Source organism: Gobio gobio, assembly GCF_949357685.1.
Source record: "Gobio gobio genome assembly, chromosome: 19".
In the NCBI taxonomy this organism is placed as follows: Eukaryota; Metazoa; Chordata; class Actinopteri; order Cypriniformes; family Gobionidae; genus Gobio; species Gobio gobio.
The window spans coordinates 29952620-30074515 of NC_137112.1; the positions used below are offsets into that span (position 1 = coordinate 29952620).

Consider the following 121896-nt stretch of genomic DNA (forward strand, 5'->3'; position numbering starts at 1 on the left):
ATAAATGCCGGCAAAATGTGCCATCCTGGTGTGGTTGTGTGTTTGTAGCCCTGATGTCGGTGTTGTAACATCCCGTTCATCGTCCCAAGTTGTTAGTTTCATTGTTTTGTTTGTTTAATGCTGGAATTTGTTTAAATGTTCAGTGACGCATGCTGTTCTAATATCATTACACAGAGAAGAACACCAAAAATACTTTACACCATAAGAGTTTATTTCATTTCATTCAGTTATCAGTTTAACTTCAATGCATTTCAAACAGCTAAACATCCCTTCTGGTTCACCTCTGTCGCGGGAATTCTCAATCCGTTTATCTGACTTCACCACGGACAATTCTGTTAATATAAAACTACAGTATCTCGAGGTAATTCCCTTCTCGAATACATCTAACACAATTTCAATACTTCGAGGTAATTCCCCTCCCGAAGTAAGGTGACGGCGTCCCGTCGTGAAGCTACTATCATAGCGTTTACTCAAACACACGAGCACACAGATCTATCTATCTGTCTGTCTGTCTGTCCGTCCGTCCGTCCGTCCGTCCATCCATCCATCCATCCATCCATCTATCTGTCTGTCTGTCTGTCTATCTATCTATCAACAAAAACAAAACCTCTGTCAAATGCTCACACTTAAGATAGGTGGTAATGCAAATATAAAAGCATACTGTATGTTTTAACTTAAAGGTCACTTTTTCTGACTTTAGTTGTTTAAAATAAATGTACGTCTAACTCTTCATTATGTAATCATGTTAATTTTAAATGTTTTGTACCTTTTGCCATACATGTTGTATTTTAAAGGTTTCAAATGGCATGTTAAGAGAAATGTCATCCTTTTATGGCCTTTGCATCTTCATTTATGTCTAAAGCAACAGTTTGGGGTTTTAATCAGCAGCTTAGTGGTGTACACTGGAAGACAACATACACTGAGGTCATCTGTGTTGTGCCCTTAAATCAGCTTCTCTGACATGAAGCAAGACTAATGTTTGTAATTTCATGAGACTAAAACTGCACTGGATATTTACAAAGATCACAAATGTCTGTATTTACCATTTGAATCAAACCTAATGAAATTCAAAACTGTAGGCCTATTTTAGAGGTTACAAACAAGGTCTCATTTGACCATTTTAACACTTCAGACCATAACAACAGCATTTTCCAAATCACTGCTATTCTAAGGAATAATTGGGCTTTTTAAAGGGATAAAAAATACTATGGTAGTCAAATGGGGGGCGAGATCTGCTTGGTTACAAACATTCTAAATATCTTTGTGGTGACAGAATTTTATTTTTTGGGTGAACTTTCCCTTAAGACTGGTTAGGGATGCATATGCCTACTACATTTTTATATAGGCCTATATTATTTTTTATATTTTTAGGAACAATGAGAAAGAGAACAAATAAAACAGCATAAATAGATTTTCTTATAGAGGGTACACAGGCATTGTATACTAGTGTACATGACTCAATAATTTTTGTTGTTGTTGACATTATTGACATGAATGCCATGAATCGCTGGATAGAAATAAGTGTTAGTCACACTGCAAAAAACATCTAATTTTCTTTAATTTGTGTTAAAAAAAAAATGTTGTTGAATTTGTGTTGATTTTAAACACACACACATATATAACCTTACATTTTAATACCCTGAAACAAGTTAAAATATAAGAACTACAAAAATTCACCATTAAACTAATACAAGGAAACATTATTTGATTCATATGCAATAATATAGCAAAATATAGTAAAAATAAATAAAAGTATTTACCAACCCATTTTGATGCATGCAGAGTAAGGTGACCAGATTTCTGAAATGGAAACCGGGGACATTTCCTATTTGAGTGGTCAAAATATCACTAAGAAATCTCATTTGTTATTGGGCCTGTCGATTAATTAAAAACGGGGACAGTATATTTTTGAATGTTTTTTGTTGTCGTTGTGGGCTCCCTATATTATTATTAACATGAATAATTATTATGATTTAGTTGGTCTGGTTTTAATACAATTCACCGCACCCGCAAAAACAAAACAAAAAAACAATCAAACAATGAAAACAGTTAATAGTAAAACCACCACTGTAAATCACAAGCCGTTCAAAACAATATTAGAACATGACTTAACAAAAACACATTATACAAATAAACTATTTAACAAATGTAATTGTATTTAATCCTTTCATTTTCACAATTTTATACTGTATAAATTACTTCTTTTTTTTTTTTACTTTAAATGTTTTGTTACGTTTGTGCTTGAAAATAACTCTATCTTTAATTGGTCTTGTTATTTTGCATTTTAGGCTTATTTTAAGCATGTGTTTAAGTATGTGTATTCTGCATTTATGTATTTGTTGTGAGCTGCTTTGTGACTGTGGAACTTTTGGGGACAAAACAATCCCGCACCCCGTTGAGGATCTGTTATAAAGCACATGCAAACAGTAATTTAACATGAATGGTTAGTGTGTTACTACCATGAAAGTGATAACGATGTTTCTTTTGATATTTGACGATAATGGCGCTCTGCTCTCGGTTACGTTCATCATGAAGCGGCGCGCGCGACCAAGTAGAGTCAGCGTAGCTCACAGCGCCATCTGCTGGAGAAATAATCACTACACGATTGCTCCAGCAGCTGCTGTATGTTGGGCTTTTTTGCAATGTATATGCCATATGCGGGCTGTTTTGAACGAGCTGTAAAACGGGGACATTTCCGGAAAACGGGGACGTCTAATTGCAGAGATATCTAGCATTTCTGAGTGATGATGATGCAGAGGAATCACTGAATCAAAGTTTTGAACTGAGTCAATGAAACATTTTCAGACTTTTTATTAAAGATTAAGTTTGTAACTTCAATAAATGTGTTCAGATCGATGCGCGGTCACGTGCTCTGCTCATATGAATTATTTGAGTTTTAGTTGCTATGGCGACGCCGACGCATGTTATGAATTCAGACTCTTGTGCATGCACACCGATCTCGATCTGTTGTTGAGAGAGACGAGGCGAATTCACAAACTATTGCAGAATATTTTCTGTGCTGACTTTGAGATTTTGAAGCTGTTTGGACGATTCCTGAGACAAGACTTGTATTCTGGAAGAACATCGCAGGAGATATATCCTTTACACAGAGTTATATTTTTGAGTTTTAGTTCTTATTATTTCTAAGGATAGTGCTATCTTGTTGTTCTTTTCTTATTTTCGAGTTTGATTAATTTTTTGTTTTTCTTTTCTTTTTTTCTTTTCTGGGAGGAGTATTTTTGAGGAGAGTTTATTGTATTGTATTGTGTTTTGTTGTGTTGTGTTTTGTGTTTTGTATTGCTTTTATTCCAGATTGGACGAGGAGGTCGATGGCGAATATGATGGGTGAAACAGGCGGTGAGTGCTTCAGGTTTTTCATTTGTTTATGGGATGTAGGGGAGAGTGGGGTGATTTGTGCCAGGGGGGAAGTAGTTCCACCCAGTACCGTCGCAAGGGCTGTGCCAAGCGTGCGACCGCACAGGGCCTCGCGCAAAAGTAAAGACGACAGCTGACTTGATGATGTAAAGCCAATAGTTAAAGTTCATGTTTTTGTCCTTCAAAATACTATAATAGTTTAAAAAAAAACATAGCTAAAAGTGTGTATGGTGATGCTTTATTATTCTGCTTGTTAAAAATGTATTATGCAGTAACTTGCAATAGCCCATTTCTCTGTGCGTGTGACGGTGATTCATGCGCATACATGTCAGTCAGGGGGCATCGCACGTCAAGTTCATAGAGCTTTATTCCCAGTCCATTCAAATTTCAGATTTTTGGCCGCCTCTGACATGGGTCAAACCATAGATATTACCTACGAAGTTCAAGTAAATACGCTAGAAATGTGCGCTCATTCAAGCATGTGCATTTATTGCATGGATGGAGAAAGCACAGACGCTTGCATTTCATCTGACGGTATGCACAAAAGGTTTTTTATTTAACACTATTAAAGTTAAATAAGCATAACCTAACTAAAGCTCTATCTCGAGACGTTTTAAACGTTTTTTAAATCTGAAAACTGCAAAAAGCAACGAAATTGTCAGACATCCATTTTGTTCATTTTCACAGAGGAAATACTGAAAAACAGCGCTGGTCCTCTCAATACTGTCTGTTTATAATTTTACCGACTGAGAAATGGCTTCTGATGATTCAGTGAGAGAGCAGTCCAAACTAATTCAAGTGCATTCAGGGCGTTTTGCAAACGCATTTGACCCCTTCATAATTTAGAACATATTTTTAGCGTAAAAATGTGCGCACTGCCCAGTTCAGTTACACGGTTTAACTTCTTGAACCTGCTGTTAAACTGAATATACGATTTTCTTTCTTATATATCCACATAAACAACAAATTGTTCGTCACTATAGCAACAGAGTAGACCCCAGTTAAAAGGCTATACCCCCGGGCCTGGCACATCACGTTCGCACAGGGCCTCGCACCCCCCTTGCGATGGGCCTGGAACTTCCACCCATTTGTTTCTGGAAAACCATAGAAGGAATTGGTCATGTGACCACATAATTTTGAAAAGCCATCAATTTTACTCATCCTCTAAAGAAGGGAGACATGTGGCATGAGAGGTTAGCACATTTTAGCCCAAAAAACGGTATTTTTTCCCTCTCAAAGTAAAATTTCTCTGATCACGGTTTTTTGATTGTAGCGTCTGAACAATTATAGACAAGTTTGAAAACATTTCACACGTTTTAGTGCTTTAGCAGGCTACACAATGAGTCTATACAGTTAACATGATGTTAGCTCTTAACTGCTGGATCATGCTAGTTTTTACAAACTTGTGAGTCTGGGGTGATTTGTGCCAAAGTTGAAAGAAGTCTGTGGATGGAAAGTCCATCTTTACATTGAAAGAAAACGATGAAGGAGTCATCCCTAGAGGTGCTCAAGAAACTACCCATACCCCAAAAACTTGGTGGTACAGCCAGAAGAGAGCAGAAGTTTATATTCCCCTGCAGCATTGACAAGTGGGATGTTAAGTAGTAAGGCCAGATCCAGACCACCTAGATCTACATACCCACAGGGGATAATCTGGAGAAGTGAGGAGATGGGCATGCCTCATCAGTGTTTGACTCACCTGCCATTTGTTTCATTTAGCTAACACTGATTTCAGTTTTGTTAATAAAGAGAAATTTAGTCACAATAGGATGTTTAGAAATGAGCCTCACTTTATTCTTATATGTTACATATTTGACAGGCAGCTTTCTATGTGTGCCAACAGGCATTTATTGCCAAAGCCTTTTTGGCTGAAATGATTCACAAATATCATATATTGTGTATTGAAGTTTTTTGTCTTTTCCCAAAAACTACAAAATATGACTTATTCCAACAGTTTAATAGGGTGACAATATCTAAATAAACCTTAAATTAGTAATTTTGTATTGAATTTGTCTCGCTTTCATATAGCATTACAGTTCATAACATTAAAATGTTCTGTTTTACTTCAGAAATCACTGGCACAATTTACCCCAACGTATTCTCCCCAAAGGCACAACTTACCCCTCACCAGGGGCAAGTTGTGCCACGAGACCACTTTTTTCCCCAAAAGCTATATTTCTGAAACAATTTATTTCAGATCCAAAGTTATTGTTCTCAGGGATGCACCACATCCTGAAATATATGTACGTTCTTAAGTTGAAGACATTACTGTCATGGCCTCACTTTAAAGTCACTTTGAGTAAAAACTGGCACAACTCACCCCACTCTCCCCTAATGTTACTGAAAAATTCCAGCCTCAGGCCGCTCCAGATCCAGGAGAGACACTTTCTCTCAGATGGCTGGTCAGGAGGTTTGGAGACGCGGTTTTGAGGACCGGACCCAGACACAGATCCAGGAGCTTCTACACATTTAGCACTTCTGTCTTCTGAGTTTTGTGTTTCTGTGTCCACAGGTCAGACTGACAGGAAGAGGGAGTGGCAGAGCGGCAGCCGGCTGAGCCAGGACGATGGACGTCCGTCCACTCCATCTAAACTCCTTCGCAGAGGTCAGAATAGGCTTTTATTGAAGAAGTTATGGCTCAGTTAACAAATAATGTGTCTTTGAAAATAGAAAGTTGGAAAAAAAAAATAAAGTAACAATTTGATTATTAATATGTCCAAATCATCTTTGTCCCTCTCTGACAATATAGTGAGGTGGTTCTGTAGCGAGTCGTTGAGCCTCAGCAGCCGAGGCTCGTACATCGTCGATTGGAAGTGGAGTGGCCATAGATCGGATAGCCTAAGCGAACAGGGCAGTTGCAGCCACTGTAGTTTGTCCTGGTCCGACAGCCCCGAAGAGTGGATGTGGCCTCTGCTGCCAGGTCAAGTTCCCGTCGAGCCAACGGAGACTTCAAATGGCCTTTCACCAGTGAACAAGAGCTCAACAGGTGAGACTGAAATAAAGCTGGGCGGTGTAAAGTGTACAGATGGAGATTTTGCTATTTCATGCGTAAGACAGTCACAGTACAGGCACATTTATTTGTTTTTTCTGGATTTAACAGTAAAATGTAAGGTATGTCATTATATCATTGCCTATTTTGACGTCAAAGATGTTTCTAATAATTCAGTTTTGTTTTCTTCATTTCAGAAAAACCTGCAGAATGTAAGAAGAGGAAAGGAGATCGTTCTTTCTTCAGGAACGTGTGTCAGGCTATGAGGCGCTCGCTCCTCTGCTGTTGTCTCAGTGCTGAGGATGTTGTGGAGCCGTTTGTTCCTCCAGCGGATCTGGAGCCAGAACCCGATCCTGGTCCATCATCACCTGATCCAGATCACTCCGGCGTCAAGCCAAGTAAGGGTCAATCCACAGACATTATTTCTCCAACATTGTTTTAAACAGTATTATTATTGTCTTGTTTGCACTGTTATTTTTAATATAAAGGAAAGGATCCAGCAAGCTCATATATTTCTCATATTTTGTTTTTCAGACTCCTTTGAGACTCTCTATACCGTGGGAGAGATGATTGGATCCGGAGGATTCGGAAGAGTGTTCAAGGGAACACGGAAACTTGATGGCAAAAAGGTAAAGCAATCTTGCTGAATTGTACAAACAGGCGTTTGAACACTGTTACTGTTATTGAACATTGTTTTTTTTTGTTTTTTTTTGCAGATTGCCATCAAGCAGATGCGCAAGATCAACAACGATCGTTATCTTGATATTGTAAGTTGGTCAAAAGTTAAATGTGTATTTGTTGTTTAAGTGCTGATTACTGTAGTCAATACTCCTGGAGGAAGCATTAGGTGTAAATGTAATAGATCAGTAAACCTGGAAAGGCTCTGATGATCGTATCTATAAAGATCAAAGAAAAGTACATTTAAAAATGATATGTTTTCTTCAGATTTTGACCCAGCTAACCTTCTGTCTACTACTTTTCTCTAGCCCGGGCATCCCACACCTCTCGTAACAGAAGTGGCGCTGCTGCTCATGATGAGGCAAGAACCCACAAGCCCCTACGTCATCCGACTGTACGACTGGTTTGAACATCCTCGGACATTCGACCTCATAATGGAGTTCCCTGAACCCTGCGAGAACTTGCTCCACTTCATCCTTCGTGATCCTCCACTGGATGAAACCACAGCTCGGGTCATCATGAGACAGGCTGTGCTGGCAGTGCAACACTGCATCGAGCATGGCGTTTTTCATAATGACGTTCATCCACAGAATTTCCTGGTGAAGACAAACACGCTAGAGCTCAAGCTGATAGACTTCGGCTGCGGTCAGCTACTTAGTGACGATGGCTACAAGAGGAACATATACTGTGGTGAGTATTTTTGGAGTGTGGAAACCTGGATGTATTGACTTTCTGATAATTTGATGCTTTGAAGAAATTGCTCAACAATGTGCAAATGTCTTGCTTACAGGATTACTGAGTTACACCCCGCCTGAAGTCTTCACTGAACCTCTGTTCCACGCCATCCCAACAAATGTCTGGGCTCTAGGGGTGTTGTTGTACGAGATGATGAACGCTTGTGTTCCCTTTGGCAATAGAAAGGAAATCACACAAGCCAAAGTTGCATTTCAGAACTCCAACGTATCCAAAGGTGAGTGAAAAATATTGATAACATATATAAACACACACACATAAAGCAAAGGCTCTGTTTAGAAACAGGTAAAGGTGAAGTATGTAAGATTTTTCAAGTTGAAATACATTCAGTTTATTGTTCATCAGATGCTGTTTTCATAGATGCCAACGTTCGTGTCACATGGTCACGACTAACCAGCCTCTCCTTAATAAAATGTGTACAGAATGCAGAGATCTGATTAGCAAGTGCCTAGCCCGGGATCCAACGAAACGGCCGACGTTAGAGCAGATGTTACAACATGAGTGGATTAGAAATGATCTGGAGAAGTTCAGGAGAAGTGCAGGAGATTCACTCGATCAGTGATTTCAGGTGTGAGGAAGTCTAACAGACAGAGTAGGATTATTATCATTTATCTTCAGTTCTGGATTATTTGTAGTGAGGTTTTCAAATGTGTGTTCATTGTTATAGTCAAGTCAGCTTCATTTATACAGCGCTTTATACAATACAGATTGTTTCAGAGCGGCTTCACAGTAATAAACAGGAAAATGACACAATCAGTGACGCAATTGCAAGAATTCAGTTCTGTTGTAAATCAGCTCTAAAAAAACATTCATGAGTTCACATGTTCATATAATCTTTGTATTGGATAGGAAATAACACTTGCTGTCCTTGGTGGAGCGCTTGAGCTCGAGACTTGACCCGAAGCCTGAAGTCCAACCCCGACCTGACAGGAACCCAAGCCGCCGCACCAGAGATCAGAGCCGGCCCACGTCTGAGCGAGAACACGAGAGACCGAAGACTGGAAAGAGTCATCAAGTCATCACAGCCACATTTGCTTTGTTTAGTTAGAACAACTCATCTTTATTTATATAGTTGTCACAGACTGACTGTGACCCCGGACTTTTATTTTGAAGGGACTGAACATGGGCATGTGCACACAACAAACTGTTTCCACCATTACACATACACACAAACTAATGCCGAGTTCTAGGCGACCCGTGTTTTTCCAACCTTCTTCCCATGAAAGTGCACCAGTCAAACCCGTGACTTCCCACCCGTGAACTCGTACTAGATCGATGTACTCCCAGTTACGAGCTCTGACGTCACATTAGCCCGCGAAGCAACAATGGCAGCCCCTACGGATGCGGTGTTTATGAAAGTCGTACATTAAAACCCAAATCGTTTTTTAAAATTAAGGTATTGCTCTAACGTTATTCATCCGCAAATGTTGTGCATTATCAGCAGCTTTTCTAGCCTTAGCTCGTTTTCAGGCCATTGAGTGCAAGAATAAAATAATACCAAATACATTTCCAGATATACAAATAACATAAAATAAAAGGTATAACAGCTTCTCTTGCCTTATGCGCCGCTTTTCTCCTCCGTTTCCCTCAAGTAAGCAAGGAGTGAGCACCTTTGGCGATAGAAGTGATTGTAAATGAGCATAAGCCCCGTACGGTCCGCCACGCTTTGTTTACATCAAGCTACCGCTCAGGCAGTTCGGCGTGACTTTGCCTGGAACGCTACAAAGTCGTGAGTCGTGGTTTGAAGTCGTAACTTACGGGCTCAGGAACCTGCCTGGAACGCAGCATAAATGCCGGCAAAATGTGCCATCCTGGTGTGGTTGTGTGTTTGTAGCCCTGATGTCGGTGTTGTAACATCCCGTTCATCGTCCCAAGTTGTTAGTTTCATTGTTTTGTTTGTTTAATGCTGGAATTTGTTTAAATGTTCAGTGACGCATGCTGTTCTAATATCATTACACAGAGAAGAACACCAAAAATACTTTACACCATAAGAGTTTATTTCATTTCATTCAGTTATCAGTTTAACTTCAATGCATTTCAAACAGCTAAACATCCCTTCTGGTTCACCTTTATCTGACTTCACCACGGACAATTCTGTTAATATAAAACTACAGTATCTCGAGGTAATTCCCTTCTCGAATACATCTAACACAATTTCAATACTTCGAGGTAATTCCCCTCCCGAAGTAAGGTGACGGCGTCCCGTCGTGAAGCTACTATCATAGCGTTTACTCAAACACACGAGCACACAGATCTATCTATCTGTCTGTCTGTCTGTCCGTCCGTCCGTCCGTCCGTCCATCCATCCATCCATCCATCCATCTATCTGTCTGTCTGTCTGTCTATCTATCTATCAACAAAAACAAAACCTCTGTCAAATGCTCACACTTAAGATAGGTGGTAATGCAAATATAAAAGCATACTGTATGTTTTAACTTAAAGGTCACCTTTTCTGACTTTAGTTGTTTAAAATAAATGTACGTCTAACTCTTCATTATGTAATCATGTTAATTTTAAATGTTTTGTACCTTTTGCCATACATGTTGTATTTTAAAGGTTTCAAATGGCATGTTAAGAGAAATGTCATCCTTTTATGGCCTTTGCATCTTCATTTATGTCTAAAGCAACAGTTTGGGGTTTTAATCAGCAGCTTAGTGGTGTACACTGGAAGACAACATACACTGAGGTCATCTGTGTTGTGCCCTTAAATCAGCTTCTCTGACATGAAGCAAGACTAATGTTTGTAATTTCATGAGACTAAAACTGCACTGGATATTTACAAAGATCACAAATGTCTGTATTTACCATTTGAATCAAACCTAATGAAATTCAAAACTGTAGGCCTATTTTAGAGGTTACAAACAAGGTCTCATTTGACCATTTTAACACTTCAGACCATAACAACAGCATTTTCCAAATCACTGCTATTCTAAGGAATAATTGGGCTTTTTAAAGGGATAAAAAATACTATGGTAGTCAAATGGGGGGCGAGATCTGCTTGGTTACAAACATTCTAAATATCTTTGTGGTGACAGAATTTTATTTTTTGGGTGAACTTTCCCTTAAGACTGGTTAGGGATGCATATGCCTACTACATTTTTATATAGGCCTATATTATTTTTTATATTTTTAGGAACAATGAGAAAGAGAACAAATAAAACAGCATAAATAGATTTTCTTATAGAGGGTACACAGGCATTGTATACTAGTGTACATGACTCAATAATTTTTGTTGTTGTTGACATTATTGACATGAATGCCATGAATCGCTGGATAGAAATAAGTGTTAGTCACACTGCAAAAAACATCTAATTTTCTTTAATTTGTGTTAAAAAAAAAATGTTGTTGAATTTGTGTTGATTTTAAACACACACATATATAACCTTACATTTTAATACCCTGAAACAAGTTAAAATATAAGAACTACAAAAATTCACCATTAAACTAATACAAGGAAACATTATTTGATTCATATGCAATAATATAGCAAAATATAGTAAAAATAAATAAAAGTATTTACCAACCCATTTTGATGCATGCAGAGTAAGGTGACCAGATTTCTGAAATGGAAACCGGGGACATTTCCTATTTGAGTGGTCAAAATATCACTAAGAAATCTCATTTGTTATTGGGCCTGTCGATTAATTAAAAACGGGGACAGTATATTTTTGAATGTTTTTTGTTGTCGTTGTGGGCTCCCTATATTATTATTAACATGAATAATTATTATGATTTAGTTGGTCTGGTTTTAATACAATTCACCGCACCCGCAAAAACAAAACAAAAAAACAATCAAACAATGAAAACAGTTAATAGTAAAACCACCACTGTAAATCACAAGCCGTTCAAAACAATATTAGAACATGACTTAACAAAAACACATTATACAAATAAACTATTTAACAAATGTAATTGTATTTAATCCTTTCATTTTCACAATTTTATACTGTATAAATTACTTCTTTTTTTTTTTTACTTTAAATGTTTTGTTACGTTTGTGCTTGAAAATAACTCTATCTTTAATTGGTCTTGTTATTTTGCATTTTAGGCTTATTTTAAGCATGTGTTTAAGTATGTGTATTCTGCATTTATGTATTTGTTGTGAGCTGCTTTGTGACTGTGGAACTTTTGGGGACAAAACAATCCCGCACCCCGTTGAGGATCTGTTATAAAGCACATGCAAACAGTAATTTAACATGAATGGTTAGTGTGTTACTACCATGAAAGTGATAACGATGTTTCTTTTGATATTTGACGATAATGGCGCTCTGCTCTCGGTTACGTTCATCATGAAGCGGCGCGCGCGACCAAGTAGAGTCAGCGTAGCTCACAGCGCCATCTGCTGGAGAAATAATCACTACACGATTGCTCCAGCAGCTGCTGTATGTTGGGCTTTTTTGCAATGTATATGCCATATGCGGGCTGTTTTGAACGAGCTGTAAAACGGGGACATTTCCGGAAAACGGGGACGTCTAATTGCAGAGATATCTAGCATTTCTGAGTGATGATGATGCAGAGGAATCACTGAATCAAAGTTTTGAACTGAGTCAATGAAACATTTTCAGACTTTTTATTAAAGATTAAGTTTGTAACTTCAATAAATGTGTTCAGATCGATGCGCGGTCACGTGCTCTGCTCATATGAATTATTTGAGTTTTAGTTGCTATGGCGACGCCGACGCATGTTATGAATTCAGACTCTTGTGCATGCACACCGATCTCGATCTGTTGTTGAGAGAGACGAGGCGAATTCACAAACTATTGCAGAATATTTTCTGTGCTGACTTTGAGATTTTGAAGCTGTTTGGACGATTCCTGAGACAAGACTTGTATTCTGGAAGAACATCGCAGGAGATATATCCTTTACACAGAGTTATATTTTTGAGTTTTAGTTCTTATTATTTCTAAGGATAGTGCTATCTTGTTGTTCTTTTCTTATTTTCGAGTTTGATTAATTTTTTGTTTTTCTTTTCTTTTTTTCTTTTCTGGGAGGAGTATTTTTGAGGAGAGTTTATTGTATTGTATTGTGTTTTGTTGTGTTGTGTTTTGTGTTTTGTATTGCTTTTATTCCAGATTGGACGAGGAGGTCGATGGCGAATATGATGGGTGAAACAGGCGGTGAGTGCTTCAGGTTTTTCATTTGTTTATGGGATGTAGGGGAGAGTGGGGTGATTTGTGCCAGGGGGGAAGTAGTTCCACCCAGTACCGTCGCAAGGGCTGTGCCAAGCGTGCGACCGCACAGGGCCTCGCGCAAAAGTAAAGACGACAGCTGACTTGATGATGTAAAGCCAATAGTTAAAGTTCATGTTTTTGTCCTTCAAAATACTATAATAGTTTAAAAAAAAACATAGCTAAAAGTGTGTATGGTGATGCTTTATTATTCTGCTTGTTAAAAATGTATTATGCAGTAACTTGCAATAGCCCATTTCTCTGTGCGTGTGACGGTGATTCATGCGCATACATGTCAGTCAGGGGGCATCGCACGTCAAGTTCATAGAGCTTTATTCCCAGTCCATTCAAATTTCAGATTTTTGGCCGCCTCTGACATGGGTCAAACCATAGATATTACCTACGAAGTTCAAGTAAATACGCTAGAAATGTGCGCTCATTCAAGCATGTGCATTTATTGCATGGATGGAGAAAGCACAGACGCTTGCATTTCATCTGATGGTATGCACAAAAGGTTTTTTATTTAACACTATTAAAGTTAAATAAGCATAACCTAACTAAAGCTCTATCTCGAGACGTTTTAAACGTTTTTTAAATCTGAAAACTGCAAAAAGCAACGAAATTGTCAGACATCCATTTTGTTCATTTTCACAGAGGAAATACTGAAAAACAGCGCTGGTCCTCTCAATACTGTCTGTTTATAATTTTACCGACTGAGAAATGGCTTCTGATGATTCAGTGAGAGAGCAGTCCAAACTAATTCAAGTGCATTCAGGGCGTTTTGCAAACGCATTTGACCCATTCATAATTTAGAACATATTTTTAGCGTAAAAATGTGCGCACTGCCCAGTTCAGTTACACGGTTTAACTTCTTGAACCTGCTGTTAAACTGAATATACGATTTTCTTTCTTATATATCCACATAAACAACAAATTGTTCGTCACTATAGCAACAGAGTAGACCCCAGTTAAAAGGCTATACCCCCGGGCCTGGCACATCACGTTCGCACAGGGCCTCGCACCCCCCTTGCGATGGGCCTGGAACTTCCACCCATTTGTTTCTGGAAAACCATAGAAGGAATTGGTCATGTGACCACATAATTTTGAAAAGCCATCAATTTTACTCATCCTCTAAAGAAGGGAGACATGTGGCATGAGAGGTTAGCACATTTTAGCCCAAAAAAACGGTATTTTTTCCCTCTCAAAGTAAAATTTCTCTGATCACGGTTTTTTGATTGTAGCGTCTGAACAATTATAGACAAGTTTGAAAACATTTCACACGTTTTAGTGCTTTAGCAGGCTACACAATGAGTCTATACAGTTAACATGATGTTAGCTCTTAACTGCTGGATCATGCTAGTTTTTACAAACTTGTGAGTCTGGGGTGATTTGTGCCAAAGTTGAAAGAAGTCTGTGGATGGAAAGTCCATCTTTACATTGAAAGAAAACGATGAAGGAGTCATCCCTAGAGGTGCTCAAGAAACTACCCATACCCCAAAAACTTGGTGGTACAGCCAGAAGAGAGCAGAAGTTTATATTCCCCTGCAGCATTGACAAGTGGGATGTTAAGTAGTAAGGCCAGATCCAGACCACCTAGATCTACATACCCACAGGGGATAATCTGGAGAAGTGAGGAGATGGGCATGCCTCATCAGTGTTTGACTCACCTGCCATTTGTTTCATTTAGCTAACACTGATTTCAGTTTTGTTAATAAAGAGAAATTTAGTCACAATAGGATGTTTAGAAATGAGCCTCACTTTATTCTTATATGTTACATATTTGACAGGCAGCTTTCTATGTGTGCCAACAGGCATTTATTGCCAAAGCCTTTTTGGCTGAAATGATTCACAAATATCATATATTGTGTATTGAAGTTTTTTGTCTTTTCCCAAAAACTACAAAATATGACTTATTCCAACAGTTTAATAGGGTGACAATATCTAAATAAACCTTAAATTAGTAATTTTGTATTGAATTTGTCTCGCTTTCATATAGCATTACAGTTCATAACATTAAAATGTTCTGTTTTACTTCAGAAATCACTGGCACAATTTACCCCAACGTATTCTCCCCAAAGGCACAACTTACCCCTCACCAGGGGCAAGTTGTGCCACGAGACCACTTTTTTCCCCAAAAGCTATATTTCTGAAACAATTTATTTCAGATCCAAAGTTATTGTTCTCAGGGATGCACCACATCCTGAAATATATGTACGTTCTTAAGTTGAAGACATTACTGTCATGGCCTCACTTTAAAGTCACTTTGAGTAAAAACTGGCACAACTCACCCCACTCTCCCCTAATGTTACTGAAAAATTCCAGCCTCAGGCCGCTCCAGATCCAGGAGAGACACTTTCTCTCAGATGGCTGGTCAGGAGGTTTGGAGACGCGGTTTTGAGGACCGGACCCAGACACAGATCCAGGAGCTTCTACACATTTAGCACTTCTGTCTTCTGAGTTTTGTGTTTCTGTGTCCACAGGTCAGACTGACAGGAAGAGGGAGTGGCAGAGCGGCAGCCGGCTGAGCCAGGACGATGGACGTCCGTCCACTCCATCTAAACTCCTTCGCAGAGGTCAGAATAGGCTTTTATTGAAGAAGTTATGGCTCAGTTAACAAATAATGTGTCTTTGAAAATAGAAAGTTGGAAAAAAAAAATAAAGTAACAATTTGATTATTAATATGTCCAAATCATCTTTGTCCCTCTCTGACAATATAGTGAGGTGGTTCTGTAGCGAGTCGTTGAGCCTCAGCAGCCGAGGCTCGTACATCGTCGATTGGAAGTGGAGTGGCCATAGATCGGATAGCCTAAGCGAACAGGGCAGTTGCAGCCACTGTAGTTTGTCCTGGTCCGACAGCCCCGAAGAGTGGATGTGGCCTCTGCTGCCAGGTCAAGTTCCCGTCGAGCCAACGGAGACTTCAAATGGCCTTTCACCAGTGAACAAGAGCTCAACAGGTGAGACTGAAATAAAGCTGGGCGGTGTAAAGTGTACAGATGGAGATTTTGCTATTTCATGCGTAAGACAGTCACAGTACAGGCACATTTATTTGTTTTTTCTGGATTTAACAGTAAAATGTAAGGTATGTCATTATATCATTGCCTATTTTGACGTCAAAGATGTTTCTAATAATTCAGTTTTGTTTTCTTCATTTCAGAAAAACCTGCAGAATGTAAGAAGAGGAAAGGAGATCGTTCTTTCTTCAGGAACGTGTGTCAGGCTATGAGGCGCTCGCTCCTCTGCTGTTGTCTCAGTGCTGAGGATGTTGTGGAGCCGTTTGTTCCTCCAGCGGATCTGGAGCCAGAACCCGATCCTGGTCCATCATCACCTGATCCAGATCACTCCGGCGTCAAGCCAAGTAAGGGTCAATCCACAGACATTATTTCTCCAACATTGTTTTAAACAGTATTATTATTGTCTTGTTTGCACTGTTATTTTTAATATAAAGGAAAGGATCCAGCAAGCTCATATATTTCTCATATTTTGTTTTTCAGACTCCTTTGAGACTCTCTATACCGTGGGAGAGATGATTGGATCCGGAGGATTCGGAAGAGTGTTCAAGGGAACACGGAAACTTGATGGCAAAAAGGTAAAGCAATCTTGCTGAATTGTACAAACAGGCGTTTGAACACTGTTACTGTTATTGAACATTGTTTTTTTTTGTTTTTTTTTGCAGATTGCCATCAAGCAGATGCGCAAGATCAACAACGATCGTTATCTTGATATTGTAAGTTGGTCAAAAGTTAAATGTGTATTTGTTGTTTAAGTGCTGATTACTGTAGTCAATACTCCTGGAGGAAGCATTAGGTGTAAATGTAATAGATCAGTAAACCTGGAAAGGCTCTGATGATCGTATCTATAAAGATCAAAGAAAAGTACATTTAAAAATGATATGTTTTCTTCAGATTTTGACCCAGCTAACCTTCTGTCTACTACTTTTCTCTAGCCCGGGCATCCCACACCTCTCGTAACAGAAGTGGCGCTGCTGCTCATGATGAGGCAAGAACCCACAAGCCCCTACGTCATCCGACTGTACGACTGGTTTGAACATCCTCGGACATTCGACCTCATAATGGAGTTCCCTGAACCCTGCGAGAACTTGCTCCACTTCATCCTTCGTGATCCTCCACTGGATGAAACCACAGCTCGGGTCATCATGAGACAGGCTGTGCTGGCAGTGCAACACTGCATCGAGCATGGCGTTTTTCATAATGACGTTCATCCACAGAATTTCCTGGTGAAGACAAACACGCTAGAGCTCAAGCTGATAGACTTCGGCTGCGGTCAGCTACTTAGTGACGATGGCTACAAGAGGAACATATACTGTGGTGAGTATTTTTGGAGTGTGGAAACCTGGATGTATTGACTTTCTGATAATTTGATGCTTTGAAGAAATTGCTCAACAATGTGCAAATGTCTTGCTTACAGGATTACTGAGTTACACCCCGCCTGAAGTCTTCACTGAACCTCTGTTCCACGCCATCCCAACAAATGTCTGGGCTCTAGGGGTGTTGTTGTACGAGATGATGAACGCTTGTGTTCCCTTTGGCAATAGAAAGGAAATCACACAAGCCAAAGTTGCATTTCAGAACTCCAACGTATCCAAAGGTGAGTGAAAAATATTGATAACATATATAAACACACACACATAAAGCAAAGGCTCTGTTTAGAAACAGGTAAAGGTGAAGTATGTAAGATTTTTCAAGTTGAAATACATTCAGTTTATTGTTCATCAGATGCTGTTTTCATAGATGCCAACGTTCGTGTCACATGGTCACGACTAACCAGCCTCTCCTTAATAAAATGTGTACAGAATGCAGAGATCTGATTAGCAAGTGCCTAGCCCGGGATCCAACGAAACGGCCGACGTTAGAGCAGATGTTACAACATGAGTGGATTAGAAATGATCTGGAGAAGTTCAGGAGAAGTGCAGGAGATTCACTCGATCAGTGATTTCAGGTGTGAGGAAGTCTAACAGACAGAGTAGGATTATTATCATTTATCTTCAGTTCTGGATTATTTGTAGTGAGGTTTTCAAATGTGTGTTCATTGTTATAGTCAAGTCAGCTTCATTTATACAGCGCTTTATACAATACAGATTGTTTCAGAGCGGCTTCACAGTAATAAACAGGAAAATGACACAATCAGTGACGCAATTGCAAGAATTCAGTTCTGTTGTAAATCAGCTCTAAAAAAACATTCATGAGTTCACATGTTCATATAATCTTTGTATTGGATAGGAAATAACACTTGCTGTCCTTGGTGGAGCGCTTGAGCTCGAGACTTGACCCGAAGCCTGAAGTCCAACCCCGACCTGACAGGAACCCAAGCCGCCGCACCAGAGATCAGAGCCGGCCCACGTCTGAGCGAGAACACGAGAGACCGAAGACTGGAAAGAGTCATCAAGTCATCACAGCCACATTTGCTTTGTTTAGTTAGAACAACTCATCTTTATTTATATAGTTGTCACAGACTGACTGTGACCCCGGACTTTTATTTTGAAGGGACTGAACATGGGCATGTGCACACAACAAACTGTTTCCACCATTACACATACACACAAACTAATGCCGAGTTCTAGGCGACCCGTGTTTTTCCAACCTTCTTCCCATGAAAGTGCACCAGTCAAACCCGTGACTTCCCACCCGTGAACTCGTACTAGATCGATGTACTCCCAGTTACGAGCTCTGACGTCACATTAGCCCGCGAAGCAACAATGGCAGCCCCTACGGATGCGGTGTTTATGAAAGTCGTACATTAAAACCCAAATCGTTTTTTAAAATTAAGGTATTGCTCTAACGTTATTCATCCGCAAATGTTGTGCATTATCAGCAGCTTTTCTAGCCTTAGCTCGTTTTCAGGCCATTGAGTGCAAGAATAAAATAATACCAAATACATTTCCAGATATACAAATAACATAAAATAAAAGGTATAACAGCTTCTCTTGCCTTATGCGCCGCTTTTCTCCTCCGTTTCCCTCAAGTAAGCAAGGAGTGAGCACCTTTGGCGATAGAAGTGATTGTAAATGAGCATAAGCCCCGTACGGTCCGCCACGCTTTGTTTACATCAAGCTACCGCTCAGGCAGTTCGGCGTGACTTTGCCTGGAACGCTACAAAGTCGTGAGTCGTGGTTTGAAGTCGTAACTTACGGGCTCAGGAACCTGCCTGGAACGCAGCATAAATGCCGGCAAAATGTGCCATCCTGGTGTAGTTGTGTGTTTGTAGCCCTGATGTCGGTGTTGTAACATCCCGTTCATCGTCCCAAGTTGTTAGTTTCATTGTTTTGTTTGTTTAATGCTGGAATTTGTTTAAATGTTCAGTGACGCATGCTGTTCTAATATCATTACACAGAGAAGAACACCAAAAATACTTTACACCATAAGAGTTTATTTCATTTCATTCAGTTATCAGTTTAACTTCAATGCATTTCAAACAGCTAAACATCCCTTCTGGTTCACCTCTGTCGCGGGAATTCTCAATCCGTTTATCTGACTTCACCACGGACAATTCTGTTAATATAAAACTACAGTATCTCGAGGTAATTCCCTTCTCGAATACATCTAACACAATTTCAATACTTCGAGGTAATTCCCCTCCCGAAGTAAGGTGACGGCGTCCCGTCGTGAAGCTACTATCATAGCGTTTACTCAAACACACGAGCACACAGATCTATCTATCTGTCTGTCTGTCTGTCCGTCCGTCCGTCCGTCCGTCCATCCATCCATCCATCCATCCATCTATCTGTCTGTCTGTCTGTCTATCTATCTATCAACAAAAACAAAACCTCTGTCAAATGCTCACACTTAAGATAGGTGGTAATGCAAATATAAAAGCATACTGTATGTTTTAACTTAAAGGTCACTTTTTCTGACTTTAGTTGTTTAAAATAAATGTACGTCTAACTCTTCATTATGTAATCATGTTAATTTTAAATGTTTTGTACCTTTTGCCATACATGTTGTATTTTAAAGGTTTCAAATGGCATGTTAAGAGAAATGTCATCCTTTTATGGCCTTTGCATCTTCATTTATGTCTAAAGCAACAGTTTGGGGTTTTAATCAGCAGCTTAGTGGTGTACACTGGAAGACAACATACACTGAGGTCATCTGTGTTGTGCCCTTAAATCAGCTTCTCTGACATGAAGCAAGACTAATGTTTGTAATTTCATGAGACTAAAACTGCACTGGATATTTACAAAGATCACAAATGTCTGTATTTACCATTTGAATCAAACCTAATGAAATTCAAAACTGTAGGCCTATTTTAGAGGTTACAAACAAGGTCTCATTTGACCATTTTAACACTTCAGACCATAACAACAGCATTTTCCAAATCACTGCTATTCTAAGGAATAATTGGGCTTTTTAAAGGGATAAAAAATACTATGGTAGTCAAATGGGGGGCGAGATCTGCTTGGTTACAAACATTCTAAATATCTTTGTGGTGACAGAATTTTATTTTTTGGGTGAACTTTCCCTTAAGACTGGTTAGGGATGCATATGCCTACTACATTTTTATATAGGCCTATATTATTTTTTATATTTTTAGGAACAATGAGAAAGAGAACAAATAAAACAGCATAAATAGATTTTCTTATAGAGGGTACACAGGCATTGTATACTAGTGTACATGACTCAATAATTTTTGTTGTTGTTGACATTATTGACATGAATGCCATGAATCGCTGGATAGAAATAAGTGTTAGTCACACTGCAAAAAACATCTAATTTTCTTTAATTTGTGTTAAAAAAAAAATGTTGTTGAATTTGTGTTGATTTTAAACACACACACATATATAACCTTACATTTTAATACCCTGAAACAAGTTAAAATATAAGAACTACAAAAATTCACCATTAAACTAATACAAGGAAACATTATTTGATTCATATGCAATAATATAGCAAAATATAGTAAAAATAAATAAAAGTATTTACCAACCCATTTTGATGCATGCAGAGTAAGGTGACCAGATTTCTGAAATGGAAACCGGGGACATTTCCTATTTGAGTGGTCAAAATATCACTAAGAAATCTCATTTGTTATTGGGCCTGTCGATTAATTAAAAACGGGGACAGTATATTTTTGAATGTTTTTTGTTGTCGTTGTGGGCTCCCTATATTATTATTAACATGAATAATTATTATGATTTAGTTGGTCTGGTTTTAATACAATTCACCGCACCCGCAAAAACAAAACAAAAAAACAATCAAACAATGAAAACAGTTAATAGTAAAACCACCACTGTAAATCACAAGCCGTTCAAAACAATATTAGAACATGACTTAACAAAAACACATTATACAAATAAACTATTTAACAAATGTAATTGTATTTAATCCTTTCATTTTCACAAGTTTATACTGTATAAATTACTTCTTTTTTTTTTTACTTTAAATGTTTTGTTACGTTTGTGCTTGAAAATAACTCTATCTTTAATTGGTCTTGTTATTTTGCATTTTAGGCTTATTTTAAGCATGTGTTTAAGTATGTGTATTCTGCATTTATGTATTTGTTGTGAGCTGCTTTGTGACTGTGGAACTTTTGGGGACAAAACAATCCCGCACCCCGTTGAGGATCTGTTATAAAGCACATGCAAACAGTAATTTAACATGAATGGTTAGTGTGTTACTACCATGAAAGTGATAACGATGTTTCTTTTGATATTTGACGATAATGGCGCTCTGCTCTCGGTTACGTTCATCATGAAGCGGCGCGCGCGACCAAGTAGAGTCAGCTTAGCTCACAGCGCCATCTGCTGGAGAAATAATCACTACACGATTGCTCCAGCAGCTGCTGTATGTTGGGCTTTTTTGCAATGTATATGCCATATGCGGGCTGTTTTGAACGAGCTGTAAAACGGGGACATTTCCGGAAAACGGGGACGTCTAATTGCAGAGATATCTAGCATTTCTGAGTGATGATGATGCAGAGGAATCACTGAATCAAAGTTTTGAACTGAGTCAATGAAACATTTTCAGACTTTTTATTAAAGATTAAGTTTGTAACTTCAATAAATGTGTTCAGATTGATGCGCGGTCACGTGCTCTGCTCATATGAATTATTTGAGTTTTAGTTGCTATGGCGACGCCGACGCATGTTATGAATTCAGACTCTTGTGCATGCACACCGATCTCGATCTGTTGTTGAGAGAGACGAGGCGAATTCACAAACTATTGCAGAATATTTTCTGTGCTGACTTTGAGATTTTGAAGCTGTTTGGACGATTCCTGAGACAAGACTTTGTATTCTGGAAGAACATCGCAGGAGATATATCCTTTACACAGAGTTATATTTTTGAGTTTTAGTTCTTATTATTTCTAAGGATAGTGCTATCTTGTTGTTCTTTTCTTATTTTCGAGTTTGATTAATTTTTTGTTTTTCTTTTCTTTTTTTCTTTTCTGGGAGGAGTATTTTTGAGGAGAGTTTATTGTATTGTATTGTGTTTTGTTGTGTTGTGTTTTGTGTTTTGTATTGCTTTTATTCCAGATTGGACGAGGAGGTCGATGGCGAATATGATGGGTGAAACAGGCGGTGAGTGCTTCAGGTTTTTCATTTGTTTATGGGATGTAGGGGAGAGTGGGGTGATTTGTGCCAGGGGGGAAGTAGTTCCACCCAGTACCGTCGCAAGGGCTGTGCCAAGCGTGCGACCGCACAGGGCCTCGCGCAAAAGTAAAGACGACAGCTGACTTGATGATGTAAAGCCAATAGTTAAAGTTCATGTTTTTGTCCTTCAAAATACTATAATAGTTTAAAAAAAAACATAGCTAAAAGTGTGTATGGTGATGCTTTATTATTCTGCTTGTTAAAAATGTATTATGCAGTAACTTGCAATAGCCCATTTCTCTGTGCGTGTGACGGTGATTCATGCGCATACATGTCAGTCAGGGGGCATCGCACGTCAAGTTCATAGAGCTTTATTCCCAGTCCATTCAAATTTCAGATTTTTGGCCGCCTCTGACATGGGTCAAACCATAGATATTACCTACGAAGTTCAAGTAAATACGCTAGAAATGTGCGCTCATTCAAGCATGTGCATTTATTGCATGGATGGAGAAAGCACAGACGCTTGCATTTCATCTGACGGTATGCACAAAAGGTTTTTTATTTAACACTATTAAAGTTAAATAAGCATAACCTAACTAAAGCTCTATCTCGAGACGTTTTAAACGTTTTTTAAATCTGAAAACTGCAAAAAGCAACGAAATTGTCAGACATCCATTTTGTTCATTTTCACAGAGGAAATACTGAAAAACAGCGCTGGTCCTCTCAATACTGTCTGTTTATAATTTTACCGACTGAGAAATGGCTTCTGATGATTCAGTGAGAGAGCAGTCCAAACTAATTCAAGTGCATTCAGGGCGTTTTGCAAACGCATTTGACCCCTTCATAATTTAGAACATATTTTTAGCGTAAAAATGTGCGCACTGCCCAGTTCAGTTACACGGTTTAACTTCTTGAACCTGCTGTTAAACTGAATATACGATTTTCTTTCTTATATATCCACATAAACAACAAATTGTTCGTCACTATAGCAACAGAGTAGACCCCAGTTAAAAGGCTATACCCCCGGGCCTGGCACATCACGTTCGCACAGGGCCTCGCACCCCCCTTGCGATGGGCCTGGAACTTCCACCCATTTGTTTCTGGAAAACCATAGAAGGAATTGGTCATGTGACCACATAATTTTGAAAAGCCATCAATTTTACTCATCCTCTAAAGAAGGGAGACATGTGGCATGAGAGGTTAGCACATTTTAGCCCAAAAAACGGTATTTTTTCCCTCTCAAAGTAAAATTTCTCTGATCACGGTTTTTTGATTGTAGCGTCTGAACAATTATAGACAAGTTTGAAAACATTTCACACGTTTTAGTGCTTTAGCAGGCTACACAATGAGTCTATACAGTTAACATGATGTTAGCTCTTAACTGCTGGATCATGCTAGTTTTTACAAACTTGTGAGTCTGGGGTGATTTGTGCCAAAGTTGAAAGAAGTCTGTGGATGGAAAGTCCATCTTTACATTGAAAGAAAACGATGAAGGAGTCATCCCTAGAGGTGCTCAAGAAACTACCCATACCCCAAAAACTTGGTGGTACAGCCAGAAGAGAGCAGAAGTTTATATTCCCCTGCAGCATTGACAAGTGGGATGTTAAGTAGTAAGGCCAGATCCAGACCACCTAGATCTACATACCCACAGGGGATAATCTGGAGAAGTGAGGAGATGGGCATGCCTCATCAGTGTTTGACTCACCTGCCATTTGTTTCATTTAGCTAACACTGATTTCAGTTTTGTTAATAAAGAGAAATTTAGTCACAATAGGATGTTTAGAAATGAGCCTCACTTTATTCTTATATGTTACATATTTGACAGGCAGCTTTCTATGTGTGCCAACAGGCATTTATTGCCAAAGCCTTTTTGGCTGAAATGATTCACAAATATCATATATTGTGTATTGAAGTTTTTTGTCTTTTCCCAAAAACTACAAAATATGACTTATTCCAACAGTTTAATAGGGTGACAATATCTAAATAAACCTTAAATTAGTAATTTTGTATTGAATTTGTCTCGCTTTCATATAGCATTACAGTTCATAACATTAAAATGTTCTGTTTTACTTCAGAAATCACTGGCACAATTTACCCCAACGTATTCTCCCCAAAGGCACAACTTACCCCTCACCAGGGGCAAGTTGTGCCACGAGACCACTTTTTTCCCCAAAAGCTATATTTCTGAAACAATTTATTTCAGATCCAAAGTTATTGTTCTCAGGGATGCACCACATCCTGAAATATATGTACGTTCTTAAGTTGAAGACATTACTGTCATGGCCTCACTTTAAAGTCACTTTGAGTAAAAACTGGCACAACTCACCCCACTCTCCCCTAATGTTACTGAAAAATTCCAGCCTCAGGCCGCTCCAGATCCAGGAGAGACACTTTCTCTCAGATGGCTGGTCAGGAGGTTTGGAGACGCGGTTTTGAGGACCGGACCCAGACACAGATCCAGGAGCTTCTACACATTTAGCACTTCTGTCTTCTGAGTTTTGTGTTTCTGTGTCCACAGGTCAGACTGACAGGAAGAGGGAGTGGCAGAGCGGCAGCCGGCTGAGCCAGGACGATGGACGTCCGTCCACTCCATCTAAACTCCTTCGCAGAGGTCAGAATAGGCTTTTATTGAAGAAGTTATGGCTCAGTTAACAAATAATGTGTCTTTGAAAATAGAAAGTTGGAAAAAAAAAATAAAGTAACAATTTGATTATTAATATGTCCAAATCATCTTTGTCCCTCTCTGACAATATAGTGAGGTGGTTCTGTAGCGAGTCGTTGAGCCTCAGCAGCCGAGGCTCGTACATCGTCGATTGGAAGTGGAGTGGCCATAGATCGGATAGCCTAAGCGAACAGGGCAGTTGCAGCCACTGTAGTTTGTCCTGGTCCGACAGCCCCGAAGAGTGGATGTGGCCTCTGCTGCCAGGTCAAGTTCCCGTCGAGCCAACGGAGACTTCAAATGGCCTTTCACCAGTGAACAAGAGCTCAACAGGTGAGACTGAAATAAAGCTGGGCGGTGTAAAGTGTACAGATGGAGATTTTGCTATTTCATGCGTAAGACAGTCCCAGTACAGGCACATTTATTTGTTTTTTCTGGATTTAACAGTAAAATGTAAGGTATGTCATTATATCATTGCCTATTTTGACGTCAAAGATGTTTCTAATAATTCAGTTTTGTTTTCTTCATTTCAGAAAAACCTGCAGAATGTAAGAAGAGGAAAGGAGATCGTTCTTTCTTCAGGAACGTGTGTCAGGCTATGAGGCGCTCGCTCCTCTGCTGTTGTCTCAGTGCTGAGGATGTTGTGGAGCCGTTTGTTCCTCCAGCGGATCTGGAGCCAGAACCCGATCCTGGTCCATCATCACCTGATCCAGATCACTCCGGCGTCAAGCCAAGTAAGGGTCAATCCACAGACATTATTTCTCCAACATTGTTTTAAACAGTATTATTATTGTCTTGTTTGCACTGTTATTTTTAATATAAAGGAAAGGATCCAGCAAGCTCATATATTTCTCATATTTTGTTTTTCAGACTCCTTTGAGACTCTCTATACCGTGGGAGAGATGATTGGATCCGGAGGATTCGGAAGAGTGTTCAAGGGAACACGGAAACTTGATGGCAAAAAGGTAAAGCAATCTTGCTGAATTGTACAAACAGGCGTTTGAACACTGTTACTGTTATTGAACATTGTTTTTTTTTGTTTTTTTTTGCAGATTGCCATCAAGCAGATGCGCAAGATCAACAACGATCGTTATCTTGATATTGTAAGTTGGTCAAAAGTTAAATGTGTATTTGTTGTTTAAGTGCTGATTACTGTAGTCAATACTCCTGGAGGAAGCATTAGGTGTAAATGTAATAGATCAGTAAACCTGGAAAGGCTCTGATGATCGTATCTATAAAGATCAAAGAAAAGTACATTTAAAAATGATATGTTTTCTTCAGATTTTGACCCAGCTAACCTTCTGTCTACTACTTTTCTCTAGCCCGGGCATCCCACACCTCTCGTAACAGAAGTGGCGCTGCTGCTCATGATGAGGCAAGAACCCACAAGCCCCTACGTCATCCGACTGTACGACTGGTTTGAACATCCTCGGACATTCGACCTCATAATGGAGTTCCCTGAACCCTGCGAGAACTTGCTCCACTTCATCCTTCGTGATCCTCCACTGGATGAAACCACAGCTCGGGTCATCATGAGACAGGCTGTGCTGGCAGTGCAACACTGCATCGAGCATGGCGTTTTTCATAATGACGTTCATCCACAGAATTTCCTGGTGAAGACAAACACGCTAGAGCTCAAGCTGATAGACTTCGGCTGCGGTCAGCTACTTAGTGACGATGGCTACAAGAGGAACATATACTGTGGTGAGTATTTTTGGAGTGTGGAAACCTGGATGTATTGACTTTCTGATAATTTGATGCTTTGAAGAAATTGCTCAACAATGTGCAAATGTCTTGCTTACAGGATTACTGAGTTACACCCCGCCTGAAGTCTTCACTGAACCTCTGTTCCACGCCATCCCAACAAATGTCTGGGCTCTAGGGGTGTTGTTGTACGAGATGATGAACGCTTGTGTTCCCTTTGGCAATAGAAAGGAAATCACACAAGCCAAAGTTGCATTTCAGAACTCCAACGTATCCAAAGGTGAGTGAAAAATATTGATAACATATATAAACACACACACATAAAGCAAAGGCTCTGTTTAGAAACAGGTAAAGGTGAAGTATGTAAGATTTTTCAAGTTGAAATACATTCAGTTTATTGTTCATCAGATGCTGTTTTCATAGATGCCAACGTTCGTGTCACATGGTCACGACTAACCAGCCTCTCCTTAATAAAATGTGTACAGAATGCAGAGATCTGATTAGCAAGTGCCTAGCCCGGGATCCAACGAAACGGCCGACGTTAGAGCAGATGTTACAACATGAGTGGATTAGAAATGATCTGGAGAAGTTCAGGAGAAGTGCAGGAGATTCACTCGATCAGTGATTTCAGGTGTGAGGAAGTCTAACAGACAGAGTAGGATTATTATCATTTATCTTCAGTTCTGGATTATTTGTAGTGAGGTTTTCAAATGTGTGTTCATTGTTATAGTCAAGTCAGCTTCATTTATACAGCGCTTTATACAATACAGATTGTTTCAGAGCGGCTTCACAGTAATAAACAGGAAAATGACACAATCAGTGACGCAATTGCAAGAATTCAGTTCTGTTGTAAATCAGCTCTAAAAAAACATTCATGAGTTCACATGTTCATATAATCTTTGTATTGGATAGGAAATAACACTTGCTGTCCTTGGTGGAGCGCTTGAGCTCGAGACTTGACCCGAAGCCTGAAGTCCAACCCCGACCTGACAGGAACCCAAGCCGCCGCACCAGAGATCAGAGCCGGCCCACGTCTGAGCGAGAACACGAGAGACCGAAGACTGGAAAGAGTCATCAAGTCATCACAGCCACATTTGCTTTGTTTAGTTAGAACAACTCATCTTTATTTATATAGTTGTCACAGACTGACTGTGACCCCGGACTTTTATTTTGAAGGGACTGAACATGGGCATGTGCACACAACAAACTGTTTCCACCATTACACATACACACAAACTAATGCCGAGTTCTAGGCGACCCGTGTTTTTCCAACCTTCTTCCCATGAAAGTGCACCAGTCAAACCCGTGACTTCCCACCCGTGAACTCGTACTAGATCGATGTACTCCCAGTTACGAGCTCTGACGTCACATTAGCCCGCGAAGCAACAATGGCAGCCCCTACGGATGCGGTGTTTATGAAAGTCGTACATTAAAACCCAAATCGTTTTTTAAAATTAAGGTATTGCTCTAACGTTATTCATCCGCAAATGTTGTGCATTATCAGCAGCTTTTCTAGCCTTAGCTCGTTTTCAGGCCATTGAGTGCAAGAATAAAATAATACCAAATACATTTCCAGATATACAAATAACATAAAATAAAAGGTATAACAGCTTCTCTTGCCTTATGCGCCGCTTTTCTCCTCCGTTTCCCTCAAGTAAGCAAGGAGTGAGCACCTTTGGCGATAGAAGTGATTGTAAATGAGCATAAGCCCCGTACGGTCCGCCACGCTTTGTTTACATCAAGCTACCGCTCAGGCAGTTCGGCGTGACTTTGCCTGGAACGCTACAAAGTCGTGAGTCGTGGTTTGAAGTCGTAACTTACGGGCTCAGGAACCTGCCTGGAACGCAGCATAAATGCCGGCAAAATGTGCCATCCTGGTGTGGTTGTGTGTTTGTAGCCCTGATGTCGGTGTTGTAACATCCCGTTCATCGTCCCAAGTTGTTAGTTTCATTGTTTTGTTTGTTTAATGCTGGAATTTGTTTAAATGTTCAGTGACGCATGCTGTTCTAATATCATTACACAGAGAAGAACACCAAAAATACTTTACACCATAAGAGTTTATTTCATTTCATTCAGTTATCAGTTTAACTTCAATGCATTTCAAACAGCTAAACATCCCTTCTGGTTCACCTCTGTCGCGGGAATTCTCAATCCGTTTATCTGACTTCACCACGGACAATTCTGTTAATATAAAACTACAGTATCTCGAGGTAATTCCCTTCTCGAATACATCTAACACAATTTCAATACTTCGAGGTAATTCCCCTCCCGAAGTAAGGTGACGGCGTCCCGTCGTGAAGCTACTATCATAGCGTTTACTCAAACACACGAGCACACAGATCTATCTATCTGTCTGTCTGTCTGTCCGTCCGTCCGTCCGTCCGTCCATCCATCCATCCATCCATCCATCTATCTGTCTGTCTGTCTGTCTATCTATCTATCAACAAAAACAAAACCTCTGTCAAATGCTCACACTTAAGATAGGTGGTAATGCAAATATAAAAGCATACTGTATGTTTTAACTTAAAGGTCACTTTTTCTGACTTTAGTTGTTTAAAATAAATGTACGTCTAACTCTTCATTATGTAATCATGTTAATTTTAAATGTTTTGTACCTTTTGCCATACATGTTGTATTTTAAAGGTTTCAAATGGCATGTTAAGAGAAATGTCATCCTTTTATGGCCTTTGCATCTTCATTTATGTCTAAAGCAACAGTTTGGGGTTTTAATCAGCAGCTTAGTGGTGTACACTGGAAGACAACATACACTGAGGTCATCTGTGTTGTGCCCTTAAATCAGCTTCTCTGACATGAAGCAAGACTAATGTTTGTAATTTCATGAGACTAAAACTGCACTGGATATTTACAAAGATCACAAATGTCTGTATTTACCATTTGAATCAAACCTAATGAAATTCAAAACTGTAGGCCTATTTTAGAGGTTACAAACAAGGTCTCATTTGACCATTTTAACACTTCAGACCATAACAACAGCATTTTCCAAATCACTGCTATTCTAAGGAATAATTGGGCTTTTTAAAGGGATAAAAAATACTATGGTAGTCAAATGGGGGGCGAGATCTGCTTGGTTACAAACATTCTAAATATCTTTGTGGTGACAGAATTTTATTTTTTGGGTGAACTTTCCCTTAAGACTGGTTAGGGATGCATATGCCTACTACATTTTTATATAGGCCTATATTATTTTTTATATTTTTAGGAACAATGAGAAAGAGAACAAATAAAACAGCATAAATAGATTTTCTTATAGAGGGTACACAGGCATTGTATACTAGTGTACATGACTCAATAATTTTTGTTGTTGTTGACATTATTGACATGAATGCCATGAATCGCTGGATAGAAATAAGTGTTAGTCACACTGCAAAAAACATCTAATTTTCTTTAATTTGTGTTAAAAAAAAATGTTGTTGAATTTGTGTTGATTTTAAACACACACATATATAACCTTACATTTTAATACCCTGAAACAAGTTAAAATATAAGAACTACAAAAATTCACCATTAAACTAATACAAGGAAACATTATTTGATTCATATGCAATAATATAGCAAAATATAGTAAAAATAAATAAAAGTATTTACCAACCCATTTTGATGCATGCAGAGTAAGGTGACCAGATTTCTGAAATGGAAACCGGGGACATTTCCTATTTGAGTGGTCAAAATATCACTAAGAAATCTCATTTGTTATTGGGCCTGTCGATTAATTAAAAACGGGGACAGTATATTTTTGAATGTTTTTTGTTGTCGTTGTGGGCTCCCTATATTATTATTAACATGAATAATTATTATGATTTAGTTGGTCTGGTTTTAATACAATTCACCGCACCCGCAAAAACAAAACAAAAAAACAATCAAACAATGAAAACAGTTAATAGTAAAACCACCACTGTAAATCACAAGCCGTTCAAAACAATATTAGAACATGACTTAACAAAAACACATTATACAAATAAACTATTTAACAAATGTAATTGTATTTAATCCTTTCATTTTCACAAGTTTATACTGTATAAATTACTTCTTTTTTTTTTTTACTTTAAATGTTTTGTTACGTTTGTGCTTGAAAATAACTCTATCTTTAATTGGTCTTGTTATTTTGCATTTTAGGCTTATTTTAAGCATGTGTTTAAGTATGTGTATTCTGCATTTATGTATTTGTTGTGAGCTGCTTTGTGACTGTGGAACTTTTGGGGACAAAACAATCCCGCACCCCGTTGAGGATCTGTTATAAAGCACATGCAAACAGTAATTTAACATGAATGGTTAGTGTGTTACTACCATGAAAGTGATAACGATGTTTCTTTTGATATTTGACGATAATGGCGCTCTGCTCTCGGTTACGTTCATCATGAAGCGGCGCGCGCGACCAAGTAGAGTCAGCGTAGCTCACAGCGCCATCTGCTGGAGAAATAATCACTACACGATTGCTCCAGCAGCTGCTGTATGTTGGGCTTTTTTGCAATGTATATGCCATATGCGGGCTGTTTTGAACGAGCTGTAAAACGGGGACATTTCCGGAAAACGGGGACGTCTAATTGCAGAGATATCTAGCATTTCTGAGTGATGATGATGCAGAGGAATCACTGAATCAAAGTTTTGAACTGAGTCAATGAAACATTTTCAGACTTTTTATTAAAGATTAAGTTTGTAACTTCAATAAATGTGTTCAGATCGATGCGCGGTCACGTGCTCTGCTCATATGAATTATTTGAGTTTTAGTTGCTATGGCGACGCCGACGCATGTTATGAATTCAGACTCTTGTGCATGCACACCGATCTCGATCTGTTGTTGAGAGAGACGAGGCGAATTCACAAACTATTGCAGAATATTTTCTGTGCTGACTTTGAGATTTTGAAGCTGTTTGGACGATTCCTGAGACAAGACTTGTATTCTGGAAGAACATCGCAGGAGATATATCCTTTACACAGAGTTATATTTTTGAGTTTTAGTTCTTATTATTTCTAAGGATAGTGCTATCTTGTTGTTCTTTTCTTATTTTCGAGTTTGATTAATTTTTTGTTTTTCTTTTCTTTTTTTCTTTTCTGGGAGGAGTATTTTTGAGGAGAGTTTATTGTATTGTATTGTGTTTTGTTGTGTTGTGTTTTGTGTTTTGTATTGCTTTTATTCCAGATTGGACGAGGAGGTCGATGGCGAATATGATGGGTGAAACAGGCGGTGAGTGCTTCAGGTTTTTCATTTGTTTATGGGATGTAGGGGAGAGTGGGGTGATTTGTGCCAGGGGGGAAGTAGTTCCACCCAGTACCGTCGCAAGGGCTGTGCCAAGCGTGCGACCGCACAGGGCCTCGCGCAAAAGTAAAGACGACAGCTGACTTGATGATGTAAAGCCAATAGTTAAAGTTCATGTTTTTGTCCTTCAAAATACTATAATAGTTTAAAAAAAAAACATAGCTAAAAGTGTGTATGGTGATGCTTTATTATTCTGCTTGTTAAAAATGTATTATGCAGTAACTTGCAATAGCCCATTTCTCTGTGCGTGTGACGGTGATTCATGCGCATACATGTCAGTCAGGGGGCATCGCACGTCAAGTTCATAGAGCTTTATTCCCAGTCCATTCAAATTTCAGATTTTTGGCCGCCTCTGACATGGGTCAAACCATAGATATTACCTACGAAGTTCAAGTAAATACGCTAGAAATGTGCGCTCATTCAAGCATGTGCATTTATTGCATGGATGGAGAAAGCACAGACGCTTGCATTTCATCTGACGGTATGCACAAAAGGTTTTTTATTTAACACTATTAAAGTTAAATAAGCATAACCTAACTAAAGCTCTATCTCGAGACGTTTTAAACGTTTTTTAAATCTGAAAACTGCAAAAAGCAACGAAATTGTCAGACATCCATTTTGTTAATTTTCACAGAGGAAATACTGAAAAACAGCGCTGGTCCTCTCAATACTGTCTGTTTATAATTTTACCGACTGAGAAATGGCTTCTGATGATTCAGTGAGAGAGCAGTCCAAACGAATTCAAGTGCATTCAGGGCGTTTTGCAAACGCATTTGACCCCTTCATAATTTAGAACATATTTTTAGCGTAAAAATGTGCGCACTGCCCAGTTCAGTTACACGGTTTAACTTCTTGAACCTGCTGTTAAACTGAATATACGATTTTTTTTTCTTAAATATCCACATAAACAACAAATTGTTCGTCACTATAGCAACAGAGTAGACCCCAGTTAAAAGGCTATACCCCCGGGCCTGGCACATCACGTTCGCACAGGGCCTCGCACCCCCCTTGCGATGGGCCTGGAACTTCCACCCATTTGTTTCTGGAAAACCATAGAAGGAATTGGTCATGTGACCACATAATTTTGAAAAGCCATCAATTTTACTCATCCTCTAAAGAAGGGAGACATGTGGCATGAGAGGTTAGCACATTTTAGCCCAAAAAACGGTATTTTTTCCCTCTCAAAGTAAAATTTCTCTGATCACGGTTTTTTGATTGTAGCGTCTGAACAATTATAGACAAGTTTGAAAACATTTCACACATGTTTTAGTGCTTTAGCAGGCTACACAATGAGTCTATACAGTTAACATGATGTTAGCTCTTAACTGCTGGATCATGCTAGTTTTTACAAACTTGTGAGTCTGGGGTGATTTGTGCCAAAGTTGAAAGAAGTCTGTGGATGGAAAGTCCATCTTTACATTGAAAGAAAACGATGAAGGAGTCATCCCTAGAGGTGCTCAAGAAACTACCCATACCCCAAAAACTTGGTGGTACAGCCAGAAGAGAGCAGAAGTTTATATTCCCCTGCAGCATTGACAAGTGGGATGTTAAGTAGTAAGGCCAGATCCAGACCACCTAGATCTACATACCCACAGGGGATAATCTGGAGAAGTGAGGAGATGGGCATGCCTCATCAGTGTTTGACTCACCTGCCATTTGTTTCATTTAGCTAACACTGATTTCAGTTTTGTTAATAAAGAGAAATTTAGTCACAATAGGATGTTTAGAAATGAGCCTCACTTTATTCTTATATGTTACATATTTGACAGGCAGCTTTCTATGTGTGCCAACAGGCATTTATTGCCAAAGCCTTTTTGGCTGAAATGATTCACAAATATCATATATTGTGTATTGAAGTTTTTTGTCTTTTCCCAAAAACTACAAAATATGACTTATTCCAACAGTTTAATAGGGTGACAATATCTAAATAAACCTTAAATTAGTAATTTTGTATTGAATTTGTCTCGCTTTCATATAGCATTACAGTTCATAACATTAAAATGTTCTGTTTTACTTCAGAAATCACTGGCACAATTTACCCCAACGTATTCTCCCCAAAGGCACAACTTACCCCTCACCAGGGGCAAGTTGTGCCACGAGACCACTTTTTTCCCCAAAAGCTATATTTCTGAAACAATTTATTTCAGATCCAAAGTTATTGTTCTCAGGGATGCACCACATCCTGAAATATATGTACGTTCTTAAGTTGAAGACATTACTGTCATGGCCTCACTTTAAAGTCACTTTGAGTAAAAACTGGCACAACTCACCCCACTCTCCCCTAATGTTACTGAAAAATTCCAGCCTCAGGCCGCTCCAGATCCAGGAGAGACACTTTCTCTCAGATGGCTGGTCAGGAGGTTTGGAGACGCGGTTTTGAGGACCGGACCCAGACACAGATCCAGGAGCTTCTACACATTTAGCACTTCTGTCTTCTGAGTTTTGTGTTTCTGTGTCCACAGGTCAGACTGACAGGAAGAGGGAGTGGCAGAGCGGCAGCCGGCTGAGCCAGGACGATGGACGTCCGTCCACTCCATCTAAACTCCTTCGCAGAGGTCAGAATAGGCTTTTATTGAAGAAGTTATGGCTCAGTTAACAAATAATGTGTCTTTGAAAATAGAAAGTTGGAAAAAAAAAATAAAGTAACAATTTGATTATTAATATGTCCAAATCATCTTTGTCCCTCTCTGACAATATAGTGAGGTGGTTCTGTAGCGAGTCGTTGAGCCTCAGCAGCCGAGGCTCGTACATCGTCGATTGGAAGTGGAGTGGCCATAGATCGGATAGCCTAAGCGAACAGGGCAGTTGCAGCCACTGTAGTTTGTCCTGGTCCGACAGCCCCGAAGAGTGGATGTGGCCTCTGCTGCCAGGTTAAGTTCCCGTCGAGCCAACGGAGACTTCAAATGGCCTTTCACCAGTGAACTAGAGCTCAACAGGTGAGACTGAAATAAAGCTGGGCGGTGTAAAGTGTACAGATGGAGATTTTGCTATTTCATGCGTAAGACAGTCACAGTACAGGCACATTTATTTGTTTTTTCTGGATTTAACAGTAAAATGTAAGGTATGTCATTATATCATTGCCTATTTTGACGTCAAAGATGTTTCTAATAATTCAGTTTTGTTTTCTTCATTTCAGAAAAACCTGCAGAATGTAAGAAGAGGAAAGGAGATCGTTCTTTCTTCAGGAACGTGTGTCAGGCTATGAGGCGCTCGCTCCTCTGCTGTTGTCTCAGTGCTGAGGATGTTGTGGAGCCGTTTGTTCCTCCAGCGGATCTGGAGCCAGAACCCGATCCTGGTCCATCATCACCTGATCCAGATCACTCCGGCGTCAAGCCAAGTAAGGGTCAATCCACAGACATTATTTCTCCAACATTGTTTTAAACAGTATTATTATTGTCTTGTTTGCACTGTTATTTTTAATATAAAACAAAGGATCCAGCAAGCTCATATATTTCTCATATTTTGTTTTTCAGACTCCTTTGAGACTCTCTATACCGTTGGAGAGATGATTGGATCCGGAGGATTCGGAAGAGTGTTCAAGGGAACACGGAAACTTGATGGCAAAAAGGTAAAGCAATCTTGCTGAATTGTACAAACAGGCGTTTGAACACTGTTACTGTTATTGAACATTGTTTTTTTTTGTTTGTTTTTTGCAGATTGCCATCAAGCAGATGCGCAAGATCAACAACGATCGTTATCTTGATATTGTAAGTTGGTCAAAAGTTAAATGTGTATTTGTTGTTTAAGTGCTGATTACTGTAGTCAATACTCCTGGAGGAAGCATTAGGTGTAAATGTAATAGATCAGTAAACCTGGAAAGGCTCTGATGATCGTATCTATAAAGATCAAAGAAAAGTACATTTAAAAATGATATGTTTTCTTCAGATTTTGACCCAGCTAACCTTCTGTCTACTACTTTTCTCTAGCCCGGGCATCCCACACCTCTCGTAACAGAAGTGGCGCTGCTGCTCATGATGAGGCAAGAACCCACAAGCCCCTACGTCATCCGACTGTACGACTGGTTTGAACATCCTCGGACAATCGACCTCATAATGGAGTTCCCTGAACCCTGCGAGAACTTGCTCCACTTCATCCTTCGTGATCCTCCACTGGATGAAACCACAGCTCGGGTCATCATGAGACAGGCTGTGCTGGCAGTGCAACACTGCATCGAGCATGGCGTTTTTCATAATGACGTTCATCCACAGAATTTCCTGGTGAAGACAAACACGCTAGAGCTCAAGCTGATAGACTTCGGCTGCGGTCAGCTACTTAGTGACGATGGCTACAAGAGGAACATACACTGTGGTGAGTATTTTTGGAGTGTGGAAACCTGGATGTATTGACTTTCTGATAATTTGATGCTTTGAAGAAATTGCTCAACAATGTGCAAATGTCTTGCTTACAGGATTACCGAGTTACACCCCGCCTGAAGTCTTCACTGAACCTCTGTTCCACGCCATCCCAACAAATGTCTGGGCTCTAGGGGTGTTGTTGTACGAGATGATGAACGCTTGTGTTCCCTTTGGCAATAGAAAGGAAATCACACAAGCCAAAGTTGCATTTCAGAACTCCAACGTATCCAAAGGTGAGTGAAAAATATTGATAACATATATAAACACACACACATAAAGCAAAGGCTCTGTTTAGAAACAGGTAAAGGTGAAGTATGTAAGATTTTTCAAGTTGAAATACATTCAGTTTATTGTTCATCAGATGCTGTTTTCATAGATGCCAACGTTCGTGTCACATGGTCACGACTAACCAGCCTCTCCTTAATAAAATGTGTACAGAATGCAGAGATCTGATTAGCAAGTGCCTAGCCCGGGATCCAACGAAACGGCCGACGTTAGAGCAGATGTTACAACATGAGTGGATTAGAAATGATCTGGAGAAGTTCAGGAGAAGTGCAGGAGATTCACTCGATCAGTGATTTCAGGTGTGAGGAAGTCTAACAGACAGAGTAGGATTATTATCATTTATCTTCAGTTCTGGATTATTTGTAGTGAGGTTTTCAAATGTGTGTTCATTGTTATAGTCAAGTCAGCTTCATTTATACAGCGCTTTATACAATACAGATTGTTTCAGAGCGGCTTCACAGTAATAAACAGGAAAATGACACAATCAGTGACGCAATTGCAAGAATTCAGTTCTGTTGTAAATCAGCTCTAAAAAAACATTCATGAGTTCACATGTTCATATAATCTTTGTATTGGATAGGAAATAACACTTGCTGTCCTTGGTGGAGCGCTTGAGCTCGAGACTTGACCCGAAGCCTGAAGTCCAACCCCGACCTGACAGGAACCCAAGCCGCCGCACCAGAGATCAGAGCCGGCCCACGTCTGAGCGAGAACACGAGAGACCGAAGACTGGAAAGAGTCATCAAGTCATCACAGCCACATTTGCTTTTTTTAGTTAGAACAACTCATCTTTATTTATATAGTTGTCACAGACTGACTGTGACCCCGGACTTTTATTTTGAAGGGACTGAACATGGGCATGTGCACACAACAAACTGTTTCCACCATTACACATACACACAAACTAATGCCGAGTTCTAGGCGACCCGTGTTTTTCCAACCTTCTTCCCATGAAAGTGCACCAGTCAAACCCGTGACTTCCCACCCGTGAACTCGTACTAGATCGATGTACTCCCAGTTACGAGCTCTGACGTCACATTAGCCCGCGAAGCAACAATGGCAGCCCCTACGGATGCGGTGTTTATGAAAGTCGTACATTAAAACCCAAATCGTTTTTTAAAATTTAGGTATTGCTCTAACGTTATTCATCCGCAAATGTTATGCATTATCAGCAGCTTTTCTAGCCTTAGCTCGTTTTCAAGCCATTGAGTGCAAGAATAAAATAATACCAAATACATTTCCAGATATACAAATAACATAAAATAAAAGGTATAACAGCTTCTCTTGCCTTATGCGCCGCTTTTCTCCTCCGTTTCCCTCAAGTAAGCAAGGAGTGAGCACCTTTGGCGATAGAAGTGATTGTAAATGAGTATAAGCCCCGTACGGTCCGCCACGCTTTGTTTACATCAAGCTACCGCTCAGGCAGTTCGGCGTGACTTTGCCTGGAACGCTACAAAGTCGTGAGTCGTGGTTTGAAGTCGTAACTTACGGGCTCAGAAACCTGCCTGGAACGCAGCATAAATGCCGGCAAAATGTGCCATCCTGGTGTAGTTGTGTGTTTGTAGCCCTGATGTCGGTGTTGTAACATCCCGTTCATCGTCCCAAGTTGTTAGTTTCATTGTTTTGTTTGTTTAATGCTGGAATTTGTTTAAATGTTCAGTGACGCATGCTGTTCTAATATCATTACACAGAGAAGAACACCAAAAATACTTTACACCATAAGAGTTTATTTCATTTCATTCAGTTATCAGTTTAACTTCAATGCATTTCAAACAGCTAAACATCCCTTCTGGTTCACCTCTGTCGCGGGAATTCTCAATCCGTTTATCTGACTTCACCACGGACAATTCTGTTAATATAAAACTACAGTATCTCGAGGTAATTCCCTTCTCGAATACATCTAACACAATTTCAATACTTCGAGGTAATTCCCCTCCCGAAGTAAGGTGACGGCGTCCCGTCGTGAAGCTACTATCACTAGCGTTTACTCAAACACACGAGCACACAGATCTATCTGTCTGTCTGTCTGTCCGTCCGTCCGTCCGTCCGTCCATCCATCCATCCATCCATCCATCCATCCATCTATCTGTCTGTCTGTCTATCTATCTATCAACAAAAACAAAACCTCTGTCAAATGCTCACACTTAAGATAGGTGGTAATGCAAATATAAAAGCATACTGTATGTTTTAACTTAAAGGTCACTTTTTCTGACTTTAGTTGTTTAAAATAAATGTACGTCTAACTCTTCATTATGTAATCATGTTAATTTTAAATGTTTTGTACCTTTTGCCATACATGTTGTATTTTAAAGGTTTCAAATGGCATGTTAAGAGAAATGTCATCCTTTTATGGCCTTTGCATCTTCATTTATGTCTAAAGCAACAGTTTGGGGTTTTAATCAGCAGCTTAGTGGTGTACACTGGAAGACAACATACACTGAGGTCATCTGTGTTGTGCCCTTAAATCAGCTTCTCTGACATGAAGCAAGACTAATGTTTGTAATTTCATGAGACTAAAACTGCACTGGATATTTACAAAGATCACAAATGTCTGTATTTACCATTTGAATCAAACCTAATGAAATTCAAAAAATCAAAATCAAAACTGTAGGCCTATTTTAGAGGTTACAAACAAGGTCTCATTTGACCATTTTAACACTTCAGACCATAACAACAGCATTTTCCAAATCACTGCTATTCTAAGGAATAATTGGGCTTTTTAAAGGGATAAAAAATACTATGGTAGTCAAATGGGGGGCGAGATCTGCTTGGTTACAAACATTCTAAATATCTTTGTGGTGACAGAATTTTATTTTTTGGGTGAACTTTCCCTTAAGACTGGTTAGGGATGCATATGCCTACTACATTTTTATATAGGCCTATATTATTTTTTATATTTTTAGGAACAATGAGAAAGAGAACAAATAAAACAGCATAAATAGATTTTCTTATAGAGGGTACACAGGCATTGTATACTAGTGTACATGACTCAATAATTTTTGTTGTTGTTGACATTATTGACATGAATGCCATGAATCGCTGGATAGAAATAAGTGTTAGTCACACTGCAAAAAAAATCTAATTTTCTTTAATTTGTGTTAAAAAAAATGTTGTTGAATTTGTGTTGATTTTAAACACACACATATATAACCTTACATTTTAATACCCTGAAACAAGTTAAAATATAAGAACTACAAAAATTCACCATTAAACTAATACAAGGAAACATTATTTGATTCATATGCAATAATATAGCAAAATATAGTAAAAATAAATAAAAGTATTTACCAACCCATTTTGATGCATGCAGAGTAAGGTGACCAGATTTCTGAAATGGAAACCGGGGACATTTCCTATTTGAGTGGTCAAAATATCACTAAGAAATCTCATTTGTTATTGGGCCTGTCGATTAATTAAAAACGGGGACAATATATTTTTGAATGTTTTTTGTTGTCGTTGTGGGCTCCCTATATTATTATTAACATGAATAATTATTATGATTTAGTTGGTCTGGTTTTAATACAATTCACCGCACCCGCAAAAACAAAACAAAAAAACAATCAAACAATGAAAACAGTTAATAGTAAAACCACCACTGTAAATCACAAGCCGTTCAAAACAATATTAGAACATGACTTAACAAAAACACATTATACAAATAAACTATTTAACAAATGTAATTGTATTTAATACTTTCATTTTCACAAGTTTATACTGTATAAATTACTTCTTCTTTTTCTACTTTAAATGTTTTGTTACGTTTGTGCTTGAAAATAACTCTATCTTTAATTGGTCTTGTTATTTTGCATTTTAGGCTTATTTTAAGCATGTGTTTAAGTATGTGTATTCTGCATTTATGTATTTGTTGTGAGCTGCTTTGTGACTGTGGAACTTTTGGGGACAAAACAATCCCGCACCCCGTTGAGGATCTGTTATAAAGCACATGCAAACAGTAATTTAACATGAATGGTTAGTGTGTTACTACCATGAAAGTGATAACGATGTTTCTTTTGATATTTGACGATAATGGCGCTCTGCTCTCGGTTACGTTCATCATGAAGCGGCGCGCGCGACCAAGTAGAGTCAGCGTAGCTCACAGCGCCATCTGCTGGAGAAATAATCACTACACGATTGCTCCAGCAGCTGCTGTATGTTGGGCTTTTTTGCAATGTATATGCCATATGCGGGCTGTTTTGAACGAGCTGTAAAACGGGGACATTTCCGGAAAACGGGGACGTCTAATTGCAGAGATATCTAGCATTTCTGAGTGATGATGATGCAGAGGAATCACTGAATCAAAGTTTTGAACTGAGTCAATGAAACATTTTCAGACTTTTTATTAAAGATTAAGTTTGTAACTTCAATAAATGTGTTCAGATCGATGCGCGGTCACGTGCTCTGCTCATATGAATTATTTGAGTTTTAGTTGCTATGGCGACGCCGACGCATGTTATGAATGCAGACTCTTGTGCATGCACACCGATCTCGATCTGTTGTTGAGAGAGACGAGGCGAATTCACAAACTTTTGCAGAATATTTTCTGTGCTGACTTTGAGATTTTGAAGCTGTTTTGACGATTCCTGAGACAAGACTTTGTATTCTGGAAGAACATCGCAAGAGATATCCTTTACACAGAGTTATATTTTTGAGTTTTAGTTCTTATTATTTCTAAGGATAGTGCTATCTTGTTGTTCTTTTCTTATTTTCGAGTTTGATTAATTTTTTGTTTTTCTTTTCTTTTTTTCTTTTCTGGGAGGAGTATTTTTGAGGAGAGTTTATTGTATTGTATTGTGTTTTGTTGTGTTGTGTTTTGTGTTTTGTATTGCTTTTATTCCAGATTGGACGAGGAGGTCGATGGCGAATATGATGGGTGAAACAGGCGGTGAGTGCTTTAGGTTTTTCATTTGTTTATGGGATGTAGGGGAGAGTGGGGTGATTTGTGCCAGGGGGGAAGTAGTTCCACCCAGTACCGTCGCAAGGGCTGTGCCAAGCGTGCGACCGCACAGGGCCTCGCGCAAAAGTAAAGACGACAGCTGACTTGATGATGTAAAGCCAATAGTTAAAGTTCATGTTTTTGTCCTTCAAAATACTATAATAGTTTTAAAAAAACATAGCTAAAAGTGTGTATGGTGATGCTTTATTATTCTGCTTGTTAAAAATGTATTATGCAGTAACTTGCAATAGCCCATTTCTCTGTGCGTGTGACGGTGATTCATGCGCATACATGTCAGTCAGGGGGCATCGCACGTCAAGTTCATAGAGCTTTATTCCCAGTCCATTCAAATTTCAGATTTTTGGCCGCCTCTGACATGGGTCAAACCATAGATATTACCTACGAAGTTCAAGTAAATACGCTAGAAATGTGCGCTCATTCAAGCATGTGCATTTATTGCATGGATGGAGAAAGCACAGACGCTTGCATTTCATCTGACGGTATGCACAAAAGGTTTTTTATTTAACACTATTAAAGTTAAATAAGCATAACCTAACTAAAGCTCTATCTCGAGACGTTTTAAACGTTTTTTAAATCTGAAAACTGCAAAAAGCAACGAAATTGTCAGACATCCATTTTGTTAATTTTCACAGAGGAAATACTGAAAAACAGCGCTGGTCCTCTCAATACTGTCTGTTTATAATTTTACCGACTGAGAAATGGCTTCTGATGATTCAGTGAGAGAGCAGTCCAAACGAATTCAAGTGCATTCAGGGCGTTTTGCAAACGCATTTGACCCCTTCATAATTTAGAACATATTTTTAGCGTAAAAATGTGCGCACTGCCCAGTTCAGTTACACGGTTTAACTTCTTGAACCTGCTGTTAAACTGAATATACGATTTTTTTTTCTTAAATATCCACATAAACAACAAATTGTTCGTCACTATAGCAACAGAGTAGACCCCAGTTAAAAGGCTATACCCCCGGGCCTGGCACATCACGTTCGCACAGGGCCTCGCACCCCCCTTGCGATGGGCCTGGAACTTCCACCCATTTGTTTCTGGAAAACCATAGAAGGAATTGGTCATGTGACCACATAATTTTGAAAAGCCATCAATTTTACTCATCCTCTAAAGAAGGGAGACATGTGGCATGAGAGGTTAGCACATTTTAGCCCAAAAAACGGTATTTTTTCCCTCTCAAAGTAAAATTTCTCTGATCACGGTTTTTTGATTGTAGCGTCTGAACAATTATAGACAAGTTTGAAAACATTTCACACATGTTTTAGTGCTTTAGCAGGCTACACAATGAGTCTATACAGTTAACATGATGTTAGCTCTTAACTGCTGGATCATGCTAGTTTTTACAAACTTGTGAGTCTGGGGTGATTTGTGCCAAAGTTGAAAGAAGTCTGTGGATGGAAAGTCCATCTTTACATTGAAAGAAAACGATGAAGGAGTCATCCCTAGAGGTGCTCAAGAAACTACCCATACCCCAAAAACGTGGTGGTACAGCCAGAAGAGAGCAGAAGTTTATATTCCCCTGCAGCATTGACAAGTGGGATGTTAAGTAGTAAGGCCAGATCCAGACCACCTAGATCTACATACCCACAGGGGATAATCTGGAGAAGTGAGGAGATGGGCATGCCTCATCAGTGTTTGACTCACCTGCCATTTGTTTCATTTAGCTAACACTGATTTCAGTTTTGTTAATTAAGAGAAATTTAGTCACAATAGGATGTTTAGAAATGAGCCTCACTTTATTCTTATATGTTACATATTTGACAGGCAGCTTTCTATGTGTGCCAACAGGCATTTATTGCCAAAGCCTTTTTGGCTGAAATGATTCACAAATATCATATATTGTGTATTGAAGTTTTTTGTCTTTTCCCAAAAACTACAAAATATGACTTATTCCAACAGTTTAATAGGGTGACAATATCTAAATAAACCTTAAATTAGTAATTTTGTATTGAATTTGTCTCGCTTTCATATAGCATTACAGTTCATAACATTAAAATGTTCTGTTTTACTTCAGAAATCACTGGCACAATTTACCCCAACGTATTCTCCCCAAAGGCACAACTTACCCCTCACCAGGGGCAAGTTGTGCCACGAGACCACTTTTTTCCCCAAAAGCTATATTTCTGAAACAATTTATTTCAGATCCAAAGTTATTGTTCTCAGGGATGCACCACATCCTGAAATATATGTACGTTCTTAAGTTGAAGACATTACTGTCATGGCCTCACTTTAAAGTCACTTCTAGTAAAAACTGGCACAACTCACCCCACTCTCCCCTAATGTTACTGAAAAATTCCAGCCTCAGGCCGCTCCAGATCCAGGAGAGCCACTTTCTCTCAGATGGCTGGTCAGGAGGTTTGGAGACGCGGTTTTGAGGACCGGACCCAGACACAGATCCAGGAGCTTCTACACATTTAGCACTTCTGTCTTCTGAGTTTTGTGTTTCTGTGTCCACAGGTCAGACTGACAGGAAGAGGGAGTGGCAGAGCGGCAGCCGGCTGAGCCAGGACGATGGACGTCCGTCCACTCCATCTAAACTCCTTCGCAGAGGTCAGAATAGGCTTTTATTGAAGAAGTTATGGCTCAGTTAACAAATAATGTGTCTTTGAAAATAGAAAGTTGGAAAAAAAAAATAAAGTAACAATTTGATTATTAATATGTCCAAATCATCTTTGTCCCTCTCTGACAATATAGTGAGGTGGTTCTGTAGCGAGTCGTTGAGCCTCAGCAGCCGAGGCTCGTACATCGTCGATTGGAAGTGGAGTGGCCATAGATCGGATAGCCTAAGCGAACAGGGCAGTTGCAGCCACTGTAGTTTGTCCTGGTCCGACAGCCCCGAAGAGTGGATGTGGCCTCTGCTGCCAGGTCAAGTTCCCGTCGAGCCAACGGAGACTTCAAATGGCCTTTCACCAGTGAACAAGAGCTCAACAGGTGAGACTGAAATAAAGCTGGGCGGTGTAAAGTGTACAGATGGAGATTTTGCTATTTCATGCGTAAGACAGTCACAGTACAGGCACATTTATTTATTTTTTCTGGATTTAACAGTAAAATGTAAGGTATGTCATTATATCATTGCCTATTTTGACGTCAAAGATGTTTCTAATAATTCAGTTTTGTTTTCTTCATTTCAGAAAAACCTGCAGAATGTAAGAAGAGGAAAGGAGATCGTTCTTTCTTCAGGAACGTGAGTCAGGCTATGAGGCGCTCGCTCCTCTGCTGTTGTCTCAGTGCTGAGGATGTTGTGGAGCCGTTTGTTCCTCCAGCGGATCTGGAGCCAGAACCCGATCCTGGTCCATCATCACCTGATCCAGATCACTCCGGCGTCAAGCCAAGTAAGGGTCAAACCACAGACATTATTTCTCCAACATTGTTTTAAACAGTATTATTATTGTCTTGTTTGCACTGTTATTTTTAATATAAAACAAAGGATCCAGCAAGCTCATATATTTCTCATATTTTGTTTTTCAGACTCCTTTGAGACTCTCTATACCGTTGGAGAAATGATTGGATCCGGAGGATTCGGAAGAGTGTTCAAGGGAACACGGAAACTTGATGGCAAAAAGGTAAAGCAATTTTGCTGAATTGTACAAACAGGCGTTTGAACACTGTTACTGTTATTGAACATTGTTTTTTTTTGTTTTTTTTTGCAGATTGCCATCAAGCAGATGCGCAAGATCAACAACGATCGTTATCTTGATATTGTAAGTTGGTCAAAAGTTAAATGTGTATTTGTTGTTTAAGTGCTGATTACTGTAGTCAATACTCCTGGAGGAAGCATTAGGTGTAAATGTAATAGATCAGTAAACCTGGAAAGGCTCTGATGATCGTATCTATAAAGATCAAAGAAAAGTACATTTAAAAATGATATGTTTTCTTCAGATTTTGACCCAGCTAACCTTCTGTCTACTACTTTTCTCTAGCCCGGGCATCCCACACCTCTCGTAACAGAAGTGGCGCTGCTGCTCATGATGAGGCAAGAACCCACAAGCCCCTACGTCATCCGACTGTACGACTGGTTTGAACATCCTCGGACATTCGACCTCATAATGGAGTTCCCTGAACCCTGCGAGAACTTGCTCCACTTCATCCTTCGTGATCCTCCACTGGATGAAACCACAGCTCGGGTCATCATGAGACAGGCTGTGCTGGCAGTGCAACACTGCATCGAGCATGGCGTTTTTCATAATGACGTTCATCCACAGAATTTCCTGGTGAAGACAAACACGCTAGAGCTCAAGCTGATAGACTTCGGCTGCGGTCAGCTACTTAGTGACGATGGCTACAAGAGGAACATATACTGTGGTGAGTATTTTTGGAGTGTGGAAACCTGGATGTATTGACTTTCTGATAATTTGATGCTTTGAAGAAATTGCTCAACAATGTGCAAATGTCTTGCTTACAGGATTACTGAGTTACACCCCGCCTGAAGTCTTCACTGAACCTCTATTCCACGCCATCCCAACAAATGTCTGGGCTCTAGGGGTGTTGTTGTACGAGATGATGAACGCTTGTGTTCCCTTTGGCAATAGAAAGGAAATCACACAAGCCAAAGTTGCATTTCAGAACTCCAACGTATCCAAAGGTGAGTGAAAAATATTGATAACATATATAAACACACACACATAAAGCAAAGGCTCTGTTTAGAAACAGGTAAAGGTGAAGTATGTAAGATTTTTCAAGTTGAAATACATTCAGTTTATTGTTCATCAGATGCTGTTTTCATAGATGCCAACGTTCGTGTCACATGGTCACGACTAACCAGCCTCTCCTTAATAAAATGTGTACAGAATGCAGAGATCTGATTAGCAAGTGCCTAGCCCGGGATCCAACGAAACGGCCGACGTTAGAGCAGATGTTACAACATGAGTGGATTAGAAATGATCTGGAGAAGTTCAGGAGAAGTGCAGGAGATTCACTCGATCAGTGATTTCAGGTGTGAGGAAGTCTAACAGACAGAGTAGGATTATTATCATTTATCTTCAGTTCTGGATTATTTGTAGTGAGGTTTTCAAATGTGTGTTCATTGTTATAGTCAAGTCAGCTTCATTTATACAGCGCTTTATACAATACAGATTGTTTCAGAGCGGCTTCACAGTAATAAACAGGAAAATGACACAATCAGTGACGCAATTGCAAGAATTCAGTTCTGTTGTAAATCAGCTCTAAAAAAACATTCATGAGTTCACATGTTCATATAATCTTTGTATTGGATAGGAAATAACACTTGCTGTCCTTGGTGGAGCGCTTGAGCTCGAGACTTGACCCGAAGCCTGAAGTCCAACCCCGACCTGACAGGAACCCAAGCCGCCGCACCAGAGATCAGAGCCGGCCCACGTCTGAGCGAGAACACGAGAGACCGAAGACTGGAAAGAGTCATCAAGTCATCACAGCCACATTTGCTTTGTTTAGTTTGAACAACTCATCTTTATTTATATAGTTGTCACAGACTGACTGTGACCCCGGACTTTTATTTTGAAGGGACTGAACATGGGCATGTGCACACAACAAACTGTTTCCACCATTACACATACACACAAACTAATGCCGAGTTCTAGGCGACCCGTGTTTTTCCAACCTTCTTCCCATGAAAGTGCACCAGTCAAACCCGTGACTTCCCACCCGTGAACTCGTACTAGATCGATGTACTCCCAGTTACGAGCTCTGACGTCACATTAGCCCGCGAAGCAACAATGGCAGCCCCTACGGATGCGGTGTTTATGAAAGTCGTACATTAAAACCCAAATTCGTTTTTTAAAATTAAGGTATTGCTCTAACGTTATTCATCCGCAAATGTTATGCATTATCAGCAGCTTTTCTAGCCTTAGCTCGTTTTCAGGCCATTGAGTGCAAGAATAAAATAATACCAAATACACTTCCAGATATACAAATAACATAAAATAAAAGGTATAACAGCTTCTCTTGCCTTATGCGCCGCTTTTCTCCTCCGTTTCCCTCAAGTAAGCAAGGAGTGAGCACCTTTGGCGATAGAAGTGATTGTAAATGAGCAGAAGCCCCGTACGGTCCGCCACGCTTTGTTTACATCAAGCTACCGCTCAGGCAGTTCGGCGTGACTTTGCCTGGAACGCTACAAAGTCGTGAGTCGTGGTTTGAAGTCGTAACCAGAGAATGTCTAATATGGCGAGAAGTTTCACTCTCACTGAACTTCCGGCTTCTGAACTGGTTGCAGTTCCTCTCTGATTCCATATGAGGGCGCTCACAGGACGAGTGCAGAATGAATGGAGGTCTATGGCGCTATACCAATAAAAATCCACTTTTCTCAGGATATAATTTTTTATCTAGTAATTTGAATGTTGTATTCGAAAGGAAATGCAAATAAATTACACATTGCTGGGTGTTAGATTTTTTAGAGTCACTTATTTGCTTTAAAAAGTCTTTTAAAGTGTCAATGACGTCATACACATGTACGACCAGAGATACTGCTTAACGGCAATCCTTCAGTCGCTCTGGTGCTTTCGCGCTCTGCACTTTCTTTTCTCTCGAGGCATCGACAACACAGCTGACACAGGTAAATACACGTGCTAGAAGAGTTTTTGTTTTGTTTGTTTCTGGTCCCGCTTCAGATGACACGATGCCATCAAGCGGGATCCCTGGTCGTAATCAGTCCTTCACTGACCAATCAGCGTTCATTAGCAGAATGCTAGCGTGTTATGGACAACAACAACTCAACCTGTAAGAAATCAAAAGGACATAAGTACTCGTTCATTCAACTTTCGACCTAAAACCCATGTTGAACTTGCAAAATCTACAATCATTTCTGAGATTTCTCAACGGCAATCGGGTGAAAGAGACAAATTTAGCCGTCAAGCCCCATTGACTTCCATTCATTTTGCACTCATGGCGATCGCCCCCAGTGGAACTCTGGTGGTACTACAACCAAAATTCTGTACAACAGGGCTTAATAGGGAGTGGGCAGGCTCTCCGTAGACGGGCTCTGTCGTAACTTACGGGCTCAGAAACCTGCCTGGAACGCAGCATAAATGCCGGCAAAATGTGCCATCCTGGTGTAGTTGTGTGTTTGTAACCCTGATGTCGGTGTTGTAACATCCCGTTCATCGTCTCAAGTTGTTAGTTTCATTGTTTTGTTTGTTTAATGCTGGAATTTGTTTAAATGTTCAGTGACGCATGCTGTTCTAATATCATTACACAGAGAAGAACACCAAAAATACTTTACACCATAAGAGTTTATTTCATTTCATTCAGTTATCAGTTTAACTTCAATGCATTTCAAACAGCTAAACATCCCTTCTGGTTCACCTCTGTCGCGGGAATTCTCAATCCGTTTATCTGACTTCACCACGGACAATTCTGTTAATATAAAACTACAGTATCTCGAGGTAATTCCCTTCTCGAATACATCTAACACAATTTCAATACTTCGAGGTAATTCCCCTCCCGAAGTAAGGTGACGGCGTCCCGTCGTGAAGCTACTATCACTAGCGTTTACTCAAACACACGAGCACACAGGTCTTTAGCATCTATACACTCTCACCATCCTTCTCAGGTGTACGCTGGTCTCTGCAGACTCTAACGTATTACTGCCTCACCCCGAGAACGGCTCTATAGTCTTCCAACTAGGGCTGCGCAATATATCAAAATATCACAAATGTACATATCGCAATATGCATATCGCAAGGGCACGCAATATCTGAATAATTTTAATAGTCTACTTCAACATTGTGAAAAGTGTACGTTTTAGGTCGATGCATATAGCAGAGAATAGACTGAGCACACGACTTATGTGACTTGCTTGACGTTAAAAAGAGTTATTAAACGCAATAACTTGCGAAAAACAACTCCTTGCAGTCTCGTGCTGTCTGACACTCACCGAAACGTGCGCACAAGCCGCTCTTTTTTTTGTGTCTTGTTACACACTCGAACTGTCAAATACACACAGTTGTGTCAAAATGGCTGTCTTGAAGAGTATCCATGTAAACACAGTCAGTTATGCTTCAAGTGAAAGATATCAGTTGGGGAAATAAATAAAGATTTTACAGACTTAAAACAATATCGTGTCGCATATCGAATATCGCATTATTTAACAAGGATATCGCATATCGCATTTTTCTTCAATATCGCACAGCCCTACTTCCAACACTATCACTGTCTCCGCTGTGATCTATTGAGCGCAGAATCTTTAGTACTTCTATTCCTCAGCTGCGCAGCATATATACCTGACACCACTCCCAAGTTGCTCTTTGCTGAAATGAAGTTTTATTCACGGCTGGGAGATCACTGGTCACAACAACCAAATGAGTCTCCTGAACAGAAAGATGCATGTACATTTATGTTTCTTACAGTTGATTGAAAATCAATGTTACTCAAGCCTTCTTAACTGTGGTTGGTTGTGGTGATTGGTTTAAGGTAATCATATGACTGCACCTTTTTGGCTAAGTCTACATGGTCTTTGACCTGAACATCCTTAGTCTGCGTTTTTCTTTAGTGTCATGCTAAATAACTCTTTGACCATTTCTGAGACCGTTATATAAAATATTTCCATCACACCTCTCACATGCCACACCAGTACACATGGAAAGTAGCCATATTTAAACTAGCGTTTGCTCATCAAAGATTACTCCATCGGGTTCTGACCTCATAGGGGAGGGAGAGAGCCTGGGATGGAAGTGTTTTCTTGTATGTTTTGTCTTTATTGTTTAGAGCTCTGTACATGTTAATAGATGTAAATAATATATGTTGTAGAGTTGAAATGTCATGAAAGTTTGTTTGTTTATGCCTTGTCACCTGTTTATAACTTATAGGTTTTCCCCTAAAATGATATGTTCCAAAAATAGGAGGAGCCAAAGCCTATAAAAGAGGCAGCCAAGAGGCAGGGGAGGGAGTGTGGAGAGATTCAATCTCGTTTGTGGGTTTTGGTCCTGTACATCGGCATAGCCAATTTACATTTGTGTATTGCAAATTTATTTTCCTCTGTATTATATTTTGATTATTTTTGCTACTAAATATATTTATTTCTTTCCACCTTGGGAGTTAAAACCACTCTGGACTGTGTATTTTTGTCCCTGTCACGTATTTTACACCTCTGTCCGCTGGTACATCCTGACAATAGTGTCTTATATATGACCTGATGACCCCTTTGAATAAAAGTATAATTTGTTTGTTGAACGCACAGCCTTGCAAAGTACACTTCTTTTGACTCGTACACTTACACAGGCGTTTGACACGTGCAGTTTTGAGCAATCTCTCGCCACGAGTTACATCCCATGTAAATATCTTTGTATTCTTCTTTAATGCTAGCGTTGTTAAAATGAGGGTACTTTCTAATCTTCAACTATCTTGTGAATCGACGCACCAAGGGCACGGTTGTAAACTAATTACTAATCAAATTTGCGTCATGCGCTCTGTACGCTGACCCTCCTGCATACTTTGGCCTTTAGAATGATTTCGGTCAATCTTGAAGCTTACAGGAACAGTTTCCCAAAAACAAATAAAAAGTTCTGTCCTGAAACTCTAGATGGCGCAGGCTGACAGGTCCTTAAAGGTGCAGTGCGTATATTCTGAGAAACGCTGTTGAAAGTGGATCAGACCGAGCACTAAAACACACGTGTAGCCAATCAGCAGTGAGGGGCGTGTCCCAGTGGTGTAGTCTAGTTTTTTGTAGTGAGTATAATGTGATCCCCCCCCCCCCCCCTCCCAGCCTCATACGCACCCATCCAACATTCCAATTTATTATAAGCGACAAAAGACAGTCAGCTGATAAAACCTGTGCTCCAGGTACCATATTCATGTAGTATAATCATTCTTAAAGGTATAGTTCACCAAAAAAGTAAAATTGTATTGTAATTTCCTCACCCTCAAGTTGTTCCAAAACTGAGTTTCTTTCTTCTGTTTAACACAAAAGATGACATTTAAAAAAATGTTGGTAATCAGACAGTTGACTTCCACAGTAGGAAAAAATATCGACTATGAAAGTCAATGGGTGCTGCCAACTGTCTGATTACCAACATTTTTCAAAATATCATCTTGAAAAAGGCTATTGAAGCTATCTATTGAAAAATGAATCTGTTTTCAATAGCTAATTACTATAACTACACTGTAAAACATTTTTTTACAAGACTACATTGCATATCAGCTGGTATGTGCAGGTGGGCAAGGGGTGGGCAATATGGGCATCAGGTTAATATGAGAAATTTAATATGATATGAGTTTTTTTTTAGGCTATATAAAAGAACATATAAGCAAATTACAAAAACAATAGCCTAAATTAAAAAAAAAATCAGATACAGTAGGTTTATTTAATATGTAGCCTATACATTTATTTAACACCTAGTTGTTTGATTAACATTAATGACAGACAGGAATTGGGCTGCTGAATAAATCGACGTAATATTCTGACACACATCCAGTTATTACCCACCTGTTTACGTTAAGCCATAACCGACTGTGAGATACTCCACACGATGGATAGTTGGACATCTGTGTGCGCGTGTTGAATATTCAGGCGCAAGGAGAACTGATTCCGCCTATCCCGCCTTCACTAACTGCAAGTTAATCGATAAAGAATATAGTAATTGAATTGTAATTTTGTGATACGACGTTATATACATATAATTATTAATGATGTGCTGGACTGTCATGGCTAATGCAGAACTTGCTGAATGATGTGCATCAGAGGGGATTTAAAAGTGTGTATACTCAATGCCGACTGATAAAGAAGTGGGTATACGCCGTATAGCCTGCACTACACCAGTGAATATAACATGTCTGACAGATTAATCACTGAATGGATAATTTTGCATGTGATGGCTCACACGATGAAAGATTATAAATTGTGAAGTGTTTGACAGTTTCACTGAGAATCAAACCCATCAGTTTTGATGATCAAGCCATGTGCATTTAGTCATTGTGCAAATTGTAGACAATTGTACTTAACTCTTTTGCGCACGTGCCAAAACATTTGCAATTTGCTTAAACCAATAAGAAATTCGAGAATTGAGCCAAAGCGATTGAGAAAAACGGTAACGTATTTGCTGCAATAATGGTAAATAATATAGAAGTATTTGGACACAATATTCAGAATAACTATATATATCACAAAATATCAAACCAAGAAGCTTTTATTTTAAAGAAAGATAGCTCAAGCTAAAAATTTCACTGAAATGTGCATAGGCCTATGCTACGTACCTCTCAACCAGCAGATGTCGCTACTGCCACAATATTTAACTCGCTGAACCATGACTTTGAAGTAAAAGTGTTCTATCTATCTATCTATCTATCTATCTATCTATCTATCTATCTATCTATCTATCTATCTATCTATCTATCTATCTATCTATCTATCTATCTATCTATCTATCTATCTATCTATCTATCTATCTATCTATCTATCTATCTATCTATCTATCTATCTATCTATCTATCTATCTATCTATCTATCTATCTATCTATCTATCTATCTATCTATCTATCTATCTATCTATCTATCTATCTATCTATCTATCTATCTATCTATCTATCCATCAACAAAAACAAAACCTCTGTCAAATGCTCACACTTAAGATAGGTGGTAATGCAAATATAAAAGCATACTGTATGTTTTAACTTAAAGGTCACTTTTTCTGACTTTAGTTGTTTAAAATAAATGTACGTCTAACTCTTCATTATGTAATCATGTTAATTTTAAATGTTTTGTACCTTTTGCCATACATGTTGTATTTTAAAGGTTTCAAATGGCATGTTAAGAGAAATGTCATCCTTTTATGGCCTTTGCATCTTCATTTATGTCTAAAGCAACAGTTTGGGGTTTTAATCAGCAGCTTAGTGGTGTACACTGGAAGACAACATACACTGAGGTCATCTGTGTTGTGCCCTTAAATCAGCTTCTCTGACATGAAGCAAGACTAATGTTTGTAATTTCATGAGACTAAAACTGCACTGGATATTTACAAAGATCACAAATGTCTGTATTTACCATTTGAACAGTCTAATCAAAACTGTAGGCCTATTTTGGAGGTTACAAACAAGGTCTCATTTGGCCATTTTAACACTTCAGACCATAACAACAGCATTTTCCAAATCACTGCTATTCTAAGGAATAATTGGGCTTTTTAAAGGGATAAAAAATACTATGGTAGTCAAATGGGGGGCGAGATCTGCTTGGTTACAAACATTCTAAATATCTTCGTGATGACAGAATTTTATTTTTTGGGTGAACTTTCCCTTAAGACTGGTTAGGGATGCATAGGCCTACTACATTTTTATATAGGCCTATATTATTTATTATATTTTTAGGAACAATGACAAAGAGAACAAATAAAACAGCATAAATAGATTTTTTTCTTATAGAGGGTACACAGGCATTGTATACTAGTGTACATGATTCAAAAAAAAAATTTGTTGTTGACATTATTGACATGAATGCCATGAATCGCTGGATAGAAATAAGTGTTAGTCACACTGCAAAAAATTCACATTTTCTTTAATTTGTGTTAAAAAAATTTTTTTTGTTGAATTGTGTTGATTTTAAAAAGATACATTTAAAACAATTCAAATTAGAAAATAAGATTAAATTCACTCACACTTTCAATAATAAAGGGTTAGTTCACCCAAAAATGAAAATTCTGTCATTAATTACTTACCCTCATGTCGTTCGACACCCGTCAGACCTCCATTCATTTTCGGAACAGAAATTAAGATATTTTAGTTGAAATCTGATTGCTCTGAAAGTCCTCCATTGGCACAATGGTACACTACACTCTCAAGACCCTTAAAAGGTACTAAAGACGTCGTTACAAAGTCCATCTCACTACAGTGGTTCTAAAATAACTTTATGAATCGGCGACAAGAGTTTTTGTGCGCAAAAAAACCCTAAATAACGTCTTACATAGTGATGACGATTTCAAAACAAAGCATCATGAAGCTTCGAAGCGTTATGAATCACTGAGCCGAATGATGATTCGGATCGCGTGTCAAACCACCAAACTGCTGAAATTTGGCGATTCAAACCGCCGAATCGACTCAGTGATCCTTTAAGTCCTGTAAGTTGCAAGGTGTGGCCTCCATGAATCGGACTTGTTTGTTCAGCACATCCCACAGATGCTCGATTGGACTGAGATCTGGGGAATTTGGAGGCCAAGTCAATACCTCAATCTCGTTCTTGGGCTCCTCAAACCATTCCTGAACCATTTTTGCTTTGTGGCAGGGTGCATTATCCTGCTGAAAGAGACCACAGGCACCAGGGAATACCGTTTCCATGAACGGGTGTACGTGGTCTGTGCTTGGTAGCTGGTACATGTCAAAGTAACATCCACATTCATGGTAAGACCCAAGGTTTCCCAGAACATTGCCCAAAACCTCTGGCGGCTTGCCTTCTTCCCATAGTGCATCCTAGTGCCATGTGTTCCCCAGGTAAGCGACGCACACGCACCCGGCCATCCACGTGATGTAAAAGAAAACGTCATTCATCAGACCAGACAACCCGATCTCACGGCAATTTGTACGAATTTGTACGACCTCACTCGTACGAATGTGTACGATTTTTGCTAATTCGTACGTATTTGACGAGTTGCCAAGAGTTGACAAATTCGTATGAATTCATACGAATGACCTACCTCAAACCCCACCCCTAAACCTACCCGTCACTGGGGTTTAGACAAAACGTACAAATTCGTACGAGTGAGGTCGTACAAATTCGTACGAATTAGCCACCTCGTAAAATATGTACGAATTGGTCGTGAGATAGCGTTGGACCAGACCACCTTCTTCCATTGCTCTGTGATCCAGTTCTGATACTCATTGCCCACTGTTGCTGCTTTCGGCGGTGCACAGGGGTCAGCATGGGCACCCTGACTGGTCTGCAGCTATGCAACCCCATACGCAACTGCGATGCACTGTCTATTCTGACACCTTTCTATCAGAACCAGCATTAACTTCTTGAGCAATTTGAGATAGCTTGTCTGTTTGATTGGACCACACAGGCCAGCCTTCACTCCCCACCTGCATAAATGAGCCATGGCCGCCTATGACCCTGTCGCCGGTTCACCACTGTTCCTTCCTTGCACCATTTTTGATAGATACTGACCACCGCAGACTGGGAACACCCCACAAGACCTGCAGTTTCGGGGATGCTCTGTCCCAGTCATCTAGCCATCACAATTTGGCCCTTGTCAAACTCACTCAAATCATTCCGCTTGCCCATCCTGCTTCTTTCAACTTTGAGGACAAAATGTTCACTTGCTGCCTAATATATCCCACCCACAAACAGGTGCCGTGATGAAGAGATAATCAGATAGTCATAATGCCTGATCGGTGTATATTGGCTCATTATCTGCAATGTCACCATATAAGAGCCAAATCTTCATTATCTGGTTTATTCGACACAGGTAAACACTTCCCGCGTGCACAATATCTGATTATCTCCACTGACTAATTACAGCTGAGCTGTGCCGCTCTAAATGCACACAGCAATATGAAGAACAGTAGAGTTTTACGCGTTCTGCCACAGCCTAGGAGTAAACCAGTGGAGTCCCAGTAGTCAATGCGGTGCTTCTAATTGGGTTCCTGATTTAAAACGTGTAAGCCTAATTCCCCTTGCCCCAAGGAAATGGAGATCAGCTCTACCAGACACATGGGATACAGATGACTCAGACTTGGACAGATAAACATGAAGTGCTTTGTCTCTCCGAGTAAACAAAACTTTCCCAGCATAATCTTACTGTCATGAGGGAAGCCTTTGCTTGGTGTACTTTGGCTGAGGACTTGGTCAGCCAATCAGAAAATGACCCCCCCCCCCCTCATTTCACAATATGTCATTCTCAGTCAATGGAGACCATTATTTCCTCTTGATGGACATACATATGCCATGTTATAACAAAAAGCCATGTTTGCCACTAGACTACTGGGAACTCAATGGGTAAATCTGCATTTGCACCCTGAGATAAACTGCATATGCTGATAGAAATGTGTTATACGTGACTTTAGTTATTTTTAAAAGCAAGTTAAATGCCCAGAGGTCACAAAACTAATCTATCTTGTGCCTGTTTCTCCTCACTCCACACTTTCCCTCTCTACTTTTCTACCAGTAAATGCGACTATCCTATTCTTCCTTTCTGAAAGACAGAACTCGTCTCCCTGAGAGCGACTATAACATGCCGTGACACATCTTTCCATCGCTATGGTAACGGCACTGAGGTGTACATGAAAAGAAGTCAAACCAATGTGCTGTAACACGAGAACATTAGATCAGGACTAGGTCAGAATGGCCCGCTATTGGCAATCCATTCACCCACTTGTAGTCCGATGAACAATGACACATTTCGCTACGTGAGGTAGCCTACCTGAGCTTTGCCAGCTGTATCTTTGAATAAGTCGCATTTCTGAGCTCGAAATGTTGCAGCTTGCATCTTTGGCAAGCAAACTTCTCAAATCATTTTTTACTAGTTGATGGAAGGATCACTGACATATAAGAGTGTCCACGATACAGAAAAGGAAAGTGCTTTAATATCTATTTCTATATGTGCTTGTTCTATTCATTTTAGTTTCATATGGTTTTAAAAAACGTTTATAACACTTTCAAGAAAAGTTGCATAGCTTAATAGGTAAAACAAAGCTTTTACAAAACCATGAATTATCATTTCACGAGTTTGTGTGCCCATATAATCTTAGTGAAAGTGGTAAACAGATTTGGCTTGCTGTCTGCTATAGAGGGCTCGGAGAGGATATTCTACCCGAGCTCCGATTGCCCCCCTATAACAGGCAAAATTGTACAAAAGGAGGAGTAGGGGAGGAGGAGAGATGCTGCAGGAACTAAAAATAGGAAGAGGTAAGCTGCTGGTTTTATACCTTGGTATTAATTGGAAGTTTAGATGGGCGTACTCCTCCCGAAATTACGTTTCATAACTTCACTAGGTTTTTGGGGAGTCACATGACATTTTACAACCACATTCAATTTTACAACATAAACTAACATTGCCTTGTAATAAAAATCTCAAATTATGTGATATTTATTTGAGACTTATTGGCTGTTTTAATATATATATTTTTAAATTATTATTATACATTTTTTTTTTTTAAGATTTAGTTTATACCGGTCAAACTTTTTGAAATATTACTAAGTCTCTTTTGCTCATCAAGCATTTACTAAACAGTAATATTGTTAAATATTATTACAATTTAAAATAGTGTTTTTTCTATTTGAATATACTTTAAAATATAATTTATTTCTGTGATGCAAAGCTGAATTTTCACCATATATTACTCCAGTCTTCAGAGTCACATGATCCTTCAGAAATCATTATAATATGCTTATTTGATACTCCGTTATTATCAATGTTGGAAACATTTGTGTTGCTTAATATATATATTTTTGGAACCTGTGATTTTTTTCAGGATTCATTGACGAACAAATAACAGCATTTATTCAAAATAGAAATCTTTTCAAACAATATAAATCTTTACAATCAATATTTATCAATTTAACAAATTTGATTTTAATCAAATAATAATAAAGAAAAATACTGTTCTGTTTAAACTTTTTATTCATCAAAGGATCCTGAAAAATGTATCACAGGTTAAATATAGTATAAAAAAGATTAAACAGCATTGATAATTTATAATAAATCAGCATATTAGAATGATTTCTGAAGGATCATGTGACTGAAGACTGGAGTAATGATGCTGAAAATTCAGCTTTGCATCACAGAAATAAATTATATTTTTAAGTATATTAAAATAGAAAACCATTATTTCATTTAATTTTATTTTAATAATATATCACAAATACTTTTGATAAAATAAATTCAGCCTTGATGAGCATAAGATACTTATTTAAAAATAATTAAAAATAGTAATGTTTCCAAACTTTTGATCGTTACTGTTATAATTTGAAGAATTAGTTTTTTATGTGGCTTATATGATATCAGGAATCTCCCTGACATTTTGATCTTATCAAACTTTTTCAGAACTTTAAAAACATGCTTATCATAAAGAGGTGTTTTCAAGTCATTGCATATGTGGATTTTTTATATTTTATATATATTTTAAATAAATGAACAGATTTAGACAAAAAAAAGAGTAACATATACTTGGCCCAGAGATCTTGAATGCATGGATTTTTTTTTAGAAGACCATACAGGGCAAGTTCTTATCCTGTTTCTCATCCCATTTCTCAGCATAGGTCTAGTTTTGAATGTCATTTTCTGTATAGACATAAACCTGGCTAGAAGAAAAGATGAGAACCGTCATCACAAATCTTATGCAAGGTCCATGACAAATCAGATATAGACTTGAATACTGCACAATCTGAACAATTGTCTGCTCATGGTGAATTTAGATCTGATTACTGACTTATTACTGTCTATTAACTTAATGGCAGTCATTATCAAATTCCTTTGCGTGACTCAATATTGTCATTGTGACAGCTGATTCATTGTCATAAACAGGATTTATCAACAGAACAGAAGACACTGCAGTCAATTCAGTCTAGAGGAATGTACAATATCTTTATTGGCTTTGCACAAAGTGCATCAAAGCATTCACACCCACTGATCGAAAATGCAAACACTGTTTATCAAGACAGATACTCATTCACATTGAAATGCAACAGTAATCAGAACAAGAACATTGCCATATATTGGGATGTTTTTGTCTTGTTTTATAGTCTATGTGGTTAATAAAGCCTCATGCATTTAGAAAGAACAGACGAGGAAGAAGAGAACACATAAAAAAGCAGGGACATTAAGTGTTGATTGTATTTCAATCACCTTGTGATCATAATAAAGGACACTAAATAGACAATATGACCCTGTTAGTGAGGAGAGAAATTATATACAAACTGAAACCAGGTTAATATGTCACGACTTCATGCAGTTCATAAATACAATGCAAACATTAAAGAGCCATATCAATTTTGAATCACAATAGTGCAAACACCAAACCAACGACCACTGGCATGACATTATTCCGGGTATAAGAAATCCAGAAACCTGACAAACAGCAATCTAACATCTATACTGACAAATGAAAACAGACATCTCTGTTATATAGTGTAAATTACAAACACCTGCATCACCTACTCTGGGTAATCACCATTATGACAGGTACACTTAACGGGATAGTTCGCCCAAAAATGAAAATTATCCCATGATTTACTCACCCTCAAGCCATGTATATGAGATTCTTCTTTCAGACGAATCCAATCGGAGCTATATTAAAAAAATGTCCTGGCTAATCCAAGCTTTATTATGGCAGTGAATGGCAGCCCCAAATTTGAAGCCCCCAAAAAAGTGTATCCATCCATTATAAAAGTAATCCACACGGCTCCAGGGGGTTAATAAATGCCTTCTGAAGTGAATAGATGGGTTTTTGCAAGAAAAATATCCATATTTAACACGTTATAAAGTAAAATATCTAGCTTCCAGCGGACAGCCTTCCGAATTCAACTTACGAAAACGTTGGACGTAGCACAAGTGTTTCGAACTGCGAGAGACGTTACACTTTCTTCGTTAAGTTAAATACAGAAGGCAGTCTGGTGGAAGCCAGATATTTTACTTTATAAAGTTTTAAATATGGATATTTTTCTTACACAAATCCACCGATTCACTTCAGAAGGCCTTTATTAACCTCCATGTGGATTACTTTTATAATGGATGGATGCACTTCTTTGGGTTTCAAATTTTGGGCTGCCATTCACTGCCATTATAATGCTTGAATTAGCCAGGACATTTTTTAATATAACTCAGATTGTGTTCGTCCGAAAGAAGAATGTCATATACATGGCTTGAGGGTGAGTAAATTATGGGATAATTTTCATTTTTGGGTGAACTATCCCTTTAAAAGTCCACATGAAATCAAAACGGACCCCGTTTGCTTTCTTAACGCATGTCCCTGCTACGATTCATCTGTGTTATTCAAAAGATAATCATAAACATAGTTTATTCATATTTTATATTCATAAGGTATGATGAAAATGTAATAACTTGCACCGTCTCTGAAACAACATTGCCATATTGATGGATGGTGTTAACCAATGGCCATTTACCAAACCATTTGAGCAACTTTTCATTCATAATGATTGCATTATGTCAAATATGTTACATTATGGAAGTAAAATAGGTTGCAAACAACAATTTATTATAACTTTAAAATGCTCTGATGGAGCATTTGATGAATAGGAATCCTTGTGGTTGTGGAAAGAGTCAGTTCAGTTTCAAATGCAGCAGAAATACTATTTAGATTACAAATGGACCGTGGGAGTAAAAACTTTTGGTCGCAGTGACGTAATGCCACTTTTGTAAACTCTTATTTTTACTCTTTCCTCTTCCTTAAGACTTCCTTAAGAGGATTTGCAGAGTTCTCTGATGCAGCGATGCAGTTTCATATTTGGATGTAATGACCTTTGTTCAGTAAACTGTGATAATTCGGTAACAGTTGCAGAGAGGTTAAGTCGAAAACCATATACATCTGGGAATCCCTGTCATTCATTTTAAAAACATATTCGTATTCTGGACAAACAAGCCTTTAGTTATTTATCTAATCAGAAATAAAGGATGCATTTTTAATGTATCTTTTAAACTAATCTCTTCCTTCCACTCTGGTGCTCAATGTTGAACTTTGCCCTTAGAAATGGGTCCCCTGTATTAGGGGATTAAATAGGCAGATGGGGTTACTGATTGGTGTAGGAGATGGGCCCACTTGAAGCATAATTTCCCACCTGGCTGTACTCTGATTGGGCGAAGTCCCCTGTTCCAGTAAAAGCACCTCCTGACTGATCAAAGCTTCCCTGGTTGTAGACCTGCTGGTTGAAGGCCGTGGCTTGTTTTTCTGAGGATGAGGCTGGGTACCTTGCTGCGCCTCCCTTGTGCCATCCTGTCTCTTTAAACACAAACCAAATGTTTCCAGCCCACAGCACGAAGTTCAAATAGCCGAATACCTGTGGAAAAAAAATACCTTGATGAATCCAAGAGATGAGTATATATATATTAATGTGCTCAAATAAAATAGTTGAACTTTTTATATTATTATATTTAAAATATTACATATTATAAATTATTTCTGTTTATATTTCAAATATATTTAATAATTTGTATAAAATATTTTATCATTTTAAAAAAATATTTTAAATATATTTCAATACACACCCACACACACACACACACACACGCATGTGTGTGTGTTACCAATGTGTACATATATGTTTAAATGTTTCATGTTTTTGAAAAAAGTATTATGCTCACCAAGGCTGCATTTATTTGATCAAGGATACAGTAATAACAGTAGTATTGTTAAATATTATTACAGTTTGAATAACTGTTGTCTATTTGTATTTATTTATTTTAATATAAATCTATTTTAATATAAAATAATTTATTCCTGTGATGGCAAAGCTGAATTTCAGCATCATTACTACAGTTTTCAGTGTCACATGATCCTTCAGAAATCATTCTTATATGCTGATTTGATACTCCGGGAATAAAATAGTATTATTATCTATGTTGAAAACAGTTGTGCTGCTTAATATTTTTGTGGAAACCATGATATGAACTGCATTTATTTGAAACAATGTCTTTTTCTATTTTTTTTTATTTATTTATTTATTTATTTATTTATTTATTTATTTATTTATTTATTTATTTATTTATTTATTTATTTATTTATTTATTTATTTATTTATTTATTTATTTATTTATTTATTTATTGTTTGTTTGTTTGTTTGTTTGTTTGTGTACATATTTGTTCATTTACTTATTGTATATTTTTAAAGTCTTACTGACCCCAAACTTTTGTAATAATTTTAAAGTAATAATAAATAAAGTAAATAAAATGCATTCCAATGCATCTCAAGCACATTTAAATAAAAAAAAAAAAAAAAAAAAAATTAAAAAAAAAGAAAAATATATATATATATATATATATATATATATATATATATATATATATATATATATATAATTTTTTTTTTTTTTTTTTTCATTTAAATGTGCTTGAGATGCATTGGAATGCATTTTATTTACTTTATTTATTATTACTTTAAAATTATTACAAAAGTTTGGTTTTTGGTTTGGAACGTCCTCATATTTCACCCTCTTTTTGTAATACCTATGTCATACCCATGTCATTATACACATTTGTGTCCTGATATTTCACAAAAACGTGCCCACACACACACACACACCACTGACCAATGATCTATGCTGTTCCAAAATTGACTTTTTTAATTGCACATTTGAATATGTGGGTTTGCACCCAAAATGTTTTTTTGTTTTTTTAATGGCATGTTTTAATGTTTGTTTGATGCAGTTTAAATGTATGTGGCTACATAAAATAAAAATTGATGATAAATCACTATTTCCCTGCAGTTTGACTGGCCCATTGGTTACCTGAAACAGCGGCCCATTTTGCCTGAAACAGCGGCCCATTTTACCTGAAACTGCTCATGCAAAAAAATTGGCACAGCTGATGTTTTAAGAACTGTAGGGCCTAAATAATAATTTTTTAACATAATTTCAACACAACATGATCAAAAACAGTCATTAATAATCATAAAAACACATGGAAAAGGCATATATGGTATTGTATTACTGTCCCAAGCGATTTACCAAAAAGTGGCCCAATTTAGCTGATATCACCCTGTTTTTTTATTTATTATTATTACAAAATATTTGTACACGCACAGTGTTGTAGTGTTAAGTATTGTAAATGAAAGTCTAGACACCCTAATACAACAGATATAGAATGTCCTAAAATTAGTATCTCATGCCTTACCACAGATGTGTTCAGACCAGACCATCTGGGTCCGTACAATGAGCTGCACTTGTTTGTCTGGACCTTACATGCAGACATGAGCAGGACCACCTCATCTGGATCAGTTGCCGCCTTCACATCGGAGAGACCTTTTGCCCAGGCAGAGGAACTTACTAGCCACATAAATGAGAACACCACCGTCACTATGAAGTCCTGGGGAGCATGAAGAAAGTGTGTTACTTGTGTTTTTTGTCAAATTCTGTTGCTAATTCGAATAACTATTTTAACATTTAAAAAAATTTACACACTGCAGCTTCAAACTCAATTATGAGGATTTGCATGCAAGGATAAATTACTCCTGTATGCTGAGTAGGACTACATTTAATGTGGGTGTTTTATAAATAGCAGCTAATTTCTTGTTTGTTAATCTTCTATAATAGTAAGGCTTTGTCAGTCCACAAAGGTTTGAGTATTTAGCTTGTCTAAAATAACACCAAGGCTCACAATTAAAGGTCCACGGTTGTTTTCGCGGTATTGGTTCTGGAAAAAGATGTAGACCACTGTGGCCAGCAGGGAGTACAGAAAGGAAAAGACAGCAATGGTGACGAAGAACTCTGCGGAGGAAGAAAAATCTCCGATCAGGTAAAGCCGCTCTTGCCTCCTTCCCTCACACATCGGCACGTCAAAATCCACCCGGTTCAACCTGTTTAATGTAAGGCACAAAAACATTGTGTTTTTTTATACAGTTTGCAGTTATATTAGGTATTCTTCAGTGTCAACATCAGGCTAGCATAACATTATTTAAAATTCCCCATTTATGATTTTTTGGATATTACCTTTCATGTAGTGTGTAATATAGCTGTATGTAAAAGGTCACGTAAATTGGTGCTGTGACGCGGATGGGAGTGAGGTTTAGGGGGGTCAGCGAGTAAGTGTTGTGCGAGTAAACCTCACTCCCCTGGCCTCAAGAGGCACACTTGCAACTGACGCTATAGAGACTGTGGTATTTAGCGTCCTTGTTAGCATGCCCACCTCGCATGCTGGAGACGGCGATTCAAATCCCACTCGGACCAGGGCGAGTAGAACCAGAGGGGTTACATTGGTGCCGTGACCCGGATGGGAGTGAGGTTTAGTGGGGTGAGTGGCAGCCAGCTAGTAAGTGCTGCGCGAGTAAACCTCACTCCCCTGGCTTCAAGAGGCACACTAGCAACTGACGCTATAGAGGTTGTATTCTTTAGCGTCCTTGTTAGGGTGCTCACCTCCCATGCTGGAGATCGCGATTCAAATCCCGCTCGGACCGGTGCAAGTAGAACCAGAGGGGTTACATTGATGCCATGACCTGGATGGGAGTGAGGTTTAGTGGGTTGAATGGCAGCCAGCTAGTAAGAGTTATGTGAGTAAACCTCACTCCCCTGGCCTCAAGAGGCACACTAGCAACTGATGCTATAGAGGTTGTGGTCTTTAGCGTCCTTGTTAGGGTGCCTGCCTCCCATGCTGGAGATGACGATTCAAATCCCGCTTGGAGTGGTGCGAGAAAAACCAGAGGTGTTACATTGGTGTCGTGACCCGGATGGGAGTGAGGTTTAGGGGGGTGAGTGGCAGCCAGCTAGTAAGTGTTGTGCAAGTAAACCTCACTCCCCTGGCCTCAAGAGGCACGCTAGAGGCTGCGGTCTTTAGCGTCCTTGTTAGGAGATTGTAACAAATTTGCACAATGGCCACCTATGTACATCTTGAGGCCATGAAGCGCTCTAGCAACTGACGCTATAGAGGCACACTAGCGACTATCATTGGCTGCCCATGAACAATGTCTATTTTGACCCTTCCTCAAACACTGCAGTTGTAGCTGACACCCGGAAGTGTTTGGTTTGTGTTGTCAACATGCTAAGAAGACGCTGTTTTCTACGCTATGAAAGCAAATCCACTTTGCTGGCACTTCGAAAGGATGAGGACTCGGGACTCGAATTGATACAGTACAATGACGCCATCATTACTGTTCATATGAATGAATTAATGAATGAATGAGGCATTTATATAGAGCTTTCATATGTACTACTGTAAACCCAAAGCGCTTTACAGCTATGTCAGGGGTCTCTCCTCAACCACCACTAGTGTGCAGCATCCACTTGGATGATGCGACGGCAGCCATAGAACAATGGCGCCAGTGCGCTCACCACACACCAGCTATTGGTGGAGAGCATATCACTGTGTATGTGTGAGGAAGCTTCCGCAGCTGAAATTCAGATATGGTAATGGTGTTTTCCGACATGCGTTGTAGGCTATAGACCAATCACAGCAGATTGGACTTAAATTAAACTGTTTTTGAACTTTTGAACGTATTTGGATGCATATAAACATATTTTAGGAGACCTTTAAAATAGCATAGTAGGTGCACTTTAAGTTCCTGACACAAGGTTACTTTAGTTCCTGTCTATTTCTGCCTTGTCCTCCTTTGATATGAACTTGAAGCTCAGCTCTAGTGAATACAGCAGTACCTGTGGGCTACTTCAAAGCATCGCATTGCTCTGGACATCTTGTGTGTGTGCTTGACCTTTCGGGGCAAAAAAACCCAACAACAACTTGGACACACAATGTTTGAGACTACAGAAGAATACCAGTCTGTCAAAAACATTTTCAGCCTACACAGAATTATAGTGGTGATTCAATATAGAACTCTATTGCCTTCTGTTCTTTATATTGACATGGTATGACTCCATGTAACTCTATTATAGCAATGGATAGCGATGAAGACAGACCTGGTGCATGATTCTATAGCGTATGTGCCAGCCAATATAGTACAAATGGGTGAGTGTGTTTCTGTCTCTCAGAAAGAATTTCTCATCTCTGAAAGTGATGAATACATTTTATATTTTATAGCTGTAAATACGGTGAGTTACTTGAAATGGAAGATATGGCTTAGCTTTCTAGTATTGATTTAACCATGAATTTATTCACACACAGACAAACAGCCCTTTGGAAATATGGAAAATGTATTCAATTGTCAATTGGTAACCTATTTTTTTTAATCAATCATATATTTGGGTCATGAAAATACTGAATTCTGTATCCATTTTGATTCACTGATTCACTTGACGAACTGATTCAGCATTTCAATTTGATATACTGTATACGGTATATAAAATATCACAAAACAAAAGAAATAAAAACTAAATTTTAAACTTTTAATAATATATTTTTTTTTTTCGTGAACAGCAAATCAGCATATTGGAATGATTTCTGAAGGATCATGTGACACTGAAGACGAGTAATGTCTGCTGAAAATTCAGCTTTGCCAAAAAATTACATACTAAAATATATTAGAATAGAAAACTGTTATTTTAAATTGAAATAATATTTCACAATGTTTTACTGTATTTACTGAATACTTCATCATATAAATTCAGCCTTGATGAGCAAATAAAGACACTTCAAAATGAAAAAAAAAAAAAACGTAATTATTCCAAACTTTGTACGCCAGTGTAAATAAGCGATTTGATTAGCTCTTACATGATGTATAAATCATCCATTTTGATGTGTATTGTGAAGAAAACTATATCTGATTATACTGAGGATCTATAAACATCAGCCCAATTAGCACAATCATTTAATTTTACAAATTAGCTCTGATGCTGAGAGTTGTGTTTCCATTCAAAATACTGAGGCCAGCTGTGCACACCGAGAGACAAATCTTGTAACTGGAAGCACGCATAGAGAATATAACAATAAAACCATTAGCACATAATCAAATGCTCCTGTGTATTAGAGTATTGAATCAAAGCAAGGTAATTATCTCTCTCTATTGCTCTGCAGAGAATACGCAGGGGTGCTTTAAACTAGCCTTACCTGAATGGGTAAGCAAAGTTGATGCCAATACTGAGGTTGCTGTCGGATCTGTTGATGCAGTCCACACTAACCCGCAGTTGCCCAGAGTAACCTCCACATGTTGCAAATGCAAAGATGGCAAAAAGCTGAGGGGATATAACATGCAGAACAGTTCAAGTCACCATGAAAACAAAATTGACTTATTATTATAATAATTTTTTGTGTGTGAGTGTGGAATGGAATATAGCAATATTTAAAATAAATGACTGTACACATCTTTTTTTTATTCATGTGCCCTCGTAATCTTTAAACAAGACAAATTCCCCTCCCTTTTGCAGCGACATCTCTTCTCTGATGACTCTTTACTGTTTATTGGCACAAGGCCGGGACAACCTGTCACTCACGTCACATGACATCACAGCAATAGCAAACCACAACCATCCAACGATACAATCAATTCCCAATCGACAAAATCAAGTCCCGTCCAATTTTTTCTTGTTCCAGAAGCCGTTTCACTCAGAAATGCCTCATAATAGGGAAAGAAAAAACTCAACTTATGTTTTATGGTGACTTTAAATGTAAAAATGATGCCATCATTATTCCCCATCAATTTATTAAAATAAAAGCTATTAGTTATATATATCAATTTGTGGAAAATTCAAGTTATTAATCTGTGCATTAGTGGTGCAAATTGTCTCGGTTGGGTATGTAACCCTCGTTCCCTAAAGGAGGGAACAGAGACGTACGTCGGACGTCACCAATGTATTGGGATCACTTCTGGGAACCCTATCAGCTTCAAGTGTTCAGAATGAGCCAATGCACATTGGCGTGCAAGATTTGCATCTCATACTCCGCCCCACAGCGCGGGTATAAATAAGTAAGCAGATGCAGCGCATATTGTTTTACACTGAGGAGCCGAGCTAGTGACTCGGCCGTACAGTGATTGCACAGCAACTGTGGCAACGGGACGTACGTCTCCATTCCCTCCTTCAGGGAATGAGGGTTACATGCGTAACCAAGATGTTTCCTTTCAGTCGGTCATGTTCGACATACATCGGACGTCACTGACGTATTGGGATCCCTTTGGAAAATGCACCAGTTACTGCCACTTCCAGTTCCCTGCGCAAGCCTCTTAGGCCCCCGTACTAGGGCGGAAGACTTATGCAGAGAGCAATCACTGTGCTCCGCATGACCCACTCAGTGACTATTGGATAACACTGGGAAAGCATGCCCGTTCCAGGGGAAGGGAATGCTGCGGAGCCCACATCCTGCCCAAAGGGAGGTATCATGTGGGAGTTACACATATGAACTGGCCAGTTAGGGCAGTGCAACATACTGAATGTCCCTGGGGTGGCTCCGGCCAAGCCAGGGGAGAGATAACACCTGGTAGCCGACTAGAAGAATACACATATGGGACTGTCGTAGGAGTCACAACATATGGATACCCAGCCTAGCACAGGTTCCACCAATGCATACGAGTGTTAGGCCTGCCATCAGATGCTCCACCACGTCTGACTGCCGCGGGTTGCGGAGGAGCTTGACAGGGTTTGCCAATCTGGGGAACTCTACTGGAGAATATAAGCGCAATTATCTGGTCTATGAGGAGGGGAATGGCACAGCGAGCCGACACAAGGACGCGTACTTTGTTGTTACTGGCTGGTTGAAGCGAACACATGGTAAGACACCGGCTCTACACGGAGGCTATAGAATCTAGCGAACGTGTTAGGTGTCGCCCAGCCCGCAGCTCTACATATATCTGCAAGCGAGGCGCCATGCGCCAGCTCCCAGAAAGAGGCAACACTCCTAGTGTAGTGGGCCGTCAACCAGAGCGGGCAAGGCACGCCTTGGGTTTGGTATGCCAAGGCGATGGCATCCACTATTTAGAGGGCCATCCTCTGCTTGGAGACAGACTTTCCCTTCTGCTGGCCTCCGTAACAGATGAAGAGCTTTTCTGAGCTCCTGAAGCTTTGCGTTCTGTCCACGTATAACCGCAGAGTGCGGATGGGATAGAGAAAGCCAGGGCTGGGTCTGCCTCCTCCATGGGCAGCGCTTGCAGGTTCACCCCCTGGTCCTGGAAGGGAGTGGTGGAAACCTTGGGAACATATCCGGGCTGGGGTCCCAGGATCACATGAGAGTTAGTCATAGGCCCGAATTCTAGGCACGATTCGTTGACCGAACATTCGTGCAGGTCCCCTATCCTCTTGATGGAGGTCAATGCAAAGGCTCAAAGGGTGCTCTCTGCAGTGTTGTAAGCACCAGAGATAAGTCCCAAGAGAGTACAGACTGAGAGCGAGGCAGATTTAATCTCCTCGCCCCCCCTCAGACCCCTGACGATCAGATTTTGCTTCTCCAAGGACATCGTGATGTGCGGCGATAGCGGCAATATACACTTGCAGGTGGAGGAGACAGCTTTCGCTCCAACCCATCCTTCAGGAAGGAGAGCACAGAACTGATTGCGGGAAGAGCGCCACTCAATGAACAGGTTCCACTTGAAAGCATAGAGACGCCTCGTAGAGGGGGCTCTAGCTGAAGTGATGTGTCTTCCGCCAATTGGGGTAGATCACCTAGAACCTCCTCGTCCCGTCCAGAGACCAGACATGGAGTTTCCAGAGGTCTGGGGATCTGATAGATGCAGGGTGGATGCCATCGGATGCCATGGGGTGCCAGTAGCACTGCCACCCCACTATCAAGGGTAGTGAGAGAGGAATTCGGGTACATCAGCTATAATTAACAGCAGACTCGTTGAAGACACCCCCCCAAATGCTGTGAAAACAGCAGTTGTGGAGCAATGCTCGCGATCACTGCTGTACGTGCCTTCACACCAACACCATCCAGAAAGCTTGCTTTTGACTCGTAGTCACTGTTTACACACTCTTCAGAGAGAGCACAGAACTGCTCCGAAGTGAAGAACAATGTGAGCTGCTTCTCCATCCTTATTTATACCCGCGCTGCGGGTCGAAGCGCAAGATACAAATCGCACACGCCAATGTGCATTGGCTCGTTCTGTAGCCACTCAAAGCTGATAGGGCTCCCAGAAGGGATCCCAATACGTTGTGACGTCCAAAGTACGTTGAATGTGACGAGGAATGAAACAAGTGACTGGGTGCTTCTCAATCAGAAGGCTGCATCCTAGTAATGCCGAGTTCACACTGCACGATTTTAGCCCCGATTTTGACTCGCCGACAGGTTTTGCGAAATCGCAGACAAATGCCAGAAACCATAGACAAATCGGTGCTCATTCACACGAGTGACAATCACGCAATGAGAATTATCAAAGACACAATATTCTGGTCTATAACTCCTCCCCGAACTTCCCGCTGTATCTTGCTCTCTCATTGGCTGCAGGTCATCACCGATGTAATTTTCAGTCAGAACACATTTCACACAGCAGGATTTTGAATTGCCGACAGGTCCGGAGTCTAAAAGGCATCAAAATCCTGCATATCTCAGCTGCCACGTCATCAAGCTCCGTTAAAGGATGCCTCAATTTAAAGGATCCTTTGAAGGCACCCTTTATTTCGCGTTCTTCATCGAGTGTATACTTCATGTCCTCCAATCACCCACAAGCAGAAATTGAGTTTATCCAATTTTGCTACATAATGCAAGAACAAAAAAACATATTTGGAGATAAATGCATTTGCATTTGTTTTGTTGTAAAGATACTTTTTTTTAAGTTGCAGCAGCATTTTTGATCATTTTCACAAAATAATCCCAGAATATTTTGCTGTATGAATATCTGAACATGCTATATATCAAATGAAAGAACAGACTTAAATAAAAATAACCGTTTGATTCTTGCTTCGTGCATTTTTTTTAATCAACACTTGAATGTGGGTAAGATTCATATAAAAAAGCTACACTTTGAACAATAAGCGGAGAAAATTGCGTCCTTATTTTTAGATTTTTAGTATATTTAGTACTTTTACTATTTTTGCTTTGTGACCTGAAGGAATGGAATAGGAAGGCCTCACTAGGATGCAGCCCTCCGTTTGAGAAGCACCCCGTATTTGAGTCATTGAATCATTCACTGATCCAATTTGTTCAAAAACTGATTCATTTGTTAAAGAAATGTTTTGGTATTTTCATTAGCATTACAAAGACAAAGTAACAAGCAATACTGTGTCTAAAACATAAGTTGCTCAATGTTAACTTTTTATTGAATGGTTGAATAAAAAAATCATGAATCTAACAACCTCTCAAAAATGGCCCACTCTGTTGTTAATGTTTTTGAATTAGAGACGTATTAGACACATCATTTAAAGGGGCTATATGCAACTTTTTCCCCAAAATAAACGTAACAATAGCCTTTTTATTTTACCATTTATGACTCAAACATCTCCTGATGAGCATACTGACACCTTGTCCGCTCACAGTGGGTGCACCTATAAGCTTGTATCCTATTTTTCCTATTTTCTGGCGGGTAGGTTTTTCCCGAGCTGTCTGCGGATGTGACGTCACCACCGCTGCGAGAGCGAGCAGAAAATAAGAGCAGTTCTATTTTTTGGCCACAGGTGTCAGTCGCGAGTTTAAATTTCAGAAAAACGCATATAGCCTCTTTAAGGTATATACATTTTTTTTTTAAATGTCATTACAAAAGAAAAATGTTTTTGTAATAACTTGCATCGCCCCTGACCTCAAATGACTTTACTTTTTTGTCACCAAGCACTCCCCTTTAATCACCAGCCATGAGAACACTTTTCACCCAATCAGTTCCTGATGAATAAAATCAAGTTCTATAACATTTTTCCTTTCAAATATCCGATTCAATCTGAAATACGTTATACATTACAGAAGTTCAATGTTGATTTCAAAGGGGACCAATTATGCCCCTCTGTACAATATATAATATAAGTCTCAGGTTTCCCCTGAATATGTCTGTGAAGTTTTAGCTCAAAATACCTCACAGATCATTTATTATACCATGTTGTAAATGCCCATTTTTGAGTTAAAAGAAAAACATGCTGTTCTCTTACGAGAGGTTCTCTCGTATTGCGTAAGTTCCTTACGCTACGGGAAAGTATTCTTTCTTCGAGATTTCTGAAAAACCCAAAATTATCCTTAATTTTGTAACATTGTCAACGCAGTGCGGCAGCCTGGCAGACCATAGCAGGCTATTCCAGCGTGCTATTGGCTGCTCTGCTGGCAACTGCAGCAGCCTATCGGTGAGCCCGCGTGACGTGGCGACCAATGAGGGCGCTTCGCGCCCACCTGGCTTCATTTGCCTACAGGTGGGGCGTGGCCACGTGTATATAAGCAGGGCTCACGGGCTGCATATTCGATTTTCTTTTCTTCAGCGAAGCCCTTCGCATCGCTGGATCTGGAACCCGCCGCCGTGACCGCGCAGACAAGCAAGCAGAGGACAGCGCCTGAGGAAGCCGGCAGCATCGCGCCACCTTCAGCCATCCGTGCCTGCTCTGCTATCCGGCAGCCCATATCCTTTACGCTCAAAAGTGTCGTCGCCGCTGCGTCACACTTTTTCACAAAAAGAGCCGAGCGTTGATACAAATGTCTCGTTCCACCTGCGGCTCGTGTCACGCGCAGCTCAGCTCCGGGGACCGCCACGTGATCTGCGCTCTCTGCCTGGGCCGTGATCACGCCGCCGCCGCACTCCTCGCCGGCGGATGCCTAGAGTGCGAAGAACTGACGATGTCGACCCTGCGGGCTCGACTCGTCCTGTTCGATGATGATATCCCTCCAGTCCCTGCCACGCCGCGCAGAAAGAAGCGCCGCTCGCAGCGGATTCCGGAGTTCGCCGAGAGAAGCTCGCCGGAACCTTTCCCGCCCGCTTCACTCTCGCCTTCCCCGCCCCCACCCCAGGCCGCCATTTCTGTTGCCGCCTCCGGGGATGAGGCGGATGCGGCCGCGGAACGCGCCGACAGCTGCTCCATCATGGCTTCCGACAGCGAGGACTGGTCTTCCGCGTCCTCTTCAGTCCGGGGCTCCGGACGCTCTCGAGCGGGTGAGGACGCCGAACTCTTGCGCCTTCTCACCCGGGCTGTCGAGCAGCTAGGCCTCGAATGGGCCCCGCCCAAGGTGGCAGCGCCGAACCGACTTGACGGATGCTTCCTAAACAGTCGCCGCCGTGCGCCCACCTCCAGGACTGCACCCTTTCTGCCGGAGCTTCACGAGGAGCTCGCAAAGTCCTGGAACGCGCCATTCTCCGCGAGGGTCTCGTCTCAGGCTTCTTCGACGCTCTCACAAGTTGACGGCGCGGCCGAGAAAGGCTACAACGCTATCCCTCCGGTGGAAGAGGCGGTCGCAGCGCACCTTTGCCCGCCTTCTGGTTGGCGCTCAAAGGCTGCCCTCCCGTCTAAGGCCTGCAGAGTGACGTCATCGCTGATCGGCCGCGCTTTCGCTGCCTCCGGTCAAGCTGCGTCGGCTCTGCACTCTATGGCCGTGCTGCAAATCCTCCAAGCTAATCTCCTCCGCGACCTGGACGAGAAATGCTGTGACGCTGAGTTAATCACGGATTTGCGAAGCGCGACGGATCTCTCCCTTCGCGCCACCAAGACCGCAGCACAGGCCCTCGGACGCTCTATGGCCTCCCTCACGGTAGCTGAGCGCCACCTCTGGCTCACGCTCGCGGACATGCGAGAAACAGAGCGCGCGGCCTTCCTAAATGCCCCGCTCTCCCCGTCTGGGCTCTTTGGACCAGCGGTCAAGGGGATCGTCGACCGTTTCTCCGAAGTGCAGAAAACGACGCAGGCCATGAACCTCTTCCTGCCTCGACGCCCCGGCGCTAGCAATAGCTCCGCTGCTCGCCGTCCCCGTGACCAGCCAGCAACGAGCTCCGCGCAGCGCCCAGCGCGGCCCCCTTCGTCTCAGCGAAGACCGAGCGGCCGCCCCAGATCGCGTTCTTCCAGCCGCGGTAAGCCGCCTCCACCTCGGGGCCCCCGGCCTAGGATCGCGCTGAAGCCCGAGCCTCCAAAGTCCTCCTAGCCAGAGGCAAGAAACGACGGTTAAGTCCTGCCGCGGCCGGACCACCGTCAAAACTCTCTTTCCTGTCAGCCCCCACCACTGTGGCTGCTGCAGATGGATTTCACGCAGCCAACGAGCCGGCAAAAATGCCTTCTCGCCTGTCAATAACCGCCGTTTTTACGGCGAACCAGAGAAATCACAAAAGTTGCATTATTTCTGGTTGCACGGCTCACGCCGTATGTGTTTCAAATGCAGTAAATGTGCCCACTTTTCTGTGTTCACCCCTGCACACAAGCACTATAAACCCCGTGTCCCCCACTCACATAAAGCGGCCACCGGCCGCTCGAGTGCTAGAGTTAGGTCACGTGTCCGCTTGTTTGCGTCCACGACTAACCACCACACGCGCTGTCACACAGCCACTCTTAACCGGTCATGTTCCACGCGTAAGAGTTGTGCCCGCTCAAACGCGCTCACACATTTTCGCGAACATTATGCCTCAGGCGCCACGCGCCGCGCCACACACCATTTGTTTTCCGCCCAGGGTGGCCGGAGCGATGAGTGTAGGGCCGCACACAAGCCACTCCCCGCTCGAAGCGGCAGAGATGCAGTGTGTAGGGCGGCCAGCCATCGCGAGCGATCGGCTGGCCCACAGCACAGAGAGCGCGCGCACTGCGCCCGCCCCTCCTATACAGGCCGTCAAACCCGCGAAGCGCGGCGTTTCGAGCCCGGAGGCCGTTCTATCCCGGGTGGCGCACGCGAGAGCGTGGGAAGCCATTCCAGGTGTATCAGAATGGGTGCTGAAAACAGTGAAGCACGGCTACACTCTGCAGTTCGCTCGCCGCCCTCCGCGCTTCTGTGCGCGTACAGAGACGAGAGTGAGCGAGGAAGTAGCACATCTACTTCGAGCAGAAATAGCCACGCTGCTGTGCAAAGGGGCTATAGAACCGGTTCCCCATTCTATGAGCGAGTCAGGCTTTTACAGCCGGTATTTTCTCGTGCCAAAAAGGGATGGGTCGCTCAGACCGATTCTGGATCTGAGGCGTCTGAACAAAGCTCTTATGAAAAGATCGTTCAAAATGCTCACGACCAAGCAGATCCTCGCGCATATTCGCCCGAGAGACTGGCTAATCTCCCTAGATTTGAAAGATGCATATTTTCAAATCAAGATAACGCCGCGTCACAGGCCATTCTTACGATTCGCCTTCGACGGCCAGGCTTATCAATACACCGTCCTTCCGTTCGGCCTGTCACTAGCACCCCGTACATTTACGAAGTGCATGGACGCGGCCCTCGCTCCTCTGAGAAATCGAGGGATGCGAGTATTGAACTATCTGGACGATTGGCTCATCCTGGCGCAGTCGGAGGCCGAGCTCCTCGCCCACAGGGCAATGCTGCTCAGCCATCTGGACAGCCTAGGGCTCACGGTCAATTGGACCAAGAGCTCGTTAGTGCCCACGCAATCAACCTCATTCCTGGGTTTGAATCTGGACACTGTGGCAATGTCAGCCCGCCTGTCACCCCATCGCGCGCGCCAAGTTCGGCGCATGGCTGCGTACTTCCGGCCGGGCAAAATCGCACCTCTCAAGCTTTTTCAGAGGATGCTGGGACGTATGGCCTCAGCTGCGGCTGTGCTCCAGCTGGGCTTAATGCGCATGCGCCCGCTGCAATGCTGGTTAAACGCCCGAGTGCCTCACAGAGCCTGGGAGTCCGGTGGCTTCAGGATCAGAGTGACTCAGGGCTGCGTGTCAGCCCTAGAGCCCTGGTTAGTAGCCGACTGGTACCAGAGGGGAGTGACGATGGGAGCCATCTCACACCGCAAGGTCATCTCGACGGACGCCTCCACCACGGGTTGGGGCGCCGTTTTCGAGGGCAGATCAGCCTCGGGCCTTTGGTCGAGCGAGGAAAAACTCCTACACATAAACTGTTTGGAGATGATAGCGGTAGAGAACGCGCTCAGGCAGTTTCTCCCGCTTATACGAGGACACCATGTGTTAGTCCGGTCGGACAACACCACAGTGGTGTCCTACGTGAACCGGCAGGGCGGTGTCAGGTCCAGAGGTCTGGGCAATCTGACAGAACGCCTGCTCGTGTGGGCACACAGCTCGCTGCGCTCGCTGAGAGCTGCGTACGTGCCGGGCCACCTCAATGTGGGCCCGGACAAGCTGTCCAGGGGCCTCATTCTCCCAGGAGAATGGTCCCTGCACCCCCAGACAGTCCAGCTGGTATGGCGCCTGTTCGGCAGAGCGGAGCTCGACCTCTTTGCAACAAAAGAGAACGCCCGCTGCCCGACGTTTCTGTCCAAATCTCCCTATTGCCCCAGGTCATAGTGAAAATCAGGGAAACGCGCCGTCCGGTGCTCCTTATAGCACCGCGCTGGGAGAACCAGATTTGGTACCCAGAGCTGGTGAAGCTGTCGCACTCACCCCCCTGGCCAGTTCCGCTGAGAGCAGACCTTCTCTCTCAAGCAGGAGGGTCAGTTTGGCATCCCCATCCAGAGCGATGGTCTCTGCATGTATGGGTGACCAACGGATACCCGTTGACCTGCCCGAAGGGGTTATGAACACGATTTCACACTCTAGAGCCCCCTCGACGAGGCGGTTATATAGTTCTAAGTGGTCGGTGTTCACTGAGTGGTGTGTTTCCAAGGGATTGGACCCACAGCAATGTGGGGTCCAGCGGGTGCTCTCCTTCCTCCAAGAGTTTTTGGAACGGGGCAGGTCCCCTTCCACGCTCAAAGTGTATGTGGCGGCTATAGCAGCGTACGCTCAGACGACGCTAGGTAGCACGCTAGGAAGGAACGAGCTCATCATCCGTTTCCTCAGAGGAGCCAGACGGATGAATCCCCCGCGGCCCCCGTCGGTTCCTATATGGGATCTGGCCTTGGTCCTAGAGGCCCTGAAGGCTCATCCCTTTGAACCGCTCGAGACTGTGGAACCAAGGTTCCTTTCGCTAAAAACCGCGTTTCTGATAGCTCTGGCTTCAGTGAAACGCGTGGGGGATCTACACGCGCTCTCAGTGAGCCCGACGTGTATGGAGTTCGGTCCTAATGACTCTAAGGTCATTCTCAGACCGAGGCATGGTTATGTCCCCAAAGCGATCGGCACTCCCTTCAGGGCGCAGATTATCTCCCTCTCGGCTCTGCCAGCATCCGACGAGGGGGACGGTGGCAATTTCCTCTGCCCTGTCAGGGCATTGAGGGTTTATGTCACACACTCCGCCGCCTTCAGGCGTTCTGAGCAGCTATTTGTTTCGTTTGGTGGGCGCACTAAAGGTCTCGCCTCCTCGAAACAGACCCTGTCCAGGTGGATAGTGGACGCGATTGCAGCTGCATACGCTTCCAAACACCTGCAGTGCCCGCTAGGTGTCAGAGCACACTCCACCAGAGGCATGGCCTCTTCGTGGGCTTGGGCCAGAGGGATTTCCATCCACGATATCTGTATGGCGGCAGGCTGGGCCTCCCCGTCTACGTTCGTGAGATTTTACAATCTGGAAGTTCCTGCCTTACAGGCGAAAGTGTTATCAGTTCAATAGGGCTGTTGGTTCTGCCCAGTGGTTCTGCGCAGACATAGCTCACATACTGGTAGTAAGTTCGGTACTAGGCACATTGTGAATTTGAAGGAGACCGGCGGTGCCGTTCCCTCATTTACGAGACGAGCTGTTGTGAGTTTGAAGGTGACCGGCGGTGCCGTTACCTCACTCATATAACAAGATATTGTGAACTTGAAGGCGACCGGCGTTGCCGCTCCCTCATTCAGGAGACAAGGTGTGGTGAATTTGAAGGAGACCGGCAGGTGCCGTTCCCTCATTCATGGGACAGGGTGTTGTAACCACCCGTCGTAACCACCCGTCAGTTCGAATGAAGTGTCTGTATATGTGGTGGCCCGTTTTCCTTACCGGCCACCCTGCCCGAGCAGTGTTATGGTCCCCGGTTCCCTGGGATACATATGCTGTATGCGAGGCGCGCACGGCGTTGACAATATGTTCCCGTAGCGTAAGGAACTTACGCAATACGAGAGAACCTCTCGTAAGAGAACGATACTCGGTTACTTAACGTAACCTCGGTTCTCTCTAGAAGAGGGAACGAGTATTGCGTTCCTTGCCGTGCGCCCCGCGGGCTTTTATGCTTCAGAACTACGAAAACCGAATATGCAGCCCGTGAGCCCTGCTTATATACACGTGGCCACGCCCCACCTGTAGGCAAATGAAGCCAGGTGGGCGCGAAGCGCCCTCATTGGTCGCCACGTCACGCGGGCTCACCGATAGGCTGCTGCAGTTGCCAGCAGAGCAGCCAATAGCACGCTGGAATAGCCTGCTATGGTCTGCCAGGCTGCCGCACTGCGTTGACAATGTTACAAAATTAAGGATAATTTTGGGTTTTTCAGAAATCTCGAAGAAAGAATACTTTCCCGTAGCGTAAGGAACTTACGCAATACTCGTTCCCTCTTCTAGAGAGAACCGAGGTTACGTTAAGTAACCGAGTATCGTTTTCAAGCATATACCGTATCTTTAAATGATGCTCTCAGCCCGCTTTACAGAAGCAGTTCTTCATCATCATGAAAGTTAATTATCTGCATGTGTTTTAAAGCTAAAACACGTTTTTCTGAGCGTACACATCTGAAGCATATGCACAGAAAGCTGGCTCAGTTCTCTTTCATGTCTTATTGCGCTTAAACTATCAAATACACACAAGGTTATGTCAAAAACACACAAAGTTCACATAAACACAGTCTGTGAACATAAACAGCAATTAAAGAAATCACAGGTGGATATTAGATCTGTGCATTAAAGTGAGAGCAGCTTAATATACAGTACCTAATGCTAAATATGCTGTTAAAAAAGAAAAACAGATAATCACTCACTGCTCTTGATTAAATAACTTTAGTAGCTTTAATAAGAATACATTTCTTATTTGAATGCTGCTGTTAAATGCTCTGGTGAGGAAATAAACGTGTACAGCTTGGGGCGGGGTCTATGCTAATAGGGCAACGTCCGTCACATTGCAAAAAAAACAGCAAACGGCTTATTGTGCTTATTCTCATCCGGAGTGGTCAATCACATTTGCAAAGGCTGTTTGCAAACACTGAGTGAAACTATGACCTCATAAATGTGATCACAGTCGGTGCACCAGGCGCATGGTCTAAAAGTGTTGTACCTAGTCTCTTAATGAGTCATGGGTGGGTAACGTGCAATAAACCAAACAGAGTCTCATCTCCCATTCCCTTTAAAAGCCAGTAGCGATTGCACCATGGCGGAGTCGCTATTTTCATGGCTGAATTTGCGAACGTAAAGACTGAGAGCTTCTCCAGAGAGGAATCCTTTTTTGTTTTAATATTTAAAAATGTTTGTGTGCTGCTGTGCATCCCTGTAGCAGAGTGTACGTGCATTGTGCACCCGCATATCAGCACATATTACTAACACTCCCTTTAAATAACACATAAAATACTGCGTAGACGCAGTCGTTTTCAGTTGCCTCAAAATAGCAACGCGCCAACAATGCGCCTGAACACACCTCGTTTTCAAACATGGACAAACAGATGGGTGCGAGTAAATTTGCTATTTAAACAACGTGGCACTAGACGTGGAAATTAACTATCAAAAAACACTCGCGCCTGCCGTTGCATTGCGCCGGGTGTATGATAGAGCCCTAACATTTTTCCTTTAACACAACCTCTCCACAGATACTTCTATAACATCTGCCTATTTCCCAATCTTTCACAGGACTTTTCTCTTTATATGTCTATTCAGGCTGTGGATCTATTGTGAAGCCTAGTCTTATTAAGCAAGCTCTCTGGGTGACTTGCCTAAAACACATTTCTGCAACACTGATATGAGAATGGGTTCTCTGTAGGAGGTGATACAGCTCACTGAACCCAGATACAAGTCATTCTGCAGATATGCAGTTTGAAAAAAAATCCACGATGAGAATATATTCAAAATTCAAGAGAGAGCATAATGTCAAGGAATGAAAGTGTACTGATCAATTTAGTGTTCAAAAGGAATTCGTATTATTATTATTTTTTATTTATATGCAGTAGTATTCAAAGAATCCTGTGGCAAAACTATGTTAATGATGCAATGATAGTGTCAGTCAATGTAAAAATAATTATAAAAGAAGTACTGGAATACAAACTTTTTTCCTTAATTAAAAGTGAAATGTGTAATTTCTCTTCCACTACTGACACCAAATGGAATTGCAAAAATATTATCTTTTTTTCAAACAGGTTACCCCAAATATGCTGCACATCTGCCATTGGACAGCCGATCAGACAGTCCTGTCCCAAACTCACATCATTGGTTGTTTCTGTCAGGCCACTCAAACAAATTTTGCCAACACTGGAACAAATTAAATTATTTACATTTATTAAAATCGTTGGTGAGCATAAGAGACTTATTAAAAAAATCTTAGCGCTAGTGTGTGTGTGTGTGTGTGTGTGTGTGTGTGTATAGTAATTTACATGTAAAATGTATAACATTTATCATTTTGAAAATATATTCCAGAGATTTTACAAAAATTTGTTCAAATTTTTTTGGCAAAAGGTGCAAAACTAATTTTAAGGTCCAGACTTTCTCAGACTTTTTTCATCTTGGACCACTTTTTCATATAGCCTATTTAGTCTTTTATAAGTCTATTTTTAAATAGTTTTACAGTCTAGCTTATTACTTTACAAGTTTCCAAAAAAGATACCTTCAATGATTAATAGCCAAAAAATCACCATGGTAACATAAAGACATATGCAGTGAACCTCCTCAACAGCTGATCACTATTGAACTAAGACATTATCGTTTCCTAATAGTTTCCAGTTTCTTAAACCTCAAAAAGCTAAAATTGGCACAGATGCTGTGTGTGTGTCCAAGGACCTTTTAACATATACAAAGTCAAATCGCTTTTTTGCACTGCATTTCATTGATCGTGAAAAATGAGTCATTCATAAGCTAACAGAAATAGACATCTCACTTATTCAGAATTATGAATGATTCAGTATGGTATGAGAGCAATTTTAGCACCTAAAAGGTGACGCTGACAAATGGGAAGAAACTGCACTGCAAAACTCAGATCTTACAACAAATAGCTACCATGGGATATTATTAATATTAGATCAATTTAACACTATTAACCAATAACTAAGCACCACCTGATGGCTGCTACCAGACATACAGAGATTCTGAAGCCAGGACTTACCGGAGCAAATATGACCATACACATTTAAAAGCAAAAGAGATATCCAGCTTCAGAACATATTAGATGCTCTTCAGAGTCAGTTGAAAAGCAGCATCTGTATCTTCTCCTCGTCTCTCTGCTCTATCTCCTCGTCTTGTAGTCTGGATGGAGAAGGGGGGACTGTGAGCTCAGGAGAGGGTTGGCTTTTCTGTGTGGCTCTCTAAGTATAATCCTGCACTCCCTCCTTTGCTCTGAGAATGGAGGACTGCTACAGTCACAAACACAGAGGAACTCCCTACAAATCACTTCACAAAAAAAGTCATGTGTCAGACTATACACGGAATGCTACAGTTCTGCATTCTATTGAAATAAAGCAATAAGGGCAGACCCAGCTAACAGGGAACGTTCTAGAACTTTTGTTAATGTTCTGACAAGTTATCAACAAATGTTCTTCCAGTAGTGGTACCAGAACATTAATTCAGAGTTGTCTGGTCTTTAATAATGTTCTCAAAAGATTAACACAAAAACATTACTTGTTTAGTTCAGAGAACATTAAAAAGTAACATTGCCATAATGGGCAATTTTATTCATTTTTTACCTATTTTAGCGCATGGTCTGAAGTGCATGGCGCAAGTGCACTTAGGACGTGTCCGAATTCACTTTTGCTAGTTTAATGACGAAAAAAAAAAAAACGGTCAGTGCGCCAGACGCATGGTCCAAAAGGGTTGTACCTAGTCTCTTAATGAGTCATGGGTGTGTTTTAGAGTCTCATCTCCCATTCCCTTTAAAAGCTAGTTGCGCTTGCACCATGGCGGATGGTGCACCATATTTATATATGGTATAGAATTTGTGAGCGGAAAGATTGAACACTTCTCCAGAGGAATTCTTTTATTTTTAATAATTTAAAATGTTTCTGTGCTGCTGCGCGTCCCTGTGTGTGTAATAAGTAGTGTACGTGTGTTGTGCACCCGCATATCGGTGCATATTACTAATGCGCCCTTTAAATAACATAAGAAATACTGCGCTATTGACTTTAGACCAGGTTTTTGTTGGTCAATGGTCCAGTTGATTTCAGCTGCCTCAAAATAGCAAAGCGCCAACAATGCGCCTGAACACACTTCATTTTCAGACCAGCACGAACAGATGGGCACGAGTGCATTTGCTATTTAAAAAAACTTTGAGTTCGCTCAAAACTTTTGTGTTCTTTGCGTGCTAATGCAAAGTTTCTCGGGGGAATGCAAACATTTTGTGAACGAAGGCAAAAATTTGTGAAAAAACAAAAACATTGACATAATTTTTCCTCCCATCTCATATTTTTTTTCTATCACTTTGTCTCTTTAGGGGCTCTGTATATAGCATTGTTTTTGATATGTATAATAATAAACAACATAGCCTCAGCTACAAATATTTTATTTGGTTTACTTCCCAGAAATGTACGGAGCCACTAAAGGGACATGGTAAAGGGAAAAAAATTTAATCTCATATTTTTCCCCACCACCATGTCCCTTTGGGGCTCCGTAGAAATATCTTAAAGGGATAGTTCACCCAAAAGTCATCCTAGGTGTATATGACATTCTTCTTTCAGACTAATAAAATCGGAGTTATATTACAAAAGTCCAGGCGAATCCAAGCATTAGAATTTGATTCATAGTTGCTCTGTTTTTGAAGTCCATAAAAAGTGCATCTGTCCGTCAAATAACGTGCTCCACGCGGCTCCGCGGTGTTAATAAAGGCCTTCTGAAGCAAATCGACACGTTTGTGTAAGAAAAATAGTCATATTTAAAACTTTATCAAGTAAACTTTCGGCCAACCGCCTTCCGTGGAAAAGTTTTGAATGTTGAAAGTGAAACTCAAGATGCGTACGTGATGTCATGACGAGCCTACCTGGTCGCGTTAGTCTTTCGATCGGCAGGGGAACTTTCAACAATTCTTCCATAAATTGAACAGGGAAGGCGGTCGGCCGAAAGTTTACTTGATAAAGTTTTAAATATGGATATTTTTCTTACACAAACGCATCGATTCGCTTCAGAAGGCCTTTATTAACCCCCAGAGCCGCGTGGAGCATGTTATTTGATGGGCAGATGCACTTTTTATGGACTTCAAAAACAGAGCAACTATGAATCCAATTCTAATGCTTGTATTAGCCAGGACTTTTGTAATATAACTTCAATTTTATTTGTCTGAAAGAAGAATGTCATATACACCTGGGATGACTTGAGGGTGAGTAAATTATGGTCTAATTTTCATTTTTGGGTGAACTATCCCTTTAAAAGAAAACAGTTAATATGGTGAAAGTTATTCAAAATTATGTAAAATCTGCAATTATAATGTTCTTCAGCTGGCCTGTTATGCAGGACTTTTTCTAATTTTAGTTTAATAATATCAACATTATGAATACTATTTTTGTTTTTAATAAATTAGTGCAGGAGGGTTAAATTTGTGCAAAAAATTGTGCACATTTGTACATTAACCTTAAGAGTAAACCGTAAAATGTGTTTTTTTTTTTAGAAAAAAAAAAAGAATTACCGGTATGTGAAATTTCACTTATATTTTCAAAACGATAACTAATATTCTATCAAATAATATTAAAGGAAAAATAATCGTTTCGACTCATTAACATATACATATGTTAATATGCTCTTATGTATTTGTCCATAACATTTGTGTATTTTGTCATTAAGCTTAAATGGACTTTTACCAATTTTAAGATTTTAATGATGATACAAAAATATATTTATGAAAGTATCTTTCACTTTTTAAAGGTTTCAAAGCCCAAAAGACACCCTCCTAAGGTTTTGAGAAAAATACAGTTATTTTTCCGCCTTCCACTGGGAGTGAAAGCAGTCACATGGGTTTAAAACTTTCAAACCCCTTGTTAAAATGAGAAACTCATGGTACTTTTCTCAAAGCTTCAGCAATGCATTGCAAAAGAGCTTTAGAGCTGAAAGATGCTGTATCAGTAATATGAAGAAATGAATCGTGAGATCCCCAGATGTTAACAAATAAAATGTCCTGTAAACACGTAGCATGAGAGAACTCTGATCTGAATATCAATGGGATGTGACAGTTCACCTCTATGTAAGGCAACATTTTCTGCATTGTTGTTAAGGCAACACTACAATAATGTTGTATGTTATAATACTGTTAGATGACATGCCGATAATAGTGTTAGAGTTTATTGTTACTGCCATGTAGATGCTTATTTCAGATGTGGAAAATGCCAGCCCTGCTAATAAACAACATGATTAATTACCATAGGCAACAGCTACTAATATAAGAAATCACTGGCCTGTCATTATGGCAAAAACAATGATGCCTTCTCAGGACTAACCACAAATTGCCTGCTCACATATCATGCCAAAGTTACTTGGAAAAGCTACAACCCTTAACAACGAAGCTTATGTCTAGGTAATGGAAATAAGCATTAGAGTCTCATGACGTGCGTTAAACCCTCAACATACCAGAACTTGTGCAGAATTTCACACATTCAAGATGTTTCATCGTCTGTTTCCAAAATATGAGGTGTTTTGCCAGCTTTAAGTCAGTGTTATATTTATGCTGCATTCCAGGCAGGTTTTTGTGCCCGTAAGTTACGACTTCAAACCACGACTCGCGACTTTGTAGCATTCCAGGCAAAGTCACGCCAAACTGCCTGAATGCAAGGAATTGTGGTAGCTAGATGTAAACAAAGCATGGCGGACCGTACGGGGCTTATGCTCATTTACAATCATTTATATTGGCAAAAAGTGCTTACTCCTTGCTTATTTGAGCGGAACAGGAGAGAAAAAAATGGTGCATAAGGCAAGAGAATCTGTTATACATTTTATTTTACGTTATTTGTAAAATACCGTGTAAGACTTCCATAAACACCGCATTCGTAGGGGCTGCCATTGTTGTTTTGTGGGCTATGTGACGTCAGAGCTCTTAACTGGGAGTACGTTGATCTAGTACGAGTTCACGGGTGGGAAGTCACAGGTTTGACTGCCGTTCCAGTGCACTTTCATGGGTAGAAGGTTGGAAAAACACGGGTTACGGGTTGCCTGGAACCCATATCGTTGATATACTATTATAGTTTTTGTTAATATTTTGAATTAGATTTTATTTTTTATAATTTCTGTTTTTATTTTAATTTGAAAAGTTTTTGTTGTAATTTTGTTGTGTTTTTGTCATTTTATTAGATACACATATACACTACATTATATTGACCAAAAGTATTGGGACACCCCTCCAAAAGTCCAAATCACTGAATTCAGGTGTTGCAATCACTTCCTGGCCAGAGCACAGGTGTGTAAAATCAAGCACCTATGGGCCTGCTGCTTCTACAAACATTTGTGAAAGAATGTGTCGCTCTCAGGAGCTCAGTGAATTCAAGCGTGGTACCGTGATAGGTTTCCACCTGTGCAATAAGTCCATTCGTGAAATTTCCTCACTACTAAATATTATATGGTCAACTGTTAGTGGTATTATAACAAAGTGAAAGCAATTGGGAACAACAGCAACAGCCACAAAGTGCAAGGCCACGTAAAATGGACTAGTCTTTGTTTGGTGCATTGTGCCACGTGTAAAGTTTGGTGGAGGGGGATTATGTTGTGGGGTTGTTTTTCAGGGGTTGGGCTTGGCCCCTTAGTTCCAGTGAAAGGAACTCTTAATGCTTCAGCATACCAAGACATTTTGGACAATTTCATGCTCCCTTTCATGGCCCTTTCCTGTTCCAACATGAGTGCACACCATGGCACAAAGCAAGGTCCATAAAGCCATGAATGAGCGAGTTTGGTGAGGAGGAACTTGACTGACCTGCACAGAGTCCTGACCTCAGTATATAGTGTATTTATAGCAATATAGTGTATTTTTAAATGTCTATATTTTATTAATATTTAGTTTATTTATTTTAGTTATTTTAGTACTTACTGAATTTAGTACTAAATGAAAATGACAAATGTTGGTAACTAGCAGAAATATTTTTTTAATATATTTTTATTTTATTTCAGTTAATGTTAATTTTATTTCAAGTAATTACTTTTTTATTGTTTTAGTTTTAGTTACTGTGATAATCCTATAGAAACCTGAAAAATGATGGTGTTTGCAGTTTAATTTAACGCACCGGTATATATGTTTCCATATACACCAAACTCTTTTATCTTAAAAGACAAGGAAACTTTTTTTCACTATATTTCCCCTTCAATTTCAGTATTAAGTCTAAGGATTCCCCAGCGCGGCCTTTAGACTCAACTTAGTATCCAGTCCATGAGCTAAGATCCTATTGTGACGGATTTATCCACTCACCACAAGGAGTCAAAGCAGAAATCCTGTGCTGATGCAATCAAATGAAAGTGTGTCTGACAGCGGTAGAATCACACTCGACTTTAGTTTAATCTAATGGACAGGTATGAGAAACCCATGGGACAACAGGTGAGCAGTGCGTGGGAGCTCGACAGCCAGTAGAAAAGATGTTCTCTCTTAGTGTGTGTATAGCATGTGTGTATGTGTGTGTGTAGCACCTGTTGAGGAGAGGTGTCCCCTCTTTGTCTTTCTCCACCAGAATATTTTCATTGTTTCTAACAGAGTAATGAGTCGACTTAAACTGTGTCAGAGAGAAACTGTGCCATGCATCTATCTATGGTTGTGTGAATGGTTGTGAGTGACCTGGAGTTTGGGGAATGCCTCTCTTCAATTTTAAGATGAAGAGTTTCCACAGAAATAGAATACCTTCTTGTAGGAGTAGGTAACAAATGATTCTTCTACATGCTTTTGCATCACTATATAGGTCTTGAAATCCCTAGAGAATCTCTGATTCTCTTCATAAATTCAATAGGTTGTTGAGAAAACCCATTAAGATGTTCTAGTGGCCATCCATAAAACGATAACAACATAATGTTCTGTAACATATTTTATTCTTTCCAGGTCATTTATATGTCAATCATTATGTAAAATACTTAGATGTGTTGTAGTCCTGGAATTGCTATAAAAAAATAATTAAACAAACATTTTAAAATTAAATAACAATATAGAACAATAATAATACGATATAAGTATAAAAGAATAGAAACTATGAGAAAAACTATTAACCGAGAGTTTTAGGGCCATTATGAATCACATTACGAAAACCCATTAAGTAAACATTTAGAATGTCCTTTAAAGGTCCCATGGCATGAAATTTTTAATTTTATGAGGTTTTTCAACATTAATATGAGTTCCCCTAGCCTGAATATTGTTCCCAAGTGGATAGAAATGTTGATCGGTGTAAACCCGAGTTCTGGCTGTCTTTCTCTGCCCTTGAGAAAATGACAGGCCAGACTAGCCAATCCTGAAGTCTCCTGGTTTGACGTCCAAGCAGGAACGATTACCTCCCTTTCCTCCACCCAGAGAATCTGGCACACCCATGCAAGCGCTCGAGAGATCATTGCTTGTGAACAAGTGAATGCTGGCAGTTTCTCAGTGTTTGGATGTACAAATGAAAACAGAAGTCTTTTTTCAGTTCCTTCTGATCTGTGATCAGTGATTTCTTATGTGTAGCTAATTATTTATTATTCGTGCACACACTGCGGCTTCTCTCTCCCGACAGAACGGTGTTTTCGTGTTTTCTATCTTGTGAGTCAGTGTTTTTGTACGTCCTCGTTGCGTCTATCTGTTCTAAAATGTGCATCCAGTCGTTTCTGCTCAACATTAGCAGAGTAACATCTTTAGAGATAAACCTCACACACGCCGAAGCTCGGGCTGCACTGGCCGGTCGGCCTTCAACATCCCCGACCCCCAGTACTGCATCTGGCCCACAGCGGAGGCGCCTTACGTGGCGCGAGTTTAAGCAGAAGGGGGGTAAGCGTGAGCGTATCCGGCTAGGCTAGCCAGCTTTCCCCACAATAAACTGGATTACATTCGATTACTGCTGTTGTGTCTTTGTTTGCGCTGTGTACTCAATGCGCGTCACTGACGGTTTTCATATGATAGAACATATCTAAAAATAATGCTATTATCAACACTTACTCGTAACTCGTTCATCTCGACAGCTGTAATCGTACTTTGCATGTGTTACAAAGTTGGTAATAATGATGAAGACAGACTCGGTGTGACTGGGACTCGTGTTTATTCAGAACTCTCAGATACAAACACAATAAACTCGCGCTGACTGACAGCGCTCTCATAACTCAGTAGTTACTATAAATAACTTTGTTAGCAATCGCTGAGCTCAGTCTCTGTTACGTTAGTTATGTACGGTTCGCGAACAATCTCTCTTTTGAACCGGTTCTTTTTAGTGAACCGAATCAGTTCACCAAATCGGACTGAATCGTTCTAAACGGTTCGCGTCTCCAGTCAGCGCTGATACATAATTTACTAAAGTTACTAACTTTCTGACATGAGTGACAGTCCCTCCGACTAGAAATAGACTAATAACCTGAAGTATATGCTGTAACTACAACCGTTCACTGAACTGAGACTGACAGAACTGATGTGAAGTGAACTCCGGTCCATCTGTCTCTCTGGCAGCAGCTCGTGCCTGCTCGTGCCTCGTAGACCTCGTTAAACCACGCCCCCTCCGCTCATTTCAAATGCAAAGATGTCAGCCAATCACAACAGTGGGCGTTTTTACTGAAGTCTCACAGCAAACACGCCTCTTGAAACAGGGCATTCAGCCACAGGGCAAACATCAGTATTGAAAAAAATGCCTTTTATTTCTAAATTATGACATTTTATGATGTAAAAATCATACTAACAATATAAGTACACCTCAGGAAACATTATAAAAGAATAGAAAAATGCCATGCCATGGGACCTTTAAATGTAAATTTGTAGATCTAATAAGAAACTGCCAGAGAACAAACCAAACTGAAGTTAGTCTATACATTTAATATCTGATAGATTTAGGGCCTCCACATTTTTCTGTACTGTTTGTGATTAAGACTTACAGTATATTGGGATAAATTAAAAGTTCTGTCATGAAACTCTAGATGGTGCAGGCTAATAGGTCTTTTATCTACCTGCTCGTAATCACAATGTCATCTTTAGGGCACAGCTGATTGGTTCCTGCTGTATCAGTAGCCAATGAGCTTGCGTGCTCAACATTCAAATACTTTGGTAGCATTTGCCTTAGCAGTGCAGCACGCTTTCAGAAACTCTCCACCTTCCCTAGCTCCACCTGTATAGATTTGCTACGGGTAATTCATGTATGCTCTACTTTACAGCAGCAGCATGTCTTACATGCTCACAGCAGCGTGTCGTGTATGTATTGGCAGTAGCAAGTCCCACCCGCAGCGTAGCAGATCTATTCCGCCAAGACCAAACATATCAACATCTTCATACCCAGTACCATGCCAAACACTCAGAGAGTTGTCATGACAGAACTCATCTTAGATAAATGGTAACAAAAACTTTTTAATGAGGAACTCATGAAAATACAGTATGTGTAACTTCAAAGCCACCTATGCCACAGTGTCGCTGGCGAACAGCTCCCACACTCCCTCATCGAGGTGTCGAACATTGAGCCTCACATTTTTGAGCTGCACCAGATCCAGGGCTGCTAAACAATTTCAGACACACAGGCACATATATTCGCACTCACACATATTCCCAGAAAGCTAAAGGACAGACTGAACACTGCAATATCTGCATTGTACTCTGACAATGATCCATTTCATTGCAATATATTGCAGAGATACAGAACATCCTCCCAGTGGGAGAGATGTTACATGCTGGAGTGGATATAATTGGTATTACTGTTATTTAGTGGTAAATCATTATGGACAAAAACTGTCTACTGGTTTAAAGTGTGAAAAATGTTACAGAGCTATATTACAGTATCATTTGATTAGAATGAGAGGTCTCTAGAGTTCTATGTCATTAACAAACTGCACTGAATGACTCCATCAAACTTATTCTGCCATTTTCTCTCCCTTCCTCTTATTCTTGGTTGTTGTTGTTGTTTTTACAAGAAGCTTTACATCTATGGATAATTGGATGATTCTACAATTTAAAGAATTAAAAGACTTTTGTCCATTAGGCTTATTAAATAAATAAACAAACAAGCGAACAAATAAATAAAATGTACTTATTATTATTATTATTATTATAGAAAGTTTATAATAGTTTTTTTTTTCAGATTTTTAAGAGCGTTTAACTATTACATTTTCCAAAATTTTGATCTTGCCCATATATTATCATAATAAAATTAGAAAAAAAAACATAGGGAATAAGAACTTACAATAACAAGAACAATACTTCCTTTTTTATGGTAATGTAATGTTCACCACCAAAAAATCTTGGACTTGTAAACACAACTGGTTATCTAGAAGTGAATTAACTTTATATTAATGTAACAGAATTTAAAAAAAATTATAATAATAATAATCAAATAGTTTTTAATAATACAAAAAATCCTTTATTTCAGTGCTGCAAAAATCAGACAGTCACAATCATATTTCACGGCTGAGTGTATCAGAAAAAGAAAAGCCTTTGAAACTGAGCTTGAAATTAATTTCTCTTGTGGTTAGTATTGAGCTACACAGGAAGTATTTATTTAAACCCAGTGGTCTTAGCTTGAGAGTCTCAGGGAATCCAATTTCTCATTTATGTGAATCGGTAGAGCACTGCAGAAGAAGTGGCCCTGTATCGACAGCGCATTGATGCTCATCAGAGAACTGCTAATTTGTTTTGAATATGGCTTTAACATTGAGTGCTCTGTAATGTATGGAGACAGATTAGTCTCATTAATAATTCACGCAAAAAACAAGATGCACACATGTGTAGCCAATTTCACATGCATAAAACCAAATAGGGCTCGGGCGTATGACGTCATTACTTTGCGTGGCGGCCATGTTGATGGCCTCATTTGCTGCTACTCGGACTACTGCGCACTGTTTATAGACGTGCTCCCTCTCAGTCGTGTGTCTTAATTTGGCGTTATTATTGGAAACCATGGTAAACCGTTGCTGTATTGTGGGGTGTAACACTAGAACACATAATCGCCATGGGAAAAAGTTCGAAAATTGATTAACTTTCCACCTCTTTCCTGCTTGGAGACACAACCACGGAGACCAAGTATCCGAGGTAACAAAGAGTCGTCGGCTCGCTTGGATCGCGCTTGTAAGACAAACTGTTACCTGGGGATATGGTGTTGGCTGATCGCGGCTTTGACATAAAGGACAGTGTGGGACTTATGTGTGCCGAGGTAAAGATCCCTGCTTTCACAAAAGAACGCTGTCAGCTGGATGCAAGAGATGTGGGGAGCACAAGAAAAAATGCCCACCTCCGAATTCACGTGGAAAGGGTGATTGTAACCGTCCGCAACAAGTACACTATTTTGTCAGATAAAGTACCGATTCACATGGTGTTGCCAAGCAAGGACGAAGACATGACATTCCTCTATAAGATTGTGTATGTATGTTGTGCTCTGACAAACATGAGCCCTAGCGTTGAAATAAAATAAATGTGCATTAAAGGTGAACTATGTAGGATTTTTGCAGTAAAACATCCAGAAACCACTAGGCCAGTGTTATATATTTTGTTCAGTTGAGTACTTAGAATATCCCAAATGTTTTCAACTATTTGTAAATCGTGAGAAAATTGCTATTTTAACCAAGGAGCCGGGACGTGTGAGCTATGCGTGTGAGGGAGTCGCCTGTCGATTGCGTCATATCTGCGTCACCCTCGGTCTCCGGTTTTATTCAGTGAAACACTTTACTCTCACTGCATTGTGAACAAGTGTCATAGCAGCCGCCGAGCGAACGTCATAACTTCCTTTTCAACACACTCAGATATATCTAATACGATAAACAGAGCTGCGTTACCTCACACATTCAGCACTGGAGAAGAGGAAGTGCCGCCGGCAACCGTGTCATAATAAAAGTCCCGCCAGCGACTATGCCATAATAACAGTCCCGCTCTTCAATCGCTCCTGCGGCCTTGCTCAGCTCCACAACACTCGCTCCTGCTCTGCTTCAGACTACAGTTATGTTAATAATCGCATCCATGAACATGATTTCTGCCCCAGTCCTATCCTGACTGTTTCCCACCGGCTGTGAGGTGAAGACCACATGTCCCGAGATTCTGCGCTCAAACGTGGCGTCATCAAACTACGCCCTTGTTTTGAACAGGCGACCTCTAGTGGACGGAAAAGTTACATAGTGTAGCTTTAAATACAGCCATAAGTGTCTGTTGCATCCATACCAATATATATATATAGTAGATTGATAAGTAAATCAATATTTATGGCCAAATGATACATTTAAGTGCAATACATCAGGTGAAAAGTTAACAAATGAAATGTGTTTAATCTAGACCTCTCGCTGTCAGAACAGATAACAGATTTTGGTTTGATATTTAAAACAGTCAGCAGCACGTAGTATAAAAGGTACAGGCAGATGAAGAGCAGGAAGTAGGAGATGAAGTGATGGTAAAATAATTGAATATAGTTTACTGAGTAATCTTAGTTGCATGATGTTAATTGCATATTTGATCTTTGTCTGATCAGCATAAAAACTTTTTTTTTGCCAGGCAAAGTAAAATTTATGCTTCGCAAAATTTACCTGTGACATTAAAAACCTTGAGATTATACTGTATACTGTTGCACAAATGGCATAATATCTATCACTAAACAATGCGTGCTCATAAAAATAAATCTCGATGAGGTTAGTGCTAAGTGGGATTCGCCACTCAGATGATTGTTTTGCACTCATTTATGTGATTGTAACTGAGAGAGATGTCCGTCTCTGTACCTGCAGCTAAAATCCAACACAACAAGCATCATTTTCCTCTTCATATGGGACATCTGATTACCACAGCAGTTGCTTACATCTGTTAATATTTAATAAACTATCACTTCAACTGATCTGTAATTTCTTCGTTTCAGTAAACACAGAAATGAACCGATCACACTGCACATAGCCTACCTCTGCTTGTGGTCGAAAGCTAATGACGTAACAGCAGGTGCCCCCACGCGATAATGATTGGCCGATTGATAAGCTTAAATCTGATTGGCTAAAGCGTACGACTGATCCGGGTGGGAGGAGAGTGCTGCCAGGAAAGTCTCAAAAACACACACGCACAAATCCAAAGCAATTCACACGTGAATGACGATTTGCACATTCACATTACAGGATGAGCGTGTACATTTTAAACATTCAGAAGTTTTTGTGCACAGTTGTAAATCTACGAATTGTGTTTTGCATTTGTGAAATGTATTTTATGAATGTATAATTTTAATTTGCGCACGTGAATTTGGTTTTATGCATGTGAAATTGGCTACACATGTGTGTATCTTGTTTTTTGCGTGAATTATTAATGAGACTAATCTGTCTCCGTAATGGGGGTCATCAGAAGAGGCTGCAGCTCTGTGTCTAAACAGTGTAAAGCCAAATTTATACTTCTGTGTCAAGTGTATGCCGTAGCTACGTTGTAGGCTGTGTGTTGCGCGCGTACCCTACGATGTACCCTGACGTGCACCTCTCCAAAAATGTAACAACGGGTCAATTCTACGCGGACTGCAAGCGCCGTGATTGGTCTGCCAGAACCCCTCCCTCAGGTCAATAAATTAAAAAATCTGCGATAGGAGTGTGTGTGTCCAGAAATGGGATGATAGTTTAATCCTTATATCTTCTATATAACACAATATTTTGTAGTCTAGAGATTATTTATGTTAGTGAATATATATACGCTGTGTATAGTTTATTTATTTTCTCATTAAAACCAAAGATGTTAATCAGTGATTGTATATCAAGAACAGGGACACATTTGGGTGCATTTCGTTTTGTGAAATCAACGGAATGAATAACGTAAAGTCTCCGCAACAGCAATCGATTGAAGTGCTCGTCTGTGCACGAGCCACCGATACTGAAAACAGCGCCACGAGCACTCTGCATGATTTCAAAACGTATTCCAGTGCCTCTAATGCCTCTTATGTAATTCTACAAATCAACTAAAGATGCTTAATTTGTATTACAACAACTCAAGCTGCAAGAAAAGCCACTATCTGCCGCTATTCACTGCTGCTGATACTCCGACAACATAAACAAGCTGCTTCTTCTTCGGCTTTTGTCTTGATACTGGGGGTTACACCATCAACATGCCCATGAACACTGCCTTAGCGGTGCACATTGACGCGGACAACAATGCAGAAGTATAAATGAAAACCAATGCTTGAACTGGTCAACGCAATCATGGCTGAGTACAAACGAATGACAAAGGAGAATATCTAAACACCAACTGTCTTTATTAAATCCACAGGAGAATAAGGCAAACACAACCACTTTACATCGAGATTAATCGAGGAAACGCATGAGTTAATTAATCAACAACTGAATGAAATAGGTACAGACATGGAAATTAGGTCAACTTAGAATGACAGAACCAAACACAATAAACAGAACTCAATCCTGACATGCAGAACCCACGCAAGGTCCAACTGAGGAGGGAGGGCGGGGGTTCCTGAGGGGGACACGGAACTTGAGAGGGGCAAAAGCAGTCAGGGGCAAACAAAACAGTCCAAGGGGGAGTGGAAGGAGGGAGTAGCCAGGGAGGAGCCAGGAGCAGAAGGGGCATGATGATAAGCCAGAACACAGATAGCACAATGTTCCAGGGTGGAGTCACAGGAGGGAGGAGCCATGGTGGTTGCTTGGCAGATGGAACCAGGGATGCAGGCTCCTGTGACGAAGCCGGCGAAGATGGAGACCCAGGTGGAGCTGACGATCCCATAGAACATCGATGGTACTGAAGACCGAGGTAGAGCTGTGGTGACGAGTGTCCAAGGAGGAACCAGAGGACGGAAGCGAAGCCAGTGGGGCCGAGGACCAAGGCAGAGCCGGAGGAACGAGGGAGCCCGGTGCAGCCATAAGGACGATGGTTTCTGGTGGAGCAAAGGGAGGGAGGAGCCAAGGCAGAGCCAATAGGTCGACAGGCCAAGGTGGAGCGATGGGCTCAGAGGCTGGAGGTGGAGCCAGGGGATTCTCTGGTCTTGGTGTAGCTTGTGGCCTGAAGAACCAAGGCAGATGCTCACAGTGAAGTGTTGAAGGAGATGCAGAGGGGCTGAAGGGAACCAGTGGAGGCGGGGTTGAGGAATTGGTTGTTTTGGGAAAAGGAGTTGGGAGAGGGAGGCTGGGGGGCACTCTAGAGGCATAGGAAAATTTAGGCTGGACGGGATCTGCGAGGACACACCATCTCCACAGTCTATTGTGGAATCAGGCTGTAGCTCCGGACTGTGTGAAGGCTGACTGGGCTCTGGGTCCATCGGGCCAATGGTGAATGGCAAGTTATTATTCACCAGTACTCACTCAACACATGTGGTGAAATCCTCACATGGACTGCTCCTTGGGAAGTGGTCATTCTGCTCCAGGCACAAAACCTGGAAGGAGGGAAAGTCCATAGTGAACCGGGACAAGCAATTAGGTTCTTCAGAAGCGGAATGGTGGCCAAGCAACACCAAAGTCATTTCACTCGCCGGCCATCTTTGAAATGCCTCTCGGCTAGCTATTTCAGTCATACAAGTGTAGAGCTGTGGAGCTGTAAACCTCACTCCCCTGCCCTCAAGCGCACTAACAAGGGTGTAGCCTCTAACGTCAGTTGCTAGCCTGCTTGAGGGCAGGGGAGTGAGGTTTACAGCTCCATTACACACCCGCCTCCCAAGCCGGAGACTCCGGTTCGAGTCCTGCTTGGAGCAAATAGCATGTACTGGGTGAAAAGCAACGGTCCTAGCACTGAGCCCTGCGGTACTCCATACTGAACTTGTGATCGGTGTGACATCTCTTCATTTACTGCTACAAACTGATAACGGTCAGATATATGATTTAACCCTTTAAGACCTAAGAGTATTTTTACAATTAATTTTCCGCCTGGTGTTATTTACTAAAAAAGCAGATAAAACATCAACCCTGTTGTGCACAGACAATTTACACACCTCTTTTTTTTCAAGACAAGTTGCACTGTCAGTATATTTGTGTTGCATTGATGTCACCTGAATGTAAAATAAGTATGGGACCATAAAGACAAATGAAAACATAAAACGGAAATTGAATCACTCAAATATTTATTGAAAACACACACAAATAAATAAAAGCTAAGCATATTTCCTCTGGAAAACAGTTTGTTCAAGTCTTTGGAGTCCTGGAACTCAGGAATAAACATGATAACTTATACAGAACCAAAACTATTTACATTTTTCCAAAAAAAGTCCAGGCGCTTTTGGCCTCTTTGGATTTTGGATATTTACTGGTGCCAAGCCTCAAAACAGTTCCTATCAGGAACTTCTCCTCAAACTTTCTTCTCAAACTTTCTCCACAAAACTGCAGCGCGTCTCTCTCTCTATCTCCTCAACACTAGCCGTGCGTCTCTCTCTCTATCCACAATAACAGAGCTGTGGTTCATGCGTAATGACGCACACCAACGTGGATGACGGATCAGCCTGTCATTGGTCAAACCCTCATCCAAAATGGCAGCTAGCATCGCGCTAGTGGCAAAAATGACGGAAAATTTATAAATTATGGACATCAAGTGGATATATCTTGGATGTAAGCGTTTTGATTTATTGCTGAACAACTCCAAAAAGATGCACATGTTCCAGGCTGGATAGAAAACCTTCTGTAAAGGCTACAAAGACACCCCCGTGATGGCTAGCTCGTTAGCTTTCTGCTGGAAAAAACGGTGAGAAAATCGATAAAAGTTTCATGAAATAATATAGATATTTATCGGAGGTGCCGTGTGACGTCGTGGGCGATGCCGTCGGGCTCTGAGGGTTAAACCATGCCAATGCTATTCCACTAATGCCAAGATAATTTTCGAGTCTATTCAAAAGAATGTTGTAGTCGATAGTATAAAATGCAGCGCTAAGATCGAGTATCACTAATAGAGAGATACAACCACGATCGGATTAAAAGAGTAAATCATTTGTAACTCTGATGAGAGCAGTCTCAGTACTATGGTACGGTCTAAATCCTGACGGGAAATCCTCACAGATACCATTTCTTTCTAAAAAAGGAGCATAATTGTGAGGAAACTGCCTTTTCAAGTATTTTTGACAGAAAGGGTAGATTTGAGATTTGCCTACAATTGACTAATTCTGTAGGATCAAGTTGCGTTTTTTTAATAAGTGGTTTAATAATAGCCAACTTAAATGTTTTCGGTACTCGTCTCTTTTCCGCCGTTTTGTTAATTACCTATTTAGTAAACCAATACATAACTAGCAAAAGCAGCGCTGCTTGCATCTCCTCCATACTTGTTATTGTTGCAGACAGTATTGCACAAAAATGATTAGGCTACTGTCAGTCGGTGACTGGGAGGAACAGTCGCGTGCAGTCCCACGTCTCTGGACTAATTAGACCGAAGTGGAAACGCAAATAAATAAAAACAAATAACTGTTAAATGAGTTAAAATATACAAAGTAAGCATATTTTATTTCAGCTAGTTGGCAACATTTCTCATTTCCATTTAGTTTAACTTGAAGTAGGCTACTAAAATAGCTGAAACGAAATAAAATAAAACCTACATAGACATATTACAAAATAAGTACTAAAAATGACAAAAACAAAATTACTAAAACTTTAACTAAAACTGAAAATATAAAAATAAAATCGAATTACATATTAATCAAAACTATTAGTAGCCTACATCAGTGATACTATAATAAGTTGATTTTAGATGAATATTTCATTTCTTTCAGACAGTAGGTGATTGTCACTTTAAATTAGCCGTCTGCTGCCCTCAACTGGAAATATAGTCTGTAAAAGGAACTTCCATGCACTGAGAACATATATAAACTACAGTAAAATAAATAATAAATTAAAAGTATAAATGCTTTCAGGTGCTTTTGAAATCACACTGTATCATTTTAAGAAATTGTAACATTTAAACAGTTTCCATTCTAAGCACCAAAGTAATAGGGGTAACAGCACTAACATAGAAATAATATGAATTCGAGCCATGTAAATAATTAGCATAACATTAACATTTCCCTCTTGGAAAACATGCCTTCATAACCAGCTACTTCAGTATTTGCCCGTTTGGTCCTTCTGCCATTTGGACTGTGGACTGTATATTAATGTGTAAGAAGAGGATTATTATACAGTAGTGGATGTGATCACTTGCAAAGAAAATGAAGCCATGTTAGTGCCATCTGGTGGCAGCAGCAACATGAGCCTTTTTACGCAGTCACAGACAGACAGTGAAATGTTTGTAGGGGATTGTTTTCAAGACATTTAACACTTAGCTTAGAAATAACTTAATTAACACACAAAATAGCAGTAAGTGTGGTCTGATCACATATCTGCAGAATCTCTGGGAGTTTGAGTCAAGACCCAGAATTAGCAGGTGAGTCTAAATGATGATGCTTTATTTTTATTTTCTTTATCTGCATATATCTCTCTATATTTTTATTATCTGCAGTAATTATTGCAGAGGAACTTAATCTAATTTAAACTAGAGGAACCTAATGGGGCTCACTTGTGTGTGCGTTTGTGTGCAGGGCCTGTATTTTGTGGGGTATCATGTGTGAATAAAGCTTTTAATAAGGGTTAAGCTTAATTAACACTATGTGTGGCATATTTTTGATTACCACAATAAAATAATGTCCCAAAAAATATAATGAGGTGCGTTCCATTTTTGAAGGTTTAAAATTGATAAACGCAAAATAATTAAAAATAAAATAAATGTTTTTAGTTAAAACTTGTATTATTTGAGCTGTAAATTTGTTCATGTCATTTTAAAGTCGTTTTAGGTTTTTATGTCATGGCAATGAAGTTGTAAAATTGTTTATAACTCTACACAGAAAAGGTTAGTGAGCATTTTTTTTCACACTAAAATTGTGTTAACAATCACGTTTTTCAATCACTGGTTTTATTATTAAAACAGTAGCCTAAGTATTTTAACTCTTACATCAGTGTTGTTATTGTTATCTAAAACTATACTTCTAAATTGTTTTGTTAATTGCAATATATCAATATATATATATATATATAATATATATAATATATAATTTTTTCTCAAAAAATAACTAGTACATTTTACAAACCATTACGAAGAAATGCAAGTAACATTGAATTGAATGTGAAATTGTGAAGTAAAAACTGAAATAGTATTTTCTTAAAAAATTACTCCAATAATCTTTTTTTCAGTGTTGGCAACTAAATCAAATAAAATTAAAGTTAAAGTACAATTACAAAAAAGTAAACCTGAAATAAAAACAAATTAATAAATTTGTCAATTAAAATCAATTAAAGCAGAATCATTTTTTTAAAAACGAATTAAAAATGAAAAATCTGAAATAATTACACTATTTTACTATTCTATATTTCACTATTCTACAAACTGAACCATTTACTTCTAAGTGCCTCACTGTAACCCAGTGAATATATATATATTTTTTAAACACATCAAAATTATGTTTGTGGTAATAAAAATTATGCCGCAAGTGTCAGTATAAAAAAAAACAGAAGTCAAAGACTGTGAATGTGTGTGTGAGACAGTGTGAACCAGTGAAGCTCACATCACTGCCCTAGATGCACACTCTCGCATGAATAAGCACATGCTTGTCCAAACAAACAAGCACACATGCACACAAACTAAACCCTAAACCCACTCGCTTAAAGCATGTTGAGAAGCTCTGGAGACCCACCCCCTCTCCTCTCATCTATTTCAGCTGCATTCTGCTCTCCATCCCTCCGCTCCGTTTCTCCCTGTCTCGCTCTTTCTCACATGTGCACACTGGTGTGACTACGAGCGGGTGAGTGTTACGATGCCGTGGCTTGTTTATCAAGCTTTCCCAGCTGTGTTCTGCAGGGCAAGGATGAAGAGCGTAGAGAGGAGAAGAGGGGAGAAGATTACACCAACACAGACCCACTGACAGCAAATCTGAATGAGAGAGAGAGAGGAGCGAAATGATGGAGGGAAAGAAAAATGGAGGGTCTGAGATATTTTAGGAGTTTTTTCGGATTGATCTTATGATTGATTTTACGGTACTGGTGTGTTTAAAGCATCGAACAGCTAGAGAATATAAAAATCTCAGTCTGTTTACTGATATATTATCATAATTATTATCTTGTGTGTGTGTTATTTAATTCGTATTGATTCATATTTTTGATTAGCTTCTATTTTATATTTTCAGTTTTTATTATAATTTTAGTTTTTTTTATATATATGTATATATATATTTCTATTTCTATTTAGCTTTAGTTTTTTAATTTCAGTTTTATTTTTAATAATTTTAGCACTAACATTTCTCACATTTCTCTCAAATTTAAACATTTCTTTTAAATTTTCATTATTTTTTCTGTATTTTTTTCCAAAGTCTATGTGTTTCATGTAATATTTATATTGTTTAAATATAGGCCACAGCCACCAGGGAATGCCGTTTCCATGAAAGGTTTTACCAATGCTTAGGTAGGTGGTATGTGTCAAAGAAACATCCACATGGATGTCAGGACCCAAGGTTTCCCAGCAGAACATTGCCTCCGCCGGCTTGCCTTCTTCCCATAGTGCATCGTGGTGCCACTCAGATGTACCTGACAATCACCTTTTAGATCACCAAGTGATGTAAAAGAAAATGTGATTCATCAGACCAGGCCACCTTTTTCCATTGCTCCTTGGTCCAGTTCTGATGCTCACATGCCCACTGTTGGCGCTTTTGGTGGTGGACAGGCGTCACCATGGGCACCCTGATCGACCTGCGGCTATGCAGCCCCATAAGCAACAAGCTGCGATGCACTGTGAATTCTGACACCTTTCTATCAGAACTTTACTTGTCATACATAATATTATGCCTGATCGGTGTATATGTGTGTGTGTGTGTGTTATTCTGACCTAGCTGCATTTAATGGATGATGTGTACAATGTGTACAATGTATTATTATTTACATTTACATTTATGCATTTAGCAAACGCTTTTATCCAAAGCGACTTACAACTTGGGGGTACAATAAGCGATTGGTCATGAAGAGTCGAGTGAGCGCAACAAGTGCCTGAAATACTTAGTCCGTGAACATTTCTCAGTGTAGCACAGGCTAGAGTAGGGAGGGAAAAGGGAAGAAAGAGGAATTATTATTATTTTTTTTTTATTATTATTATTATTTTTTTTTTTAAGAGGTTAAGTGCTCACGGAAGAGTTGAATTTTTAGTTGACTTTTGAATGTTGTCAACGAATCAGCGTTTCGGATGGCGGTGGGAAGTTCATTCCACCAGCTGGGAACGTTGAATGAAAATGTTCTGGAAAGGGTTATGATTTAGGAAAAAGGGCAGTTGTTCAAAATTGAAGATGGCAGAAACAGAAAAGTACTGATTGGTATTTAGTGCATGTGACCCTAAACCAGCACATATAGGAGTTGACTACTTGACTAGTTGTTCAGACAACCAACTAACTAGTCAATTACCATGATCACTACACCATTGAGTTTATAGGAAAGTAGAAGAAATAACTGGAAAATTTGGTACAGCAACTGGTAGAGGACTGCAGAATAACGTGAACTCTGAAGATAATATCATCCTATTTATGCTATTATGCTAAAATGATTTTGTTGTTTTTGTCAGTGGATATAGATCAGAATGCACCTGTATCACATTAGAGCATCCACTCATCCCTTATCCATGGCTGAACACACGCAACACGCTCAAGAGCCTGTCAACCTCTTCACTTTCAACCTGTATTGCACACTTCTCTCAGACAGCGTAGCACTTCCTGAATGTTTCTAAATGCTGCTGAATATAAATACACACACACACATATACAGACACATATACAGACATACAAAAGTGCCCCAACCTTTCCATCCCCCAACCTCTGCATTCATGCCACGCTTCATTCCAATGATTCGCAATATGTGGCAAGCGTAAAAATATCCCATGTTCTCGCACGGAAGCATCAGTCACTATATGTCAGACAGGCTAAAAAATGGTGATGCATTAACCAAATAACCTGATGAACACAGACTGTAGCCTATGTATTTAAACAGGTCTATAAATGGAACACGAGTGTCTTTCCGACCATTTTCAGATCCCTACACAGCTGGAACAAAATTTCCCAGTCTTCTTGCAAACTGTAAGTAGTGTATTATGAGATAATCTGTGCTCAAATGAGAAGAACACTCATTGGATGGTCCCAGAGCTCATTACCCATCTGTACAATGCACTCAGGCCTATAACAGCCAGTGTGTATCTGGGCGCTCTTTGTATGCTTCACTGATCATAAGTAGGCATAAAATCTCATTTTATTTTTAAAACACTGTCCCCCCCTTCTTTTCCTCAGTTGCTGTCTCCCTATGGAGTTTCCATGGCTACTTGGTCACATGATATCACAAAGCCCCTCCCCCTGCCCTGAGGTGACTGTCACAGCGGTTAGTCAGAATCGGCCACCCGACCAGGATGCGTTCCGACTGTATATTGTTTGCGTATATTTGTACAGGTTGCAGCTTATGTGTTGACCCAGTACCGCTGCCTTCTGTCATAAACTAATCACAAATCATGTAAAATAACTGGTTATTCACTGGTTTTAACAAAAAGATTTTATAGTTTTACAGCTGTCGTTCAACTATTCATTATATTTTCCTGGACTTTAAGTCACAAGTGTGATTTGATTCGGTTTAGCACTTCAGTCTTTCGTCTGTTGTGTCTTATCCATGGGACAAAAAGGTGGGTAATGAAACCACAGCCTCATGCGAGTGCAGGCTAGAGATTGAAAAACAGAGAGACAGCCAACCTTTCACAGATACATTTCTGCACATCTGCACACAAGCAGCCAAAGCACATCTGCCCACAGTCAGTCAAACTTTCCAGTGAACTGACAGACAACTAAAGTCAACTAACCTTTCTTCTGTGAACTAGTAAAAACACTACCATCCTGTCAGTCAATTTTACCAAATGAATCACCAGTCTGCTCAGTCTCAGTGGTCTGTCATTCTGCCTATCAGTCAAACAACTTTTCAAGTAAATCGACTGTATGAATAGACTTCATAAACTAGGTTCCCTTTCGAGAGTACTCTCGTATTGCCTAAGTTTAGCTTATGCTTATGGGGAAAACACCTTTTTTCGAGAATATGAAGCCAAAAATTATCCTTGTAATTGTATATATGTAAAACACAGTGCAGCTGCACAGCAGACCCAGGGAGAGCGTACTAGCGCGCTGATTGGCTGTGCTGCAGCAACTGCACGAACCAATGGCGAGGCGGCTGAGGCGTGCGAACCTTCGCGGCCAAAGCACGTCAATTCTCGCCTAAATGGGCATGACTTATAGCCATAAAAGCCCATACTATGCTATAGGATTCAGATTTAATCTCCTGCAGCGGATTTACCATTCGCTGACGATCTGCACAGTGCCACTGACTTGGCCCTGCATGCCTTAGAATGGCAAACCCGACTGTGCTAGAGCGGCATCTCTGGTTGACGGCAGATAAAGCCTCCTTGGATTCTCCCATCTCCGCTACCGGCCAGTTTGACCCAGCGGTGAAAGGGTTCGCTGAGCACTTCACCGAAGCACTGAAGGCGTCGCAGGCTATGCGCCAATTTCTACCAAAATGCTCCAGCTCTACTTCGGGCCACCATTCCAAAGCGCCGCCCCCTCAGCCTCCTAAAGCAGCGCTGCCGGTCTTCCAGCCTCGTCCAGGAACGAGACCGCGCCCTCCCCTGCCAGAGCGAAGGGGACCTCGACCCAAGATCGTGTTGAACCCCGAGCCTCCAAAGTCTTCCTAACCACAGGAAGAAAGAGAAAGTGGTTAAGTCCTGCCGCGGCCGGACTACCGCAGACTCTCATCTCCCTCTACTCAGGCAACTGGAGATGTCATTTTCACAGCCAACTAGTCTGTTGCAAAACACGCACGCCTGTACACAAACGCTGTTTTAATGGCGACCCTAATAAATCACAAAAAGAGCTTTTCCTCTGTTCTGACTGTAGGCAGTGTGCCCACTATACAATATGCACAGTATGTACATCACACAGAGCCACAAAATCAAACAGATTCCCCCCTGTTGACTCGCTCGCCGGCTCGTGCTGTGAGCATTCTAAGTGTAATGCGCCACACATAAAAAAGCACTGTCCCCACAGTGTCACAAGCACAAACCAGCCGGGCAACCGGGTCCCTGCTACAAAGCGGCCCGTCCCCAAACTTAAGTCAACCCCTTGCAATGCGGGCATAGGCCTGGGAGGCCATCCCCGGTATATCAGAATGGGTTTTTAACATAGTAAAATGAGGTTACTCATTACAGTTTCCTCTCAGACCCCTGCGCTTTCACGGCGTGGTCGAGACATCAGTGAGAAGCGACGTGAGTCGCTTATATAGATATAAATAGCTTATATATAGATATATCCTTTCACTTGATTCAATTCCTCCGTCGCGAGGTCTTTTCCTTGTGTCCTTCCCTTGCATCCTGAAGGGGTGGAGGAAAGGAAGTTAGGAAAGGAAACGAGGATGCACAAATAAGAATTAAGATGCACCCTCAGTCACCAAGCGGCAACCTCTTGAAGCCATGCGGAAGTGACTTAAACTGTAATTCATCGACTGGCCGCTAGAGACAGGCTCCAGAGGCACCATGTTAAAATGCCCAACTTTACAGCAGGAAAAAAAAAAACATGTTTACAGCTTGGTACAAATTGTGGTTCCCTTTCAAAAGCTACACTCAATGCTGCATGCTTATGCAAATGGGAAGTGTCTTATCACGACCAGCTGTTAAAAAAAGAGTGGAAACACGTCAATGAAATTAACCCGGATGTATTTATAGCCTCGGCCGGTGACGTCATAGGCGTCCTACTGCACGAGGCTATAAATAGATGAGCTCCAGCTGTAGCCATCAGGTCTTTTTGTTTTCAGACCAACTCTGTGTTATGGTGTGTTATACAAAGTCTCTGAAAAAATCTCTTTCAAGACTCAACTCAAGATCTTTGTCAGGAGTTAGTTTTCAACTGGCAGTGTGCAGATTTCTCTCTTTCTCATCTCTGTTACAAAGAAACATTAGTGGAAAGAGTTCTAGTTAAAAGAAATCTAATCAGTTGGAAACGAGTCAGCAGAGAAAACGCTGTGTATTCATGTTCTCTTTCAAATAACAGAACTGGATGCGCACGTTTATTGCTGTGTGTGTTTGGGGAAGAGAATGCGGTCGCTGCATTGAGTCAGACGAGTGCGAGCATTGCGAGCCTTTACAGTTAGAATGTTTTATGCTCGTCTTGGCTACTTTCACCCGTGTTTGGGGCTCTTAAATGGGTTTGTTGACGAGCAAGAAACGGGTCCGTCCCTTTCGCTTGCTCGCTCACCAAATCTTCATGTTTCCCCGCGCAAGCCGAAGAAACACCGGAGCGCGCTTCGGGATCACGCGGGGAAACGTGGATTGATGATGAATCTCTGGGTCCACGGCCTGCGATCGTTCCTCACATGATAGTAAATCCATACGAGGAATTTATCGAGGTGGTTGTTCGCATGGTGGCCAGGGCACAGTTTGTCTGGCACCGTGAATGAGAGATCCCCAAACGCAGTGAGCTTGGGGTTTCTGTCCAGTGAAATTTGAAGAAATTTGAAGAAATTTACCCCTCCACTCTCAGGGTTTATGTGGCCACTCTATCAGCTTGCCATGCCCTGGTGGATGGGGTGCCCCAGGCTTGGTGAAAGTGATTTTGCATCCTCATCCTGACTACCTGCCTAAGGTTCCCTTTTCGACTGTATATCCTGTCACTCTTGAGACCTTCTGCCCTCCGCCGTTCACAACGCCGGATCAGGAGAAACTTCATTGACTGCGTCCAGTCCGTGCTCTTCAGGCCTAAGTCCACCACACTAGCCAGTGGCGTAAGTCAGAGCAATTGTTTGTTTGGCATGGGGGCCGTAACAGAGGTTCTGCCGCCACTAAACAAACGATGTCTCATTGCGTCAGGGATGCTATTGCTCTTGCCTATGAGGTGCGCGGTCACCTATAGGATTAACTGCTCACTCCACCAGGGGAGTCGCCTCATCTATTGCAGTAGCAAAGGGTGCTCCCTTACAAAGTGTTTGTGATGCTGCAGGTTGGTCCTTTCCGCACACATTCATAAGATTTTATAGCTTGGATGCTCATGCCACTCCGGGTTCTTGTGTCCTTGAGTCGACATCACAAGCTAATGTCTGAGGCTTCTTGCGTTCGTGTGCACACCTACACAACCGTAAAGGGGTCCAGACACCATCAAGCACGGCGGCGTGGGTATTCTCGTTCCCATTTGCATAAGCATGCAGCATTGAGTGTAGCTTTTGAAAGGTAACACTTGGGGTTACTTGACTGTAACCCTGTTCCCTGATAAAGTGGAACAAGATGCTGCATCACTAGGCCGTGCTGATGATGCTTCAGGACTGGTCTTCAAACAAAGAGATCTGATGGCTACAGCTGGAGCTCATTTATTCGTGCAGCAGGTGCGCCTATGACGTCCCTGGCCGAGGCTATAAAACCTCAATTTCATTGACGTGTTTTCACACTATTTTCAAAAGCTGGTCGTGATAAGACACTTTCCATTTGCATAAGCATGCAGCATCTCGATTTGGTCTATACAGCTAATTTTGCCCCTCATGACAACTGTGAGGGGGTGATTTTTTTTTTTAACCCATTTGTTTACGTTATATAAAGCCTTCAATTTCTGCATAGAGCGTGGCCACTTTGAGCGACAGGTGGATTGTCGTTTATCTGCTGTCTGTTAGTCATCAGGTCATCTCAGCTCCAGCCACGTCCCGCCTCTTTGCCCATTTTCTGTTATCCGGGAGTGACGCGCGATGACAAGATGGCAACAGCCGACTTTGAGGCTTCAAAACTGCTCTTCAGACCCTATGGGGGACGTCACGGACACTACGTCCATATTTTTTTACAGTCTATGGCTGTCACACGCATCTCATTTTCTCACAACTCTTTAAATTCATTAAGACGTTATTTAACTCATTTTAGACTGCTCTTATGAGAATACTCAACAGAATGGGCATTTTGGCATAATTCTGTGTGTTGTTGTTCGTTCAAGCATGAAAAAGAATTCGATTCTGGCGCGCTGTCTGTGCTCACGATACTGGTGTCTTTCTGAGCGTTGTGTGTGTCACATAGACAGCATTCACAGGACATTCACAGACAGCACGTTATCTTTTGGATTTTCGTGCTTGAACGGTTTAAAAGAATTTGCATGAATAAGAGCATGATCATATAGCCAAAGGATGCATTTAATTGCATTAAATATTAACGCGTTAAACTAAACAAATTAATCGCATGCATTAATGTGCTAATTTTGACTACTAATATAATCCTGGTGACCCTAGGACAAGTGGTTTCGAAAATCTATAAATATTATATTCGTAATCAAAATTAGCGCGTTAACGCATGCAATTAATTTCAATTAACGCAGCATCCGCCTTTTCTGTCATTATATATTCCATATATTATTCCATTTATCCATTCGTCAAAAATACATCATTTTGCATATTTTAATATGTGTCATTGGTCTCAATGAGTGATCTAATTAACAGCTCATTAATTGAGAGGCAGACAGAGGGGGAGAAAGCAAATATCATGAGGATGGCTGTGCAGGAATCACTGTGTTAAAAAAAATTGGCAGAGAGGAAACTACAGTGTCACGTTTGGTGACCCAGGAACAGGCTGAAGACTCAGAAGATCACAATAAAACATCAACTTTAATCTTATCTTTACAGGAACATGCAGCAGTGACTAGACCAACAGAAACAGACAAGTGGTGGGAAACTAAGACAAAGGAACACGTGACAGAATCAAAACACAACAGGAAGACCAAACAAGCAGACAGACATGTGACATACAGAGGCAGAGACGAAGCTAAAGACCTGCAGAGAGAGATACACAGACAGAAACACAGAGAAATGCCACTGTGTGACCAAAAGTGATTAGGACTGCATGTTTCCCCGGTGATAAGCTTCTAATTTTTTTTGATCTGGAGGACACTTCAAATGAAGAGCGGGGAGATTAATTTCCTCAGGAGAAGATGCATCGCATCCTTCAATCCCCCAGCATTCAATTGCAATAATTATCCAAAATGGCGTTGCCACTTATGCCTGCCTCACATTTGCATAGCTCAGAGCCGTTTATGGTTGGCATTGTAAATGTTTTAATTTTCACCTCTCCATACAGTTTGATGACATAAAAAGGGTCTGGGAGAGCACTTGACCTTTTGAGTTTTTTGATGTAATTCATAAAATATCTACAAAGTTAGAAGACATTATTCATATATATATATATATATATATATATATATATATATATATATATATATATATATATATATATATATATATATATATATATATATATATATATATATATATATATATATATATATATATATAATTATTAATTAATGTTCTTTTAATATTTGTTTTATTTTAATAACATTTGATGAATTAAACAGCTAGTAAACATGTTTTATCACTAGAAAAACTCATGAAACATGAAAGTATTCTGTAATCATTTAAGACATTTCTTCTAATATAGATATTTTTGGTATAAAGAGTTCTTTATAACGCAAGAACCCCAGGGGTTCAATATTGAACCAAATTGAACCTTTTTTTTACTGTGTACTCTATTTATTTCTGTTTTTTCATCTAGAAAACAGGTTAGAACCCAATACACTTGCCATTTCAAACACAGTAAATTATCTTTAATAGCTACAAGTAGGCCTACTCTGCACATATGTATTGTCATGTGCTAATGATAGCATGTGAAAAGACTAATGCTACGAAAGTTGTGCTTTCTGTGAATCCCGTTGTGTTAGGGCACTAAAGCCACATAACGCCACTAACAGTCCAGAAAGACTTGCAGATGGACACACATATACGATACTTTCTGAGTCTCATCAAATAGATTAAGTCAGAGCACCAGAATGTGACACCATGGCAAGTCGAACACAAACTTCCCTGACCCACACTCATCAGATGGCCGTGGGAAAACACATTTGAGCTTTTTTTCCACACTAGAGGCTTCAATTAGTGGCAGGTTAACACAGAATAAAACAAGTAACACACTATGCAAACTGACAGTCACAAATCACAAATATCAGGCTAACCACCTACATAAGGAATAAACATCAAAGTAAATGCATTTTTCTATGTATTTACACATCTGCTTGTTTAAAAGCATATCACCTCTCTTATGCATGGACAAGCAAAAAAGGTAATCTGCAAAAACTGTACTATAATGGTAAGCCTTGCTATCACCAATTATATATTTACAATTGGCTCTCAATTTGCCTACATCGAGTTTGGAGGTCATATCAAAATTGCCTCCATTTACATTCACCAATTGTTTCTTTATTGCAGCAAAAAGCGAGTAAGAGCAGAACCCATGAACGGAATTGACTGCTGATGCATTATATAAACCCGAGCCCCTCGGTTCATGCATATGGGATTGATCATGTCATCAGCAGAATATGTCACTTACACTTATGAGGAGTAGCTAATTTCCATGTTTAAAATAAATGAAACAGTTTTCAAAACTTGGATATGCAAAATATCCGTTTAACATGCCCAATTCCGATAATTATAGGCTAATGGAATTGCCCAAATGCATTAGAGTCCTGTTATAAATATGACAGTGCCACATGTACTTATTCAACTGACTAGAGCACATAAAAACGATAGTAAAAATCACTCTCTCCTATACACATCCCTTGACCAAGTTTATTGAGCCAATTGAGAAAAGTAAAGGAAAGCGAGTTAGAGAAAGGTGAGAGGAAAAACGCGTGCTTTTGCGCACACTTACCCATTCCAGAACGCGGATAAATCCCAGAGGTAATTTAAGCACTTGGAACGTCCCAAGTGACACAATCTGTAATAACAAACGAACATGCACAATAATGGCATTTGATGCACTTTGATTATGGACATTTCAGTATATTTAAACATTTCCCATGGTTTTCATTAGAACTTGCCAAATGCACAAACAGTGTTTCCTACCTGGTTAGCGTTTTCCATTTTCTTGTTGGAGAGAAATGCGCTTGTAAGTGGGATAGGTCAAGACCAAAACAACGTTAATGAGTGATGTGCCAGAGTCGCGCGCGCAGAGCAGGGAATCGGCTGCAATCGCGCCTCCGTACGGGAAGTACCGAGTGACTTCGGTATTAGTCGTTTCTTGAGACGAAAAGAGCCGAGAGACATCGGTTTTAATTACCCAGTACACTGGAAAAGCAGAGTACCCTCGTCGTAAATCTCTCAATAACAGGGAAAGAGCCGAGCGTCTTCGGCAAAATCCGCCCGTCTTTACGGAAAGAGCCGAGTGTGCTCGGCACTGAGAGACGCTCTGGAGCTCCATGGAGACAGACACGGATTGGATTTCACAAAATGAACCGTGACCATAATGTTTTTCTCTATTGGACGATGTTATCAAATTACAATTTCGGCTATTTACACTATAAAATATAGTTTTGTCAGTCCAAATTTGCTAACTGGCTATCAAATATTGACTGGACATTTCTGTGCTAAGTTAAGTGGGAATTTTTACTCTCAAACTATTTTGGTGTTGACAAGATAAAACCATTCTCCAAATGTCTAGCATGTTTATTACATTGTGATGATTTAATTCTATGTCCAGTGACATTTTCTTAAAGCTCATTCAAGTGTGTGGAAACAGTACAGATCCCAACACAGCTACATTACATAATCATGATCTCCTTTAACACGACCAAGGCTGCAAAGAATCAAGAGAATAACATGAAAATAGCCTACGCATGAAGATGTTATGCATACAGTATATATATATATATATATATATATATATATATATATATATATATATATATATATATATGCATATTTTGTGTTTTCTTTTGTTTACAAACCCATTTGTTGAGAATATAGAAAGAGAAGAACGACTCTTACAAAAATTTCAGTGCAACCTAAATCCATTCATTCTTGATGTATAATACTATCCTATTTGTCCCCATGTATATATTGTACAAAGATAGACAGCTGGAATCAATTCATTGATGGCTTTTTTGCTTGTTTGCAAGTTGCAACACACACACACACACACACACACACACACACACACACACACACACACACACACACACACACACACACACACACACACACACACACACACACACACACACACACACACACACACACACACACACACACACACACACACACACACACACACACACACACACACACACACACACACACACACACACACACGCCATATACTGCTTAAGGGGCAGTCACAGAGAATGAGGGGAAAAAAGACTTCAGGAAGAGTGAGTGTCAGAATTAAGCCTACAGGGACATGAGCCCCAAAGAGCTTTTTTTTATTAGGCACTGTTCATTTAAAGTTCACTGTGTATTAGTGTGTACTTGCATTTAGATCTGCGTTTGCCTGCAAGTCCAAGGTCAAGTCTCCCCCGATCACTGTTCTTTCCCTTATTATGAGAAAGACCCCAAACATGCACACACCTGATGCCATCTCAGCTGTTGCCCTCGACTTCTCCAGCACAAAGGACTCTCAGAATCAGCAAACATGATGTGTCACAGAACTGTGGGAATGTCATATGCATACGTTTTGGTGAAGCAACACTAACAATATTCCTTACAGGCGCATCACACAGACAGGTGTCCACACTCATCACACCCTGAGACAGCAAAACACCTGGGTTCAGATCGCTTTAGGGGAAAATGGAGTACAATTGGACTTACTAAGAATACTTTTATTCAGCAAGGTATTTTGCAATAATTGAATTCAGCAAGGATGGGTTAAATTTCTCAAAAGTTAAAGTGACAGTAAAGACATTCATGATTTCAAAAGATTTCTATTTCAAATAAATGCTGTTCTTTTTAACTTACTGAAACAAATGTATCATGGTTTCCAACTGTTTCAACACTGATAATACATTAATAATAACAAATGTTTATTGAGCAACAAATCAGCATTTGATTATGATTTCTGAAGGATCATGTGACACTTAAATCTGGAGTAATGATGCAGAAAAATCAGCTTTGCATCACATGAATAAATTACATTTTAAAATATATATTCAAGTTCTATTCACAATATTACTGTTTTACTTTATTTTTCGGATCAAATAAATGCAGCCTTGGTGAGCATAAGAGACTTCTTTCAAAAATCTACATGTAACTAGATTACGTAATCTAATTACAAAATAAATGTATCTGATTATTTTCTGTAAAAAGCTAGGGTATGTTGAATAATACTTTGTTGCTTTTCCTGATGCCTCCTGCCATTTAAAGGCTGTTTAGTGAAGCAATACTATTCTGACGCTTTTGATTGGTTCTCTTGTTTGAATTTGCAGCGCACCACATCTGCCTACATTACCGGCGAAAGCTTTAGGCTATGTTCCAGTGCTGAAAAAGTAATCAAAAGTAATCAGTTACATTACTTTAATAAAGTAATTGAAATAGTTACACTACTTATTACATTTTAAATAGGGTAACTTGTAATCTTCGACCTATTACATTTCCAAAGTAACCTTCCCAAACACTGGTAATGTATAACATTCTCATAGGGCCCAGAAAAAAGGCACAAAAAAAAAGTATGTAAAAGTAAACAGCAATCACATAATCTAAAACTCATTTACAGCAATGCAGTATGTTCATGATTAAGGATGAAAGGTGGATAAACAAATGGTCATTTAATTAATAACAATAATAGCACATATATTTACAATCATTTCAAGAACTTGTAGTATACTATATAATACATAAATTATGTAACCTAACACTCTTTTACTATGCTGCAATGCCGCCTCAGGTTCAGCAGTAATATTTGAATGTGTGGTGGCATGGTGCTACTCGTCACTCCTAATTTCTCTGCCTGGGAAGAGGCTAGATGTGGCATGACTGGCATCTGGAGTAAAGCGCTGCACAATAGTGCAGACACAAGCCTCGGGAATCCACACGCATGATGGAGCGACCTGGGGAACAATCAACATCATTCTGTTTCACACCGTTCGCCAAGGAATTATGGCAGTGGCCAAGACAGTCACTTAACCTGCACTGAGAGTCTGAGAGGCACAGCATAGCTCTCAGAACAATTACGACATGGCTGGATATCTTCCTCCAGTTGCGCCAACAGTTGCCACACTGAATAAGCCTGCAGTAAAACCGGTTCAGTCCGCATCCAGCCGCAGCGCACCTAGGGGTTCTGAGCGGCTGAATGAAACATTAACAAAACAAGTGAAGGAAAATCCATGTAAAGTGAGGATGTAGTTTGGTTCTTTCCGTGCTGGTTAACTGGTGGGTTGCATTCATGCTGAACTGTCTATGCAAATGTTATCATAACCATATAGCCAAATAAATATGCTGGTCTACTTTGATGTAAGTTTATACACAGTAGTGGCTATAGTGATGTCTGGCCTAAGAAAAATGACATCTTCAACATTTATTCGAATATTATTGGATTTTTTTTAGAAAAAGATTGTGTAATCATATTGTGTAGTTGTGCTTGGAGTCCATTGTTTCATTTGTGATAGAAAGTAAGTGAACATAAGTTTTGGCAAGGCTGTCGTGCAACAAGAGAGAATGAAATACTAAAAACTGATTATTAGGCCTATGTTATGTATGCTTTTTCCTGTAACCTTTGTGTTTTTCTATGCAGTTTTTTTTCCTTTCTTTTAAAAACAAAACAAAACCCACAGCTGTAGTTTAACCTTTTTTTTTGCCAAATAATTATCAGGTTTTGTGGTTTGTGCTTCCCTCATATTTAAAATATTTTTAAAATATTTTAAAAAATCCCCTCATATTCCGATAGTTTATTCAAACTTGCAGGGTGATTAAAAACACATATCTGGACATCACTTTTGGACACTATACTGTATGTCCCAAATGTAACCATTAGACTGTTATTCTAATACAGGCATATACTTATAACAGAATCCCAATAATAGTATTTTCACAAACTCTGTATTATTTTACAGAAAATGTATTAAACCAAACAGAATTTTTAAATACAGCTGTCACTTTTTAGACAAATTTATTACAGAGACTTTTTGGGGAGAGACCTCCGCCACCTTCACTCCCTCACAACGTTCACCATCTCCACAGCCACCTGTTACCAATCAGCACACTCATCAGCACCCTCAACTAATGCTGTGTTCCAGACAAGGTTGGACGTGGGAACATCCCAAATTAAATGTCCCACTTCAGACCTCAGTGAGTTCCAGGCAATCAAACGTCATATCACATGATGTCACCACCACAGACAAGAGCATATCCTGTTTTTGTGTCAACTATGGAAAAATCAGAATAAAAACAACATAAAATCGCTTTGAAAACAGCAGACAAATAACAAAAACTAAGGGATATTACATAAACATAATTTCTAATGTTAAAGTTTGTTTTTACGTTTATGCTTATTGGAAGCAGGACTTGCTGACATCTTGAAAGTGACGTCAAATTATGCGCTTCGCTGAGGTCGGGGTTGATCGATGCACCCCAAGTTCACATGCCGAATGTCCGACTTTGAGTGGCGTTCCAGACGTTATTTCCTTGAATGAGGTGGGACAAATCAAAATTCTGATCTGCCTGGAATGCAGCATAAAGCCTGCACCCAAACGTAGTCATTGTCTGGCCTCGACTATTACTTACCATAGCATCAAATGATCATCTTACCTGAGATACTTACCTCCATGTTGTTCTCCTCATCTCCACTCATGCCGGACTTCTTATTTGTCTCCTATTCTCCGCGTGTGTTCCCCAGTGCCCTGTAAGAAAGAAAGATATCCATAAGTTACTCAGCGACTGGTGTTTGTGTGTGTGTGGTGCAACATACTTGCATTGGACTGCTTCATCTTCCTCTCCATCTTCTTGGTTGTTGTTGATTTGAAAATACTCACCTTGCACATCAACTGTTATATAATAAACTTGTGTTGTTGTTATACACACCATTCCTGCAAGTCTGCGTTTCCTGAAGACCAGACCAGCACCGAAACAACAACAACCATGAGTTCATCTGACAGTGTTCAAGGACATTGTGGATACACTACACCGAGTTCTCACCACACCAATCACCACCAGCACCGGTCTCTCTTTCTCCGCCAACTTACACCACCAGTCCCATGGCCAACCCGGTGCCCTACTCTGGCTCAGCGGAGCAATGCAACGGATTTCTGCTTCAATGCTCACTGGCCCTCGAGATGTAGCCTCACCACTTCCCCACAGAGAGTGCAAAAATTTTGTTCATAATTTCCCTGCTAACAGGAAGAGCACTGCAGAGACGATTTGGCAGCAATCCGGGCCAGTCACACAATCCATCTACAGTTTTGTTGCTCACTTCAGCAAAGTGTTTGGCAAGCCCCTTGGCAATTCATCCATTAGTGTTTAGCTTTAACATCTGTATCTGTATTATCTGCATCCGACTATGCCCTGGTTCCGTACCCTGGCAGCTGCACGTGGCTGGAATGAGCGAGCGCTCATCACGACACCTCAACTGCATCTCGCTGCATACAATGACACTACACTCTAAAAAAAAAGTCTCGTAATCATAAAGGAACCTTTTTTAGTGCTATATAGCACCAATTTTGGTGCTTCAGTGGTTCTTCAGAGGTGCTATATAGCACCTTAGTCAAAGAACCAGTGAAGAACCTCTGAAGAACCGGTGAAGAACCTCTGAAGAACCGCTGAAGAACCACTGAAGCACCAAAAATGGTGCTATATAGCACTAAAAAAGGTTCCCCTATGATTACGAGCCAAGAACTATTTTTGGTGCCATATAGAACCTTTTTTTTTTAGAGTGTATTGGATTATAGAAGTTTATTCAACTTGCCATTCGAGTCTCCCATCATATGCAGGGGTGTCTGGAGACCACCAAAGGTCAGCATTCCTTCTTGCAACACCAGCCAGAGCAAGCCAGCTCTCTAGAACCAGAGCCCATGCAAATCGAATCCACTTGACTTCCATTGGCTGAGCGACAGCTGACACAGGGGCTATGTATGTTTATATTGCGGAGCTGCTGGGCTTGTGATCACTTTATTCCCCATTCATCCTCCATGTCCTCTGGTGAGTTTTGTAGAAACTATTTGTTTTAGTTCCACTCCACTCACTTCCAAAGTGCTCATTACTGCCTCCAATGTGTCAATTTCAGTCACCGCCCTTATTAATTCTGGGTCAACCTGATATTTAATCTCTGGGGAGCTCAACTGCATTGTTAATCCGACACCCCCCTGTGCTTTCTTGGAGAAATTGGGAAGTCCTGAAGTAGGGAGATGACTGTTTTCCATCCTGTTTCCCAGAACTACCATTAAAACGCTCCAGTCCTGTTCAAACATGTTCAAGTGTGTTCTACATCCATTGAAAGTCCCATTAAGAAACAGTCTGATGAGATTCCAGTGTTATGCCCACTTCAGTGACCTGTTCTGCCCAAGCGGCAACTTCCCGCATTTTCTCTTGAAGCCAATACGGAAGTGACATATACTGCAATTCATCGACTGGCCGCAAGGGACAGGCTCCTGAAGGGAGCAGAATCTCATTGAGCCCCATGTTAAAATGCCCAACTTTACAGCAGATTAAAACATGTTTACAGCCTGGTACAAATAAATTGTGGTTTTGGTCTATACGGCTAATTTTGCCCTTCATGACAACTGTGACGAGGGTGATTTTTTTTTATAACTCATTCGTTTACATTATATAAAACATTAAAGTTCTGCATAATTAAGTGCGTGGCCACTTCGAGTGACAGGTGGATAGCCATTTATCTGCTGTCTGTTAGTCATCGTGTCACTTCAGCTCCGCCCACGTCCCGCCTTTTTGCCCATTTTCTGTTATCTGGGAGTGATGGGCGATGACGCGCTGCCACGATGGCAACGGCCATCTCGTCCATACTTTGCGCTTCAGAACGGCTCATCAGAATCCTATGGGTGACGTCACGGACACTACGTCCGTATTTTTTTATAGTCTATGGTTCTGCCCCAATAAAGCTTCTAAGCTTCCACCTCACAGGCCATGGGACTGTGCTATCAATCTCATTCCAGGTGAGCCAGTGCCCAGAGAAAAAAATTATCCACTATCCATTCCTGAGCAGAAGGCCATGGAGGAGTACATCCAGGAAGCTCTCCAACAAGGATACAATCGACCCTCAATTTCCCTTACTGCATTCAACTTTTTTCTTATGGCTAATAAGGATGGAGGCTTGTGGCCCTGTATTGATTATCGCGCCCTCAACATGATCCCCATAAAAGTCAGATATCCCCTTCCTCTAGTCTCTGCAGCCCTAGAACGCTACCATTTCACAAAGTTCCGTAATGCTTATAATCGAGAAGGAGACAAATAGAAGACAGCTTTGGTGATCCCTACAGGCCACTTTGAGTACTATGTTATAAATGACCTGGTCAACGTTCCCTTCCAAGATTTTTTGCATGAGGTGCTCCGGCAGTACCTCCACCGTTTTGTGTTGGTCTATATTGATGACATCCCCGTGTACTCCCGGAGTCTAGCCGAACACCGCTACCTTGTTACGGAGGTCCTCAAGAAACTAAGAGAGTTCAACCTTTTTTCTGAAAGATGAGAAATGCCAATTCCATCAATCCGAAATCCAGTTCCTTGGTTAAAACATCAGTCGATGGACAAGAGGAAGGTGGATGCTATTCTTAACTGGCCCATTCCCAGTACTGTAAAGGAACTCCAATGAACTCCATCACTATTCCATTAACTGCTCTTGCTCTTCTCTGTGGAAAGCCCAAGTCTCTGTCCTGGTCCACAGAAGCCACAAAGGCCTTCAAACAACTGAAACAAGCCTTCTGCAATGCTTTGTTTCTGACACACCCTGACAAGTCCTTCACTGTGGCTTCACTGTTACAAGAATGCTAAAGCCGATGCATTATCCCGAATTCAGGCGAACTCCTTCCACTGCCCGTTCCCAATCGCCCCTGGTCACATCTAGGGGTGGATTTCTGGACTGATCTGCCTCCTTCCAATGGAAATACCTGCATCCCAATTGTGGTTGATTGATTCTCCAAATCCTTTCCCTCAATGGATTACCCACAGCAGTGGAAACAGCTGAGCTGTTTCAATTATGTTTTTTGTCACTATGGCCTCCCTGAGGACATCGTCTCAGACCGTGGGCCCCGCCTTCAAGGTCCCAGATGTGACTCTAAGTCTGTCATTGGGCTACCATCCCAAATCAATTGGACAGGCGGAAAGAAAGTTCCAGGAAATCAGACAATTCCTCTGAAATCTTCTGTCATAACCACCAGAACTCTTGGAGCCAGTTTCTAGCATGGGCAGAGTACGCACAGAACTCCCTGCGCCAACGGAACACTGGCCTCACTCCTTGTATGTACTCAGATACCAACCGCCCTTGTTCCCATGGTCCGGGGAACCCTCCAACGTTCCATCTGTGGATTACTGGTTCCAAGAGAGCGAGAGGGTCTGGGGCTCTGCTATCACCATTTGCAAGGAGCAGAGAAGAGAAGAGCCACACTGATGTCCGGTGGACCCAGGCAGACACCATCCTATTGACCCGGACAGAAAGTATGGCTCCACTAACGAAATCCGGCTACGTCTTCCATGCAAAAAGCTTAGTCCCAGGTTCAGCCCCTTTGAGATTGATAAACATGTCAACCGTGTATCCTTCCCTTTCATCTTGTGTTACATGTCTCTCACCTCAAACGATATCCCTCACTATTCTCTTCTCCCTTCACAGAGCCTGGTACCGCTGAAGAGCCCCCCTACCATTGGTTGAAGATGACAGGGAGTCTACACAGTAAGAGAGATCCTAGACTCCCGTCGCTGAGGTGGTCGATTGGAGTACCTCGTCGATTGAGTGGGGTATGGTCCAGAGGAACTTATGGCTTCCTAGAGGTGACATACTTGACCCTGATCTGCTTACCTTCCACAAAAGCCACCCAAATCGACCAGCTCCATGCAGCAGAAAGCAACCACTTCATAATCCTCTTACCTAAGATACCTCTGTGTTGTTCTCCTTGTCTCCATTACTACCGGACTCCTTTTTCTGTTTTCTGTTCTCCGCATGTGTTCCCCAGTGTCCGTTATCCTTAATTCAAGTTACTCAGCGACTTACTGTACTGTACTTACTGTAACATATCTGCGTTGGACTGCTTCATCTTCCTCTCCATTTTCATCTTCTTGGTTGTTGCTGACTTGAAAATACACACCTTGCACATCAACTGATTATAATAAATTTGTGTTGTTGTTACTCACCATTCCTGCAAGTCTGTTTTCTTTCTTTCTTTCTTTCTTTCTTTCTTTCTTTCTTTCTTTCTTTCTTTCTTTCTTTCTTTCTTTCTTTCTTTCTTTCTTTCTTTCTTTCTTTCTTTCTTTCTTTCTTTCTTTCTTTCTTTCTCAGCTCGTGGTCCTTTCCCACTCTCTCTCTCGCTCCCTCTCTCTCTCACACTTTGCTTCCTGTTCTTTCAACTGCAATCTGAATAAAGTAAATAAATTTTAATAAATCGTACGATTTTATTGTGTAATTTTGTAATGTGCTATTGTCATTTTTATTCATTTTATATTATATTTAGATGTGATTTGTTTGTCACCTAGTATGATTTGTAAGCGGTTTTCCTCTTGGGGACCAAAAAATGTATTCAAAAAAGGATTTTGGATATTACCATCTTGGTGGGGACATTTTGTTCGCATTAGGGTTTACCTGAACCACACACACAAACAAACGTTTTTTCAAAAAAATTTTTTTGCATTTCGCAGAAAAAAGAAAGGATGAGTACATTAGGATGAGTAAACAATGACAAAAGAGGGGAAACTATTCCTTTCTTTTAGTTTTAAATATGAACTAGGAATTCATGGCTACTGTGTTATTACCCACAAATTCATAAAAAAAATGTTGGGAGATTTTTGGAGAACTGAGATGGAACTATTTTATAGGACTGACTATGAACCGTTGGTGTAGAGCTGCAGTATTGAACCCTCGGGCTATTTTCCGAATGAGCACTTCCTCTTTTGAATTTTAGATTTTTTTTTGACAACCATATAAATGGAGATGGTGCAACCTTCAATGGTCTAGTTGGTTTCAGCTCCATTTTCACACCATGGGCTGCTAAACCAATCACCATGCTCATACCAAAACACAAAGGAAGTGAAATATGCTTAAATAGGCCCATAAAAGACAAAACGTGAGATTCTGGAATTGTTCGTTGTAAATGCATTATCCCTCCTCCTCTTATTCTGCACCACTAATCTGGTGGAAATAATCAGGATTAAAATTTGCATTCCGAGGGTGAAACGAGCACAAATGAGAAAACCCAAATAGACGCACAGACACAATTAATGTAGCATCAATACGATTTCCTCTTCTTAGTTCAGACGTCGTAAAAGTGAACAAATGCAATTAACTGTTGTTCATGTGCATGTCTACACAATACGTGGTGTCTGACATGATGCAGCATCACGAGAGACGATGCGCACGCGCTTGCCGATGACATTTGAACAACTGCAAATGTCAGACAGGTGCGACAGAGTTATCCTCGCGCATCCTGAGCTGGAGTGTTACCTTCGCCCGCGCCCTATTATCAGTGGTCAGCAGACCATTTCGGAGGGCGTCCCGAACATTTGAATCCATGACAACACGCTTGGCAAATTGGTTGCTTAGCAACTAATCCAATGTGCGCCCTATCAGTAGTGACAGCGTTAGCCAATTAACAGATAGGCCTACTTATGATAGACTACTATGAAGATGCTTTCCTGCGTGGCATTTGCTCTCTGATCTGCGACAAACCAGGCAATGCTGATGTAAAATATGTTTGACTGGCATTAAAGGAAAAAAAAGGAGAACAAAAAAAAAAACCACGCTTCGTTTTATTACTTACTCAAGCAGGCACCATGCAGCAGCATAGATAATATTTTCTGGATTCAGTGAATAGATTGCATGCATAACGGAATTAATTATGAATTATGAGGCCTGTACTGATTGGAATGTTAACAATAATATATATAGGCCTACATATAAGCAATTATTAGAACAACAAATTACAGAGAACTGCCAGGACTAATAATTTTTTTTTTTAAACAAAATCAGATTTAATCGTCTTGGAAGACAATTAATCTAAGAAGAACTGATAGGCTATATAGGCCTACCATATAGGCCTATCCATTCTTGACGTTAAGGGAACATGTATGCAGGAATCGCATTTTATTGTGGTGTGACTGTAACTTTAGACTGATGTATAAAGTTGGGGAAATTAGAAGTGCATTCTTCAAAATGATCAACAGAGGGCTTCCTTTCATTACGCTAGTTATGGTCTATGACCAAAGACATTCTCAGCTTTCATAAAGAATTTTCTTTTTATGCAAATTATTTGGATCAGATGGATAATTACAGTTAAACACTGTAGAATTATAGATTTTTAAAAATATATATTATAATGCTGTTCTCAAGCTTAGGGTCAGGAAGAATGTTTGTAAGAAGTTGATACTTTAATTTAACAAAGATGCATTAAATTGATCAAAAGTGACAGTAAATATATTTATAATGTTGCAAAAGATATTGTTTCAAATACATGCTTTTGTATCACAGTTTCCACCCAAAAAAAAAAAAAATCAAGCGGCACAACTGTTTTCAACACTGATTATGATAATAAATAAGCACTAAATCAGCAAATATTATTCTATTAAAATATATATTAAAACAGAAAAAGTGTTATTTTAAATTGTA

The 121896-nt window shown here is 40.4% G+C and overlaps 1 protein-coding gene across 2 annotated transcripts; it reads right to left on the minus strand.

The window, feature by feature from the left end:
* Positions 1 to 59198: 59198 nt before the first annotated feature.
* synpra (synaptoporin a) lies at positions 59199 to 110317 on the minus strand. 2 transcript variants are annotated; one of them, XM_079844476.1, is made up of 6 exons: positions 110217 to 110317; positions 110023 to 110088; positions 67296 to 67420; positions 63960 to 64158; positions 63477 to 63668; positions 59199 to 61644 (listed from the first exon to the last, which is right to left on the minus strand). In XM_079844476.1, the coding sequence occupies exons 1-6, from the start codon at positions 110232 to 110234 to the stop codon at positions 61378 to 61380; spliced, it is 867 nt and encodes a 288-aa protein (XP_079700602.1). In that variant the 5' UTR covers positions 110235 to 110317; the 3' UTR covers positions 59199 to 61377. The 2 variants fall into 2 exon arrangements, with proteins under 2 accessions (XP_079700602.1, XP_079700603.1); XM_079844477.1 differs by lacking the exons at positions 110023 to 110088; positions 110217 to 110317 and adding an exon at positions 81373 to 81610.
* Between the last annotated feature and the right edge of the window lie 11579 nt (positions 110318 to 121896).

Coding starts and splice junctions, on each gene's coding strand:
- synpra (XM_079844476.1), bottom strand. Junction 64,159..67,295: donor AACTTTGCTTACCCATTCAG/GTAAGGCTAGTT, acceptor TACATTAAACAG/GTTGAACCGGGTGGATTTTG. Junction 61,645..63,476: donor CTGGTCTGAACACATCTGTG/GTAAGGCATGAG, acceptor TTTTTTCCACAG/GTATTCGGCTATTTGAACTT.